This window comes from Pseudorasbora parva, chromosome 15 (genome assembly GCF_024679245.1).
Source record: "Pseudorasbora parva isolate DD20220531a chromosome 15, ASM2467924v1, whole genome shotgun sequence".
Classification (NCBI taxonomy): Eukaryota; Metazoa; Chordata; class Actinopteri; order Cypriniformes; family Gobionidae; genus Pseudorasbora; species Pseudorasbora parva.
In genome coordinates, this window is record NC_090186.1 from 25,735,765 (window position 1) to 25,879,943 (window position 144,179).

General features: G+C 39.4%; 6 protein-coding genes across 11 annotated transcripts; 4 read left to right on the forward strand and 2 right to left on the reverse strand.

Moving 5' to 3' along the window:
• The first annotated feature begins 5,689 nt into the window (after window positions 1-5,689).
• mthfd1a (methylenetetrahydrofolate dehydrogenase (NADP+ dependent) 1a, methenyltetrahydrofolate cyclohydrolase, formyltetrahydrofolate synthetase) lies at window positions 5,690-42,795 on the forward strand. Of its 5 annotated transcripts, none has more exons than XM_067417466.1 (27): window positions 5,690-6,085; window positions 6,185-6,294; window positions 6,830-6,914; window positions 7,656-7,715; window positions 7,795-7,848; window positions 8,151-8,287; window positions 16,792-16,892; window positions 18,017-18,153; window positions 18,373-18,484; window positions 18,583-18,710; window positions 22,539-22,636; window positions 22,743-22,916; window positions 23,113-23,249; window positions 24,024-24,070; window positions 24,153-24,260; window positions 24,350-24,424; window positions 24,514-24,606; window positions 24,940-25,074; window positions 25,151-25,219; window positions 25,374-25,485; window positions 26,135-26,274; window positions 26,429-26,470; window positions 33,685-33,785; window positions 34,038-34,215; window positions 35,755-35,862; window positions 36,734-36,883; window positions 41,123-42,795. In XM_067417466.1, exons 1-27 carry the CDS (start codon window positions 6,056-6,058, stop codon window positions 41,192-41,194), a joined length of 2,793 nt encoding a protein of 930 aa, XP_067273567.1. In that variant the 5' UTR covers window positions 5,690-6,055; the 3' UTR covers window positions 41,195-42,795. The 5 variants fall into 5 exon arrangements, with proteins under 5 accessions (XP_067273567.1, XP_067273569.1, XP_067273568.1 ...); XM_067417467.1 differs by having other exon boundaries at window positions 5,691-6,085; window positions 6,182-6,294; window positions 41,123-42,794; XM_067417469.1 differs by lacking the exon at window positions 5,690-6,085 and adding an exon at window positions 7,037-7,047 and having other exon boundaries at window positions 6,247-6,294.
• A 12,841-nt stretch (window positions 42,796-55,636) lies between these two features.
• On the forward strand, window positions 55,637-58,049 carry si:dkey-1h6.8 (uncharacterized). 2 transcript variants are annotated; one of them, XM_067418584.1, is made up of 3 exons: window positions 55,646-55,754; window positions 56,324-56,350; window positions 56,434-58,049. In XM_067418584.1, exon 3 carries the CDS (start codon window positions 56,436-56,438, stop codon window positions 57,846-57,848), a length of 1,413 nt encoding a protein of 470 aa, XP_067274685.1. In that variant the 5' UTR covers window positions 55,646-55,754; window positions 56,324-56,350; window positions 56,434-56,435; the 3' UTR covers window positions 57,849-58,049. The 2 variants fall into 2 exon arrangements, with proteins under 2 accessions (XP_067274684.1, XP_067274685.1); XM_067418583.1 differs by having other exon boundaries at window positions 55,637-55,754; window positions 56,324-58,049.
• Window positions 58,050-59,552: 1,503 nt separating this feature from the next.
• Window positions 59,553-64,699, reverse strand: zbtb25 (zinc finger and BTB domain containing 25). The gene is made up of 3 exons (XM_067418585.1): window positions 64,364-64,699; window positions 62,832-63,010; window positions 59,553-62,562 (listed from the first exon to the last, which is right to left on the reverse strand). Exons 2-3 carry the CDS (start codon window positions 63,002-63,004, stop codon window positions 61,437-61,439), a joined length of 1,299 nt encoding a protein of 432 aa, XP_067274686.1. The 5' UTR covers window positions 63,005-63,010; window positions 64,364-64,699; the 3' UTR covers window positions 59,553-61,436.
• Window positions 64,700-65,257: 558 nt separating this feature from the next.
• zbtb1 (zinc finger and BTB domain containing 1) lies at window positions 65,258-70,180 on the forward strand. Its single transcript, XM_067417472.1, has 2 exons — window positions 65,258-65,511; window positions 66,763-70,180. The coding sequence occupies exon 2, from the start codon at window positions 66,767-66,769 to the stop codon at window positions 68,801-68,803; it is 2,037 nt and encodes a 678-aa protein (XP_067273573.1). The 5' UTR covers window positions 65,258-65,511; window positions 66,763-66,766; the 3' UTR covers window positions 68,804-70,180.
• Window positions 70,181-93,564: 23,384 nt separating this feature from the next.
• On the reverse strand, window positions 93,565-97,058 carry zgc:153157 (uncharacterized protein LOC751674 homolog). Its single transcript, XM_067418587.1, has one exon. The coding sequence runs from the start codon at window positions 96,626-96,628 to the stop codon at window positions 95,843-95,845; it is 786 nt and encodes a 261-aa protein (XP_067274688.1). The 5' UTR covers window positions 96,629-97,058; the 3' UTR covers window positions 93,565-95,842.
• A 9,436-nt stretch (window positions 97,059-106,494) lies between these two features.
• On the forward strand, window positions 106,495-112,810 carry vrtn (vertebrae development associated). The gene is made up of 2 exons (XM_067418588.1): window positions 106,495-106,655; window positions 109,831-112,810. Exon 2 carries the CDS (start codon window positions 109,833-109,835, stop codon window positions 111,876-111,878), a length of 2,046 nt encoding a protein of 681 aa, XP_067274689.1. The 5' UTR covers window positions 106,495-106,655; window positions 109,831-109,832; the 3' UTR covers window positions 111,879-112,810.
• The last annotated feature ends 31,369 nt before the right edge of the window (window positions 112,811-144,179 follow it).

Here is a 144,179-nt window from a genome sequence, read left to right on the forward strand (position 1 = left end):
TTCATGTTGTGCATTAGGAAGACAGGGCTTTTTTTCAGTCAGCCACATCAACATTTGATGTACAGTTATAAAGAGAAAATGCTATTTCAGCTGTTAACTGAGTAAAAATGTACTATAGGGTCAGGTGGAAACCATATTTCTTACTTATTTTTTTGCATGTTTCCTTCGAAAATCTGTCAAATGGATTCTATGTATGCTAATCACAAAAGTAAATATTTTAAATATAGCTAAAAGCATGCAATGTAAACTTAAAAAATTTCAAGAAATTTGTATGAAATCTCTTCAGTTCAACTTTAATCGTCAGACTCAAGGTTCATTAGAAGACAGGCAACATTATAACACACTAGACTAGATAAAAAGTTATAAATAATTATAAATAAATCATATTATTGTATAATGATTTATGCATCATGATTACACACACTACCATACAATAGCATTAAGTTTGAAGTTGGTCAGAATTTGTAATGTTTTGAACTCCTTAAATGTCATCGTGCCAACGTCTTTTTATCACCGTTTTTTCGTATCATACATTTTTATTAATTATTATTAATTAGGTATCATACAAAAGCTTAAGAACCGTTTGAAATCGGACTTTGCACTACCATGGATATGGTAGGCTACTCATGTTTCATATTATAACTTTTATTTATTCTACTTCATTATTAAAATATTTTCAACTATCTCAATAAAAGACATATCAATGGAAAGGCCTGAGTCTCAGTTTTGTGATTGAAGTGATATTTGGACAGAAATGTACTCATTTGTAAAATAATAAAAATAATAATAAAAAAATAATGGAATGTGAATGACACCCGATGGCTATATTTAGTATAGCGCTTAAACAAAATCTTATGGATACTTCCATTTTTGTGATATTAACTTCGAATTTGGAACACATTGCATTGATTTTATAGTAATTTTAGATTACATTTTTTTTGTAAAATATATTTTATATCAAATTGAACTAAATCTGTACAGTATTTTTAATTTACAGTAAATTTAAACTTCCATAACTTTTTCATAATTTCATATTTTGACTCGCTTTTACTTCAGCAATAATCTTCAGATTGTGTTCTTTAAAACAAGACTTCCAGTCCTCTGAACTTCCAGTCCAAAGCATTCTTGATTTACAGTCATTTTAATGTGGATAGTGCATTTTAATGTCTATTCTCAAAGGGGGGGGGGGGGGGGGGGGCAGACAGTTAAGGGGTTAAGAGTCTCATGCTCACTGAGACTGCCTTTATTTGATTAAAAAAAAAAACAGTAATATTGTGAAATATTACAATTTAAAATTAAACTTTTAAATATATATTTTTTTAAACATATTTTGTCCTGTGATTGAAAAGCAGAATTTTCAGCATCATTATGGTGCATAATGGTGCAGTCTTGCATGATCCTTCAGAAAATATTAAACCATTTGGTGTTAAAGAAGTTTATTCTTATTATTTTTAATGTGCTGTATTTTTGTGCTGCTCGATTATTTTCTGAATTCTCAGATGAATGGAAGTTCAAAAGAACAGTCCACTTTAGATTGTGGACAGATACAGAAGCTTAACGCTCACAGAGCCAATAATATGTGATAAATGTTACAAAGTGCTTTTCCGAAATAAGAGAAAAAGCAACACGGTGTGTTGCTTTGAGAAATTTGATGTCATCAGATACAAGTGACAGTGTGATTGACCAGTGATAAAACAGGGGTTTCATGGCACTTTAAAGGAAGATTTAAAGGATGTATACAACTTGTAGCTACAAGACATATTTTGTCCTCCTTTTATAAACTGTAAGAGAATACGTGTGAGTCTTTAGGGATTTGAGCAGGCTGTTCAGCAGGTTTTGAAGACAAACAAAATCAATACAAACCATTTCAATAAGTTATAATACTAACTAGCCAATGCAAGGTATTACTGCTTGTTCTACACCTCTAGCTTTGGGTTATCTGCGTGCGTGTTTGTATTTAACTGTGTATTATCTGAATGCCCAGTATCCACCTCTGGTCCAGGAGTTCTGGGTCAATGGCGTCTCAGTGACTCATGTGGCATGATGTAATGGACCTCTGGCAATGTGTTTAAATCTAAAATCACTCTTCAGATATTTTCTCCTCAGCACCAGAAGGAAGTCAGGCTTATATTATTTAGCTAACAAGATCAGTCAGACCAGAGCAATTACACACTAATGTCCCTTAAGCAGGAAATAATCCTAATGATTTGAATGCTTATAGGACACTAATGGTGTTCTGGAGAGCCTGGTGGATCTGCGTGGTGAATAGCCAGACTGTTCATTTGTGGGAATTCCCCAGAGATTGGACTGTATATGAGAAAAGCACAGTTGTGGTTTAAAAGATTAACATTCATCAGCCTTATTTTGTTTGTCAGTGTTTCATTGCTGACTGTTTTATTAAACTGCTTACAAGACTGTATCTTGCATCTACTGAAGTGTGTTTGGTAAAGTACACATTTTATTTAGGAGGCAACACACCTGCATATTTTCTGGTAAAGAATACAACAGCATTTATATAAAAAGGTAAGTATGCTTTATTTTGTAAATGTTTTCTTATGTGGGTTTATATTTCATCACTATTGCCCAGTTTTAAACTGTTTTAACTGAAAGCAATTTGCACTGACAGGCCTATATATAATCTGGATTCTGGAGCTTGACTCGTTTGTGAGGTCACTTATTGAAATCTAACACTATATTGCCCCCTAGTGGTCATATACATTTTAGTTTTACTGGTAGTACTCCAGTCTTTAGTGTCACGTGGTCCTTCAAAAATCGTTCTTATATGTTGATTTGGTGCTCAAGAAACGTTTCTTATTATTTTAGTGTTGTAGTACTCGAGACCGGTCTTGGTCTGAAGACAGTTTTTTTGTTGTTGTTGGTATCGTCTCAGACTAAGATGACTCAGGATTTTGTTTCAAGACTGGTCAAGACCACAACTGCTGGGATATTACTAAATTGCCAGTGCATTGTATTTATTTATTAACATTATTAATGTGATTGGATGTAAAGTTTACTGCTTCAGAAGCAATCAATAACTTATTTCTAATTTGATTTATTTATTGTGCCGATTCAGAAATGAATTTGGGATTGTGTAAAAAAAATGGCACCAAAAATCATTTTGGCATAACAATGGCATATTGTTGATAAAAGTTATTGTATGAGATCTGGATTTATAATTTGAGCATGACTGAAACATGATTGTTTTAACAAATACCGGAGGGGTCTGAAATTGTCATCGTAGGTGCATGTCCACTGTGAAAGACATAATCTAAAAAAAAAATGCAGAGACCACAATATATGATTTTTAACTATTATTTGTATGATATAGCTGCAAACTATTTGAACACCTGTCTATCAGCTAGAATTCTGTCCCTCAAAGAACTGTTAGTCTGCCTTTAAAATGTCCACCTCCACACCATTTATTATCCTAAATTAAATGCACCTGTTTGAGGTCATTAGCTGCATAAAGACACCTGTCCACCCCATACAATCAATAAGAATCCAACTACTAACATGGCCAAGACCAGCTGTCCAAAGACACTAGAGACAAAATTGTACACCTCCACAAGGCTGGAATGGGCTACGGGGAAATTGCCAAGCAGCTTGGTGAAAAGAGGTCCTCTGTTGGAGCAATCATTAGAAAATGGAAGAAGCTAAACATGTCTGTCAATCTCCCTCGGACTGGGGCTCCATGCAAGATCTCACCTCATGGGATCTCAATGATCCTAAGAAAGGTGAGAAATCAGCCCAGAACTACATGGGAGGAGCTGTTTAATGACCTGGAAAGAGCTGGGATCACTGGTTTCCAAGGTTACTGTTGGTAATATACTAAGACGTCATCCCTGACGGAAGGTTCCCCTGCTTAAACCAGCACATGTCCAGGCCCGTCTTAAGTTTGCCAATGACCATTTGGATGATGCAGAGGAGTCATGGGAGAAAGTCATGTGGTCAGATGAGACCAAAATATAACTTTTTGGTCATAATTCCACTAAACATGTTTGGAGGAAGAAGAATGATGAGTACCATCCCAAGAACACCATGTGAAGCACGGGGGTGGTAGCATCATGCTGTGGGGGTGTTTTTCTGCACATGGGACAGGGCGACTGCACAGTATTAAGGAGAGGATGGGGCCATGTATTGCGAGATTTTGGGGAAGAACCTCCTTCCCTCAGTTAGAGCATTGAAGATGGGTCGAGGCTGGGTCTTCAAACAGGACAATGACCCAAAGTACACAGCCAGGATAGCCAAGGAGGGGCTCTGTAAGAAGCATTTAAAGGTTCTGGCATGGCCTAGCCAGTCTCCAGATCTAAACCCAATAGAGAATCTATTGAGGGAGCTCAAACTCTGTGTTTCTCAGCGACAGGCCAGAAACCTGACTGATCTGGAGAAGATCTGTGTGGAAGAGTGGGCCAAAATCCCTCCTGCAGTCTGTGCAAACCTGGTGAAAAACTACAGGAAATGTTTGAACTCTGTAATTGCAAACAAAGGCTACTGTTATATGAACATTGATTTTCTCAGATGTTCAAATACTTATTTGCAGCTGTATCGTACAAATAAATAGTAAAAAAAATCATACATTGTGATTTCTGGATTTTTTTTTTTAGATTATCTTGGTCATGCACCTACGATGACAATTTCAGACCTCTCCATGATTTCCAAGAGGGAGAACTTGCAAAATAGCAGGGTGTTCAAATACTTATGTTTACAACAATATTTATGTATTATATCTTCTGTATCACCTCTGTAGCGCAAATATGAATTATGTTGTTCATTTTTTTTTTTGATAGGTAACAGCTATGTATAGTGTCTTATTCTAATTATATTTATCCTCATTAGTCATTTATTATAAGTTATAAATAATTTCTCAGGTGGTAATGTGGCTCTCTGTGAATTTAAGGAGTGCTGGTCTGGTCTTGCTCTAATTTTCAGGGGATAAAAAAATCTTTATTATAGCCTACAACTAAATCAAAACAGGATGAGAGCCATTTATTTCAAATTAATTGAAATATTTTTTAATAAGATAAAATTGTTGGTTGTCATAAAAATTAAATCTGGGCAAGTCATCATTTAAAAAAAAAAAACATTATGTGTTAGTTGATCAGTTTGAAAGCATGTGTAAAAAAGAAGAAGAAAAAAAGAGTGAGCCCCAGAAATGTATTGAATAAACACCCTCATAATGATTCAATTAGGCTTAGACTAAATGATTGAGTCTACAAACGAAAACTAAAAAATAAATGGTCAAATCTACAGTGGAAATTTCTCAAAGTTGTCATGCAACCGTATCTCGCTAGAGGGCGCGAAAGTTAACAACAACAAACCGTTTCGTTTTCTTTTTGAGTCGAGTTTTCTGTTGTCATTTTCTCTTTCGAACAACGTATGTGAGATATATCATATGTGATATCTTATGTTTTAAATTAATTTATTTTTTACATTTAGCTATACATGGATTAAATAAATCAAACGTACAAAGTGAAAGACACCTATATTATTTTCTAGGCTAATAATTTTCAGCATCAGGGCTGCCTTAACACAAACAAATACTTACACACTGTTAACACAAAAATCAAGTGTTTAGACTTCCCTGCACTCGACTCCTCCCAGACACCGTGTGATTGACAGCTGCTTTGAAGAATTTCGGCTGCTTACAGAGACGTTAGAAGGAGGGACTCATATTTGGAAATCACATGCTGGAGTTCTTTCACAGGCTTTACTCGGAGTCCCAAGAATGCTCCTCTCCCAGCTCAAATGGCCCCTGATTGGCTGCCTGGCTCTGTGCTATGAAACAGCCCACTTCCTTTACAGTCCAGCAGTTGTATTTTAACCTCTTTGGCCCCGTGCAAGCTTTTTCCGCACACCATGTGATTGTTTGATTGAGCTTGTCTAAGCTTTGCAGCCTTGACAGGGCTCCTTTATCAGCTTGCTTCCCCACTCATACGGGAATAGTCTGGAATGCTGCAGCTGGATCCAGTGATAACACTCTGGTTTGGGAGCTGCGCACTGCACAGTTTCCCGTGACTGCAGGAGACGTTTGCAGAAAGCAGAGAGAAAGAACTGGATGTACAGGCTCCGTCAACACACAGGACAGGTGTTAAATATTTGCAGAATTTGCAGCAACTTAAATTTTTTTTCTCCCCCTGTCTATAATGTTTTCCTACTAACTTTGGCACTTTGTTGTGCTCAGTAGCTGGATATGTTTGCTCTCCTCACTGCCTCTGTGCTCCGGCGAGGAGCTTTGAGGTACCGGGGCAGCCAGTGCACCATGGCAACCATTGTGTCCGGAAACAAGACCTCGCAGTAAGTTTTAGTGTGTTTGAGGGGCTCTAGCCTCTTCATATGTTGGAATCAGATAAATCAGGGTGGAAGGGTTTATCTTTTTAAAGGGACCACCTTTTTTGATATAGAAATGTAATGTAATGTTTTAAAATATATTATAGAAAACAGATATTTTAAATTGTAATATTTCTAAATAGGCCTATTACTGTTCTTACTGTATTTTTTAACAAATAAATGTGACCTTCGTGAGCAGCTTCGTGAGACTTTTTTCAAAAACATTTAAACATTTTATTTTTTTTAATTGCAAAGTCTATTGATAATGTAGATTTCTACTAATCAATTAGAAATTAGTAGTATAAATTCTACTTAATACACATTGTGAGAAACGCATTTAGGTAAACTTTAGTTTCTTGACATTGCAGCTTAAAATAGTGTTTTTGTTTAATGTAGATTTAATTTATAATTTGAGCAATAAATTGATCAAACAATAAATAAAAAAATACTACTTTTTAAGAACCTGGTGGTTGATAAAATGCGTTCTTCTCTTTATGTTCAGACAGGTGAAGGAGCGACTGAAGAAGGAGGTAGCAGAGATGAAGACTCAGTTCCCAGGCTTCAGGCCAGGCCTGGTTGTGCTGCAGGTCATTTTGGTCCTCATTATTTTGGCCCATATAATACACCTTGTGGTGATAGCTAGCTGTGTAATTTAATCTCTCTTGATATTCTGACTCATCTTTCTTCTTTTTCTCTCACTCTACTCCAGATGGTCATTTGGTAATGTGCCATTTTCTTCTCTCTCATGGTTGTGGGTGTTGTGTTAAAATAGATAATCTCCCTATGGCTTCATGGTCATGTGTTGATAATTGCAAAAGTGTGCATTGCTGTGCAACGTGAAAGAAAGGTGTGTTAGTTTAAGGTCACTGGGATAAGATAACATTGATATGGCACGTGACTCATGTCTTGATTCATAACAACCTCACTGCTTGTTTTTTGGTAAAAGCATTTGTCCATTACATACAAATAAATAGATTAAAACAAAACTAAAATAAAATGCAATTTTCAGTATCTAAATGTAATAATATATATTATAATGTTTTTGTTTGAATAGTCATATCATTTTCAAATATAAATGGATTACATTTATCTATTCATATCATAAACTATTATAGAATATTAAGCATTATTTTGAAAAAATAAAAATTCTCAGAAATATTTAGATATTACAGCATTGTTTAGTAAAAAATGTTCCACTATTGTGAGGTCATAGATATTTTGACATTAGATCAGTGAGTTGTTTGCTGATTCAGTCTTTCAAGATGCATGTACAAAATTAATTGGCATTATCCTCTGCACACTCTCATGTAGCATGTGGTCTGTTCTAGGTCGGGGACAGAGATGACTCAAACCTCTACATCAGCATGAAGCTCAAGGCAGCTGCTGAGGTTCAGTGACCTAATTTAATAAAGATAAATCATGTTTATCATAAACCTCTCGCTGACACTGTCTCTCTCCCTTACATAGATTGGAATCAATGCAAACCACATTAGACTTCCCGAAACGGCCACAGAAGATGAAGTAAGAGCAACAGGCCTCAAACAATAACAAATGTGTGATTTGCCTCATCTCATTTTCTATCCATTTTCCTTTCATATATGCATGTGGCATTGCTCACAATTCATTATAATGAAAACCAGAGTCATGGGAAGTCTTTTGTTTATATCAACTTTGAACCATGCAGTTCAATCTCATCTGGTTTTGGTCATAGATTGGAATAGATCAATAACATTCTAAACTATTAATAAAATGTAGCACACAGCAAATTAAACTGTTTTATGAGAAAAAGTAGGTTAAAGGCTGATCCCACTGATTTTCTTAAGGTGCTACAAAGCATAGCTGCAGTGAATGAGAACTCAGCGGTTCATGGACTCATCGTACAACTACCTCTTGACTCCATCAACCCAATAAACACCGAGAAAGTGACCAATGCTGTGGCCCCAGAGAAAGATGTTGATGGGTAGGTGAAGTCTGTTTTTTTTTTCTTTCAAGAAAGATACTGTGCAGCTGTCAAATGGACATGCTTGAAGTGTATGTTTGAGGAGCACAGAGAGAGAGAATAGGAGAAAGAGTGGATGTTATTCTTATTAAACTAACTGGAATTGACAGGTAGTGCAAACTGCAGATGTTTTCTTCACAAGCTCAGATGAATTTACACACTTTTCCCCATCATTTGTTCCTGCTAGTTCTATTTTACAGGTCTAATCTCTCTCTTTTGCTCTCTTATCTGTGTTTTTCCATCTAAAGTCAGAGAGCGAAGGTCTTCGTCATAGATGTATGTGAATATTGGTCATTTTTTATTGATTTCAGATGAGTTATCTAAGTAAAAGATTTGAGGGGCAAAATCTGCTCAAATAAGCAATATCCACCTGCAGGCCATTTACACACCCGCAAGGTAGTTTTATCAGCGTCCAGCATAGATCAGTTGTTACCGTATGTTCCTCAAAGTGTTTATTATGAACGTTTACTCAAGAGAACATCTCAGTTACAGTCTACAGCTCTACAAATTTTTGTTAGCGAGGCTAATGCCCAGGCGGAAACCGTCTCGGGTTATGAATATAACCCATGTTCCCTGAGAGGTAACGAGACACTGCGTCATCGTAGATGACACATCGGGGAACGCCCTCGGCGTGACGCTGCTGAGTTCATATCAAAAAAGTCCAATCTTGATTGGTGTTGCGTAATGACGTAACGAGTGACGGCATACCCGGAGGTATAAAGGGACGCCGGCACAAGCAAACGCAGCTTACTGCTATGAAGCGGGCCGCTCTGTAGATAGGCGGGGCTACGAGACGCAGTGTCTCGTTCCCTCTCAGGGAACATGGGTTATATTCATAACCCGAGACGTTCCCTTTATCGAGGGAACTCGCACTGCGTCATCGTAGATGACACATCGGGGAACGAGTACCCACTAGTCCTCGCCTATCTTGCACCCCATGACATGAACCGGAGTGCATAATCAGGGGGCGAGCACCCTAGCGCCTGGCGTCGCCGGGAGGTGCAGACTATAATACCTCACGAAGGTATGCGGTGTGGCCCACCCAGCCGCCTCGCAAATCTCTTGCAGAGAAGCTCCGGAAAGGAGGGCTACCGAGGAGGCCATGCCCCTGGTAGAATGAGCCCTCACGGCTATAGGTGAAGGCAAGTTGCGCACCTGATAGGCCGTGGCTATTGCCTGGACAATCCAGTTACTAATTGTCTGTTTCGCTGCCGGCAGCCCCTTCCTAGGTGGACCAAAGCACACTAACAACTGGTCTGACTTCCTCCACTGGGCAGACCTCTCCAAATAAATCCTCAATGCCCGCACCGGGCAGAGGAGGTGAAGCCTGCCCTCATCTGCCGTCACATGAGGCGGGGGATGAAAAGCCTGGAGAACCACCGACCGTACCGCATTAGACGGTACCTTGGGGACGTATCCCGGGGTTGGCCGCAAGATAGCTTTCACGTTGCCTGGGGCAAACTCCAAGCAATTGGGTGTTACTGCCAATGCCTGAAGGTCCCCCACCCTCCTCAGAGAGGTGATGGCTAAGAGAAAAGCTACCTTAAGCGTGAGGTTCTTGGCCTCAGCCAACTCCAGCGGTTCGAAGGGGGCCTCAACCAACCCTTCGAGAACCACTGCCAGATCCCACGCAGGGATCCTAGAACGAGCCACAGGTCTCATCCTCCGCGCTCCTCGGAGGAACCGTACAACCAGATGGTGCCTCCCCAGAGGTCCTTCACCTAATGGTGCGTGGAAAGCTCCTATCGCTGCCACATACACCTTAAGTGTGGACGGGGTAAGCCCGGCGGAAAACCGATCTTGCAGAAACTCCAGTACTGAAGCCACAGCGCAGTTCACTGGGTCTACTTCACGGTCTCTACACCATATGGAGAACACTCTCCACTTCAAGTTGTACAGCTTCCTGGTGGAAGGAGCCCTGGAGCTGAGTATAGTCTCCACGACACCTGCTGACAGCCCTTCCTCTATGAGCTCTGCCCCCTCAGGGGCCAAGCCCACAGTTCCATAACTCTGGCTGGGGGTGAAATATCGAGCCCCCCGCCTGAGTCAACAGATCCCTCCTCAGAGGAATCTGCCATGGAAGGTCGTCTAGCAGGTCATAATGTCGGAGAACCATACCCTGGTCGGCCACCGGGGTGCTATCAGAAGCAGGCGAATGCCTTCCCGGCGAACCCGCTCCAGAACTCCCGGGAGCAGAGCAATCGGGGGAAATGCGTACAGACGCAGCCTCGGCCACGCCTGTGACATGGCATCCAGGCCCAACGGAGCCGGATGCCTGAGGGAGAACCAAAGTGGACAGTGGGTCGTCTCTCGAGACGCAAACAAATCCACTTCCATTCGGCCAAACCTCTCGCATATGGCCTCCACCACCTCTGGATGGAGACGCCACTCCCCGGGCCTCAGCCCCTGCCTCGACAGGATGTCTGCTCCCTGGTTCTGGTCCCCGGGATATAAACTGCCCTGAGAGAAGACAGTTTCCCGTGGGACCACAGGAGGACCTGATGCGCCAGTCTGTACAGAGGGCGCGATCTCAGACCCCCCTGATGATTTAGATACGATACCACGGCAGTGTTGTCGGATCGTATCAGGACATGGTGGCCGCGAAGGTCCTCGAGAAAACTCCTCAGAGCTTTCCAGACAGCCAGCATCTCTAGGCAGTTGATGTGCCATGAAGCATGCTGGGCTGTCCAAGGACCTCTCGCCCCTCGGCCTTCCATGACCGCGCCCCAACCAGTAAGGGATGCATCTGTTGAAACGGTTTTCCGGCAACACGATGCTCCCAATACTAGCCCCAGGGACAGAAACCAAGGTTTCTTCCATATAACCAGGGAACGAATGCATTTGCGCGTTACCCTGATCATACGAAAGGGATTCCCCTTCGGAGAAAACCCCTTGGTTCTCAGCCACCACTGTAGCGGTCTCATGTGGAGCAGGCCGAGCGGAATCACACTGGACGCTGCTGCCATGAGACCCACCAGTCTCTGGAACTGTTTGACAGTGATGCTGTGGCCCAACCTTATACTTGAGACCTCCGCCCGTATGGTCTCGATACGTGCGGGTGACATGTGTGCCCGCATCGTTACCGAGTCCCACACTATTCCCAGGAACGTAATTCTCTGGGAGGGCGTCAACGTGCTCTTTTTCGCGTTGAGTCTCAACCCCAAACACCTCATGTGTGCTAGAACAGCATCTCGATGCTGAACTGCCATATCGTACGACCTGGCCATGATCAACCAGTCGTCGATATAATTCAGTACCCGGATGCCCTGGAGTCTTAGCGGAGCCAGGGCTGCATCCATGCACTTCGTGAAGGTGCGAGGTGACAAGGCTAGGCCAAAGGGAAGGACCCGATATTGGAACGCTTCGCCCCCGAAAGCGAACCTCAGGAACTTCCTGCGACTGGGAAGGATGGAAATATGGAAGTAAGCGTCCTTTAGATCTATCGTGACGAACCAGTCCTCGAACTGGATCTGACTCACGATAACAGGAATGGTTGGCATCCTGAACCTGTATCTCCTCAGAGACCGATTCAGAAGCCTGAGATCTAATATTGGACGCAACCCCCCATCCTTCTTGGGGACTATGAAGTACCGGCTGTAGAACCCGACCTCCCTTTCTGGCGGGGGGACCCTTTCTATCGCCCCTTTTTCCAGCAGAGAGCGTACTTCCTGCCCCATTACCCCCACCTGCTCGGGACCGACCACTGTCCAGACTATCCCCCCAAATTTCGGGGGGGGAACTCTGAACTGCAGTCTGTATCCCCGTTCTACAGTGCGCAGGGCCCACACAGAGATATTCGGAAGGCATGACCATGCGCCGAGATACTCTGATAAGGGGACCAGCCTCTCGAGGCTGGTCTGGGGTATCAACCGAACCTCTGCCTCGACCCCCTGAAGCGGATAACCGGCAGGGACTAATCGAGGCAGATTTTCGGTGTGTGAACGCAGTCGCTGCTCTGCCGCAGATTTTATATGTGCTGGCCAGAGCCGCGCGCGAACATAGGGAAACGACGTGGTCCGGAGCCCTTTTGACTGCGAGAGCACAACATCGATTTCCCGAGAGCCTCGGGGGGAGAACGACCTCGGTCGCTCTGCCCCGTGGGGGACAGCTCTCAGCGGTCCTGCCGCAGCTAGGACCGCTTGGAAGCCTTCTTGGCCTGAATAACCTCCCTCAGGTCGGTCTTCGGCTTTGAAGACTTCCCGCGAGAGCGTCGCTTCTTCTGCCAAGCTCCCTCAGGAGGGGCACGAGAAGCGACGCTCTGCTTCTGCACCTCACGGTGCGAGGAGCCCTCTGCTGGCCGAGACTGCCCGCTCGAGGCAGCCTTGCTGGAGGAGCCCCAGCGGCGAGGGATGAACTGGCTGAGAGCGGCAGCCTGCTTTTTCACCTCCTGAAACCTCTCGACGACGGTGCTCACAGCGCCGCCGAAAAGGCCAGAAGGCGAAACCGGGGAATCAAGGAGAAAGTGTCTGTCTCTCTCCCTGATCCCCGACAGGTTCAGCCAGAGATGCCTCTCCGCGCACACCAAACCCGCCATGGAGCGGCCGATATCACGGGCCGCTTGTTTGGTGACACGAAGAGACAAATCCGCTGCCTTCCTCAGCTCAGTCACATCCTCCGGAGAGGGACCCTCGCCCTCATCGAGCTCCTTCAGCAAGTCCGCTTGGTAGGCCTGCAGAACCGCAAGAGTGTGCAGGCACCCACCAGCGCGACCAGCCGCACTATATGCCCTCGCCACCAGCTTCGAAGTCTCTCGGCATGGTTTCGAGGGCAATGCCGGGGTCTTCAATGAAGCTGCTGTCTCGGGAGAGAGGTGGCCCGCAAGCGCCTCTTCTACCCTCGGCAGCGCAACATATCCCTTCTCAGACGCTCCCAGCACGTTAGCGAAGTCAAGTGCAGGAGGCGTAGTCAAACGTGCTGAGAAGGGTTTCTCCCACGCCCTGCACAGCTCACTGTGCAGGTCGGGGAAAAACGGCAGACCCCGGCGTGGAGGCTGGGCTCGACGCTTGAAGAAGCGCTCGTCCAGCTTGCTTGGCGGCTGGACGTGCACTTCCTCTTGTGGCCAATCTAAGCTCAGCTTGGCCACAGCGCGAGTCAAGACCTCCACGAGCTCCTCCATAGCCTGCGAGTGGGGTGGCGACTGCCCCACTGCGCCTGCTCCGGTGCTCATTGTCAACGATCCCTCGGAATCGGACAGCATGAGCACCTGATCCTCCGCCTCGCGGGAAGAAGCCGCAGCGCGGGCTTCCACACGTGGCGGAAGATCCTCTGAATCGTCAGAGGAAGAGAGAGATGCCTCAACATTCCCTAATCCCGCTGACAGATCCAGCTGCGAGCCCCACGACCTGCGGCGCCGCTCTGCCTCGGCAACAGCGGGCCCAGAACCGCGAGGCTCGCGAGGCTGACCGGCCTCGTCAAAGACCGCCAGCCGCGAGCGCAGTACTCTCAGCGGCAGCTTATCACATTCGCCGCAAGCCGCTCCCTCGAGAGCGGCCCGGGCGTGCTGCACGCCGAGACACTGCACACAGAGCTGGTGTGTGTCCGTGCCCGAAATAAAGCGCGGACAGGGAGGCACACACCGTCTGAACTGCTCGCTCGCCATATCTAATGATATAATAAGCCCTACGGGACAAACAACACCAAATAGACAGACAGAACACAGAGCGCGACCGCTGAAAGCAGGAAGCTGCGTTTGCTTGTGCCGGCGTCCCTTTATACCTCCAGGTATGCCGTCACTCGTTACGTCATTACGCAACACCAATCAAGATTGGACTTTTTTGATATGAACTCAGCAGCGTCACGCCGAGGGCGTTCCCCGATGTGTCATCTACGATGACGCAGTGCGAGTTCCCTCGATAAAGGGAACACACTTCTGGTTGAGTGTGCCTTCACCCTAGAGGACATGGCAGGCATTGACCCTTGTATGCCAAGACTATGGCATCCACTATCCAGTAAGACAACCTCTGCCTGGAAAGAGCTTCCATTCTGCTGCCCTCTGTAACCGACAAAGAGCTGGTCTGAGGTAGGGATGGGCGATAAAACGAAAACGATAATTATCACGATATAATTTTGGATAAAACGATAAAAGCAGTTCCATAATTCACGATATAATGCTTACAAGCTATGCGTAATGCTGCGCATGCGTATTATACACCGGACTTCCGGGCTGGGCCGCATTAATGCACGGGCTTACCTGGGCTTAAGCCCAGGGCCCCGGGCTGGGGGAGGGCCCCGATTATGCCGGAAAATATTGTAACCGGATTTTATAATATGTTGGCTGTCCCTTTAAAATTACGCTTTATCGCGTTGAATGTAGGCTACATGCGGGCTTTGCAAGTCCTGCTCGAGAAATGTCAGTCAAACCCTCTCAGTCAATGAACCCTGCAATCAACAGTCACAGTTGGAGCTTAGAGCTCAAAAAATCAACCCTGACCCTACTGAGCCCCTTATTTTGTCTGATCCCGGCCCTGCCCGACACATTAACTGTAATTATGAACCCGATTTAAACCCGACCAATTTTCAATACAAGGGTGTTCTGACGAGAAGGAATAAGCGTATAACCTGTAATAAGCGAAGTGGACGGGTGTAACTCCGCTCAATAATTCGCAATAATCATGAACCCTCACCGGTAAAATTATGTTCGCTCAAAAGACGTATGTGAAAACTGGTGACACTTCTGTTAGATTCCGAGAGAAGCGCACCTTTGAATGTCACGCGAAAATGTGGCGCTTTCAGCCGCGCTGTAGGCTATATCACTTCAAATAAAGCACAAAAGAAACTACCAACATGCAAAATCGTAGTATTTCAGTAATCTGTTAAGGCATAAAATAATAAAACGAAACTTGTTTAAAGTTGCATCAAAACTGTGCTAAAATATTCTGCCATGTAATATAGAAATGTAGCCTAAGGCATAAGCTGATAATATGATTTTTTTTAATGTTTAAAATAAATGTGAACACTGTGCATTTATACTGAAATATAGGCGCTTATTTTGCTTTAACTTGTAAAGTAGCCTATACAAACAACAATGTATAATATTTAAATGCATCAAATAAAATGTTGACTTTTGTCCTTATTATATCATTTAAATAAATTCATATGGGATTCAATAGAGAACACACTTTTTTCTTTTACTGAGTTTAATTTTTGACAGAACTGATGCAATTATTTATTTTGACAACTAATATAGAAAGTCTTTACTTTACTAACATTCAGTCTTTACTTTCTCAGTTGCAAGGTTTAGAAACAGTCCTTACAGACTAACTCAGAACTGTTGAAGAGTTAATTGATTAAATAAAATTCAAAGAAGATTGAATAATTTAATAATTGTAGTTATCTGCATGTCTCATCCATGAAAGATGCAACAATGGAGAACAAGCTATTGGGTTTTTGAGAACCAGAACCAAGCTGACTGAGCAAGTTAAACTTTATCTATAATGTAAGCCCCTTGCCTGGAGGTGGGGAATAACACTAAGAAATTGTCAAATTCACTCAGTATTCCATGATCTAATTCACTATACTATCTCAATTACAATTAAATACAAATGAACTATATTTATTTGTGTTGTAGTCACTAAAACAGTCCAGCATATAATAGTCAAACTAATTTTTATGTTGAAATAACAAAGATTTCTGTTCCACCGCAGAATGGTTGCTTGCCCCTGTCCGGCCACCCTATAAAAAAAAAATCCTGGCTCCGCCACTGTGTGACAGCAATGTCTCATAATATAAAAGTAGTGCACAAAACAGAAAAACAGCGCAAGATAAAGTAGAACGTCAGAACAGTGACGGTGAAGGGGAAAAGGAATCACCACCATGTATGGGTAGGTTGTGATAAAGCAGGCTTGCAGCAGTAGCTATAGATATGATAGTCTATCAAAATAATTAACTCCTTTTCAAAAAATAAAAAAAATAAAAAAACACCACATAGACATATACATAAAATTAAAAACTCGATTTTCACCACAGGGGGTTTTAATTTCTTGGTGAGGGAGGAAATGTGATGTAGTTAGACTAAAATCTTCAAAACTGTTTGTCAAGATTATGTTTCAATAATATAGCTCAAATCAATAATACAAGCTCACAAAAATAGTACCGTAAATTTAGCTTTTTTATTACTCAAATCCACACTGTAAAATACTGTATTCTTTATACTGATGCAGCAAATACTTATGCCAGCTCAAGATACATTTTCAGAAGATCTGTTGGTGCCAATAGCCCAGTGATAAGTGTGTCAATATATAGCAAAACTGCCCCTTCAACGACCCGATTTCGATTCCCAGCTCAAGGTCTTTTGTCGATCCTGTTCCAGTCTCTGTCCACCCATGCTTTTTCTGTCAAAATTTCTACTGTCCTATCCAATAAAGGCACCAAAAAAAATTCAGGAGATCTTCTCTAATGCATGGTATATTTAAAAACAAACCATCGACAGAACATTGTAACTGTATAATGTTTGATTTGTCTACCAGCTTGACCAGTATAAATGCGGGGAAGCTGTCTCGTGGAGACCTGGGCGACTGTTTCATCCCTTGCACTCCTAATGGCTGTATGGAGCTAATAAGTCAGACCGGTGGGTGGAAATCTTGTGAACCTCTACCCATGAGCTCTATCTTTCATCAGTCAGAATTATAGAATGATCGTCTAAGGGGCCTTCATACTACAGCACAATCAGTATGTGCAGTGTCATTGGATAGGTGTGAAGTCATATACAGTATATGTATATATATATATATATATATATATATATATGTATATATATATATATATATATATATACACACACACACAGACACACACACACACATAGCAATGCCGTCTGATGACTGGGTGGTGAAATGAGCTGTCACCCTAAGGAAAGGAAAGAAGGATCCAGAACAATCTTTTTTCGTTTTCTTTATGCAACTCAAAGGTGAGTCAGAAAGGAGATGAACCCAGTGTGCATCCTCATTATCTACTACCTACATGGACAGTATCTCTTATAAGCTTAGAAAAACACCAAAATATTTGGTAAAATACTCCATTTTAATTATACAGGTCTTTTTTTTTTTTTTTGATATTTTGCAGTCTTTCATGAAATACACCACTGTTCAAAAGTTTGGGGTCAGTAAAATGTAGTAACATTTTTAAAAGAAGAGTCCAATCTTCAACGAGGCTGCATTTATTTGATTAAAATACTATAAACACACTTATGTTGTGAAATATTATTACAAATTAAAATAGCTGATTTCTATTTGGATATATTTTGAAGTGTAATTTATTCCTGTGATGGCTACGAATTTTTTGCATCATTACCCCAGTCTTCAGTGTCACATGATCCTTCAGAAACCTCTCTAATATGCTTATTTGCCGCTTAAGAAACATTTTTTAATTAGAATCAATGTTGAAAACAGTTGTGCTGCGTCTTTGCTGTCTTTTAATATCTGAAAAACGTATAAAACTCAAACCTTTGAATGGTAGTGTACATTTTTATGTGCAATCAATATCTATTGATAATTAATCATTAATCATTGACCATCTTGTCTTTTTTTAACGCTAAACTCATTGCAATGCATTCTGCCTTTTCCACAAAGGTAATATGTTGCTGCTTTACAATTTGACTCAAACAAGGTTAATAAGATAAGAGCTTTTAGAATATTCAGAAAATGCTGCCTCTCTACTAGGCAGCTCACTAGCAAGTGTGATTCATGTTTGCAGGTGTGAGTGTGATGGGAAAGAATGCTGTCGTGATCGGCCGCAGTAAGATCGTTGGAGCTCCAATGCACGATCTGCTCTTATGGAACCACGCCACAGTGACCACCTGTCATTCAAAGACCCTCGATCTTGCTGAACAGGTCGGTTTCATCTGCTTCTCTCTCCCATTACATTCTAGATCATCTAGATTTTACAACAAAGAAGAGCTCATGACTCTGATCTTTAAAAAAGCGCAAGATATAGTTATTGTTTGCTTTATCGCTGTTGAGTACAGTCCTTGACCTGGTGTGCAGTTTGGCATGATGAATGGAGTGCTGGAGTGAATGCAGGAGTAACATTCTGTGCCTTGTTTTCTTTAGGTGGGCAGAGCAGATATCTTGGTTGTGGGTGCTGGCAGAGCTGAGATGGTGAAAGGAGAGTGGGTGAAGGAGGGGGCGGTGGTCATCGACTGCGGTATCAATCATATACCAGGTCTCTCTGTTTGACTGAATCTACTTGTTTGAAGCAGTTATGGGATATTAAATAGCTGCTGGATTTAGATCACCTGTTTACCTTTAATTTGCACACAGACAGCAGTAAAGCCAGTGGGAAACGAGTGGTGGGGGATGTGCACTACCCCTCAGCTAAAGAGCGAGCTGGATACATCACCCCAGTGCCTGGTGGAGTCGGACCCATGACTGTAGCTATGCTGATGAAGGTATCATTTCAGGAACAAATGGCTCTGTTTGACTTCTTTGTAAGGTGTGCAGCATTTTGTGCCAACAACAATTTCTACAGGCCAATGAGTGCAGTAAGATGTATGCCTACTCTGCATTTCCCCAAACAAAAGCAAAGACTGGAGAACTTTTTAGAGAGAGTATTTACTGCATTTAGCTGAGTAATGTAACTTTAAGGAATCGCGAAGTCTGTGAATATTTAAAGGTGCCCTAGAATGAGTTAAAACAATATGTTAAATTGTTCTCTGATATCTACATAGAGGATATGTGGTTTATTTGTCCAGATACAGATCAGTTTTACAGATCCATTACAACCCTATAAATTGTCCCTAGGATGTAATGCTCTTATTTTGCCTTGTTTGGAAGAGTCATTAATATTAAAATTAGAGCTCTGATCTGATTGGCTTATTTCAGCAGCTCACAGCAATTCAGTTGTTCAGCAAAGCGGCCCGTGAGTCCTGACCGTCCTGACAGAACACAGACCGACTGAATGACACTTTAAGCAGAACATCTCAAATGAAGATTACTGAAATGCAGCCTTCTTGTTTATTGGTGTTTTCAGATCACTGCGTGTGAGAGAGAGAGAGCTTGCATATGGTTGCCAGATTGTACATGTTTAAAACATGTTTATAAACATTGAAAATACCAGATAGTATACGTGTTCTTTTCACAGAAAAGCTCTGTTTGGGGGATTTTAATTACTGAAATCTGTTAACCGCACGAACGCTATTCATTCCCTCAGACAAAACCAAAACCAGTGATTTTAGACTCGTCTTTTTTCGTCAACAATATTGCATGTTTATATAACGCTAGTCACAATGTAGGCTACGCAGTGACTGTGATGTACTCTGAAATACAAGCATGCAAAAACATCATACTGAAGTTCTCAAAAATATAAATATATTTTTTTACAAAATGAATCGCTTTAACTTATATGGTGGAAAAGGTGACATTTGTTTGAAGGATTGAGTGAACGATCTGTAAGCAATGTATCTACGGTTGTATTTTGTAATACAAAATAATATTAACCTTTGTCATTAGACACACTATTTAATTTTGTATGGTAGAAATTTGGTGTGTCCTGTTGTTACTGTACTAGCATCTTGCGTTATCTAGACAATGCTTCTCTTTAAGAAATTTTCAATTTAATCAGAAATTGTTTAAACAGCTAGTCAATAAGTGGATAAAATCGCTACTTACTGCTTGCACGAATACAGTTGTAATTGCCACTTTCTTTAGTTTAAGACGCTGAGCGAAGTTTGCTTGAAATAGGCCGAACAAACTAACAATCTTGAATAAAATTGTTGCGGTATCCGATTATAAACATTAACCATAGCTGTTGACATTTTTTATCTGTGGGGAGGATATGTAAAGTCCTCACGTCTCCTACACGGCCTGGAACATGACGTGTGTCCATGAGAGCTGACGTTTCTGCTATCCTCGCGTGAAGCTTGTTTACCTGCAGTCCTGATGATTTGGCTCCGTCAGTTCTGCTCTATGTTTTGACAGATGCAAATGTTGGGGGCATGCATATAAATGATCCCCAACGATTGCGTCACGGTTGGCGTTATGTTGAGAATCACTTATTTTTCCGTGGTGTTTTAGTGGAAAGTTTGAACTGCTTTCCTTTAATAAACTTTTCGTAAAGTACTGAACAATATTATTTGTCACAACTTAAAGGGATAGTTCACCCAAATATAAAACTATGATGTTTATCTGCTTACCTCCAGGGCATCCAATATATTTGTGTGTTTGTTACACATAGATATATAGATATACGAAACCATATTAAACCCTGTGGCTCGTGGCAACACATTGATGTCTTCCGATTAGTATTTGTGCAATTTTTTTTTACCTCATATCAGACGAATCTCATCTAGTATTCCCAATGCCCAATTTCCCAAATTACTTCCGTCGAAGAAGGTCAAAAACCCGGTGCGATCATAGATATATATATATATATAGATACCCCATTAATGCCTGCGCGGATGGCGTGGATCATTTGAATGAGGCTATCTATGTAAATATTTCTATGATATGGTTTTTGACCTTACTTGACAGAAGTAATGTCATTGGGAATACTAGATGAGATTCATCTGATATGAGGTAGAAAAAAAAACGAAAACAAATACTGTTCGGTTTCTTCGAAAACCGATCGTTCCGTGTCTTAAGACATCAATGTGTCGCCATGAGCCACAGGGTTTAATATCGATTTGTATGTCTGTGTGTTTTTTACTCTCATAGTGACTCTCATAGAAAAAGGCCCCATTGACATGCATTTTACGAGCAACAGTTGGAGTTCAAAATCTTTATTTGTGTTCTGCTGAAGAAACAAACACATCTACATCTTGGACCTGGGTGTCCGCAGATAAACATCCATTTAAAAGTTTATATAAGTCAGGCCAGTGAGAAAACAGTGATGTCATCGTCCAGCTCCGTTCAGTTCTCATACAATGGTGTCAATGCAGATGGATCAGTACTATTGTTTAATATTCACTGTCCCCAGTAACAAGCCAAAAGAGACAGATGTGATGGTGACAAAGAACCAAAACTCCATCAGGTGACAGAATGGAGAAAAAAACCTTGGAAGAAACCAGGCTTAGTCAGGCTGCCAGTTCTTCTCTGGCCAATGATCGAACAGTGCATGATTATGATTCAGGCAGCATTACAGGTCAGAAGTCAGATTAGATTGGAACATTCAGAATATTTGTCCAGTTCCATCTGGTTGAAGATTGGAGTCATCACGCCGGAGATGGGCTCGTTGAGGATCAGTTCCTCTGATTGCTGTTTCGATGACGCCGTCACAGTGCAGAGTCTAGTTGACACGTTCTCTTCAGACACTTCAGCGATGCATTGTGGTCATGTCTAAGTGTAAGTCCATTGTCTGATCTGGATACGGCTGACAACAGTAAACTTCAGGATAAACAGAGAGACTAAATTTATAGCATAGATGCCATTTTTCTTATGATGTAAACGGATCACGGATGTGATCAGGTGTTATGGGAAGTGTTCCTGGTTCTGGCTGACTGGCTGTTATGCAGCATAACAATCATGATTTGAATAATTGAAATTGATAATGTTCTTTGTGTGTATGCCATAGGAAAGAGGTGTGTTTTTAGTCTAGATTTAAACTGAAAGAGTGTGTCTGCTTCCTGAACAATGCAATGAAGACTGTTCCGGAGTTTAGGTGCTAAACAGGAAAAATGATCAACCGCCAGCAGTTGATTTTTATATTCTAGGTATTATCAACTGGACAGAATTTTTAGACCGCAATAGACTTGAAAGACTACAATTATTTAAGAGCTTGCTCAAGTTATAGTTGATACTTACAGAGTCTCTAGGGGACATGGTGGTTGAAAAAAATATGATATGGAAAGAAAAATTAATAAGTCACTGCTTTTCCGCTCACATACATATTTTTTGCATTCCCCGAGAAACTGAACTCACAACACCTTTGCATTCCCCACAAAAACTCCTGTTCACTCACAAAACTAAAAGTTTCTCAGGGAACGCAAAACATTTACAAGAGAACGCAAAAGCATTGCCAAAAAAATGTCCCCGCCATCTCATAATTCTCATAATCTTCTTCACCATGTCCGGTGAGGGGCTCCGTAGATACTGTGTTAGAGATTGGTTGTTATTCAAATTTTGGCCAATAGAAATAAGCTTATAATTATTTTTTTAAATATGGCTTGGTGAGTTTAATATTGACTAATTTCCTAATTCAAATATATTTTTAAATCTTATATTGTCCAATAACTAATATTATTTGATTTTACAAATGCTAATGTTATTCTCATTTGGATCAGAATACAGTTGAAAGTGCAAAGCGGTTTCTTCAGACACACACTCCAGGGAAGTGGAACATACTGTACACAAAGAAAAAACCCCAAGAGCCTCAGCAGAGGTATTGTCGTGGCTTGCTTGCTATTATAAAGATTGTTTAATTTAAGCATATTCTATGATGTGCATCATGACTTGCTGACCCATGTGATGCGTGTTGCATTTCCTAGTGATGCAACAATCTCATATTCATGCCAAAGCAAACCAGTCGGTCAGCTTGCAAGGGAGGTGGGCCTGTTTTCTGAAGAAGTGGAGCCATATGGCAGAAGTAGGGCTAAGATACGGCTGGATGTTCTGAAACGCATGGACAAACAGCCCGATGGGAAATATGTGGTTGTCACTGGGTAAGATGAATCTTGAAATATAATTATGTACATTAGCATAATCTTTTATATTTCCACAAGCACCAAATGCACTTGCAACACTCCATTAAGCCTGGTGCACACAATACATTCACATCCAGCTTAAGCTCTGAGCATTTTGCCAAACAAACTAAATGCATTGCTTTCAAAGTCAGTCCATTCTGTGTACTGTGGCCAGAATTACTTCTACTCCATTGGGCGAAGGAAAGCGCACCACCACTCTCGGACTGGCTCAGGCTTTAGGGGCTCACCTGAATATCAACACTTTTGCTTGTGTGCAAGAACCTTCCCCAGAATCCTGTTTTGGTGCTAGGGGTGAGGGACAAACATTCTTTTTTCCAAGTTTCCAAGATGATTACTGTAGAAGCTCATTTCCGCCACACAAGAAAAATAAAATCATGCTTTGGTAAATCATAGTTATGAGATATAAGGTGATGATGTGAATAATGTGAATAAAAAGTGCAATGTGATTACAATCTCTCATAATGAATTTCATACTGAATTTACATTTTGAATTTATGAAATGAAAAATGATTACTATGGCATAAATCGAAATGTTGAAATTATGAAATACTTTGTCATAATGAGATAAAAAGTTTAAATTATGATACTATGGAATACATGTTTGTTTATTAAACAGTTTAATGTTGACTTTTTATGTTATAGTTTTTACGTATCTAATAATTTTGAGACATCATAATTATGACAAAAAGTTGAAATTGAGATAAAGTTAGAATTATTAAAAAAGCTGATGAGTCATACAAAGTTGAAAATATGAAATATAAAGTCAACTTTGACACAAGTTGAACTTGATTAAATAAAACTAAAAGTTATAATTATGACATTAAATTATCACTTCATATCTCACAATTGCAAATTGATTTAAAACATTTGTGGACTTATTTCTCTTTTTTTGCTATGCAATTAATATCTCACAGTGTGGCTTACTACTACGAATTTACAGAATTCACAGAATTCTTATTTTCTGAATTTACAGAATTCACAATTATCTATTTTAATTTTGTCTGACAAAAAAAGAAAGAAAAGAAAAGTGGATTACGCTATTTTTGGGTTGTTTTTTGTTCACAGGGCTTGCTGTTGGAGGTGGATACTCTCAGATTATCCCATTGGAGGAGGTATGTAGAGTTTCCCTTGTACCGATCCAATAGCATATTTCATCAAATGGAACGTGAATATCTTCCAACACATTGATGCCAGGTCAGCCTCCAGCCTTCAGGCCAGAATGAGCTCATCTCTGCTGCCAGTAGAGTGGTGATGAACACTATTAAAGCACATGCCCACTATGAGACCAAGCTTTCTGAGAAGGTCAGGTTTGCGTTTAATATATGTGTGTTTATACTCTTGTGTTTGTATGGCTTGTATTTGGTATGATCTTGTATGCTTGTGTCTTACAGGCTTTGTTTGACTTATTGGTTCCTCTCAGGGAGGGTCAAAGGTCTGTCTCCCTAGCCCAGCTCAACCGGCTGAAGGTAAGTCATGGAAAACACAGTCAAATAATAATTTCAAAACCACTACAGAGTTATGATGACACGGTTACTGTGTCCTTTATTCTCTGTAGAAACTGGAAATTGAGAAATTGGACCCCTTGACCCTCACAGGGACCGAGATAAGACATTTTGTCCGATTGGACATTGACCCAGAAACTATAACAGTATGTATCAGTATCACAATTATTATTTTGTCACTATATTTGACCTGGTGCCTTTCTTGATGGTTTAATTCATGTAATTATTTTGTTCTGGAATTTACAGTTTATTTCCATACAAAAATCAGAATCAGAATCAGAAAGAGCTTTATTGCCAAGTGTGCCTTTCACACACAAGGAATTTTGTTTGGTGCTGAAGCTTCCAGTGCACATAATGATACAACAATGATACTTTGTATTTTTAACAATAACAATACTTATGTATTTTTAAATAAAATGGTATGCAAGGTTTTTTTGGAGGGTGATTTTGTTTACTTGAAGTGTGTCTGTGCTGTTCAGGATTCTGGCTCTTTGAAAAACGAAATCATGGCTATACTGTCACTCAGCAGCAGTGAGGAGGAGATGCAGCAAAGGCTGGCCAACATAGTAGTGGCTACAAACAAATCTGGAGATCCTGTCACCACAGAGGATTTAGTCAGTATGTGTGTTCACATGTTTGTGTGTGTCTTTATATTTGTGTGATCTAATGTACACAACTTTGTCATCACAGAATGTCAGTGGTCCATTGGTCTTGCTATTGAAAGATGCCCTTAAACCTGTCTTGATGCAAACTGTAGAGGTAAGGTTTAATAGGGCAGAATGTTGCGTGACCGCCGAAAATGTCATTTTCATTTTTCAGAATAAATATTTTAAAATTGTTACACATAGAATCATTCTTATTTATTTCAGCTCTGTCAGATTCTGTTTCAGCACATCTCAGTCTTTCTCTGTAGGGTACACCGGTGTTTCTTCACACCAGCCCATTAGTTGACATTGCCCAAGGCAGTGCTTCCATTCTGGCAGACAAAATGGCTTTAAAAATGGTCGGATCCAAAGGATTTGTAGGTGAAGAAGAAATACACTTGTTGTTTTACATAAAAAATGATTAATTAAAAAGTTTCTTATACTTAAATGCTGTGCAATTATATTAGAAAAAATACTGCACAAATATACTACCATTCAAACTTTTTTTTTTTAAACTCAATAAGGACACATTAAATTTATCAAAAGTGACAGAAAATACATTTATAATGTTACAAAAGATTGCGGTTCAATTTTTTATTCAACAAATAATCCTTAAAAAACATCACATTTGTTTTCCACAGAAATCTTAAAAAGCACAACTGTTTTCAATATTGGTAACAATAATAAAGTTTTGAGCTCCAAATCATCATTAGACTGAATTTGAAGGATCTCTGAAACTGGAGTAATAGCTTCAAAATTCAGCTTTGCCATCACCAAAATAAATTCAACTTTAAAATATAATTTAAAATTGGAAAATTGGAAAACAGTTAAATTGTAATAATATTTCACAATATCACAGTTATTTTTGATTAAATAAATGCAGACTAGTAAGAATAAGAGACCTCTTTCAACAGTAGTGTAAAATGATTCGCACGGTCTAGGTTTCTGGAATTGATATAGCAAACAGAAATAAAACTGGCACAATATCTAAATCATAAAATCATCTAAAGTTACTTTCCTGTCTTTTCAGTTACTGAGTCTGGTCATGGGGCTGACATTGGCTTGGAGAATTTCTTCAACATTAAATGCCGCTACTCGGGCCTGCAGCCAAATGTGGTAGTGATGGTGGCCACTCTTCGTACCTTGAAGATGCATGGCGGTGCCCCCCCTGTGAGTCAGATCCACAAATCTATAGATAGATTTCCATTTTAGGATTCACTTGAACAATAACACATCAACTGTTTATTAAAGGATCAATCTTGTGCTTGTGACAGAGGCAATAGCTCACATTGTGCTTTATGCTTCTATTCATTCTTGTTTATAGGTTCAAGCAGGTTTGCCCCTTCCAAAAGAGTATTCACAAGAGGTAGTACAATCTTTCAGCTGCCACTTTTTGACATATTTTTAATCTCTTAATATTTTAAATATGTTTATAACCTATAACTTACTGACAAGTGGTGTAACGGTCAAATGTTGATGATTGTCAGTCAGCTGTATATGGAAGCTTTTTTCCACCACAGAAAAAAACATTTTAAAAGATAATGCGACTTTTATCTCACAATTGTAATTACATCTCGAAATTTTGATATTCTCCTTATAACGGAGTGTCTATTTACACCAAGTGCAAATAGCATGACTTGTTGGCAAGTTCTATTTACATTAGCTCTGCCAAACAATGCCTGGTTGGGCCACACGAGATTGAAAAGACACGCATGTTATGTCTTCAGCTAATGGATCTATGTTTTGATGCGATCGACCCGGGTTCGAATCCGCCTTTTGCCGAGCTCGCTCTTCTCCCATCTCCCATTACATCAATGACATGACATGTATTTTTTGAGTCAGAATTCATTATTTTCCTAAAAAGAATATTAATAAATACATGTCATATGTCAAATAGATCTACAATATTTTCTTCATAAGAAACCCTTTAAAAAGTTTTTGAGTCTTGGTATTTGAAAGACCAAAAATGTCAGGTTGTGCGACCGTCCGAACATACAAGCAGAAAACAAAACTGCAATAAAAAAAATTCTCAGTAAAATTCTTAATCAAATAGTTTGGCATGATTATATGTTAAATTCCTAAATTCAGGTGGTGCGGCCAGCAAATTTACATTTAATAGTATCAATTCCCACTGCAATTGCAAAATGAAGTAAGAAATACAGGTCCTTCTCAAAAAATTTGCATATTGTGATAAAGTTCAGTGCTTCAATGCTTCAATGCGGTGTGGCATGGAGGCAATCAGCCTGTGGCACTGCTGAGATGTTATGGAGGCCCAGGATGCTTCGATAGCGGCCTGCGTCTCTCAACTTTCTCTTCACAATATCCCACAGATTCTCTATGGGGTTCAGGTCAGGAGAGTTGGCAGGCTAATTGAGCACAGTAATACCATTGTCAGTAAACCATTTACCAGTGGTTTTGGCACTGTGAGCAGGTGCCAGGTTGTGCTGAAAAACGAAATCTTCCTCTCCATAAAGCTTTTCAGCAGATGGTGGCATGAAGTGCTTCAAAATCTCCTGATAGCTAGCTGCATTGACCCTGCCCTTGATAAAACACAGTGGACCAACACCAGCAGCTGACATGGCACCCCAGACCATCACTGACTGTGGGTACTTGACACTGGACTTCAGGCATTTTGGTATTTCCTTCTCCCCAGTCTTCCTTCAGACTCTGGCACCTTGATTTCCGAATGACATGCCAAATTTGCTTTTATCCGAAAAAAGTACTTTGGACCACTGAGCAACAGTCCAGTGCTGCTACTCTGTAGACCAAAAGTGGCTTGACCTGGGGAATGCGGCACCCTTTAGCCCATTTCCTGCACATGCCTGTGCACTGTGGCTCTGGATGTTTCTACTTCAGACTCAGTCCACTGCTTCCGCAGGTCCCCCAAGGTCTGGAATCGGTCCTTCTCCACAATCTTCCTCAGGCTCCGGTCACCTCTTCTCGTTGTGCAGTGTTTTTTGCCACACTTTTTCCTTTCCACAGACTTCCCACTGAGGTGCCTTGATACAGCACTCTGGGAACAGCCTATTCCTTCAGAAATTTCTTTCTGTGTCTTACCCTCTCGCTTGAGGGTGTCAATGATGGCCTTCTGGACAGGGTCGGGTCGGCAGTCTTACCCATGATTGCAATTTTGAGTAATGAACCAGGCTGGGAGTTTTTAAAAGCCTCAAGAATCTTTTGCAGGTGTTTAGAGTTAATAAGTTGATTCAGATGATTAGGTTAATAGCTTGTTTAGAGAATCTTTTTGTGATATGCTAATTTTTTCAGATAGGAATTTTAGGTTTGCATGAGCTGTATGCCAAAATCATCAGTATTAAAACAATAAAAGACCTGAAATATTTCAGTTGGAGTGCAATGAATTTTGATCATTACATTATGGAAAATAATGAACTTTATCACAATTTGCTATTTTTTTTAGAAAGACCTGTATAACGTCTCGGGTTACAAATATAACCCATGTTCCCTGAGAGGGATCGAGACACTGCGTCATCGTAGATGACACTTCGGGGAACCACTACCACTTCAGTGTGACGCTCCTTAAGCTTGAATGAAAAAAGGCCAATCCTGATTGGTGTTGCGTCCTGATGTAGCGAGTGACTGTGTGTCAGTGTCTCATTCCCTCTCAGGGAACATGGGTTATATTTATAACCCGAGACGTTCCCTTTATCGAGGGAACTTGCACTGCGTCATCGTAGAGGACACACTTTGAGAAACGAGTACCCACTATGCCACACCAATCGTAACCCCCTGGTGTGAAGCCAACTGAGCACACTCAGAAAGCGAGCACTGTAGCGCCTGGTGTCGCCGAGAGGTGCAGACTATAATGCCTGATGAAAGTGTGCAGAGTGGCCCACCCGGCCGCTTCGCAGACCTCCTGCAAAGAGGCTCCCGAAAGGAGGGCTACCGAGGAGGCCATGCCCCTGGTAGAATGAGCCCTCATGGCTATAGGTGAAGGCAAATTCCGCACCTGATAAGCCGTGGCTATTGCCTGGACAATCCAGTTACTGACTGTCTGTTTTGCCGCAGGCAGCCCTTTCTTGGGTGGACCAAAACACACCAACAACTGGTCTGACTTCCTCCACCACACCGGGCAGAGAAGGTGAAGTCTGCCCTCTTCCGCCATCACATGAGGCGGGGGATGGAATGCCTGGAGAACCACAGACCGTACTGTGTTTGATTGGACCTTGGGTACATAGCCCGGGGTTGGACGAAAGATGGCCTTAACTCCGCCTGGGGCAAACTCCAAGCAATTTGGTGTGATTGCCAACGCTTGGAGGTCCCCCACTCTCCTAAGAGCAGTGAGGAAAAGGAGAAAAGCCACCTTGAGCATGAGGTTCTTGGACTCAGCCAGCTCCAACGGCTCGAAGGGGGCCTCAGCCAACCCCTTGAGCACTACTGCCACGTCCCAGGTTGGGACCCTGGAATGAACCACAGGCCTGATTCTCCGCGCCCCTCGGAGGAACCGTACAACCAATTGGTGCCTTCCCAGCGGTCCATCACCTATGGATGTGTGGAAGCCCAAATGGCTGCCATGTACACCTTAAGTGGACGGGGTAAGCCCGGCATAGAAGCGATCTTGGAGAAACTCCAGCACTGAAGCCACTGCGCAGTTAACTGGGTTCACCTCACGCTCTCTACAACAAGTGAAGAACACATTCCACTTTAGGTTGTACAGCCTCCTGGTAGAAGGAGCTCTGGAGCAGAGTAGGGTCTCCACGACACCTGCTGACAGACCCTCTTCTATGAGTTGTGCCCCCTCATGGCCAGACCCATAGGTTCCACAACTCTGGCCGGAGGTGGAATATCATGCCCCCCGCCTGAGTCAGCAGATCCCTCCTTTGAGGGATCTGTCAGGGAAGGCCGTCTAGCAGCTCTATGATGTCGCAGAACCATACTCTGGACGGCAACCGGGGTGCTTCTAAGAGCAGTCTAACGCCCTCCCGGCGGACTCGCTCCCGAACTCCCGGGAGCAGAGCAATCGGGGGAAATGCCTACAGACGCAGCCTCGGCCATGTCTGTGTCATGGCATCCAGGCCCAACAGAGCCGGATGCCTGAGGGAGAACCACAGTGGACAGTGGGACGTCTCTCGAGACTCAAACAGATCCACTTCCACTGGGCAAAACCTTTTGTTTATGGCCCCCACCACCTCGGGAAAGGAAATGCCACTCCCCGGGCCTCAGCCCCTGCCTCGACAGGATGTCTGCTCCCTGATTTTTGTCCCCGGGGATGTACATCGGCTTGAGGGATGACCGTTTCACCTGGGACCACAGGAGGACCTGATGCCCGCATCGTTATCGAGTCCCATATGAGTACCAGGAACGTAGTCCTCTGGGAAGGCGTCAACACACTTTTCTTTGTGTTGAGTCTCAGCCCCAAGAACCTCATATGGGCCAGAAGATGAGACCGGGTAATCGAGGAGAAAATGTCTATCTCTCTCCCTGATCCCCGACAGGTTGAGCCAGAGATGTCTCTCCGCACACACCAAACCAGACATAGAGCGGCCGATAGCGCGGGCCGTCTCTTTAGTGATATGGAGAGACAAATCTGTTGCCTTTCTCAGCTCAGTAATATCCTCCGGAGAGGGTCCCTTGCCTTCATCGAGCTCCTTTAGTAAGTCTTCTTAGTAGGCCTGCAGAACCGCTAGAGTGTGCAGACACCCACCAGCACGACCAGCCGCACCCTATGCCCTACCCACCAGCCTCGATGTCTCACCGCATGGCTTTGAGGGCAACGCCGGGGCCTTTAATGGTACAGCAGTCTCGGGTGAGAGCAGTCTCGGGTGAATGGTACCGCGAGCGCCTCTTCTACCCACGGCAACGCTGCATAGCCCAACTCAGCCGCTCCCAGCACATTAGCAAAGTCTAGCACTGGGGGTGTAGTTAGGCGGGCTGAGCAGGGTCTTACCACGACTTACACAACTCGTTGTGTAAATCGGGGAAGAAAGGGAGACTGAACCCTGCGCTTGAAAAAGCACTCATCAAACTTATTTGGCGGCTGGATGTCCACTTTTTCCTGTGGCCAATCTAAATTCAGCTTGACAACAGCGTGAGATAAAACCTCCACCAGCTCCTCCATAGCGGGCATGTGGGGTGGCGACTGCCCCACAGCGCCCGCCTCGGTGCTCATGGTGATCGATTCCTCAGAATCAGAGAGCCTGAGCACTGGGTCCTTCCCCTCGCGGGAAGAAGCCGCTTTGCAGGCTTCCACACGTGATGGGAGAATGTCGGAATCGTCAGACGAGGAAGATGCCTCAGAAGTTCCTAGTCCCACAGACAGATCCATCTGTGAGCCCCACGATCTGCGGCGCCGCGCTGCCTCAGCAACCGGGGCCCAGAGCCGCGAGGCTGGCCGGCCTCATCGAACACGGCCAGCCGCAAGCGCAGCACTCTCAGTAGCAGCTTACCGCACTCGCCGCAGGCCGCCCCCTCGAGAGTGGCCCAGGCGTGTTGCACACCGAGGCACTGCACACAGAGCTGGTGTGTGTCCGTGCCCGAAATAAAACGCGGACAGGGAGGCACACACCGTCTGAATTGCTCGCTCCCTCTATAAAGGGAACTGTAAACCGTTATATAATGTATATAAACAATTTTTACAGGTAAAAACAAAACATAAAAACTCCTTACGGAATATTGGGTCTGTTTATATGAATTGGACTAAAAAGGCTACACATAAAGAATTTACCATGTGATATGCCTTTTAAGCAAGTTCTCAGTAGTGCTAAGTACATTAATGGGATACTTCATCGTTTTTTCATATTAAACTATGTTATTCCCTTAACTAAGATGAGTTGATACATACCTCTGTCGTCTGAGTGCGTGCACTTAATCTCTCTGACGCGGGGTGACATTCTGATAGCATTTAGCTTAGCACACTAATCACAGTTCATTCCTATGGTACCAAACCGAGATCAAGTTAGAAGCAACCAATCAACTCCACGTTTCCCCTATTTAAATACAGTTACACGAATAGTTGGACGATCAAGTATGGTGACACAAAATAAAACGTTGCGCTTTTTTAACCGAGTTAAAAAGGAGAACTATAATGTATGACGGAATAGCACTTCTGAGAGTACTTCAACTCGGCGCAGTAAAAAGTCCCGGCCGAAACATCCTCCCTCACATCACATCTATCAAAAAAATAGATCCGGCTGTTCAGTCGTTCTGGAGAAAACGGTGATGTCATCAGCTCATTTCAATTTATCATATAGCGACAATGTGGGCAGATCAGTAATATAGTTGATACAGTTCATTTAGTAATTAGTTTTATTTGGATATTTAGTTAAAAACTTAGATCAAAATTTTAGTGTCCCCAACTGAGCAAGCCAAGCCAAAGGCGACAGTGGCAAGGAAACAAAACTCCATCAGGGCATAGAGAAAACATTTTTTTGGGAGAAACCAGACTCATTCAGGGTTCCAGTTCTCCTCTGGCCTATTAACAATCAGTGTATGATTATTATGCTGGCAACCTTACAAGTCAGAAATAATATTTGATTGAAATATTCGAAAGTTTGAGGTATCGCGCAAGAGACGGTTTATTGAGGATGATGCGTCAATAACACAAAAATATGAATATTTGAAGGATCGGAGTCGTCACGCCAGAGACGGGTTTATTGAGGATGATGTGTCAAGTAAACAGTTATTGAATAGGAATGTTCGAATGATCGGAGTCGTCACGCCGGAGACTGGTTTATTGAGAATGACATGTCGGTGAGGCGAATTCAGAGGAGACACCAATTGACACGACTCTGAAGACACTCCAGGATGTGTTGGTCATGTCCAGACGCAGGTCCACTACCTGATCTGGATACGGCCTGGATCAGGCTGACTGCAGTAAACCTCGGGATAAACAGAGAGACTGACATTAGTGTAGATGCCACTCTTTTTATGATGTAACGAGTACATCAGGTGTTATGGGAAGTGTTCCCGGTTCCGGCTGACCTAGTTAATGCAGCCTAACAATCAGTCAATTGATTTGAATAATGAAAGTTAAAAATGTTCTATGTGAATGCCATAGTAAAGAGATGTGTTTTTAGTCTAGATTAAAACAGAGTGTGTCTGCTTCCCGACCAATGCTAGGAAGATGTTATTGTTAGATGCTAAATAGAAAAAGGATCGACCATTTGCAGTTGATTTTGATATTATAGATATTATCAACTGGCCAGAGTTTTGAGACCACAATAGACGTGATGGAGTATAATGTGTTAAAAGCTCGCTTAAGTACTGGGGAGCTAAACCATTTAGTGCTTTATAAGTAATAAACAAGATTTTAAAATGTATACGATGTTTAATAGGGACCCAGTGCAGTGTTGATAGAACTGGGCTAATATGATCATACTTCCTGGTTCTAGTAAGAACTTGAGCTGCTGCGTTTTGGACCAGCTGCAGTTTATTTATTAAGCGAGCAGGGCAACCACCCAGTAGAGCATTACAATAATCTAGTCTTGAGCTCATTAACGCATGTACTAACTGTTCAGCATTTTGCATTGAAAGCACATGGCGTAATTTAGATATATATTTAAGATGGTAGAATAGGTTTTACAGACATATATGACTTGACTTGAGGTATTTTCTCCAATGCAGAACCTCAAGCAGCTGGCAAGAGGATGTTGTCACCTGAGGAGACAGGTGGAAAATGCACAAGCATTTGGTTTGCCAGTGATCGTTGCTGTCAACAAATTCAGGTACAACATCAAGCAGCCAAAAAAAAAAGGTGTGGTCAGTGCATTTTTGCAACTATTTATACACTATAAATCAGCACGTGCCATTTTTACTCATTACCACTAATGTATATCTAATTATATTATATTAGTCTCTAATTTTCTTTGGTTTTTATCCTTTACACTAATTGTATGCTCACAAGCCAAACTGAACCACACACCCCCACTCTTTGAGTGAATGTGTGTGAATAAGGGCTCTGATTGTATTTGGCACAGTTCGGATACTGACGCTGAGCTGGAGCTGGTGTGTGGCCAGGCGAGGCAGGCTGGTGCCTTTGATGCAGTGCAGTGCACTAACTGGTCTAAGGGTGGAGCTGGAGCACTGGCTCTAGCCGAAGCTGTTCAGAGAGCAGCAAAACTACCTGGACGGTTCAGGTTCCTGTACGACTCACAGGTAAGAAGTGGTGGGGTGGGTAAAATGTGCACTGGTTACCAAGCACATTTATCCAAAGCAACTTATAAAAAAAGATGATAAGGTACACATTTTATTTAGCCTAGGTTAAAATCCCACAAACATCCACTAACGGTAACCCTTTATTTTAGTGTCCTTGTTACATATGTTACATGTACATACCATGGTAATAACAGTAATTTATCCATATGATTACATTCACCTAACCCTAAACTAAACCCTTATCCTAACCTTAACTTTATAGTAAGTACGTGTTGTTAATTAATAATACTCAGTACTTAAATATATAATTACACTGTCACATTGAAACCTTAGAATAAAGTATAACCCCACAAATATTTTGCCACTGATACTTAAAGGGGTGCTTCAGCATTGGGAAGATGAATCTGTATTTAAACTGGGTCATCAATGCAGTAGAAATGTGAAATTATTTTTGAATTTGGTGCCTTCTAGACTGAGAAAATATATTTTTGTCTAATGGGGATGAAAGACTACAATTCCCAGAATGCTTCGCTGCCCTGTGAGGCCATTCCCAAAGCCACAACTTGATTACTGTGACTGAGTTGAAGAAGACACTACTAATAAAAACTGAACGTGTCTGTTCAATATAATGAGCGAGTCACCGCGCGAGTATCACAGCACTGAAGACTAACTGCAGGAGTGAGATAAATGAGCTGATGAGCTCTCGTGATGAGAGCTGAGGTAATCGCGACTACACTCGCGGCATACATTCACAACGCGAGTTCAGTCTGGCGCGTTTCAGTTCATGCCTTTGCAAGCTTCACTTTCATAAAAATTTATTTGAGAAGTTAAAGACTTACATTGCTCACCATAGCTCCGTTTAAATGAGTGCCTGTAGCTCGAGCTGAGCTGTGAGTGTGATTTCCATCCCCCATGCGTGGGTTCAAAACATGCGGAAATGGCTCCCTCTGCTGGCTGTAGTCTTTAGCCTCTGGCCAAACATTCCTCCTATGATGCAAATATCGTCAGTTTGCATCATAGGAGGAATTTTTCCAGAAATGAAATGCATAAATCTCTTGTCTCAGGGGGATATGAGGGAGGAAATCACAATCATTTGAATATACTGCAGGGTTTCTACTGATACAAATCCATATGCTAATCGCTGAATTAACCCTTTAAAAATACTGTGCTTTGTGTTAAAGCATCAGCTTAATTAAGTTGTAGAGGGAAATTGTCCCTCATTGAATGCCTTGTACAGAAGTACAGAGCACTCCAGATTGTTTTTATCACCCAAGGTCCTTGTGCTGTACTTCCCACACATATTCTGAGATCAATTAACACTTTTATATATAGAGCTGTTTCATTACCAGCCAATGACTTTATCATGCATGAAATCGTTTTAATTGACAAGCATGAAAACTTTTCACATATTACACCAATTAAGGCAAGGAAGAAGCCTGTGTGCATATTATGTACAGAAAGATTCCACTGATGGAATAAAGCCAAAATATATCACTCAAACTAATGCATTGTGTGTATATATAATTTTTTTTTTTTCAGATTCCAGCTGATGATAAGTTAAGGACTGTGGCACAGAAGATGTACGGTGCTAATGATATCAAGCTGTCCCCAAAAGCAAAGGAAAAACTTGCACTTTATACAAAACAGGTGAGCTTCCTTTACACAATAAGGCTGTTTAATTGCATGTACATGCAGTGATTTGCGTAAACCTCTGATATTTGCTTACTCATAGAATTAACTGTATTATGAGAAGTTCTTCATCAAATGCAGTTTATACATTTCTATGACACAACTACTAATACTGTAATTCATGTAGGTTGGTGTACTTAATGGAAGCAGCTGTTGTAAGTTAATGAGAGGTTTAAAAACATATTGTACAACATATTGTGGATACTTTGGGCCAGCGCGAAACCCTCTTTTGGTGTTTAAAAGCTGCTGTCAGCACTGAAAGACACTAAAAATGTGTGGATAGGGTTATTTTTTGCTGCTGACCTTACTGCATAAGCATTTGTTGGAGTTTCCATTTCAGACACAACATTTATGGGAGGAGAGTATTTAAATAAATAATGACAGGTGATTTACTTAAGTTTCTTGTCAGTTTACTGGTATTTTTGTTATTAGTTAACGCCCCAAAAAAGCACGTCTTTTAAACTAGGCACTAATTTTCAATGCTCTTGGTAGATTTTGTTGGTCATTATGGAAATTACAGTTTTTTGGAATTGTGCTCTCATGCTAACTTGCCCTGTTAAGTAAATCTGGCACGGCACGTAGAGTGTAACATTGACCAGATGGTTGAAGGAATGGCTATCTAAATTTGGTTGTGTGTTTTGCATTTTGTATGTTTTTGAAAAGAAGGGGTGTTCTTGTTATTTTGGGAAAACTATTGGACTTAACACATACTCATTCTGCTTCCAGAAGCTCTAGGCTTGCACTAAAGTATGAATGTATGTTGTCCCCTCTGCCTGGGGGAGTGTAACATTCTCTCTTATTTGTCTTCCCTCTTTTATCTCTCTTAAAGGGCTTCGGGAATTTGCCGGTTTGCATAGTTAAAGCACACCTGTTTAGTAATGACCCCACGATGAAGAGAGAGCCTACCAACTTCATGCTGCCCATAATCGATATCAAGGCTAATGCTGGAGCAGGTTTCCTCTCCTGTCTGACTGATTTGGTGAGCATATACTCCTTTATCTAGCAGAAGTAATATAAGAGTTGTCATTTTCTGCAAAGAAATGCTCAAAATTAAATATTTTTATTTGAAATTTGGAAGATATTTTGTAAGTAGTTTCTATAATAAATTACATTTTTTAATTTTACTCAAATCGATACATATAAATAATAATTTCAGCAAGTCTGAAGGAAATGAACACTTTAATTTAGCAAGGACACATGGCTTTGCTTAAAACTGATATTAAAGACTTTTAAAGGGCCTTATCATACACCCGATACAATGCGACGCCAGGTGCAACACGTGTTTTTTGAAAAATTATTATTTTCATGTTCAGTGCCACGTTTAAATAGTCACTCGCGCCCATCTCACCCATGGGTGTGCTGGTCTGAAAATGAGGTGTGTTCAGGCTTATTGTTACCGCTGTGCTATTTTGAGGCAACTGAAAACGACTGCGCCACTGACCAATGAAAACATGGTCTAAAGTCAATAGCGCAGTCATTTTTGTGTTATTTAAAGGGCACGTTAGCAATATGCGCCTAATAGGTGGGTGCACAACACAATATACACTCTGCATATTTCAGACACAGAGACGCACAGCAGCACACAAACATTTTTAAATATAAAATTTTTAAAAAAGGATTCTCGGGAGAAGCATTCTGTCTTTCCGCTTGCAAATTCCGCCATGTAAATTGCGAATCCACCATGGTGCAAGCGCAACTGGCTTTTAAAGGGAATGGGAGACACTGGTCGGTCTATTGCACATTATACACAAAACACACCCATGAATGACTGTTTTTTCTGTTGTTAAACTAGCAAAAGTGGAGTCAGACATGGAAAGTGGATTCAGTGCACCTATGTGCTCAGATCGTTAAAATAGGGGCCATAATGTAAAAAAAATATATATTATTTCAAATAAAAGCTGTTCTTTTCTGAACTTTCTATTCATCAAATATTCCTGTACAGGAATAATTAAAGGTGCACTATGTAGTATTTTTGCAGTAAAATAACCAAAAAGCACTAGGCTATTGTTATATATTTTGTTCAGTTGTGTTCTTACAATATCCCAAATGTTTCCAACTATTTGTAAATTGTGAGAAAATTGCCTTTTTTAACCAAGGAGCCGAGATGTCTGAGCATAGCATCAGAGGGAGTCGCCTGTCAATTGCGTCATATCTGCATTACCCTCAGTTTCTGGTTTAATTCCTGCAGAAATGCTTTACTCTTAGCAGTGTGAACAAGTGTCACAGCAGCTGCTGAGCGAACACACAGAGTAACGTTATAACATTCTTTTAAACAAATTTACCGTATTTCCTCAAATAAAAGCCTGTAGTCAATTAAACGCCGGGCCTCTGATAGTGGCCGGGGGCGTGGTCAGCACAAACAAATAAAGGCCGGTCTCAAATAAAGGCCAGAGGAAAAGGTGTGGATAATCTCCTAAATGCCGTTAATGTAATGTGCATTCAAGTTCATCGTAATGTTCAATAGGGTTGAGCCGTGACAGCTGACCGACATCACGATGGAGCGAAACCATCCTGATGCCACGCGCCCCGATGCAATGTCTATGAAAATGCCGTGTCAGGCAGGCTACAAATATCAATCTTCACAATGCGCGCGTCTTAATCAGCTCCCTAGTTCAGTAATCAGGGCACTGATCAGGGAGTCAGTCCATTGACTTACCGGTATGCCGATCAGTGCCCTGACTACTGAACTAGGGAGCTGATTAAGACGCACCTAATATTAGCCTCTCGTCTCTTTTATGTCTTAAGGTGGTCGCACACAAGCCTTGGAAGCTCAGCTCCGCCCAGCCCCGTGTCTCACGCCTTGTTTATACTTTCGCCTGTCTCCGCGGCGTGAGCCTCCGCTGACTGCGCGCTCCTCCCCAAACGGACGAGGCGTTTATACTTGACGAGCTCGCCCTTGTCCTATTCTTTGAAATGACAGAGGGCGACTCAGAGTAATTTTTGTATAAACCAACAGGAAAAAGCATCGAGAAGAAGTAGGCTAATGTACAACACAGGTGATGATATTTATTTTAGTACATTTCACCAAAAACCACATCACAAAAGAATCGTGTAAAACTCAGTAAACCTTGGCTTGATATTATTACTTGTGACATGAGAACAAAATATGCACTAAATTAACGATCTTTTAAATATTTCCTAATTTCACTAACCTTTAGTGCCGTAATTTATTTATTTATTTGATTAAACATGGATCTTTATTTAAAAAGGCTTATTTCTGCTTTTGTAGGCTCATTCAGTAAATATAAGCACCTAATGTGCAAACTGGGGGGCGGTGTGATGAGACGTCATGCTCGGCTAGATTTCGCCGAGAACTCGTTCATCTTCGGATGCGTATTATGTTGTTGTATGGTGATATTTCTGCAAATGTTTTTTAAATAAATCAATGATATTTGTCCACTGGAACGATCACTTTAAATTGAAAACGGTTTACTTAAAGCAGCTATATTTTAAACAGATGGAATTACAGGCCTGCTCCTAATAAAAGCCTGCTTCAAATAAAAGCCGGTTCCTATCGGCAATTCAGGTAAATAAAGGCCCCGGTCTTTATTTGAGGAATTACGGTAAATGTATCTAATATGATCAACAGAGCTGTGTTACCTCATACTCATGACCGGAAAAGCGGAAATGAAAAAGCTGTCTTGTCATAATAAATCTTCCGCTGCTTGTGAGCCGTGTGTTGTGCAACAATCACTCCAGCGGCCTTGCTCAGCTCCCACAACACTCTGTTCTGCTCTGCTTCATACTACAATAATGTTAATAATCACATTCATGAACATGAGTCCTATCCTCCTATCCATGAGGTGAAAACCACATGTCCTAAGATTCTGCGCTCAATCGTGGCATCAAGCTACGCTGTTTTGAATAGGCGCCCTCTAGCGGACAGAAAAATTACATAGTGCAGCTTTAAAGGGATAGTTCACCAAAAAAAAAAAAAATGTCTATGTTTATCTGCTTACCCCCAGTGCATCCAACATGTAGGTGTCTTTGTTTCTTCAGTATAACACACATGAAGATTTTTAACAACTATGAGAGCAAAAAAAAAAAAAAAAACATGCTTAGACAACATGTGCAAAGAGCCCTGTGGCTCATGACGACACATGGTTATCTTAAGACACAAAACAATCAGTTTGTGTAAGAAATCGAGCCATATTTGTTAAAATTTTGTTTACCTCAAATACAACGCTATATCTAACAGCCTGGAACACGCTTCACTTCCTGTAAGGTCAAGTTGAGATTCACTTCTGGTGTTGGCGTAAACTTTGCCATTGTCATGACATATCCTGTCCGCCTGTAAAATCGTGTCTGCTTATATTATATTCATTTGTGTTCTACTGAAGAAACAAATGTTGGATGCACTGAAGATAAGCAGATAAACATCAAATTTTCATTTTGGGGTGAACTATCCATTTAAATAACTTAGTAGTAATAATAAGTAGCACAAATGTTTTCAACATTGATAATAATACATGTTTCTTAAGCACCAAATCAGTATATTAAAATTATTTCTAAAGAATCATGTGACAATGAACATTGAAGTAAAAAATCAAAAAATCCCAAGCTTTTGAATGGTAGTGTATGTAAAGGCTATATTTCTCACATCTTAGTGGTATAGGCTACATTAAAACACTCCATCAAATATGCCCAGTCACAATAAAATATCGTACCAGGCCTGAAGAAGGAAACAACATAATAGTAAAGTGATTGTTGTCATCAACCATGTCCTCAGTGTGGCTGAGCACACAAATGGACACTTGGGTGGTTAACCTCTAGTCAGATGATGTCATTGACTTATTTCTGTCCCCTTCAGTCAGTCGCTCATCGGGTGAGTCTACTGAGGAGAAAAGAAAGAGAGAATATTTGGTCACACATGTTGGATATTTTTATCCAGACACGTTGCTAGGCTGCATGCTGTGCTGAACATGAGCTGTTCAACAAAATTCAATGGTGGTCCAAGTGACCTTATCCAACGTTTATGTTCATTACAGATTAAAAATGGAAGTTGATTTTTTTTTTTTAACTGCTCTTCAGGGTTTCAGCCATATCCATATCCAGTTTTGGGGAACTTGGCTCCACATGGGTCTCTTTAGCTTGTTTTCTGTTCATTGCTCATTGCTTTTTTTTTGTCTCAGGAAAACAAAACATAATGGGTGTATTATAGAGATAATCTCCTTCATGATAACACCAGATTGACTAATTTCTCCACACTCTCCAACAGACAAAAGCAGAAATGGATGATCCCATGTGGCCCTGTTTCCATGGCAACAACCTTTACCATGACTTCAAGTAGCTCAATGGTTACTTCCTAAGGTGGGAAAGCTGAAATTGGTTTAATTAAGGGTCAATCAAACTTTTAATAACTGGAAAGAAACACTTTTCTTTTTAACATTGCTAAATGATTTTCAAAACCTCCAAAAAACTCTTCAGTCAAATAACGACATCGGATTCTAGCATCAAATGGTCGAAATGTAGACCATTGTCATGTTTTACTATAATTTGTTATAACACCTACAAACAGCTAATAATCAATATATGTGTCCCTGTATTATCTATTTGTAAACTGTCAAATAATGTTGCTTTGTACTGTATTTTAATTCACTCCAGATTTCAGAGTTATGACGCTGTCCCTCTTGAACCATAAGATATTTTTAGCCGTGACTGAGCTTTAGAAGCACAGAACCAATTTTGTCAGTATTTTTTAAGCACATTTACGCTGCAGTTTGCCAGTATTATTGAATGTCCCATGTGATTTTATAGAAGACACATTAATTCTATGAGATAGCTCTCATATCTATACATTGTTATCTTTTATGACTCAAATAATATCTTGGCTTGACCTTTAATGAAGTTTCCAGTTGCTATAGATACTAAGCTGACAGCCTGATTGTCAAATATAATCAGATAATTGTATATTTGTCCAGCTTGTTAGTCCAGTTTATTTTTATCCTTTTCTTCAATACGTGTTACCCAGCAGCCATTGCTGCCGTCCAGTAGTCAATGATCACTGTCAATATGTCCCTTACAGTTATCTGGTGCTGTGTTGCTAGACAAACATTCAGTTTTTACAAACAACCGTTCCAACGGTTGAGGTCAGTATGATTCCTTAAAATATTTTTGAAATATGTTTTTTATGCTTATCAAGGGTGCATTTATTCGATGACAGTAAAACTATTATTATGAAATATTACACTTTAAAATGTCTATTTTAATATATTTTTACAATGTAATTCATTCCTGTGATGGCTAAGCTGAATTTTAAGCATTTTTACTCCAGTCTTCATTGTAACATGATCCTTCAGAAATCATATAATATGCCCAAGAAACTGTTATTATCAAGGAATTTATTATCAGTGTTAAAAACAGTTCTGCTGCTTAATATTTGTGAAGAAACTGATACCTTTTTATTCTTTGATAAACAAATTTTTTTAAAGAACAGCTTTTATTTGAAATAAGCTTATTATAAATGGCTTTATTGTCAATTTTGATCACTTTAAATCATCCTTGCTGAATATAAGTATTAATTTCTGTCCAGAAAAATCATACTGACCCCAAACTTTTGAATGGTAGTGTTTGTACAGTGCTGGGTAGATTACTTAAAAATTGTAGACTGTTACTTATTCCAAATTATAGGAAATGTAACACATTACACATTTTATGTAATATAATCTGACAACTTTTTGAGTACTTTTTGACCTGACTGGTTCATCACATTGAAAGATAGTATTGATATCAATATGAAAATGCAAAGGATTACACAATGTAATGTTATGTAATCAGTTACTGCCCAGCATTTTGTGTGTGTGTGTGTGTGTGTGTGTGTGTGTGTGTGTGTGTGTGTATACATTGAATTCTTCCATGCCTGTTCTATCTGCCCGTAACATCCAATAAAAAACACTTGCATTAATTGCTATGTTGATACTGTTGAATAAATTAGCTAATCTAAAGCTAAACCCAAAGTTTCCTTGGTTTATTTTATCAAATTATTGCCTTGTTTTTATGTTTTAAATTTAAAATGTTATAGGTTTCATGGAAAACATTCATGCATAGAACTGTTAAACTTCTTTGTATCCAGATGCGAGAAGAATATTTTAGCACATTTAGCTATGTAAACGGAATGTTAAACGGGTCTTTCACCTTACAAATAGAGCCAAATTTGCTAAGTGTTATACAGAGTGCACATCTGGCCTGTTTCATTCAGGGGTTATTTCGGTACTTTGCCATGAGGCAGCCCATTCAAGTGAACCTGAATGAACTCTTCCAGGCTTAAATGTGGTAGCTTTGTCAGGTACTTTTTTTTTTCTGGTGAGGCTTTCAAGGGCATATTTTCTTAGACCTCTGGGGCCATTTCATAAATGAGATATCAATATTTGTGTCTCATTTCCTCAGTGAAAGAAACAATCCCTCCTCTGAACAAAGTGTCAAGCTAAAAGGCCCATAAGGAAATATCTGTTACAGACATAACTATAAAGAAGACACTGGGAAAATTAGATAACAGGTCATATTTGCACATATGTCTTTTGCAAACATCAAGTGAGCTTCCAAATAAAAATTAATTTCTGTACCATCTGCTCATCATGGACGTTTAACTGCCAGATTAAATATTTTTGTTTGTAATAATTTCCCTGTCAGTAGTCACTGAACTGTAGTGAATATTGCCTGTTTTTAACAGTATATAGGCCAATGTGAGCCGTGGTTATTATTAACCTACAAATTTGATTTAATCTCTGTCACGATATATAAAATATATTAGGGATGCAACAATACAGTTAGTCCACGGTTCAATACATACCTCGGTTTTTAACCACGGTTTTTCGGTTCGGTTCGTTTTTTTTTTTTTTTTTGCTATTCTATTCTTAGGCGACAGGAACAGAAAGTGTTTTTATTGCAATACTCTTTATTTAGTTTACTTAAAAGACTTGAAAACCCTTGTACACATTCCCAGTGTATTGTATATTATAAAATAAATATATATAAAGATTCACAGTGGCAGCTCAGAGATGTACAGCAGCATTTAAGTACTTTAATTTACTTTAATTAAGTAAATTAAATGAATAGATGTAGGCTTAAATTAAAACTACATAGTCTTCAATATACAACATTTATTAAAAGCTACTGTATTAAAGGTCTTTTTTTAAATTAACATAATTTTAGAGGTGAACTGTCCCTTTAAGAACACTCATTCACTAAGCTGCTGCTTTTAATTGGAGACCTTTGACAGATGTTTAGTGCACGCACTCAATGCAAAACAGTGCATGCATTGAACAGTGCCTTGCCAAAATGTTTAAAGGTGGGGTAAGTGATATCTGGTAACTGTTGTTGATATTTCAAATCACCAAAACAAACATGCCACTACCCCAAAAAGGGTCTCGGCCCTATTTTGATAGCTCCGCCCCACACATTCGTAACCCAAACAACGACTATGGCAGAATCTGTGTGTGTAACTAATCCAGGTTGAAAATTCAATGAAAAAGTCACCCCTTCCATCACAAAAACACTTACCGTTCTCATGAACAATTTAATAGAACACGAGCCGACAGTCCAACTAACGACATATTACAGTTATGACAAGATTAGAGTTATAGCGATCACAAAAATACAAACAGTTCTCATTAAGAAGTCGATAACGTTAGTATACAAGCTCAATAGTCCAGCTAACAACATATTACAATTATGACCACAACACTTTTTGTGAGCTGAAGCTTGAAACCTTGAAACACTGAGGGGATTTAGATGCTCCATACGGTGTGGAAATGAACGGGTCTTTATCATCGCTGAAATGAGCGACAATATGATCGCAAATGGACAAATAAGCGAACGTGACACACGAGCATATTCAAGCAAAAGCCAGCATATATTAGTTCTTTCTTGGCTAATGTCCATCCTGTGTGACTCGTGTTTTGAAAAATGACGCGCACTGAGCCTCTCGTCTCACCATAGACACGCCCCTTACCTGGTGATTGGCTACAAGTTTATTATTCCACTCAGCCCGAGTCCTTTTTCTAAACGGTTTTGAAATAACACTTACCCCACCTTTAACCGGCAAGGCTTTAAAACGCGGCTAAACACCCCTAACTTTAGTGCATATGATTGGATATTTGCTGAAATCAGCGCGTAGACTCACAGGCACACTCAGAAAAAGGCTAAATAAACTGAGAGGAATATTTCAATTGGAGGGAAATGGAAATAATTAATTAAATACAAAACCGAAAAAAACACGCAATTCTCCGGCGCGTATTGAACCGTGAAGGCCGTACCGAACGGTTCAATATTATGTTGAGTATTGTGACATCCCTTATATATATATATATATATATATATATATATATATATATATATATACACTCACGTAAAGGATTATTAGGAACACCATACTAATACTGTGTTTGACCCCCTTTCGCCTTCAGAACTGCCTTAACTCTGCGTTAAAAGGTGCTGAAAGCATTCTTTAGAAATGTTGGCCCATATTAATAGGATAGCAACTTGCAGTTGATGGAGAATTGTAGGATGCACATCCAGGGCACGAAACTCCCGTTCCACCACATCCCAAAGATGCTCTATTGGGTTGAGATCTGGTGACTGTGGGGACTGTGTGTTTTAGTACAGTCACCAGATTGTCATGTTCAAGAAATCAATTTGAAATGAATCGAGCTTTGTGACATGGTGCATGGACATGGTGCTAACCCTAACCCTAACTTCCAGCAGGATAATATTATCCTGCTGGAAGTAGCCATCAGAGGATGGGTACATGGTGGTCATAAAGGGATGGACATGGGGCCTAAAGTGTGCCAAGAAAACAACCCCCACACCATTACACCACCACTAGCATGCACAGGGGTAACAAGGTATGATGGATCCATGTTCTCATTCTGTTTATGCCAAATTATGACTCTCCCATCTGAATGTCTCAACAGAAACTGAGACTCATCAGACCAGGCAATATTTTTCCAGTCTTCAACTGTCCAATTTTGGTGAGCTTGTGCAAATTGAAACCTCTTTTCTTATTTGTAGTGGAGATGAGTGGTACCCGGTGGGGTCTTCTGCTGTTGTAGCCCATCCGCCTCAAGTCGGCTTATTCTCCTCTGACCTCTAGCATCAGCAATGCATTTTTGCCCACATAGTCTGGGGGCCAATTCGGAAAAAGGCTTCTGTTAAAGGGGGGGTGAAATGCTGTTTCATGCATACTGAGCTTTTTACACCTTTAAAGACTTGGATTCCCATCCTAAACATAGACAAAGTTTCAAAAACTAATGTTGGACGTTTGATGGAGTATTTCTGTGTTAAAAATACTCCTTCCGGTTTCTCACAAGTTTCGGCGAGTTTTTTTCGAGTATGGGTCTATTTGACGTTAAATAGAGCGGAAGGTCCTTGTATGGGCTGTACAGGCTCTTCTCCCGGAAGGGTGCGCGCACGTCACTAGAGGGAGAGAGAGGAAATGCACGCTGTAAACAGTCTCTCAGGTGCAGATCCAGTCGTCCGTGAACAGTTATGTGGCGCGCCGTGCTCCACTTTATTCCTATGGGTGACGTCGAGCGACTTCAGCACTTCAGCACAGCATTCCGGGAAGGCAGCGCTGCATTTGAACCGATTTGAACGCAGAAATGACGGGAAGCTTCAAGGCATCGCTTCAGTCGCGTCGCAAAGTGGATTTCCACGGTCACTGCTGTCACAGGACTTCACCAAATCATACCAAAGAAGTGTGTTTTTGACAGAGCGGTCCTGCTTTGGAAGATGCCGGTGAGTAAATCAACTTCAAATGTCTCTGCTATTGGCTACCGTCGCATGAGTAAACATCAGTAAACGATACTATCACGTGCTTCGTCATTCAAATGCGCTAACGGTTACTCCATTGTTGTTCTGTATAACGTTACACTAGTCTGACTCTGACGTGCAAAACCGTTTTGCTTGCTACCTCTAAGGTCTAGTCACATACAATAGTCCATAAACCGAATCATGTCCTCATAAACTGCACACAAAGGCCCCTAAATACAGTACATACCACAGAGACGGACATCCTGATGTTGCCGTTTCTCCTGTTCAATTTATTTCAGCCTCAGATTTGATTGTGGATCATTATCTGTATTAGCTGAGATAGATGGGTTTCTCCGCTTGAGGACGTCACCGCTTTGCGCGCTCATCATTCTTTAGCTCCACCCACACGATACGCCTCCAGGCGCTCGGTTTTTTCCGGAAAGACTCGGTACAGCCCATATTTCTTTTATAAATATGATAAAACTAAAGACTTTTCGGAGATATGAAGGATGCAATACTTCTCTATAGGTACTCAAGATTGACATGAGATTGACTGAAACTGAGTGTTTCACCCCCCCTTTAAGACTTTTGTGGACATGTTTTGGTACAAGATGTCACCCTATTTTTTTAGTTCGAAGACATCCATAGGTAAGATATTAGGGTGGTTGTCAAGCTGAAATTTATTTGTGTGTGACTTGTACAAGCAATTTCAGGCCATTTTTTTGGTTTCCTGCTCAACTCGACATGCCAACGATAAATGTTGAATATCTTCACAACAACAAGGACCATGTACATAAAAAATGGTATCAAATGAAAGCTAACACTCATGGGATGTCTGCTGAAGTGTCGAATGAACATTCATTGTACAGTATAAAGGGGGTCGCACACCGGACGCGGAGCTCGGCGGCGCGCCACGTCTTTAAAATTCGAACACATTGTTTTCAATGAGTGTATGCACACCGGTGGCGGCATTCGGCGCCTGTCCGCAGCGACTCAGGAAGTTGTTCTAAATCCTGCCGCGCCACAGAGCGCCATTTCAAGGCTTTATATTAAAAGTATGTTATCGTTAAAGTATATACTGATTTCACCCTTTGCTACAAGCCACATTTGTTTTCCATTCTGAGTTCAACAGCTTGAATAAAGTCTAAACATATTTTGGGGAAATGTATAATAAACATAGCCTTTTAAAATCCTTTTAGAATGTGCGCGTCCGGTGTGCGATACCTGAGACCCAGCGCGGCGCGCCGCCGAGCTCCGCGTCCGGTGTGCAACCCCCTTGAGACACAACAGAACTAGAACATGAAAAAAACAATCTCCGCCTAAAGAGAACCAGTTTTCAAATTGAATATCAGCTTTGAAACAGTATCCCAAAAACTCTTATCAATCACTACCCCTATCTATGGGAATGAGTCAATCCAAGTTTAAAGCTTGTAGGAAGAGACAATACAATGCTGCACAAGTTATAATACTTTAATGTCTAAGCGGAAATGTAGAACTGTGGATTGTGGTCTATGGTGCTATTTAACTTCATTAATGTACAATGGTGTAACAAATTATATTTAATTGGCATATCACTATAGTTATTTATTCCATCCTAACATAACTTCTCCCTCACTTCTTTGAGGTTATGGGTTAGTAACTAGTTAGTAGTAATAACTATGAAATGGTCAGGAGGCCAAAACTGATATAAAAAATGTGTCTGACACTTTTTGGAACAAGCATACAACCTACCCAGTATTAATATTTAACCCCTCAATGTGTTTTAGCCAGGTTGTAAGCTTAGATTTTTTTTTTTTTTTTTTTTTTTGTCAATTTTAACACTATAATCTTAAAAGTGGTAAAAGCGGATGACAAAACATAAAATAAATAAACAAAAGAACTGGGGCCTGTACCATAATGGTAGATTAACAAACTCAGGGTTACAGGATTAGTTTTGAGTTGACAAAACCAAACCAATCTATTCAGGCTTTGTTAGTCCCATGATGCTGATCATCAGCTTTCTCTGTCAACTCAGGCTTTAATCCTGAGTTCAGGAGTTTAGCGGTGACATCAGCATTGAACAGCCAATCACACGCTGTGGATCACCGAGATTCACTTCTCGCAAGAGAAGCAGTGAGATTCATTTCACTTTTCTGCAGAATATTACATGATTGAAATATATTAAGAATTTAAACAAATTTACACAGCAAGAAGAAAATAGAACAACTATGAACATAGTATGTGTCAACAACATAGTCTATGAACAACTAAAAGAAAAAATAGTATACATCAATGCAAGTAAAAGTTATGAAAATAGTTTAGTTGATATAGAGAGAGAATTGAACGTTTAAGCTCAGCTTTTTAATATATTTTTTAAATAGCTTTGTTTATTGATTTTAAAGCTTATTTGTATGGCTATATAAGCAATTTCAGTTTGAGATCTCTTATCCAGAACATAACCTGCCCTGGAGCAGGTTAGCTGTGGAGCGTAAGTTACTATGGCGATGAACACAGCTAAAAGCCAATCCACTTTAATGGTACCTAAAACCCAGGATTGGCACAAACTAAGCTTAAACATATCTGGCTAGTCAGCTAAACCGGCTTCATGGTATAGGCCCCTGAAGCAAATGATCAGGGGTGAGCAAATGCCAAAACAATAAACAAAACAACACTAACTTCCCATTAATAAACTAACTTCACTGTGCATCAAAATAAAGAAATTAAAATACAGCAACATAACCTACCTCCCTATCTATCCAAAAACGGGAGAAAAGGTGGTGGCCCTCACCCCCTACAGCTTCACATATGTTCAACAAACAGGTACATCGGACATAGAAATTCAAGACATAAAGCTCTCACGATATTTAACAGCACTATGTTAGAATATAACTTTATTTAACAGATTTAACAGCATTTTCACTACAGCTGAACGCCAGCCCTAACACATGAGCAATGATAATCAAGGAGAGATACACATAAGTGAGATAAAGACATGTAACAAAGAGCGGGCGGTAAGGTAAAAGGCAAGAGCCACAAGTGAGAGCATCCTCCAGTGAGACTTGGAGGAATTTATAGTCCAGGCCTCATCTCTGGTCCGACCGCTGATGGTCTCTCATTAAACCTAGAGCCAATCCTGTGAGAGAGGAAACACAGGAACATACACAACATACAATATGTCATAGACATAACACCCCCACCCTTATACACCCTTATACGTGACAAAGCGTCAGCAATCACATTTTCACATCCTTTCTTGTGCCGAATTTCCAGGTTAAAATCTTGGATCACGAGAGACCAGCGCATCAACCTCTGGTTTGAATTTGACATCCGGAAAAGAAACTCTAGGGGATTATGGTCAGTATACACTAAAACAGGAACAGTACAAGCGTCAAGATATATTTCAAAATGGTGGAGGGCCAACAACAGTGCAAGGGCTTCCTTTTCCATGGTGCTGTAATGCTGCTGTGACTTTGTGAATATCTTCGAGAAGTAAGAGATTGGGTGATCAATTCCCACAGCATCTTCCTGAATAAGAACTGCACCTGCCCCCACGTCACTTGCATCTAGTTTAAATGCTCTTAAGAAGTCTGGAGCGGACAAAACTGGAGCACTGCACAATAGCCTCTTGATCGCATCAAAAGCTAGTTGACACTCCATATTCCAATCAAACACTTTAGACTGACTCAATAAATTTGTGAGTGGTGATGCAATGTCAGCAAAGTTTTTGCAAACGGGACACACCTGTACCTGGCCCACACATTTTCCCAGATAGGTTATGACGGCCTTACTAAACTCACACTTGGCAAGGTTCAAGGTAAGTGATGCAGCAATAATTGAACTTGAACTTGATTTAACCGCTCAAAAACTGAACAGAGACTGGTCACATGCTGTTTCCAGTTAAATGAATAAACGACAATGTCGTCTAAGTACACATCACAGTTCTCTAATCCAGCAAGCACAATTCTCATCAAGCGCTGGAATGTAGCGGGTCCCGAAAGCCATTCTCCCTTACTAAAGGAAATGATCAGGAGTGACAAAAGCAGATATTTCCGAAACCCTTGTTAAAATAAATAAATAAAGAAAATTTAAAAAATGAAGGGGGAAAAAAATCATATCACACTTGGTTTATAATTTATGCCATTGTCACAGAAATATGTCTAGAATAGCTTCAATCCTAGATACATTTAACTTTTGTTTCCCTATAAGTTTGAACAGAAATTAGAGCTATCCTCGGTTTTACAATCATCTAGTCTCATCAGGACCAATAATTTTGCACCCTAAATAAGTTATCAAATCTTGCCTATTTGGTAACCAAGGAGACAAAACTGATCATGCTTAAGATGAAATAGACATTTGATAGACCTATGTGAAAAAAACGAGGTAACTGTCACATGAATCAAATATTTTATACAGTATCAGATATTCAAAAAGTATTACCACAGTGTCAAATATCAATGACATTGTTATTAGATAGGCTAAATTAAACTAATGAGAGTGTTAAACGTGTTCAAAGGGGCCAAAAGTAGACTACTTGTAGCTGAATCAATTGACGGTTTAGTGTATTTTCGACGTTTAAGTGGACTAAAAAAAGGCAAAATAGAAATTGTTAAAGGAAGTTGTGTATGTGCTAGCAATGATGGATATCAATAATATCTTCACATTAGGCTAACAGAGCCTCCGCCATGGCCGTGTTGATTGGATGGGTGACGGGCACGCTCACATAAAGCGTCAATCAGCTGGTCGTTATGGAAACAGATAGGCGCGTATCCTGCTATGCTGAGTGTCGGCGCAAGTCTCTGCGAGTGGATTTATAAAGCTCTTTGAATCTCGTCGCCTTCCACAACAGTGACAAGTTTGCGTCGTGCTCTTCACTTACAGGTAGGTGTTTTAACTTAACATTAATGAGTACATTGTTTTACCACTTTTTAAATCTTAGTTAGCCCATGGTGTTCTTCGTATGAGTTTTATTTGTCATCATAAAGATTAAGACGCAAATGTAATAGCCGTTTATATTTGTCACAAAGATAAAAACGTCACAAACAAAAAGTATTCTCGGAGAAGTCGTCGAGTTTGTTATGCTGAGACATGTTTATTCGTGTCAGCATCTTCCTGAATAAGAACTGCACCTGCCCCCACGTCACTTGCATCTAGTTTAAATGCTCTTAAGAAGTCTGGAGCGGACAAAACTGGAGCACTGCACAATAGCCTCTTGATCGCATCAAAAGCTAGTTGACACTCCATATTCCAATCAAACACTTTAGACTGACTCAATACATTTGTGAGTGGTGATGCAATGTCAGCAAAGTTTTTGCAAAAGACGATAGTATCCTGTCATTCCGAAGAAACGACGTAACTCCCGTTTTGTGGTTGGAGCTGGGAAATTAGCAAAACACTTAATTTTTGCTTCCACAGGACACACCTGTACCTGGCCCACACATTTTCCCAGATAGGTTATGACGGCCTTACTAAACTCACACTTGGCAAGGTTCAAGGTAAGTGATGCAGCAATAATTGAACTTAAACTTGATTTAATGCCCAAAAACTGAACAGAGACTGGTCACATGCTGTTTCCAGTTAAATGAATAAACGACAATGTCGTCTAAGTACACATCACAGTTCTCTAATCCAGCAAGCACAATTCTCATCAAGCGCTGGAATGTAGCGGGTCCCGAAAGCCATTCTCCCTTACTAAAGGAAATGATCAGGAGTGACAAAAGCAGATATTTCCGAAACCCTGGCCGTCAGAGGGACCTGACAATACCTCTTTAAAAGGTCAAGCTTTGTCACAAACTTTGCAGCGCCAACCCTGTCAATACAATCATCCATCCTTGGCAAAGGATGAGAGTCAGTTCTTGTAATGAAATTTACCTTACGGTAATCTGTGCAGAATCTAAAACTCCCGTCAGACTTTGGCACCAGCAGACATGGTGAGCTCCACGAACTCGGACTTGGCAAAACGAAACCATGTTCTACCAATTATGCAGATTCTTCTTGCATCATTCATTTTTTCTTCTGGCCTGGTTTAAAAGCAGCAGTTTCCAGATACTGTCGTTCATGTCATGTATGCCAGTTATCTGGTAAACCTAAGCAGGGAATTTCTAACGCTCCTCTTTATCCTATTCCAGTTCTGTCTGAACCATTCAAGAGGCTCATTATTGATTGTGTTGGTCCATTACTGAGGACAAAGTCTGGCTATCAGTACCTGTTGACTCTAACGTGTGCTGCCATTTGGTATCCTGAGGCGATTCCTATGCGTTTGGCCAAAGAGACCAAACACAGCTTTAACGAGGAGTCATTTGATCTTTGCCTTGCGCACATCAGCAAAACCAGAAAGGTTGCTGGAGGATTGGTAGGCTTTACTCGAAATAAGACCGCTAGAAATTGTTGGTCTATCACCTACTTTGAAAGTGCATTTTTAGCACTGGACACTAGATCCCTGTTTGGACTGACACATGATGGAGAAGATGATGAAGACACCACAAAGACTGCCTTCCATCAAGACTCAGAAGAGATAATGATGATGTAATTCGACTTGTAGGCCAATTCCAGAGATACCACATCTTCCAACTGGAGAATATGAATGAGTTGGTGTCTTTTGACAACCAGTGATGTTGCTATATAGCCTACATACATGTTTTTTTATATAAAGTGAGAGAGAGAGAGAGAGAGAGAGAGAGAGAGAGAGAGATGTGTGTGTGTGTGTGTGTGTGTGTGTGTGTGTGTGTGTGTGTGTGTGTGTGTGTGTGTGTGTGTGTGTGTGTGTGTGTGTGTGTGTGTGTGTGTGTGTGTGTGTGTGTGTGTGCGTATGTGCGGCCTTGTAATCCCTACGTTATGGGGACAAAATGTCCCCACAAAGATGGCAATATCTAAAATCCTTGTCCTTGTGGGGACATTTTTAGGTCCCCATGAGGAAAACATCTTATAAATCACATACAAGGAGTTTTTTTGAGAAAGTAAAAATGCAGAATGTTTCCTGTGATGGGTAGGTTTAGGGACAGGGGCAGTGTAAGGGGATAGGATGTACAGTTTGTACAGTATGAAATCCATTACACCTATGGAAAGTCCCCATAAAACATGGAAACACGATGTGTGTGTGTGTGTGTGTGTGTGTGTGTGTGTGTGTGTGTGTGTGTGTGTGTGTGTGTTTGTGAGACAACATAACAAATCACTGAAACTGATAGTAAATACACAACAAAAGTATAAATTAAAGTAGAGAAATTTAGAAACCTACACAGTAGCAGGGTAACACAGCTTCGGAAGTAGTGTTAACAGTGCAGGTCTTCATTAGCCTAGAAATCTAGATGCACCCTAGCAGCAGCAAATCTAATTTGCAGCCAGTGTCGTCTAGCAACTCTCCATAGACTTGCAAGCTGGAAAATTCAAACTCTGATCAGGCCAATCACACTTGTATAGAGTTGGTGGGCGGGCTTAACATAATGACGGCAGAGTTGCGGACGTTCTGCTGGCTTCTTGTAAACAAAGAAGCTAGAGTTAAGCTTTTCTTTGAGAAAAGAACAAAGAACGGCACTGAAGTCATTCTTAAGAAGGGAAGATGTGCTCAGAGTTTTGCCAACCGGATACGGCGAAAGTTTAATCTATCTACTTTTAATCTAGCTCCGCTTCACATTGCTCTGGTTGGTTGTAGCTCTATCCAGTTGCAGTTTTTTTTTTCACACAAAAAGTATTCTTGTCGCATCATAACATTAAAGAGTTAGTTCACCCAAAAATGAAAATGATGTCATTAACAACTCCCTAATGTCGTTCCACTTCCATAAGACCTCCATTTATCTTCGGAACACAGTTTAAGTTATTTTATATTTAGTCCGAGAGCTTTTCTGTTCCTCCAATAAAAGTGTACGTAAAGTGTCCATGTCCATAAAGGTAATAAAAACATCATCAAAGTAGTCCATATGTGACATCAGTTGGTTAATTGGTTAATCGAAAATACATTTTGGTCCAAAATTAAGAAAAACTACGAATTTATTCAGCATTGTCTTCTCTTCTGTGTTTGTTTTAATCCGCAATCAAAGATTTGAACAGTTATGAATTAGCGTATTGATTCATGATTCAGATTGTGTGTCAAACTGCCAAACTGCTGAAAACACGTGACATTGGTGTTCCGAAATCGTAATCAATACGCTAATTCATAACCATTAAAATCTTTGTTTGTGGACTGAAAACAAATAAGGAAGAGAAGAGTAATGTGTACAGTAGTAACCAGGCCTACACTATTGAAGATGTAATTTGTAACTAGTAATTAATTACTTTTTTCCGAGTAACTTACACAACACTGATTGTTAATTTTTGTTAAAATAAATAAATAAAGAAAATAAAAAAAATGAAGAGGGAAAAAATCATATCACACTTGGTTTATAATTTATGCCATTGTCACAGAAATATGTCTAGAATAGCTTCAATCCTAGATACATTTAACTTTTGTTTCCCTATAAGTTTGAACAGAAATTAGAGCTATCCTCGGTTTTACAATCATCTAGTCTCATCAGGACCAATAATTTTGCACCCTAAATAAGTAATCAAATCTTGCCTATTTGGTAACCAAGGAGACAAAACTGATCATGCTTAAGATGAAATAGACATTTGATAGACCTATGTGAAAAAACGAGGTAACTGTCACATGAATCAAATATTTTATACAGTATCAGATATTCAAAAAGTATTACCACAGTGTCAAATATCAATGACATTGTTATTAGATAGGCTAAATTAAACTAATGAGAGTGTTAAACGTGTTCAAAGGGGCCAAAAGTAGACTACTTGTAGCTGAATCAATTGACAGTTTAGTGTGTTTTCGACGTTTAAGTGGACTAAAAAAAGGCAAAATAGAAATTGTTAAAGGAAGTTGTGTATGTGCTAGCAATGATGGATATCAATAATATCTTCACATTAGGCTAACAGAGCCTCCGCCATGGCCGTGTTGATTGGATGGGTGACGGGCACGCTCACATAAAGCGTCAATCAGCTGGTCGTTATGGAAACAGATAGGCGCGTATCCTGCTATGCTGAGTGTCGGCGCAAGTCTCTGCGAGTGGATTTATAAAGCTCTTTGAATCTCGTCGCCTTCCACAACAGTGACAAGTTTGCGTCGTGCTCTTCACTTACAGGTAGGTGTTTTAACTTAACATTAATGAGTACATTGTTTTACCACTTTTTAAATCTTAGTTAGCCCATGGTGTTCTTCGTAGTTTTATTTGTCATCATAAAGATTAAGACGCAAATGTAATAGCCGTTTATATTTGTCACAAAGATAAAAACGTCACAAGCAAAAAGTATCCTCGGAGAAGTCGTCGAGTTTGTTATGCTGAGACATGTTTATTCGTGTCGCCTATAGGCAGCCTAATTTATAGATTAAGTTATTTGCTATCAATGGTATTTTAAGAGTTCACATTTACTGTTGGAAATTTTAGCAAAACGTCTAGTCTGTTAAATTTAGGATGTTTTCATATAAAAAATACTTCTCATTGGTGTAACGCCCAGTATGCTAGTTTGTGCTGTAAACATTGCACCGTGTGTTCTCTCATGTATGATAAAAATACACTCTACTTAGAGATACACATTCTAAATATAGAATCTGTGATAGAAAAAGACAAATAAGTCAATATATTTCTACTAACAAGTAAAATAAAGAGAACATTTAACTTCTGCAATGCAATGTTTTTGTGTTGTTTTGCAGCATCTACATCTTTTAAGCTGACAATATGTAAGTGGAGAAAGCACCCGCTTATGTAATTGATCCAATATTGCCAGTGAGAACCGTTATTGACTTTGGTACTGTTTGATTAGCCATGTCCACACAAGAGACAGAATTACCAGACTGTCAGGAGAAGGTGGGCCTGAAGAGAAAACTGACGGGTCCACCAAGACTTTTGCTGGGGAAGTCCAAATCAAGGGATAAATTGGAGGGTAAATCACAGAGAAGGCAAAGACAAGCTAAATGTTGCGATGGCACAGTGGAAAATAATGATCAAGAAAACAATGATGGCAAAGACAATGAATCCTCACTTATTAGCCACCACAGCCCTCAAAAAACCTCAGAGGAGAGGGAAACCCAACCAGATGCTCCAGGAGATACCTCAGGAATTCTTGTATCACTGGAGGAGAGTGAAAGCAAAGATGAAAATATGGGAAATAAAATGAAAATGACCAGAAGCACTTCAAAAGCATCCATTAAGAGGACATTTTCCTCACTCCTCCGATGTGGCAAGATGAAGGAATCAGACAGAACAGAAAACAGAAACAAAGCTGAACACAACATGTGCAACTCCGTGTCTGAGAATAAATTGAGTAATGCAAACAATAAGGAAGTTCAAAATGGAAAAAGCAAACGGAGAGTTTTCTTCACAGTGTGGCCCATTTCTAAGAGATCTGCCATATCCAAAGATGTCAGTCTAGGAAGCGGATGTAAAGAGCAAGGCGGCGACATAGTTTTTCAGGAGATAACGGCACCAAAAAAATTGACATTTAAAAAGATCTACCGCATCTTTCCAAGAAGGAAGAAAGCACCTCATATTGATCAGTTTGAGTGTGCTTCCAATGCAACACAAAAAGACGTGGCTGATCAACAGAATCAATCACTTGTGGCTGTTATGGACATTCCCAGTATCAAGAAAGAAGAGAACCAAAAGGAAGAACAAGGAGCGGAAAACATTCCAGAAACATTTACATTCAGTGCAGACGTGAGCATTAACATAAATACGGAGTCTGACCACATGGATAAAGATCATCAAGAAATCTGTCCTGACCAAGATGTGAGTATGAATAAAGAAGACAAGGTGTTACAAACTAGTGGTCATTTGGATTCTGAAGTTCCTCTTTCATGTTGCAGTGGCTGTAGTTTAGAGTCTGTGTTTCCGGCTACATCATCAGGTGATCTGCTAGTCTTAAATAAGGAGTCTATGGAGAATGGTGCAAAATGCAGGCCAGTGATTACTATAGAGCATGCATACTTATCAGAGGAAGAGAACATGGATGAGGCACCACAGTTTGATGGTCTTACAATGAATGGGTCCTGGCAACATTTAAAAATAAACAGCCTAACAAACAACACACTACTACATCCTTCTGAGCTAAATGTGGACCATGGCCGATGTAATGAGACTTTACTGATTCAGACGGCAGTTTCAATGGTGAGAGCAGCCATCCGTGGTGCTGTGGAACAGCTCACAATCGAGCAGCAGCAAAGTTTGGACCATGCATAACCACACATATTCACATTCTTTATTCAGAGATGATACTGAGATGGTAGAAATAAATTGTGTAAAAGAGGATTTTCTTTAAATGTAAGATGACATGTATAAACACGTTGGAAATGTTTGTAAAGATAAAATGATTGATGTCAGATTGTGGAAAAGTTTGAATTGATTGTGTAATTTTAAGGCTATAAATTTGTTTGTATGATATTTCATGATGTTTGTACACTTTTTATTTAATGTCACCTTCTATTCATATTTTTATAGTGCAATACTGTTTCCTATTTTACTGCAGTCTTGTTTCTATAGCATTGAATATCTCACATGATTCCAAGAAGGCACTGAGCCACATGTTTATGGTATGTTGTGTAGGGTTAGTTCACCCAAAAATTAAAATGCTGTTATTAATTACTCACTCTCATGTTGTTCCAAACCCATAAAACCTTAATTCATTTTCAGAACACAAATTAAGATATCTTAGATGAAATCCAAGATCTCTCTTGCCCCTTCATAGACAGCTATTTAATTAACACTTTCAAGGCCCAGAAAGGCAGTAAAGACATCGTTAAAATAGTCCATGTGACTCCAGTGTTTTAACCTTAATTTTATGAAGCAACGAGAACACTTAAATAATGACTTTATTCCTAAATTTCATTACTGCCTGTGCCAGTCTCTTACACTGATTATTATTATTATTATTATTATTATTATTATTATTATTATTATTATTATTATTATTATTATTATTATTATTATTATTTAATAAAACAGTGCAGCTCCCGAGTCATCATATTGATGCATCGTGGTGCTCACGTGAACAGCATCGGCTGCCGTAGAGCTCGAAAGCCATGCACTATAACGTAAACTGTAGAATTCTGATTTTCGCCGAAATTGTTAAAAAAAAATTTCTAATTTTTGCACAAAAAATATTCTCGTCGCTTCATAAAATGAAGGTTGAACCACTGTAGTCACATATAGACAACTGTTTTAACTACCTTTCTGGGCATTGAAGTGTTAATTAAATAGCTGCCTGAGGGATCAGATAGCTCTCGAATTTCTTAAAAAAATATAATTTGTGTTCCGAAGATGAACGAAGGTCCTACGGGACTGGAACGACATGAGGCGAGTAATTAATGGCAGAACGCATTTTTGGGGGTGAACTAATTCTTTAAGGCAGCAATTTTTTTGAAAGTAAGTGGACGTAGAACCCAGGTATGTTTATTGGTTGCTCTATTCGTATTTAAATGAGGCCCTGACTGAAGCCTACAGTGACGTCGTTAGATGTTATGTTAAGTGACTGTATACTGTACATGTAATGCTTGAAGAGTTGGCAGCAGGGACGATGTTTGCTTTTGTGACTACATGCTACTCTCTTGTGGCACTTAGATGTTACTACAAGATGGTCAGTTATAGGAAAGTTCACCCAACATTTACTCACCCTCATGTTGTTGCAAACGTGTATAAGGTGAAGCACAGGAGAAGATATTTTGAAGAATGTTTCAACTGATTTTGTCCATGCAATGAAAATCCATGGGGACCAAATTGATTTTCATTGTATAATGTTTTGTGTTTAAAGTTGTAGAATATGCAGCAGGATTATAATGATAGGGTTTGAGGATGACAGAACATAAGTGATGACAGAACCTTCATTTTGGGGTTTACTGTCCCTTTAAAGTCAGTTCATTTGAAATCAATGACAAGTATACAACCAAAGCAGATGCATTATAAATCACAGTTTATTCCATGTGCCATTTATTTAAAAAATAATTAAATAATTAAATAACCAAACACATAATCACAATGGCACTGAGTGCTGATGATGAATAAAATTGAAAGTGACTGTTTAAATGCACTACACAAGTCACACAAGTAACACAAATGCCAGTTTTGCTGATTTAAAATACTCATCACAGTACACCAACCTCAATTTGAGTTTTCAATGAGTATAACTTCAAAAAAGTGGTGCTTTGACAGTTCAAATACAGCACAAAGAAACCATGTCTATCATCAGTGTTGTCTTAAAGTTGATCAATCGTTCTAAATAAAAAAACCTTTTTTTTTTCATGTCTCAGCGTTTGAAACATGCCTGGAAACTATGTGCCATTACTGTTTTTGTTTAAAGTGTCATGTTAGACATTTGTAGTGGCATTATCCCATCTTGTTATGCACTGTCCCAGTTTATGTAGTAAGATTGTTAGCAAACTTGGATTATACTCTTTGTTTTCCGTACACAATATAATCATGAAAGTCCTTCAACATATCAAAAAACTTTTAGAAAAGCACCAGTTGCTCACATTCATTAGAATTTTTTTCTGATTGTGTAGATGTCTTGGACGACTTTGCACAAATAGGCACTGTTCACTGTTAACTTGAAAATGAAAAACATCTGGATTTGGGTCAACTGGCTGAGCAATAGTTTAAGTGCTTTTCTTTACAGAGACGTTTGGCAAAAAATATTCTAAGGCACTGAACCCGTTTAGTAGGAAATTCGATTTAGAGAAAAAATCATTTAGACTCTTTGCACAGTCAGTTTCACTCATTAGGCCACAACCCAAAAAATAAACAAGAAATAATCTCATAATATTAGCTTAAGCTGGCCATAATATTTGTTTTATAATATAAAAACAAATATTATGACTGCTGTCATTTGTCAAATGTGGCACTTTATAGTGTGATTTGAGTTTCATGCATGTGTGCTTGTCGATTTAATACTTTTTTTTAAATATAATTAATCCAACAGTGTTCAGTCATCCAAGAGTCAGCAACATCATTATACATCAACACTACAATCATCAACACAAAATTATTTTATGTTTTAACACTGACAGAGACTTTTGAGACAGGACAGAAGTGCTGAGTCAGAAAACAAAATTCAACAAAGGAATATTCTGGGTTCAGTATAAGTTGAACTCAATCAAAAGCATTTATGACATTTTGCACAAAACATAATTTCGACTTGTCCATGTTTAAAAAAGCAAAAATTGACATTATGGTAAGGCACTTGGAATTAAACTTAAAAGTAGTTTTAAAGTTTTAGGGTTTACAGCCTTAAGCCCAATAACTTAATTTCTGATGTGAATGCTTACATAAAGCCGAACACATCTAGGGATACTCCATTTGACAGCGTACATGAACACAGTCGACATGCACACTAGAAAATGTCATCCTTGTCCAGTGTCTGTGCTATGACCGATATAAAAATGCCTTTGTACTCTTTTACTCCAGAGTTGCAGGTATTTCTTAACCCCACACAAGCGCTAGTCAACATGTGTGCCTGCTGTTGTCAACTTTAAATCAATGGCCTGGATATTGGATATAGTAAAACTTTACACAGAAAAAGTTAGTAAGTAATAGCTAAAATCATGTTGACATGTAACTTGTTTACGTCTTGTGATTGTACTATTGAAACAGGGATGGACCCCATTCACTTCCAAAGTGTCTACCTCTAACTCAGATTTTTGCTCTTTTGTTTTTAAGTAAATGAGAGATGGGTAGAAATTAATTTTTGTGGTAATCAAATGTTGTCGACTGAGCTTGAACTTGTACTGAACCTGGAATATTCTTTCACCATACATTGTGTTCACATTAATATTCCAGTCATTCCACAGTCACTGCGTCCACGCTCTCCTGAGACACCTCAGAGTCCAGTGAGTAGCAGGAGCTGCCATTATCCTGAGTGTCCTTGGCTGCCTCCTCTCCTGTGGCTGCGGTAATATCTGGCTGACCCTCGCAGCCGTGGAGCAGCTGCCCGCAGAAGCGGCTGTAGCGATGGTATCGCAGTGGCTTGCCCACGTGGGCGAACATGTGCTCTTGCAGCTGGCTTTTCTGCGAGAAACGAAGATTGCAGACGGCACATGCCATCTTTCGCTTTCGTGTGAAGGCTGCCAATGGGCTGCCGCTCCGCCCGGTCCCGCTGCCTCGCCTGAGTTCCACAGCCAGCTCATCTGCCAGGGCCTGGCTCTGCCGTAGGGCCTCCTCCAGACTACCAGAGTCTATGCGCTCCTTATGAAGCCGCCTCTCCTCCAGGGATGTGTGCTCCCCGGTTTTGTCCTCTGAAGGGCCTTCCATCAGACCGCTAGGCTCCAGGGCACAGGCTGCATGGGTAAAAAGATGCTCTTGTAGGCCTTCGGGTGACAGACAGCGTTCACCACACCGGGGGCACAAAAGTGCTAGAGGGCCATCTTTGAATAAACCGGCTTGACATGGGCTCACCTGGGCTGGGGAGAGAGAGCAGGGCTCTTTGTCACCTTCCTGTTCTTCCTCCTCTACCCGTTCCTGTTTGATCCGTGCCGAAATGTCAGAGTCATCCCCTGAGGCCACAGAAGATGCGGCACGGAAGCTTTGAGGCTGTCGCTCAGACCCAATGCCCTCCAGCCCTACAGCGAGAGCTAAACGGCCATGTTCGCGATCAGCCCTAGTGCTGGAGCAGCTGTCCTCAGGGTCCCGTGAACCACCAGCCTTCAGGCCCGAGTTCTCTTTACTGGCCAGCTGCGAAGAGATTTGAATGCCATACAGATTGGACATACGGATGGGGTCAGAGGAAGCATCTGGGCCACCCTCGCCTGTTTTACGGCAAAGCTGGTAGGCATGAAGGAACTTGATGCCTTCCTGAAGTCTGCCCTGGTCTACAGGTTGTTTGGGACCCATGCCTGTGTACATGATGTGTAACAGGTAGCTGAAGACATCTGGTTGAATATCTGTGGGCTGGATCTTGATGCATTCACTGAAAAAAAGCAGGACAGTCAAAAACACAATTAGCAATTTATTAATTTTCTTCAAATTCTATATTTAATACTATTATTAATACGTAACACATTTTAATGTTCATTAATCAGGCAATTTTGACTTCCACATTCTTATAAGGTTATTAGACTATGTAAGCATTATGGGTGACCCTTCAATTCGGTACTGGTATGTTGGTACACTTCAAGATAATTTAAACAGGTGGTACCGGTAGTTTCAAAAAGTGTTCGTTTTAGAGCTTTAGTTAACCTGGACTGGTGGATAAAGATCATTTTGAAGTAGTTTGAGAAGGCAGCGAGGACTGCACGATGAGCCTTGAAGTATACATTGCCAATGGCCACAGTGCAGTCACAGAGAAAGCCAAACTCCCTTTGGACGTTCAGCTGCTGCAGGAGGAACAGACTATGACCAGACACGTCCATCTCCACCTGTTACATAGAGCATACATAGATAGAAGACAAATTTAAACCACATTAATTCCTATGCATAACCTGAACAGCCCAATGTCCTGCATGTTATGTTATGTAATCAGTGTAGTTTATTTAGTCTACATTTCTAGCCACATACATTTTGTATCTTTTGTATCCTGAGTTATTAAAAACACTCTTATGATGAACACCTTTTACATTCTTTTCTGTCTCATGTCTTTCTAAAATGTTATTCTGACATTTTTCAAAGTTTTTCTTTAATGCCACATTTAGATTTTTTTATAAAAAGGTGTTTTTTCAGGTCAAATACAGCAACTTTATGAAACTTTTGTATATTACTGAATATATATATATATATATATATATATATATATATATATATATATATATATATATATATATTATTTTATTTTATTTTCAAAATGCATGGCTGCAACAGGAATACAACGATTACATGTGTAAGGACTTAGCACATTCTTCTAAACTATATTTCTCCTGTCTATATTTTTCCTATATTTTAAAAAGGTGTTTTTTTTAGGTCAAATACAGCAACTTTATGAAACTTTTGTATATTACTGAATATTATAAAAATAAATGAAAAATGCATACATTTTATATATGTTTATATATATATAAAGTGCCAGAACCAACCAACGAAGAGTCTCTCAGAAGAGCCTGAGTTTACTGAGTAACTGGCGACCTCTACCGATCAAAATGGCCATATTATTTGAACAAATTTTGAGACATACCAGATGTTTACATCTGGATAGGATTGGCATTTCTTTACATTGAAACGCGTGTGTAAATTAAGTCCTTGCATTATTTATAGGTATTATTGGGGGGTTTTATAGGAAGAATTTTCTTCTGAATGTAGGCCTGCGTTCTTCTGAATATAGGCTATAACTTAATCGAAGAATGACATTCTCATTATATCAATTATATCCTACTTAATACCTACGGAGAAACAGCAACGACTGGTTTGTATTTAATGATTACAGTGCAACATTTTAACATTTTTGCTTGCAGATCTGACCAGACAATACCTGAAAGCGATTCTTAAATTCATTACACAAAAGAACACACAAACAGCAAACGCCGCATAGGAGAATGCAAACGACTTGATAACACACAAAATATCGTGTAGGAGCTATTTCATGAACTGCAACATGCACGGTCTGACTCCCAGCAGATTTGTCCGCGACAGAATCATAATTTTTTACACGTCTAGTCTACACCGATCAAGTGTTGTCGAAGAAAAGGTGTGCGTTTCCATGCACCTTGGCCAACAAAACATGCATGTACCAAAGCACAGACATAATGCATTCACACGGTGCCCAGAAAATGCAGTCTTACCAACTATACGAGAGAAACGGATAATAATTTCGTGTTTGTTGCAGCAGGAAAATTCTCTTATGGTCTCGCGGTTCTTCATGCGATTGACGGCTTAGCTTGTTATCCGTCACGTGACCGTACTGTACATTAGCTGATCCAGGCGCACGCATAGTGAAAACATAGGCTACAAAGAAGACGCTCTGCTTAGTATGCTCGTACGTTACGTTTTTGTTCTTTTATGTCGAAAGATCACTCAGGTGCAGTAAAATATTGTCAATGCTATAGTCTATAGTGTGGGAAACTCGTTAAACGAAAATTAATCGGCTACACATTTGAAAACTTGCATGGACGAAAGAGCAACGACAGTTCTGCAAAAGAGTAGGCTATGACAGACCATCTGAGGCGCTCGTGAAATTGTTTTAGATTAACACACGTAAATAGGGACACTTCTAACAACTTAAAGACCCCACTATATAGCCTATATAGGCCTATAATAAATGTAAAGTTATCTAGCAGTCAATTGATTTTGAAATAGCCTATAAAATGTATTATTATTATTTGAGAATTATATAAAACATAATTTTAAACAGTTTATTAATGACACATAAAGCTATGTGATGTAATACATTTACAAAAATAGCCTGTATTTTACAGACCGTCACGAGCATTTCAATCATAATCAAATACACACTTTTTTGAGAAATTCAGTTTTCCAAAATGCTTGGCATTTTATTTATATATTTATTTATTTACAGACTATAACATTAGGCTATATAAAACTGCCAAATTAAATAGTGCTGGAAAAAGTGCAAAATATAAGCTATATTACAAAATTATTTCCCTTTTTGGTTTTCAACACGAATGTTACCGCATTCGTCCTGAAGAGCATATTTTCATACATGGTTTGGTTGCATTTTCACTGTGCTGCGCGTGCTGGGGCGGGCTGGATTTGCGTGAGCGGGGCCGGATCTCAGTGCGGTGATAGAGCTCGCAGAGCGGCTGTGCGGAAGTTCTTTCATCCGCGCTGCACAGAAGGGGCTTCGCCCTCGAGATTAGCTATTTTCGTCCCAAGTTTTCGCTTGGACGAAGGCAAAAGAGGTGGAACTTCTTCGCTCTGTGTTTTAACTCGAATTCTGTCGTTCGCTACAAGTTAGCGCCCATTACCGTCGGTGAGTATTTTCCGTGTGTTTTGCGTGTAAACACTAGCTGCAGTAATGTGAAGCTCATAGCGTATGTGCGGGAAGCTGCGCGGGGGTGGCACTGCATGCTTGCGTGAGAGATCTCCCTACGACAGTGGTCAGATATTCTGTTGTGCTGTCTCTTGAGTAACAGATCCTTTTAAAACTTAATGTTGTCACTATGGGCAGGCGTGTGGTCAGATCTTTAGTGTGTTGTCCAAGTAGTTTGATTTTACTTTTAAGTGCGGTGTATGATTGACAGCCACAACGCCCGCATGATTCTGTCTCTGAACTAGGCCAATGAGAACGCGGGGGCGGGATATAAACCTCTCTGTTGGTTTTATGATGGAGCTGAACGACGGAAACGAGCTAAATTTGAAGCTAATTATACTGTAGATTCCTTCTAATTATTATAGCCAGATCAATTGAGTTTATTAACCAAGTTTGCACCTTTAAAAAAATGTTTTACCTGGTGAGTTGCTCATTTAGGTACAATACACATATAATTTTGTTTTTACTTTAGTTTTAACATCTAAGTGTGAGTGCCTAAGCTCGACTAGTTGATTATTGAGTTTGACTATTTTATCTATATTTATCTGATATGCACTACTGTCCAAAAGTTGGATGTCAGTACTAGATAAGCATATTAAAATTATTCCTGAAGGATCATGTGCCACTAAAGACTGGAGTATAATGATGCTGAAAATCCAGCTTTGCCATCACAGGAATAAATTACATTTTGAAATGTATTCAAATATAAACAATTATCTTAAATTGCAATCATATTTTACAGTTATGAAAAAAAAAAAATCAAATAACCTTCGTTAGTAGGAAACTTCTTTCCAAACCATGGAAATAATTTGCATAATATAACCCACTCATAGAAGTTGTTTTTATTATTCATAGGCATATGCGTTCACACATCTTTGTCTGTTTTTGGGTGTCCTGTCATGAGTGTTGTTATATTTTTAGGAAAGCATGACGTCAATTTAAACATAGTTCAACTTTTAAAACCGTATAAAGAGGCTCCTGAACTGGGTTTATTTAATTTCAAAAGTATGTTTTGAACATCCACAGTTAGTTTGCAATACATTATGCATGCATTTTCTGTAAAGCTGCTTTGAAACAATGTATATTGTGAATAGCACTATACAAATAAATGTGAATTGATTAATCATGGCCATGGCCAAAAGATTCCTCAAACTTGGGTCTTACTGTGTGTTTCTTTATGATTGTTCACAGGGTAATGGCAAGGCCAAGCCATAGTGAGCATGTCCTGCAGCAGCTTAACAACCAAAGGGAGTGGGGTTTCCTCTGTGACTGCTGCATTGCCATAGGGGACACTTATTTCAGGGCCCACAAGGCTGTTTTGGCAGCCTGCAGCTCTTACTTCAGAATGATGTTCATCCGGGATCAACAGGGGACTGCACGGTTTGATCTCAGCAACATGCAGATCAGCGCAGAGTGCTTCGATCTCATCCTGCAGCTCATGTACCTTGGCCGAATCGTTGTGGATCACTATGAGTTTGAGGAGCTAAAATCATCTATGACCTACCTTCAAATGTACTACATCCCAGACTCGCTCGAGGACCTCCGAGACATCCGAACGTCAAATCTGACTCCCTCGTCATCTGCGTCGTCCTCTTCATCGTCCAGTTCCTCGTCCTCATCCAGCATGGTTGGAGGCAAGATGATGTTCGGCGTTCGAATGTTTGAGCAGCAGCGGCCAAGCCCTTCTGAGAATGAACGCACAGCAAAAACCTCAACCACAACTGCTCGTCAAACCATTAACATCTCAACTGTCAGGCCTGCTGAAGATGTGGTCATACCACACCCTCCGCCACACTCTGTTGAAACCGTTGTAGACCAGCCATGTGACTTGAGGAAGAGAACTTCAGGCCGAAGCTCTGCCATGAAAGAACGTCCTCGGTTTGGACGCACATACACATGCGACGATTGTGGCTTTGTGTTCAGCTGTGAGAAACTGCTCATCGAACACATCCTCACATGCACCAATCGCAAAGCTTTCCAGACGCCCAAAGTCGGCAAAGAGGGTTACGGTGATGCTGGCAAAGCCGAGAGTTCGAACTCAGAGGGTACAGATGAACACCGAGCAGTTTGCAAGGGCGAAGAGGACTGGCCAGACCACAAGTCGGATGCAGAGACAGTGATCAGGTCTGTCGCCACTGGCATGGACAGCGAAGCTGCCTTCTCCAAGAATATAACCATTAAAATGGAACGAGACAATGATTCCGAGAGCGATTTGGAAACTATAAAAGTCGTGAAGGTAGGGAACCATAATTTAGGGAGCTGCAAAATTCGTACCAGGGCATACAAAGACAATCTTTCAGACCAGATAAAGTTTGACAGTGAGGAAGAGGCTGGAGTATCCGCCATGGATGCTCTGGAGGGCCAAAGCACGGGGTTGGAAACGGATCCAAAGGTGCACCGGATCAAAGAGGAAAAGCAAGATGGTGCGTGCATTCCATGTGAGTTGTGCGGAGCCCTGTTGACGGAGGAGGATCAATCTGCTCATTACATCTCCAGCCACATGGGACATATCTGCGCCTGTGGAAGGTGTGGCCAAGTGCTCATTAAAGGCAGGCAGCTGCAAGAGCATGCGGAGCGCTGTGGTGAACCCCAAGGGGCCGAAACGGACTCCCCAGGTGAGGATTCGCTTCTACTTGAAGATGCCGAGGCTATGGAAGAAAGCTTGCTAGAAGGAGCAGACCTGGGCTTTCGCTGTCCACTCTGTGGGCTGATATTTGAAAGTGAAAGTCTTGCAGTGGAGCATACGTTGGCTTGTCCGGAACAGGAGCCTTTCCGGCCCGTCCTGTTGGAAGACAGTGGCGAGCCAGACCATCGGCGCAAGCATTTCTGTGCAATTTGCGGCAAAGGCTTTTACCAAAGGTGTCACCTACGGGAGCACTACACCGTGCACACCAAGGAAAAGCAGTTCACCTGCCAAACCTGCGGGAAACAGTTCCTGCGCGAGCGACAGCTCCGGTTGCACACTGACATGCACAAAGGGATGGCGCGGTACGTCTGTCCCGTGTGCGATCAAGGTACGTTCCTTAAACACGATCACGTGCGACACATGATCTCTCACCTGTCTGCCGGAGAGACTATCTGCCAGGTGTGTTTCCAGATTTTCCCCAGCGGCGAGCATCTGGAGAAGCACATGGATGTGCATCTGTACATCTGCGGCGTTTGCGGAGAGAAGTTCCGCCTACGAAAAGACATGCGGAGCCACTACAACTCCAAGCACACCAAGAGACAATGAGAGGCTTCGCTCTGCAACCTTTGAATCTTTGTAATAAGCCATACTGTAAATGTGAGAACAAATCTATGCACTTAGACACCAATTGTAACCTTTACAACTGCACTTTCTACGTGTATGCAAATTCTGGATGTGTTGCTCAATGTTTTTGATGGGATATAGTGCCTCAAGTGCTTTTGTTTTCATTTTATTATACTGGATATCCAGACGCTGGTTGAGTCTAGATATCAACTAAATCACACTATCAGTGGTGTTTGAGTTGAAAATGCTAAATAGGTTTATAGTTATGAAACTGGCTCATGGCTAATAGTTTCACATCCAATAAATAACATCTTTTCTTATAGCTTTAATGATGGTGCACATTGGCTTGTTAAAGTTTAAGGTTTATTTAACATCATTTTGTCAAAGGGGTTATTTGTTTGTTATTGGTGGTGCTCTTTTTTTATAGTGAACACAGAGATTCAAGCACATACTGATACCATTTCATCATTATTGTACTCTGGTGTCATTATTACCTGTTATAACCCTCTATATTATGATTGCCCTTAAAGAGATAGCATAGCCAAATGAAAATTCTGTCATTATTTACTCACCCTCATGTCATTCCAAACCTATGTGACTATCTTTTGACTTACGTGGTATCAAAAAAAAAAGCTATTTTGAAAAATGTCTGCTTTTTACAGATGGCTTTTGACAGCAGGGTCTTGTTTTGGACAACAGTTCAATGGTCTTGTCTATGGTCTACAGGTTTGGAATTACACGAGAGTGAGTAAATGACAGTTTTATGTTAGGCTAACTCTCCCCTTAAAGCACATAGATGATAAAGGAGAATAGATCGCTGATATTAGGCAGGCACTTTTCCTTCCTTGCACCAGAACACTAAAAATATGTAAAAAGCTAAGAAACACTCTTGTCGATGCCTTTCAGCTAGTTGTACACGCTTAATCGTCACTCATGCAGAACCCAGGAATCTATGCAAACTGTTGTAAATTCATCCCTAATTTATTGTGCATTCACAGAGTTGATGTGAACAGAGTTTCACCGAGTAAACCATTCATCCTGTGTAGTTATTTCAGTATCCCAAAGATATTCATGTAATATTCATATATCAACAGATTTATAAAATCTCTCAGTTTGTACGCAAGCTACAGTGTCTCTTTCTAATGAGGACTATTGTTCAGAGCAATCGAGCTATGTGATTTTGTTTAGGGTCCAGCTAAAGCTTAAGTCGGCTTATAAGAGGTCTTAACATTTCAAATATTTCACACCTTGTAGAATTATTGTGGCTTGATGTGAAGTATGTGGAAATGCCATTTAATGCTTGCACGGGTGTAGGGTAAATTATTACTTTGTATTAATAAACAAGCACTTCGGCAATCATTATCTTGTCTGAAATATCCTGCGAAATAACCAGGATGGTTTGTTTTTGGTTTTGTGTTTTTAAAGTTTAATTACATGGCGTTCATAGTACAGGCCAGAGGCCAGATATTCGGAGCTGTGATCAACGAGAGCCATCAACGTGGTAATGAAATCATACAGATTAATATAGGCACTAAAAAACAATCGGACTAAACATTGGACAGTTGGTGCTCCATGCTTCAGTTTGAACTAAGTTGCCACATTCAAGTAAACTGGCCTATGCAGGCTAAGATAACTTAATGACTTAATGTATTGATTGTGTAAAAGTATAACAAGACTTTGTTAAAGTGGTGTCTATGCAGCTCACATCAATTCTTCATCAGTTGTCACATTTGATATCAAACAAATAAGAGTATGAGGACCAAAGCAAGTAATATTCATTTACAGACAAAAGCCCCAAACATTTGTGTTGTGTTGTGATCTAAACCTAGTGAACAAAATGTGATGGACATATTGCAAGGAATATATGCAAATACTGGTTTTTGTTCATTTTTTTAAAAACAAAATTCCTTTAGTGTTTCATACGTTCTTGGATTTAAAAAAAAAAAAGATTAAAATAAAAGTTTAAAAACTGGTGATTTTGTGTGGTGTAATTTACATGAAATTCAAGCAAAGAGGAATTCAAAACACATGATTGTATAGGATGTATTTACCGGTTTATTTGACAAATGATAAATGTATCATATTAAGTATTTTTTGCAGCCAGACTACAGGCAGACTGCTAAATAGCTTTCTGACTGTTGGACAATGGCAGTATAATATTTGCAATGCAAATGATCACTCTAAACCCATCCAGGATATTTCATCCCTTTATTTAACCAACCATATCAAACACAATAACTTGCATAGATGAACCCCTGCCAAACATATAATAGTAAAAAATAAAAAAAAAATTAGTTATGAAAGATTTCCTTTTATATTGTGCATTTACAATGTCCAGATATAACATGATGCTACTGCTTTTTTATATAAAGGGTTTAGGGCTGTTTCGAATGCCATTTTTTGAGCTTCGAAGCTTAGGTGGCAATCAATATCGAATATTCGAAGCTTCGGTGGGTGGGGCTAAGTATATAATAATAGTGTCGGTTTGCATTTGTATCATCTTTCACGACTTCACGTTTCACTCTTCGGCATCGTAAATGTGTTGCGGCAGACCCAGTGGAGTGCAGTGTTGCATTTGGTGCAATATGATCAGGTGGCACACATTCTTTAAATATTAATAAACATTTAATAATCTTTTAAATAGAACAGTTTCCGGTACGCATTACACGGGCAGGTTTATGCTCCGAAAACGGACAGTGCACAAGTGATACAAAACACAAAGTCTGTTGAGAGCAAGAACTTTAATAAGGTATTAATAACGAACCTTTCTTTAAAACAAATGCATCCCAAAACAGAAATTAAATTAGTAACACACAGTGATTTCAACTAACTGTAATAAATAAAGAACACGGTGCTTATAAACAGTTGAATAAGAATAAATGAATTGTTTTTAAAATGACACAAAATGTAATATCTATTACAATTAGTTTTATTCTATATAAGGGATTTATTTTGTCTTATTCTGACTTTTTGTTAATTTAAATCTTTAAAATGCGCGATGCTTTTATTGAAAGCATGTTGCGGTGTTTTTTATTTATTTATTATTATTATTTCAAGCATGAGTGAGAATGAGTCCGCGACGGAAGTCACGTGTTGAAAAAAAAAAAAAACGAATATTCGAATCTCAAAACTGAAAATCGAATGCCACCTCACCGAACGAATATTCGAATATTCGATTATTCTAGTACAGCCCTAAAAGGGTTCGACTTGTTTACAAATGCAAGCTTCATTTGTCAAGCTTAACATGATCTACATGCATTTCATATTACATATCTATTTTCTGCATTTTATGTGACAGTGGCTTGCTTTGCTGATTTCTTTTGCCTGCATTGTCATATCAGGTGCTTTGGCAATGAAATGTATTATTGCTCATGTGTGGTAGCTGCATTTATATACCAATCATCCTGCCCTCTAGAAGTGTTTCCAAAATAAAAGTAGAAATCCAAACTCTTATTTTGAAATTAAGGTGCAAAGTTGGAACAAGGAGTAATCTGTGTATGTCTGTAGGAAAGTAACAGCATCACTAACCTCTAGATGGTGACATTTCTGTCATAATATTTGGTGTGAAATTCTAGATGTGCTTTTTAGACATTTACGACTATCTACAGGTTAGGTTTATGGGAGATGATCGTAGGGATTTATACAGATGAATTACGTTTTTTTGGGCAGTCTAGAGAAGGTTTCCAAAACCACAAGCTCATTGGCTGCAAAGGCAGTCAAGCTGGAACATGTAGGCATTAAAGGACTTTTAAATGATCTTTTAAAATCATCTTAGACATCTCATTTTGGATTGTATGCCTAAATGTCATTAGGCCACTTCTATACCGAACTCTTAATATTAGCACAAAATCATCCCTCCTATAGCCTTTATTTTGCTATAATTATCTGCATAAAATGCCCAAACATGCCCTATCTGAGGCTCTCAAATGAGTTTATGATTAAAAGCCTTTTTTAATTCCTACATGTTCCCCTAACAGCTTGACTGCGTTTGCAGCCAATGAGCTTGTGGTTTTGGAAACCAGCTCTCGATGCCTTGTGGTGCTCACTGTGACGCATACCAACTCTGTATTTGTCCAACCAAATTAGTTTAGCATGGAAAGGAACTTTTCCTTCTCTTTGGGGAAATACCTGCCTTAGATGGCAGAACGGGTTTAATAAAAAGACCCTTGATAAGAGATGAGAAATTCATATTATCAGATTATCATTTCTTTCATATTTAAAGGGTTAGTTCCGCCAAAAATAAAATTTATGTAATTAATGACTGACTCAACCTAATGTCGTTCCACACCCAAGACCTCTGTTCATCTTCGGAACACAGTGTAAGATATTTTATATTTAGTCCGAGAGCGTATGCATGTGTATGCACACTATACTGTCCATGTCCAGAAAGGGAATAAAAACATCATCAAAGTAGTCCATCATATGTGACATCAGTTAGTTAATTAGAATCTCTTGAAGCATCGAAAATACATTTTGGTCAGTGTAGTGTGCATACACGTCCATATGCTCTCGGACTAAAATATAAAATATCTTAAACTGTGTTCTGAAGATGAACGGAGGTCTTACGGGTGGAACGACATTAAGATGAGTCATTAATGACATCAATTTCATTTTTTTATTATTTTTCTATTAACTCTACTCCTTTTTATTACCTTGCGATTCTTAAATAAGAGACGTTTTTGGCAAGTTAACCTAATGTACTTAGTCCCTGTTACAGGGAACAGCTTATTTCTATTGCATGTTTGTTTACTGGAAGCACAAAGAACACGCTGCCTGGTCTTGTTGATGTGTTTTCATGTTATTCTTGTATTATCCACTTGGTGGCACTGTTTCATTCTTATCTGTGTGCTTGCACCTTTTATACCACATGATGAATAGGTTATGGAGGCCTCATGGGTGCATTTAAGAGTAATAGATAAAAGTAATAGATTACAAGTCTTGGATCTGTGTTCTCAGATTATATTATGGCCTGGTTTCACAGACGGAGTTTAGAAGCCAGGATTAGGCCTCAGTTCAAATAGGACATTTAAGTAGCTTTCATAAACATGCCTTATAGAAAACAACATTGATGGCATGCATTTTGAGACACAACAATGGCATTTACATATGTCAGTGCAAGTTGCTTTCAGTTAAAACAGCTCAAACATGTATTTCAGTCTGGGACTATCTTAAGCCTTGTCTGTGTAACCAGAGCATTTCTAACCTTTCATCAGTACTAGGGCACAAGCCCTCCGTTAAAAAAGAAATCAAATAAAAATGGAGACCTTTTTTGATACTGTCATTAAAATACACCGATCAAGTATAACATTATGACCAAGTGAAGTGATAAACACTGATTATCTCTTCATCATGACACCTGTTAGTGGGTATTAGGCAGCAAGTGCACAGGTCCTCAAATTTTATGTGTTGGAAGCAGGAAAAATAGGCAAGTGTAAGGATCGAGTTTGACAAGGGCCAAATTGTGATGGCTAGACGACTGGGTCAGAGCATCTCCAAAACTGCAGCTGTTATGGGGTTTTCCCGTAGTGGTCAGTATCTATCAAAAGTGGTCCGAGGAAGGAACAGTGGAGAACCGGCGACAGGGTCATGGTCTGCCAAGGTTCATTGATGCATGTGGAGAGCGAAGGCTGGCCCGTGTGTTCTGATCAAACAGACAAGCTACTATAGCTCAAATTATTCATGAAGTTAATGCTGGTTCTGATAGAAAGATAGAATACAGTACATTGCAGTGTAATGCATATGAGGCTGTATAGCCGCAGAGCAGTCAGGTGCCCATGACCCATGTCAGCCGCCGAAAGTGCCAACAGTGGGCATGTGCAGCAATGGAAGATGGGCCTGTTCTGATAAATCACGTTTTCTTTTACATCACGTGGAGATGCGTGTGTGTCGCTTACCTGGGGAACACAAGGCAAGCCGGCAGAAGCAGTGTGATGCTTTGAGCAATGTTCTGCTGGGAAACCTTAGATCCTGCCATCCATGTGGATGAAACGTCCCTATCTAAAGCATTATCGCAGACCATGCACACCCTTTCATGGAAATGGTATTCCCTGTGGCCTCTTTCAGCAAGTGAATGCGTTCTGACAAACAAAGTAATAGTTCAAGAATGGTTTGAGAAGCACAAGTTTAAGGTGTTGACTTGGCCTTCAAATTCCCCAGATCTCAGTCCAATCTGTGGGATGTGCTGAACAAATAAGTCTGATGCATGGAGGCCCCACTTCTCAACTTACAGGACTTAAAGGATCTGCTGGTAACATCTTGGTGCCAGATACCACAGCACACTAGGGGTCTAGTGGCTTCAACGAGTCATAATGTTATGTCTGATCGGTGTAAAAAATACTGCAATTCAGAATCATAGCTGGACTTTGTCATTAAGAGCTGCTTCATCGAAGACAAATTATATTTTAAAAAAAAATGTTTCAAATAAATCAATATTTTTGATTATGAATAGCTAGGCCTGATAGAAATTAATGAATCACATATGACATGAATGCTGAAATAATATTTTTCTATATGAATCTATAAACGATTCTCTGGTCACTGGTGTACTATAATCTCTTTATCGCCAGACAAAAATGATTCTGTAATATTTTACTGGGTCACAGCGGTATACACTGGTATGTGAATAAAGTACGTGAACGCAGATAAAATGAGCCCCCAAGGGGCGCTGTAGAGGATTTTTTTTCCTAACATGGAAAATTAGTTTCTCTAACATGTTGGGAGGAGGAAAGGGTGCATAGAGTAAGTTTTTATTTTAGCTGCATCTAGCAAACCAAACAGAGAGAGCAATCATTGACTATCATAGTATTTTTTTCCCCTACTATGCTAGTCAGTGCTTGCTCTCTCTGCTTGGTTACAAACATTCTTCCAAATATCTTATTTTGTGTTCAGCAGAACAAAGAAACTAATACAGGTTTGAAACAACTTTGGGGTGAGTAAATGATGACAGAATTTTCATTTTTGGGTGAACTAACCCTTTAATTCCTGGCTCAGACAGGACTCAAACCAGGGACTTTCTTTCTGTAAGATGATAATACTGAGCCACTGTGCTGCCCGTTTATATTTATGTTTATATGAAGGTCATAAAAGGGATAAAAATAGATAAAATATATGCAATTAATTTCTTAAAGCCACAGGTATGGATTTCAAAGTAGAATTTGATATGTGAAAATAATGTTCACTTTTTCATAAAAGCATGAAATTTGATACAGTTGTACAGAGCCCTGAACATTTTCAGAAATGGAGAAAAAGATGATGTCTACCCCTATGTTTTGATGGTCAAGAATTCCATGATAAAATATAAAATAATAATATCATTAACTGTTCAGGTGAATAGTTAATGGTAATTTCAGTGACGTGAGGATGAATTCATGCCTGTTGCATGCAAAGTTTCAAAAGCTAAATAATTTCTTTCATTAACCCTCAAAACAGTGACTGTAAAGAGTAGAATATTCAATATGACCTTAGCGGCAGAGCTTAAAGAATGTCAGACACAAAGATTACTTCAAAAAATGTACACTGCTCAAAAATAAGAAAGAAAACACTTAAATCACACATTGGATCTTAAATAAAATATTCCATTTGAAAAACTATACATTCTACAATCTGTGTGCACTTACAACAATATCTGAGCAGGCTCCTGGTTAGATGATGAATGGTGTCCTGGAGGATCTCCTCACAGGACTTTTGGATGCTCTGATGCATAATGTCCAAGAGGTTCTCAATTGGGTTCAGGTCTGGGAAACGTGAGGGACTGCACCAGCATAAGTTCTGACAATGGCTCTGATGAATTCATGTTTGATTGGTTTGTTTGCCAATCAACCAATCAAACAAACGTGGAACCATTGGCTTGCACGTGAAGGTCTGTGTAACCCTCCAAATATATTCCTCCAAGCCCAGACCTTAATAACCCCCAACCAAACAGGGGTCCATTACTATACGTTGGATTTGATTGTTGACGATTTGGCATGATCTTGGATTGTTTGGTTTTTCTATGCTCATCCTGGACTTGTTGTCATAGCAACATGTCTGTAAGCTTAAACTAGCTTGTGAGCAGGCTTATTTCATGTAAACAGGATTAGATTGCATCTTGAGTTGATACTTAAAATGTGTCCCAGCCACTTCTACTTCATTACAAGAGTTCCTTACTAAACCAGGGCAATAATACATTTAAATAATAATTCATATGAAAATGTATTTGGAAACAATATTATAATATTTTGTATATTACTATATACACAGACACTTGATTCAGAGATTTATTTGTGATGGAATAATTACTTTATAATGTTATTGCAGTCTTACACACATGTTGTACAGTTAATCTGAGCCATGCATTAATTTGAGTCATGATGTTATCAAGGGAGATGGAGATAATAATATGATCTTGACCCTTAAGAGACTTTAATAAACACTTTCATGTTACAAATCTGCTTCATATTTAATAAAAAAATATAATTAATTGCTTATTGCAGCATTGAAATATACACGTAAATTGTGTACAAATACTATGTTTTTTCCTTATTAAGGTCCAGAAATGTAGTTTGTTTTTTCTCCGTCAAGTTTTTCGCCAGTTGTCTTTCAATTATATGATGTCATTACGTTGCTGTCCTGCTGCCAGCTAATCGCTGCCTGCATTGCTGCTCTTGGTTTCGAGTACAGATACATCTGCCCTTTTCAGGGAACACAGAAATGGCCATTGTGCCAAAACAAAACTTTTTTCGCTGTCTCATGGTAGTCAATACTGACAAGCAGTTTAGAAGAATTTGCTCAGTGTAATGGTTGTAGGCCCATGCATGTCATCAGGATGTGGAGACTTCTGACTGTTACAAATCCAAGGTCCTTCCTGTTTTCTATGCCTTCACTGGCTGTGACACAGTGTCTCCATTTGCAACCATGAGCAAGAAGATAGCATGGGATACCTGGAATGCAGATGACATGGCAACAGAGGCCAAATCCCCCCATCCTAAGGATGTACTGGTGCAGCACCTCAAAAGAGCAGTGTACCAAGAGAACACTGTTGAGGGCAAGCATTTGAATTGCCAACAGACTGGGGTTGGTTAGACCCAAGAATTTGGAGACCATTGTGATCAACTCTTTCACATCCAAGCCAGACCATCGTTAAAGTCTTAAACTGTGGCTGCTGGTCATCACTGCAAATGTAAAAAAGCCTCCTTAAAGTGCACAGAAGGACACTGTGAAGGACACTGAAGAATAGGGTCAACAACAACAATAACAAACCAATCAAACAAATGTGTTTCTGAAATACAGGTCCTTCTAAAAAAAAAAAATAGCATATTGTGATAAAGTTAATTATTTTCCATAATGTAATGATACAAAATAAATTTTCATATATTTTAGATTCATTGCGCACCAACTGAAATATTTCAGGTCTTTTATTGTTTTAATAGTGATGATTTTGGCATACAGCTCATGAAAACTAGCCTGACAAGCCAGACCCACATCAAGATGTTTGGTCTGGAAACTCACCATAGGCAGGGCTCAATCCGAGGGCGGGATAAACGGTTGTCTTTCAAACTCCCTCTGCACGCGATAGGATAGCGCTACACCAACCGGAGCAACGACGGTGAAGTGGAGCTCACTGACTGATTAAACATTCACCGTATCCGGTCGGCTAAACTCCGAACACATCTTCCCTTTTTAAGAATGACTTCAGTGCCGTTCTTTGTTCTTTTCTAAGAGGAAAGCTTAACTCCAAGTCTACGGGAGGCGCGGGCAGAGCTGATTCGAAAGACCGCCGCCGTTCGCCAGTTTCTGTGTTGACTAGAAGCACGCAAACGCAACTCGGCCGTCGTCATTATGGCCCCGCCCGCCCACTCTATAGCCTACACGATGTGATTGGGTCGTCCAGATTCTGAGGAATACAGCTCAGATAGGAATTGAGAGTTGCTAGACCACACTTGCGGGCAAATTAAATTTGCTGCCGCTAGGGTGCATCTAGATTTCTAGGCTACATGAAAACCTCAATCTCCAAAATCTCAAACAATTAGCATATCATGAAAAGGTTCTCTAAACGAGCTATTAACCTAATCATCTGAATCAACTAATTAACTCTAAACACTTGCAAAAGATTCCTGAGGCTTTTAAAAACTCCAAGCCTGGCTCATTACTCAAAACCGCAATCATGGGTAAGACTGCCGACCTGACTGCTGTCCAGAAGGCCATCATTGACACCCGCAAGCGAGAGGGTAAGACACAGAAAGAAATTTCTGAACGAATAGGCTGTTCCCAGAGTGCTGTATCAAGGCACCTCGGTGGGAAGTCTGTGGGAAGGAAAAAGTGTGGCAAAAAACGCTGCACAACGAGAAGAGGTGACCGGACCCTGAGGAAGATTGTGGAGAAGGACCGATTCCAGACCTTGGGGGACCTGCGAGAGCCGTGGACTGAGTCTGAAGTAGAAACATCCAGAGCCACCGTGCACAGGCGTGTGCAGGAAATGGGCTACAGGTGCCGCATTCCCCAGGTCAAGCCACAAGTACAAAATGGTCCAAAGTACTTTTTTCTGATAAAAACAAATTTTGCATATCATTCGGAAATCAAGGTGCCAGAGAAGGAAATGCCAAAATGCCAAAATGCCAAGTCCAGTGTCAAGTGATTTTGAGATTCTGAGATTTAAGAATTAATTTGAACACCTGGAATATTTCAGTTGGTGTGCAATGAATCTAAAATATATGAAAGTTTAATTTTTATCCTTACATTGTTGGAAATAATGGACTTTATCACAATATGCTAATTTTTTGAGAAGGACCTGTAGATTTAGTTAAGTAATCTTTGTTTGCCACTCTTTTTGTTACTAAGTTCATACTGAATATTATACAGTCACTGTATTGTCAGGGTTAACGAACAAAAGGATTATGTTACACAACATGCAAGCAACCAAGTATAGCCTATAGGTTCTCAAATACTGTGATTTCCTTCTCACGTAACTGAATTCACTATTCACCTATTCTATTATAAACTATAATTCCCCTATTCACTATAAACTATTCACCTCAACAGTTTATTATGTTTTATATGATATTGCAATCCTTGACCATCAAAACATCAACTTTTCTGTGTTATCATGTTTGATTTAGAACAACAACAACAACAACAACCATAAAACATGGTCTTCTAAAACATTCTGTCATGACATTTTCTAGGATATACCAGGAGACAGGTCGTTACACGAAAGAGAGCTGGACAGGGATGCAGAAGGGCATTAACCCAGCATCAGGGCCGGCATCTGCTCCTTTGTGAGAGGAAAAACTGGAGGAGCATTAAATTAACGTTCACACTAACCAAGAAAAAAAAACTTTATAAATACATAAAAATTTGAACTCTTCAACGTTTAAAAAGCATTCCGAAAAAATGTTTTTTAAAAATGAAATGGAATGTTAGCAAAATATTCTAAGAACATATTTTTAGCTGAGATGTCAGTGTATTATTCAGGCTTGCCTGCATATTTAAATTAATTTTGTATTTGTTGTTTGTTCCTTATTGCATGTGTCCTGGGACTTGTTCTCTTAAATGTTATTTAATGATCAAACAAGTAGTAACATTTAAAAATTTTTAGATGATCGTCCAACTAACCGATTCCAAAAAACATTTAGCAAATATTAATAACATCATAAGAACGCTCCGAGAACGTTGTTATAAAAACATTTTCACTCAACGTTATGAGAACATCAGTCAAGCACAAATAACATCACAAGGAAGTTCAGAGAACGTTGCCATAAGAATTTATATAACTTTTAGGCTACAAAACGTTACTGAAAGTTATGGGATTGTTAGCCCTGTTAGCTGGGTAGACAAGGGAAGAATATTTCACTCATGTGGATCCCAGCTCATTTAAGCATCTGATGTAATGAAAGAGTAGACAAACCAGCAAAACAAACAAAAAACGGTCAAAAAGAAAACGTAGAAATTTTTATTAAGTTAAAATTAAACATATCAATAAATTCAACAAATCAGATGCCAACTGCCATTAAACCCCAACAAGAAAGAAAAAGAGTGTCAGGTAAGCTGTGATGGAGGAGCAACGGGTTGAAGAGAACAGGTACAGTCTGTTTATTGCAACTTAAAGGAAGTGTATGTAAGATTGTGGCCAAAACTGGTACTGCAATCACTATCTCCTCTCCTTCCCCCCTGACTCGAGGTTGCCAGATATACTGCTGGATCCAGCAGGAACGTTTGTAGCTGCAGCTGAGGTAACTAGAGCAGATCTGGCAATTCGGATGCCAAAACAAGACTGACTTTGTGATTAATCGATAGGTAGAGGGTGGAGCTTCAAGCCAAAACACAACATGTCAACATCAACATCAGTTGAGAGCTGCAACAACTTTTAAATGACAATATCCTTGCGGGACTACTGTTGTCAGTGATATAAGTATTTGAAATTAACATCTTAATGTCAGTAACATATCAGGGCCATTTCATGATTAATTGAAATACATTTCTTACATACAGTTCCTTTAAGATAATACGTCCGGTTTAATGACAGAACAGTTTTGATTACCAGTTTTTATTTACGTACTTGCTTGCATAAAGTATATTTCAATCATTATAACATTACATTCTCCAGAAAACTTTCTTTAGAATTGCTTAAAACCAGAAATGACTTAATTCACAAAAAATGGCCTTATCTGCGACGCCACAATCTGTTTCCGTTACACCCAGCTAATTGAATTTCTTTATCATTATCCCTAATTATATGTTCCAAAACAGCAGAGTTCTGCCTTAGATCACAGACCCAGAGAGCCTGTCTCTCATTTGGTGCCCCTCTGATTTAGTCTGGTGTGCATGATGTCCTTTTAAGGCAGGTCTGTTTGTCACGACTGTGGGTGTCTGGTCCTCATGGGAGCTGGTCACGCCGACTTCAGTGATGGAGAGTCTTTCCATAACACATCATCCACCCACTCCTGTCATATGTTTACAGGCATGGTCCTATTGAAGGTGCACTTTACAGCACTTCCCGGCCACCTGGTCCTTTTGTAGTTGCTTCATTACTTGTCATTTAGCACAGGCATTGGCTCTTACCCTTCTTGGCAGTATTAATCTTTCATGAGTATTACAGGCTCATAGATGTTAGGCATTTAACAGATGCCTTTCTCCAGAGCGACTTAGGATTGAACTCTAACAGTAGTTTGTTTAAAGATCATTCTGTCTGGGCTGACCTTATATAATCTTTGATTTTCTTGCTGATTCATTATTCCAGTCCACCCACACTCTAATGTGTCATGCGTGGCTATATTTAAGACTCAGGTCATGTCTAAGGAAAAACACTTTTCTTTTATTTTATTGATTTGTTATTGTCATGTGATGCTAAAAAACCCCAAAATAAGTTCACACTTTTGATTTGGCTTTTTACACTTTCTCATTGTCTGTTACTCCCACCGTCTGTCCTTTCCCACAAGAGGCAGTTGAAAATACTGTGTAAAGAATCTTACAGTGAAAAGCGTCGACTGGACTTATTATGCCCAGTTGCCCAGTTAGTTATGTCAACTCAAATATTTAATGTAGTTTTAACACAACTTAATTAAGTAAACTTCAGTTTAAAATATATTAGGTTTATTGAACACAATTAAATTAAGTTGTGTCAAAATTAGCTATTTTTAAGTGGCTGTGGATGTGGCTGAATCATGTACTCAATGGCCTATATATAATTCAATTCAATTCAATTCAATTCAATTCAATTCAATTCAATTCAATTCAATTCAATTAAAATGTTCACTTGACCTACTTTATGGGTGTGAATGTTCACATACAGCCTGCTATGTGAGATATAGCTTTTAGAGCCTCATGCCTTAAAAGGACAATTCTTGAAATGATTTAAAATGACAACTGACCCATCTGTCTGCAACACAACGCAAAGTCCCTTACATTTGCGTGCTTGTTAAAAATGTGGCTGACATATGCCCAGAACCTGCTGGTGAAAAATCTACATGATGAAAAAACGTGGGCTATAAATCTATTCCATAATGATGTGGGGAAAGGCTGCTGATGTTGGCAGTGTATTTATTTAATGTCATCTCCATAATCATCCACTGAACCAGTTTTTGATAAAAGTGTTAAAGCTTTATTTTGGCCTGCTCGACGAGTGTAGATATTAATCAAGGATGGCTCTTGATGGTATTTGATAAGATTAAACGCGTGCGTCACCAAATCAATCCCTCCCCTTTGTGAATAACCTTGACTAAAAATTGTTAAGACAATTACTTTTGATCACCAAATGCAGGTTGGATCTTGCGAAGCCGGTTTATGTGACCGTGCACAGTTATGTTGACATGCACAGTTTATGTCACGAGCTCTGCTCTGGGTCTTTTGTTTAGTATGGACTTTTATGTTGAAGTGCTTTCTGTTTTCATTGTTTCTATTCTCTTCCTATTTGGTTTCTGTCTCTCCTCGTTGTCTTATCAGTTGTTATGGTAACCTTTATTGTACAAACCAAGGGGGTAATCTAGCACTCGGAAAGCGTTCCACCCATAGGGGCGGCCATTGCTAACCAAGCCATCACCTGCTGTTAGCATCCCATTGACTCCCATTTATTTTTGTGTCATTTTGACAGTGAATAGCTTTACATCTGAGGCGTTTAAAGACTCCATTTGTCCATTGTTTATTTCTAAAGCAACACGACAATGTATAAAAGGCTCCATTACATTGTATCTTACACTATCGCCCCGTAGAAGCTGTTTTTGTAAAAATAGGCTAAAGATTGCGTCATAATCAACGCGACTCTGTCGCACGGCAGAGAAATTACCATTTAGACAGGAGGAGATGCTCGCAGGCAATCTTTTACTGTCTATCAGACAGTCAGGGAGACGTGGAGACATAAAGTCTGATAAAGTCAAGGGAGAAGAATGGGGAGAAGCCCATAGTGAGCCAAAAGCAACGGGACAAAACATTTAAACAACGTGATTCAGATTTCACTTTCCACAACTACTAGAAGACCTACAACTGTCACACAGGTTACTCACGTAACATCTACGTCGTCAAACTCAGTCTGAGCCTGCGCAGTACGCTCAGCCATCAGGCGGTGAGTGCTTCTAATTTACTTCAGTTCTCGCCGTTGAAGTCTATGGAATCGCTGTGTCCATTTCTTTTACTGTCTATGGTACAAACTTAAAGTCTATCTACTCATTGTTAGTGTATTTAAGGTCTTGGTTTTCTTGTAGGGTTTGCTAGTCGTTAATTGTAAGTCTGAATGTTCTGACATGCGTTTACTGTTCTCTGGTATGGATCGTGTTTGTTTTCTGGTTCTATTGTCCCTGTACTTTTCTGATGAGTCTTGGAATTAAATGTATGTGTGCAAATGGATTCTCTTTCAGATTCTTTTCTCAGTGATCCGTTACAGAATTGGAGGAATATGTGGGAATCACATTATGGCTGAGTGGCTCTACATATACTGTAGGGGTTTCTGAGGAACGCGGCCATCCCATAGTACCCAGCAGTCCAGAGTTAAGTCCCGTCCTAGCCTCCGTCCAAATCTCAGTTTCTGTGGTCCCTGCTCCGGTGGTCCCTGCTCCGGCGGTCCCGAGTCCAGTTGTCCCTGCTCCGGTGGTCCCGAGTCCAGTGGTCCCTGCTCCGGTGGTCCCGAGTCCAGTTGTCCCTGCTCCGGCGGTCCCGAGTCCAGTGGTCCCTGCTCCGGCAGTCCTGAGTCCAGTGGTCCCTGCTCCGGTGGTCCCGAGTCCGGCAGGTCCCTGCTCCTGTGGTCTCTGCTCTGGTGGTCTCTGCTCCGGTGGTCTCTGCTTCAGCGATCTCTGCTCCGGCGGTCCCGAGTCCGGCGGTCTCTGTTCCAGGGGTCCCGAGTCCGGCGGTCTCTGCTCCGGGGGTCTCTGCTCCGGTGGTCCCTGCTCCAGTGATTTCAATCCCAAAGACTGTCACGAAATTTGCTGCCATCCTGGACACGCTGCCCAGGCACCTTTCTCTGCCCACGCCACACTGGCCTCCCAAATTCTGTGGGCCCAAATTCTGTGGCTGAGTGGCTCTACATATACTGTAGGGGTTTTGGAGGAATGCGACACTCCCACAGTACCCACCAGTCCAGAGTTAAGTCCCGTCCTAGCCTCTGTCCAAATCTCAGTTTCTGTGGTCCCTGCTCCGGTGGTCCCTGCTCCGGCGGTCCCGAGTCCAGTTGTCCCTGCTCCGGCGGTCCTGAGTCCAGTGGTCCCTGCTCCAGCGGTCCTGAGTCCAGTGGTCCCTGCTCCGGTGGTCCCGAGTCTGGCGGTCCCTGCTCCTGTGGTCTCTGCTCCGGTGGTCTCTGCTCCGGTGATCTCTGCTCCGGTGGTCCCGAGTCCGGCAGTCTCTGCTCCGGGGGTCTCTGCTCCGGCGGTCCCTGCTCCAGTGATTTCAATCCCAAAGACCGTCACGGAGGTTGCTACCATCCTGGACACGCTGCCCAGGCACCTTTCTCTGCCCACGCCACACTGGCCTCCCGAACTCAAACCCAAATTCTGCGTCCCTCCCTGGTCTGACCCTCCCATCCCACCCCTGAATATCCCGCCATCCCGCCCCTGGGTCTGCCTCCACTCCACCTCCCTCCTGGACCTTTTAGGAGTGTCTGGTAACCTAATTGAGGGGAGGTTATGTCACGATCTCTGCTCTGGGTCTTTTGTTTAGTATAGACTTTTATGTTGAAGTGCTTTCTGTTTTCATTGTTTCTATTCTCTTCCAATTTGTTTCTGTCTCTCTTCGTTGTCTTATCAGTTGTTATGGTAACCTTCATTGTACACACCTGCAGTCTATCTACTCATTGTTTTGTATATTTAAGGTCTTGGTTTTCATGTAGGGTTTGCTAGTCGTTAATTGTAAGTCTGGATGTTCTGACATGCGTTTACTGTTCTCTGGTATGGATCGTGTTTGTTTTCTGGTTCTGATGTCCCTTTACTTTTCTGAGGAGTCTTGGAATTAAATGTGTGCGTGCAAATGGATTCTCTCTCAGATTCTTTTCTCAGTGATCCAGTACAGTTTATTTCTCGATCTCTGTATTATTTAAGATCAGATTGGGAAACTAGTTTCCAAGTATTAGAGCAATAACTGCATGAATTATTTTTCTAATATAATTAGCCTTATAATAAGAGTGATTATGTTTTTGTTAAATGTATTTTTTTTTTTTTGTATAATTTATTTGTATTATATTTATTTATTTATTTATACTTGATTTTGCCTAGTTTACACGTGTTATGTATGGGTAATGATTCTGAAGAAGAAAAAGGAAGAAAGAAGGGTTGGTGCTAGACTTTTGACCGTAAACGTGAATAAGTAGAAATATTTTTTTTAAAGCTTGATTTCTTGTAGAATGTAACTTGACTAAAGAAAAAGTAAAGCTTTGGAAAAGTTATGGATTCACGCATCAAATCCTTTGTGCAGCAAATGGCAAACAATGTAAAATGTCTCATATCGCCATTACACCATGTATCAAACCCTTCCAGGGGTAGGGTGGTTGTATTTGTTTCTGAAAGATGTAGAGATATAGCCAAACCAAAAACAGGTTTTCTGCTACCTGCCTTCAGTTCCTTTTCTGTTATTCAAATTATTGTTATTAATTATGTTGCAGTGAAATATGTCAGTCATTCTAGCCCTATGGTGATATGCTTTTGTGTGAGGGCACCTGTCCTGCACCCCTAGTGCTTCTGTATCCCTCCGTGTTTGTGTGGTTTGTCCTGTGAGACCCCCATGAAATGTCAAATAGAAACTACAGCCAGATTATCCTCAGGATATCCACAAAAGGAAAGCAGAAGGTGATCTAATACTTTCACAGTACAAACTCACGGAACATATACCATAATACAATTTAAAAAGTAACTCAAAGGACAAATCATTTTAATCTTTGAGATTAAAAAAGATTTTAATCTTTGAAGAGGATTGACAGAATGATGCTGCAGGTGTAATCATTTTACTGTTGACAGTGATTTCATACACACTGTGACCCTGACACATGACTTATACAAATTAAGATGGAATCTCGCTCAGAAGAATTACAAGTCAGTTTAAAAGTTTGGAGTTGGTATTGTTGCTTTTGAAACATGCTGAAGAAAAGGCTTCATTTATTTGAAAAATACAGTAAAATTGTAATATTATATTAATATGATAATATTGTATTATTTTGACTTAAAGGGGGGGGTGAAATGCTGTTTCATGCATACTGATCTTTTTACACTGTTAAAGACTTGGAATCCCATACTAAACATAAACAAAGTTTCAAAAGTTAAGGTGGACGTTTGATGGGAGTATTTCTTTGTCAAAAATACTACTTCCGGTTAGTCATAAGTTTCGGCAAGTTTTTTGAGATTATGCGTCCCCTTTGACGTTAATGGGGGCGGAATTTCCTTGTATGGGCCTTACGGAGAATTCTACCGGAAGCGCGTGAGAGAGAGAGAGAGAGAGAGAGAGGGAGAGAGCGAAAGTAACAGGCTACGCCCATCAAAGCGCTGGCTTGTAGGATGATGGACAGGTGATGTGCACATAACAATGTCACCAAAAAAGTGCGTTTTTGGTTGCCAGACCAAGACAGTCCTGCACAGATTCCCCAAAAACCCTGCGTTAAGGCAACAGTGGATGTAATTTGCTTTTCCGGATCAGCAACTGAGTTGCGCGAATGTTTATATCTGTTCGCTGCATTTCGGTGCCGACTGTTTCATAAACAAGGCCCAGCTTGACGCCAGATTTTCCCGATCGCCTAATGCTGAATGATGGAGCAGTCCCAACGTTAGTACCGCAGGCGGTGAGTAAGACTGCTTCAAATGTCTGTGTTTTTGCCTATGCTCATCAAGTAGCCCAAACATGATCACGTATAGTTAGTTGATCAATGGAGCATGCGATGTGTAGTGCGTGTACATTTGTTTAGCTGGCCACTATATGTGTAACTTTATGTTTGTGTATTGTAAAAGCACTCCAAACAACAATACACAAAGAGGGGGGAAATATGTTGAACTAAATAAGCACGCTTCTTCATTCAAATGCGCTACTATTCCGTGTCTTTCTATGTAAACACTGCCTGCCGTGCAAAACCAGTCCGCTTACTGTCTACACAAACCACGCGTAAACACACAAACACACACACGTGCACAACTGCACTTCCCACATGTACACCTTCAAAGACAAAAATACGACGATATAATTCAAGTATAAATATGTAAATAACACAAGCCGCTAAGCATATTATATAGTTAGTGTATAACTTGTACCACATAGAGACGTCCTTCTCTAGTCGTTTTTGCTGCTGCTCCTGTTCAACTGCAGCCTCTGGGTCTGATTCCGGATCATAGATGTATGGCTGTATCTGATTAAAAGCCATATTTTTATTTTGAATAAAGTTTTTTTCCCGCTGTTAGGGATGACACAGCTTTACGGCGCACTCGACTCAACACAATAGCAGCGCGCTGCTGCACACGTCATTATTTAGCTCCGCTCACACGACACGCCCCCACCCGCTCGGCTTTTTTCGGAAAGACTCGGAACAGCGCATCTTTCTTGTATAATTATTAAAAAAATAAAGACTTTTCGGAGATATGCAGGATGCAATGCTACTCTATAGGTACTCAAGATTGACATGACACTGACTGAAACTGAGTGTTTCACCCCCCCCCCCTTTAACTATTTCAATACATTTTTTAAAATGTAATTTATTCCATGAGATGGAAAAGTTGAATCATCAGCAGCCATTACTTCAGTCTTCAGTGTCACATGGTTCATTCATTTAAAGTTTAAAAGAACAGCTTTTTTACATTTCTTTAAAGAAAAAAAAAAATACTGACCCAAACATCTGAATGGTAGTGTGTCAGCTTTGTTCTTGTGTCTTCCGTACATTATATCTGTATGGCATATGTTAATGTTTCCTTGAAAAAACAATCTGATTTTCTATTAAGACACCTCTATTAAGAAGTTTTAGTGTAGATCATAAAGTACAGTATATCAGTGCTTCTCAAAAATGTCCTGGGGACCCATCACCAATGCACATTTTAAATGTTTCCTTTATCAGACACCCGATTCAAGTTTTGCAGTCTGTGCTAAAGAGCTGATGAGTTGAATCAGGTTTGTTAGATGAGGGTGACAAAAGCCGCGTTTCCACCGCAGGAACTTTATCCAGGAACCAGGAACTTTGGGTGGTACTCAGTGTGTTTTGAACACAGGAACCAGGGTCTAAATGACACAGTAAAAAATGTACATTGGTGTGGGCCCTGGGACAGGTTTGTAAAGCTCTGTCATAGATCATGTTTCACTTTACACTTTTAAAACTACACAAATGAGCCAAAACATAATGTCCGCCACGTGCTGCCAACCCGCCGAGGCATGGACCCCTGAAGGTTTTCCTTCCAGGGATTCCCCTGAGGGGAAGTGCTGAGGGATGTTGTGAGCATATGACTGAAAGGGCCTTAACTACTATACACTTACATATAAAAATAAGTACAATTTTCTTATTGTGTTCACATTGTATTGCAAAAAACGTTTGCTGATATTGAGGTGGGATACAGGTAAAGTAAGGGACAGGTGTGGTGGTATGGGTAAGTTTAAGGGTAGGGTTCAACATTCAACAGAAAGGTTCAGCAGTTGTAATTATAAATTTACCTACAGAAACGAATTACATGTGTGTAATTATGATGTAATTACATGCATGTATTTTAAAAAAATGTAAGTACACATTAAGTGCATTGTATCAAATGATTCATTAGTTAAAGGAAGTGTATGTAAGATTGTGGCCAAAACTGGTACTGCAATCACTATCTCCTCTCTCTGCCCCCTGACCCGAGGTTGCCAGATATACTGCAGGATCCAGCAGGAAAGTTTGTAGCTGCAGCTGTGGTAACTAGAGCAGATCTGGCAATCCGGATGCCCAAAAACTACTGACTTCATGATTGTAGTGCTGCGTTCCACTCCACTTTAAGACACGCACTTGCAAACTTCCCTAAGCACTTCCCCTTGGGGAAATTCCCGCCGCCATTTTGAAGTGTGTTCCACTTCGTGAAGTGGACAAGGAAGTTTATATGGACAGACCCTTGCTCCCTCGATTGTGACCGAGTGAGCGAGTCTACTTCATATGTACACTTCAGGTAGCTTTATATACCACAATGCAACGCGATTGTGACGTCACCACATATTGCGTTTAATTTACTCCACCACAAACAACTCTATGATATTTTTAAAAACATTTAAAACAACCCAAACACATCCATATACATATAGAATGTTGCATTAAATAATTTCGTAAAGGAAAAAAAAAAATAATAAATCAACTCCAAAGTGGATTCCAAGTGATCAAGGGCTTAGGGCGTTCCAGTTCAGTCCATAGCAAAGTTTCCGCCAGTAGTGGGCACTCATGCAACGAAAGCAATGATGCACATCCGAGTGAACGAGACGGAGGGACGTTTGCGAGTGAAGGGAATGATAAAAACGAACTGGAACGCAGCATAGATAGTTGGAGGAGCTTCAGGCCAAAACACAACATGTCAACATCAACATCAGTTGAGAGCTGCAACAGCAACTTTTAAATGACAATATCCTGGCCGGACTACTGTTGTCAGTGATAAGTATTTGAACTTAACATGATTTCTTAATGTCTATATATTGACATATCAGGGCCATTTTATGATTAATTGAAATACATTTCTTACATGCATTTAATATACCACCTAATATAAAGTGGGTCTGGTGTAGTTAAAATCTTCACATGGTAAAATTTGTATGTATGCTTCCATTTATTAAAGGGTTACTTCAGCGATTAGCATATGGCTTTGTATCAGCAGAAACCCTGGAATATATTCAAATTATTGTGCTTTCCCCCCTCATATCTCCCTGAGACAAGAGATTTATGCATTTTATTTCTGGAAAAATTCCTCCTATGATGCAAATTGACGATTTTTGCATCATAGGAGGAATGTTTGCCCAAAGGCTAAAGACTACAGCCAGCAGAGGGAGCCATTACCGCATGTTTTGAACCCGCGCATGGGGGATGGGAGATTACACTCAGCTTGCAGGGAGAGCTCAGCTCAGCTACAGGCACTCATTTAAACGGAGCTATGGTGAGCAATGTAAGTGTTTTAACTTCTCAAATTAATTTCTATGAAAGTTAAGCTTGCAAAGGCATGAACTGAAACGCGCCAGACTGAACTCGCGTTGTGAAAGTATGCCGCGAGTGTAGTCGCGATTACCTCAGCTCTCATCACTCCTGCAGTTAGTGCTCAGTGCTGTCTGTGAGACTCGCGCGGTGACTCACTCATTATATTGAACAGATTTTAATTGTAGTGTCTTCTCTAACTCAGTCGCAGTAATCAAGTTGGTGGCGTTGGGAATGGCCTCACAGGGCAGCGATGCATTCTGGGAATTGTAGTCTTTCATCCCCATGGGACAAAAATACATTTTCTGCCTTTTCTCAGTCTAGAAGACACCAAATTCAAAAATAATTTCACATTTCTACTATATTAATGAGCCAGTTTAAATACAGATTCATCTTCCCAGCGCTGAAGTACCCCTTTAATAGTTACCAACAGGACCATATAAATGCAGGGAATGTCCATTTCCTTGTCTTTTAAATGGGGCCAAGAAGTGAACCCATTTTAAGTTGATATTGCTATGGCGTAAACACTTTGCTCATCTAAAGCTAATGGGAATCTGCTGAGAGGCTGTGCTGTTTGCTTGGTTGAGTGGTATGCTGAGGCTTAATGTGATGAAGAAGTCCCCATGGAGAACTGATGGCTGGAGGCTAGAGTGAGCAAGGGATACGTCAGGTCACTTTAAAACCAGCACAACTCATACGATTTTCAATCAGTATGGCTTGTCCAACATCAATTCAAGAATTTTTATGTTTCTAGATATTTGTTTATTGGACTAGTTTGGTTTGAGGCCAAATAGTTGAAAGATGTTACAGTCTGTGTTAATTAAGCTAATGATTCCCTTTAGACACTGATTAAATGCTTAATGCATCATGTTCCTAATGCACTATCCCTCCATCCATTCATTTCCTGTAACAGACGTGAATTCCCTGTATACAATATGACATCTTACTATGAATATATTCATATTGTTTGACATGTTAACTTATAGACTAAGCATATATCATTATCTGAGACTCGTCTGCAGGGTTTGGTTTACATTTCATGCATTCTCAAAGAGATTGATGATTCAGAGATGCCTCAGTTTTGATCATTGCTCACTTGTGCAGACATCTGGTTACTGTCACAGTGAGTGTCCTGCTGCCCAAGTTAAGTGGGTTAAATCTGTCCAAAATTATTAAATAAATATAAACAAAATGATTCTAAAATAATTATAAGCTAATAGCCTAGACTAAATAAAATAAAAACTGACTAGAAACTGCTTTAGTAATGTATTATTGGTCTTAGTGATTATTTACACACACACACACACACACACACACACACACACACACGCACGCACGCACGCACGCACGCACGCACACACACACACACGCACATGTCGCACGTACGCATGCACACACACACACACAACCGGTCAAAAATTTTAAACCGGTAAGATTTTTTAAATGTTTTTAATGAAGTCTCTTCTGCTCACCAAGGCTGCATTCATGTTATTAGAAATACAAAAAAGCTGTAATATTGTGAAATATTGTTAAAATAGAAAATAGAAAAAATAACTCTTTTCTATTTGAATATATTTTAAAATGTAATTTATTCCTGTGATGATAAAGCTGAATTTTGAGCATCATTAATCCAGTCTTCAGTGTCACATGATCCTTCAGAAATCATTCTAATATGATTTACTGCTCAAGAAACATTTATGATTATTATCAATATTCAAACAGTTGCGTACATTTTTTTTGTTTGTGGATTTTATGGGGGGATTCTTTGATGAAAAAAAGTTCAAAAGAACAGTGTTTATCTGAAATAAAAGGCTTTTGTAACATTGTACTACCATTTAAATATTTTGGGTCAGTAAGATTTTCTATTTATTTTTTTGGGAAAGAACTTAAGAAATGAAAGCATTTATTTAGGAGGGATGAATTCATTGATCAAGTAACAGACAGTATAGACTATAGTAGATAATGTTGCAAAAGCTTATTTATATTTATTTATAGAAATATGGGTACAACACTTAGACCAAAAAGTAATTGAATACTAGTACTATACTCGATTTAAATTAAAATGATTCAATATCTTTTATTTACAATCATTAAACAACAATATTATTTCTGAAATAAGGATGACTTTAAGCATATTACTAATTAAATAATAATAAATAAATATATAATACAGGAAGAGCTTTATTCCCAAATATGTGTCAGTTTAAAACAAGGGCCTCATAACCACGGCACTCTAAAAAACTGCTTTACATTTAAAAAGTCTAACTAACTAATAATTCATTTTACACACACGCACGCTAACACACACACACACACACACACACACACACACACACACACACACACACACACACACACACACACACACACACACACACACACACACACACACACACACACACACACACACACACACACACACACACACATATATAACATATGTAAAATGAATCATTTGTAATTAAATGTAAAGCAGTTTTTTTGAGTGTTGTGGTTATGAAGCCCACGTAAACACCAAATAATATATATATATATATATATATATATATATATATATATATATATATATATATATATATATATATATATATATATATATATATATATATATATATATAAATCTGGTGTTTAAGCAGGACCATTTAGTTTATAATCACTTTAGTTCATAGACACATTATAATCTAGTTTAATAACATAGTGCACTGAATGGAAAATATTTCTTTATTCATACATCATATTCTGCTTATTACATATCTTGTTCAACCCACGCTGGTTTATAAAAGACACTTTCCATGGGTAAGTTTGCACAGTGTATTCTTTCTACTAGCCAGGTATTTTGCATTCAGTTATATGTAGATATTCCATTCCTGAGCATTCCTGAACTCTATTGGCAAAGTGTTTTAACTTGCTTTAAACAGTTTTGCTCACTACAATGAATTAAACGCTACTGAAGGATGCATGTCCAACATTGGTGATGTGAATGGCTCAGTTTCCTGTTGTTCCAAAGGAACCATAATCATATCGCTCTTTGTATGTAAAGGCTATTATTTATAATCTGTAATACAACAGTTTCTTCTTGTTCTTAAATTTGACTGTTCAAGCAGTGTTCCTTTATATTTAGTTTATCAGCACTGTGATATTTAACTTCATTTGCCTATGCTTGGAAAATCTTAAGTGAATGTGGAGCTCTGTTGCTTTGCTCTGCTCTGCTTCACTCCACTCACATATGCTGCTCCAGACCGCCATTTATTCTGTGCTGCTTCATGGCATGTGTCCTACACTAAACGTTCGGGGCGGAATTCAAATTATGGTCTCTAGCATGGGAAGCGGGTGCACTAACAAGGATGCTACGGACCGCAGCCTCTAGCATCAGTCACTAACGTGCCCCTTGAGGCCAGGAAAGTGAGGTTTACACACACAGCTCTTACTGGTCTACGTCCGCTACACTCACCCTGCTAAACCTCACCCCCTTCCGGGTCACGGCACCAAATGTAACTGGTCCTACTCGACCCACTACGAGCAGGATTTGATCCTGGGTCTTCGGCGTGGGAGGGAGGTGAGCTAACAAAGACGCTAAATACTACAGCCACTATTGCGCCTTGAGGCCAGAGGAGTGAAGTTCACATGCACAGCTCTTACTTGCCTACATCCGCTACAATCACCCTGTTAAACCTCACTCCCATCCGGGTCACGGCACCAAATGTAACTTGTCCTGCTCGTTCTATTAGAGCAAGATTCGAACAGGGGTCTCCAGCGTGAGAGGCGGGCGTGTTAACAAGGACGCTAAAAACTGCAGCCACTTATTGGGCCTCTTGAGGCCAGAGGAGTAAAGTTCACATGCACAGCTCTTACTGGCCTACGTCCACTACGCTCACCCAGCTAAACCTCACTCCCATCGTTCCATTAAGAGCAGGATTTGAACCGGGGTCTCCGGCGTGGGAGGCGGGCATGCTAACAAGGACGTTAAAGGTACAGCTCTTACTGGCCTACATCCGTAACACATGAAAAGATTTGATGAAAAAAAGATACAAAATAACTGGCACATTTTCTGTCAGAATTGTAAGTTACTGGATATTAATTTGCACGTTTATAGAACTGTTGTACAAAAGCAATATGATCCTACTTTTGTTCTGAATATCAGCGTGGCTGTGATTATTATAAATAAAATTAATTATAGAGTGCAGCAGTGCCCGGACACTTTTTCAGCGGCCTTAGTTCTAGATGTATTTTTACCATAGAATTTATTTCAATCTCCGTTAAAGAGCCGTGAACCAAACCAGTTACGAGATTTTAATTTGAAGCAAATAAAAAAAAAGTTTTAAAAAATTAGACAACAATAGGGAAAGAACTGCAATCTCATAAAGCAAATTACACTGAATTAAAAAGGATGGAGAAATAGGTCCAACTAATTTAAAGGTGTTAATTGTATATAGAAATATACACATATTTAAGCAGTTTTAAAATGCAAGAAAACTTACTCTACACATCATTGTCAGCGCTCAAGAGCTCTTTTTGAAAAACAAAAATCTTGTTGCATTTCTCTGATTGGTGGAGATTTCAGGTAATGTAGGTAGACTAATGTAGTTTTTCAATAGTAATTCTGCTTTTAAAAAGATTACTGAACAATATATAATGTGCGATCTGAAATAATGTGGGCTGGTAATAAAAGCAAATTCCATTACATAACAACCTTGTATCTCACAGTATGTATGTTTTTATATATATATGATTTACCATTCAAAATGCATTCCCCTTTGGAGAAAATAAATTAGATTTTTACTTCTGGAACCTTACTGTTGCACTCTATAATGTAACAACCTTTATAAGAGCTTTCCAAAGCAGGTAGGTTAACAGTTTCTGTCCTTGAAGAAACACATTTTCTAGAAACTGTATGATGTTCACGTTCACAGTAATTTCTGTCACTGCACAGTCATTGCCGTCATATAATTACATAGCACACAAATAATCTGGTGTCACACTCCAATTGCTGCATTCTCTGTGTCCTTGGTAACCAACTCATCTTGCAACGGTGACGAACCCTCCATTAATTCTAGACCATGTTCTGTCAAAGATGAGACGTCAGGACTTGCACTGTAGCTTGTCCAAGATGCTTGGTCAGTTGTGGGAGAGGCTGAATTCTCAGGGGCTCCGAACCCAGAACCGCCATAGATGTTTTGTTTAGTAGAAGATGTGGCTCCATGTGCCAAAGGAGGTTCACTTGATGCACCTGCTGCTAGAATACTAGTTTTCGACTCATGGCTAACTTCTGCTGTACTAAAACGTCCTGGTTTTTCGTAAGCGTGTACCGAGTCAAATGTTCCTTTTTGGTCAGTTTTTGTTGTGGGGATATTTGGAAGGCCTTCATGACCTTTGTCAACCCAGTGCGGTTGTCCATGTGGAGATGTGGATTGGGAGTAGGGGGGAGTCTGTGTTGATCTCAGGCTCACCGGTGGAGTGTTATTCATCTTGTTAATTGTTGGTACATCACTTGTTGTGATATTACGTGTGTTTATAGGCATAACTGCGGCCGTCCCCAACACATCTGACCGTCCAGACACAGAGGCAGTCGGTTTCCATATCAAACTGTAATAAATTGCCAGTATTATAGCAGCCAAAGACACTGACAAAACATATGCGAATACAGTAGCCAGTCTCACCCACTTTTTATTGGTTTTAGCAGCCATTTTAGCTTTTTTATCCCCCGTGTATGTAGCCGGTTTGCCCCGTTCCATGTTTGGCATAAAGTCCCGCTCCCTCATGTTGGCGCGGATTCTCCCTCTGTGCTCTTGTACGGCGTCCGTCTTGAACGCTTGTTATTGACGGTTAATACAAGAGAACTGTTGACGGTTTAATACACAGCGCTTGTCGATTAACGTTATCCACGTCGCTGTTTTTTTTATTCATTCATCATTCCTCCAATCTTGCAAATCCACAATAGCGTGGCAACGTCCAGCAATGACAGCAGCGTGGTCGTTATTTCCATGGAGAGATTCTTCCAGAGCAATAGATGATCGGTAACGTTAGCTAAAGCAATATAACCCCGTCTAAAACAGTGTAGAGACGGGCTTCATCTGCTGAATGACATGGTAACTAACATACAGACATCATCTGTGTTTATGCTGCGAGGGGACCGTGTGCCATAGAGCTAAGATGAAGGGAGGTGGGTCTTACTAGTGCGCACTAACAAGTCGCTGCCCACAGCTAAACGTCACCCTGTCAGAATCCCCCGACCGTGTTTGGGTAGCTGACAAATAACATAGGCAACATGGTTAGGATACATTTAAAGGGAAACTGTATCATATGTGGCCATATTTAAACAGTAGGCTACTGCATTTATCCTTTAGCTTATAAATATTTATAAGATAATTGATATATTTTTATATTTATTTTTTATTTTATTTTTTATTTTTTGCAGGACACTGTCTCTGCTTAAAACTTAATGTCATCCACCTTTGTGATTTTTTAGTAACTTTATAAATCATTAAACAACTATACACAAATAGACATTTTGACAAATGTCAGTTAACTGGTCTTGATATGGTTAATATTTAGCCTTATATGTTGTTTTCTATTCTGTTTTAGAAATGCTGTTGCAGTACAGTTGCTTTCATATAGGCTATTTAAAAATATATTATTATATTAAAAAGTTTAATTTGAATCTTTGTCTGTTTTTAGTCAAATATTTTTCTGGATCTGTCTAAAGGACATACACTTTTTGCCCATTTGAGATGTAGAATGGTTTATGATATGTTTTTGTTTTTGTTTTGTTTTTTTGGGTCAAATAATGCTTTTGTTGCCTTGGTTTTGACACATTAGTCATGGATGCCACCAGCTGGGCAAACAGCTACACTACACTATGACTATAACTACCTGAAATAACCTGAGATCTTAGTGCCAAATGAATGCTAAATTAATATCATTATGTGAATAATTTAATACCATACTAGCCTACTTTACACCTGTAACTTTCCCACCCAGCGCATTAGTCAATAGTTGGTTAATTGATTAGTCAAAAAAAGTAAAATATTGTAGTTGGTTATTGTGATGATAAAATATATCTGAATGTCTCTGAAGAGAGATATTTTAAGATTTTTAGAGAGAAGAGAGAGCCGATGTGTCTCATTCTGTGTACTCCAGATATAAAGCAAGCTTTTAGCTACTTTTAGCTACTTACTGTCCGTTTGACACCTCTCAACATGTTTTTCACACAGCTTTTTTTCTTTTCTTTCAGTAACCAGACAAAAGAGCAAACTGAGTACGTTGCCACTAGATGCAGGACAAAAGCAAACTATTTTTAGAATTAGTGTTATACGAGTATTGAGAACTTAAACTCCGTAACGTGGACTCGGCTGAGGGGGCTGAATATGAGTATGAATTAATCTTGATTTAGATGCCTGCTGCCAGATGGCAAAAAGCACTCTTTATCAAAGATCAAAAAAAATCTTCTTGCAGTCATGACCTGGCATGTGGTTCTCGTCTCAATACTATTTTTTACATTTTATACAACAGTTTGTTGCAACAGAATAAAAATGCCAGAAGCATTTAAAGGAGTTCACCCAATTTGACAAATTTTTCATCATTTACTCACCCATGTTATTCTAAACCTGTATAAAAATGAATGGGTTTTTACCATAGCTGCCAAAGCACTGTAACTGTATAAATACGAGGGAATTTTCCTTATTGTTTTTTTTTACAGGTGTTTTACCTGTATTTTGAATTACACACAATGGAAATTTCCATAAAACGACTGGATAAATGTACTGGCAGAAAATTATATTTTCCGTTTTTTTTTTTTTTTTTTTTTTTTTTTACAGTATACGATTGCAAATGAACATACAAGCAGCATGACACACAAGCATATTCAAGCAAAACCAATGTTACTCACCATTTAGAAGAAATAAAGCAACCTCAGCATCCATAAATGCACAGAATTTCTATTCGGCCAACTGAAAAATTTAGATGTGATCAGTCACTAGAAAATGTGCTATTGGGGACATTTTTTTTTGTTTGTTTTTGTTTGTTTTTTCACAGTGTGACTTATTAAATAAACACAATATTTCTGTGCTATTATTGTATTATGTTTAATATCTCTTCAGTTTAAACCATAAAGCATGCTGCCCACACAAGTGGATCTAAAAATCTCTTTGAAAATAAATGTAAAAAAAAAAAAAAAAAAAAAAAAAAAAAAAAAAAATGCCCAAGAGCAATAAAAACTTGTACGAAAAAAAACCCTTCCTTTAAACATGATCACATTTGTGGTGAACGTATTGTGCATGTATTGAGGAAGTGATGTCAAAAGACTACAAGACTGTGAGAACTGAGAGTAAAACCTGCTACTAAAAGAAGATAAAATGACTTTTGAGTCCATGTCTTGGATTGCTGTTCAACTTTTTGTTTTAAGGTAAAAAAGAAAATGACATTCAGACTTTGGTTACTTTTTCTATTGCTCCAGATTGCTTTAGCAGGTAACTAAATACAACATTATCTGTGTATGGGAGGAAACTGGAATTAGTCTATATGAATAATGAATGCTATAATAAAAAATATCTCAAATTGAGTTGTTTACTTTACTGTATAGATAGGTATTTGCTGTTTATTGAATCTTCTCTTGTCACATTAGTCACATATGTATTTAAAACAGATTTTCATCCCTGGTTGATCCCTTTTCTCAACTGAAATTATATTCATTTGGAATGTAAAAATGATGTATTTGTTTATATTAAAGTGCTGATATGCTTAAAGAAACAAAGGCTGTCTTCATTGGAGACTGTGTGACTTACCGTGCCTTAATCTGTTCAAACAGAAAAACTGCAGTACATTACATGGCTTTCTAAAGTCAATGAGTTGGTCACTCACCTATGGTAGACGTAGTTTAGAGAGAGACCTGATGTTACACCTGTCGTCAGTATTCAGGTGTCAGTGGAGACTCAGATTGAAAAGAATGCCAGAATTTCTTTGTTTATTAATAAAGATACTTTTTATGTAAATGCTCCAATTCAACAACCTTTGCAGGCACTACTACCACAGAAAACAATGGTAATTTGCTTAAACCAAAATAAATTAATTTGAATCTTATGCAGTATATTTAATAGTATTTATGTTTTTTATATACAATATTTAAACAATGTTTAGCATTAAAAAAATGAATAGCACTTTCTATATGATTAAAATGTCATCAATATCCTAACCAACATTTTCCCCTGCAAATCTAAACTTGATAAACATCTACAATGCCTTGTCTGTCTGTCTGTCCGTCCGTCTGTCTGTCTGTCTGTCTGTCTGTCTGTCTGTCTGTCTGTCTGTCTGTCTGTCTGTCTGTCTGTCTGTCTGTCTGTCTGTCTGTCTGTCTGTCTATCTATCTATCTATCTATCTATCTATCTATCTATCTATCTATCTATCTATCTATCAATCTAGATATATCTATGTAATTCTTTGTTTCTTGTAGAACATCATCTGTAGAAAACATCATATTAGAATTTTATACATTTATTTTGCATCAAGACACAAAGGCGAATTGAAATAGACCTCATTTACAAAATATGTTTACTGTTTTCTTTAAAAAGAACTGTTGATGATAATAATTCCACCAGTGCTCGGTGCTTTGTCAGTGACCTCACTCATTGCTTGACTTGGATATCACATGAGAGTCATAGTCATTCTCTTTCTTTTAACTTGGTAAAAACCTTGCAAATGTGTTCTTTGTCTTTCTTTCTTTTAATGAGAACCTCAGTTGGAAACAAAACATGTTGGAACTTAAAACCCAAACAACTGAACATGAACACAAGAATGTGGGTAAAATGCCATTTTATGACAGAAATTGTTTAATTGGTCTGTAATTTACTCATTCTTCAGAATTCTGTTCTTATTGAACAGGGTAAAGATGTTGGGTTAAATACAATAAGTTAAACCACGACGCAGCGAAACCAAGGAACATCAACCAAAAGTATACCAAGCCAAAAACTGAATATGCTGTCACAAAACTTTCTTAATTGCTATAAATATGTTATGCTAAATAACCCCTCATTTGTACTGCATACAAAGTTTTTTTCTTTCTTTTTTTTCTTTGAGTGCATGAGTCATGGGTGTATGGCAGGGTATGATAATCCCATGAGAACATTGTCTGTGCTTTGGTTCTCACAAGCGGCAAGTTTATGTCATCTCATGAATTTTATGTCTGCTAAATTAATAAATGTATATGGACTGTGAAGGCATATTGATATTGATTCTTGCCATGTGTTTTTAATAATCCTATGAATAAGTGTTAATTTTGGCAGAAACTGTAGAAACAATAGCCGGTATATATCAATTGTCACAACTATTTTTCCATTTCTTTCTTAAGCTTCTCTTTATTTGCCTCATTAAACTCTACATTTAATGATTTGCTCAAACTGTTTTGTTATAATTTGTTTATTAAAATTGCTTCTGTGATTCTTTTTTATGATAGAAATTTTGATTTAGTTGTATGTCTCTGATAAAATATTTAATGTTTACAAAATGGGGGAAACTCTAAACAGAAACCAATGCAGTCATGTAAAAGGACATTAAAAAATGAACTGATGAACAAACCAGTGGAATAAAATGTCTGTGAGGATAGCGGCACGGACTCAACGGGTCAGGAGACAGAAACATAACACATCAAATATTGTAGAAGGAATTGATCAAAAGGAAAGTTAGGCCTACATGTGGTATGTCAGAATTATTGATGGGAAAAAATCTTAAATGCTTCTATAGCTGCAAGCCATGTGTGGGATCAAATCTGAAGACAGAGAAATATGTCACCGTGGAACATTACCCATATTTCAGTTTGCTAGAAACTACACTAACCACAACCATGAAACTTTTTACAACAGCAGTGTGTGTCATACTTCCCAATACAGCGGTTCAGTCATGAAGTCAAATTGCAGGCCAACCCAAAAGAACAAAAAATATGGATTCCTTCCGAATTTTCCATATGGGAACATTTTTGGGGGAGGGGATCTATAAGTAAAAAAGAGTCTGTGGCTCTTTTTAAATTCTATAATCTGTTCCTAACATAAATGTGATTTTTTTAAGCTTCTTTTCTAAATATAAGTGTAAGTTAATACACAAACAAGTTACTATGTGGTTATCCAAATCTTTAATCACTTAAACTCACCTTCATGAGCTTGCTGTAGTCCTTATTTAACAAGTGTGCCTTTCTGTTTTTTTGTCAGGGTGAAGTTGTGAAACCACAAAGAATACAAAACAAACAAAAAAAAATCATACAACGAGTGAATGTTTTTAATGGCTGTTTAATTCCACACACAGTAAATGTGTACTTCAGTTCCTTGGCTTGGAACATGTTTTTATTTTGTTTATAATTGATATGACCAACATATATAAACATATAGTAAAAACAGTAAATCTGATGACAACAAATATAACATTAAAGGAACATTCCACTTTTTTGGAAAATAGGCTCATTTTCCAAGTCCCTTAGAGTTAAACAGTTGAGTTTTACCGTTTTTGAATCCATTCAGCCGATCTCTGTATTTGGCGGTTGCACTTTTAGCATAGCTTAGCATACATTATTGAATCGGATTAGACCATTAGCATCGCACTCAAAAATGACCAAAGACTTTCACTATATTTTCCTATTTAAAACTTGACTCTTCTGTAGCTCCATCGTGTACTAAGACCAACGGAAAATGAAAAACAGTCTTTTTTTTAGACCGATATAGCTAGGTATTTTTTTCTGCGTAATATCGCTGCGCTCCCATGGCATGGCAGCAAAGTTCCCTGATTATTACACAGGAATGAGAGAATAGTCTATAATCGGTCTAAAATCATAACTTTTTTATTTTCCGTTGGTCTTAGTACACGATGTAACTACAGAATAGTAATGTTTTAAATTGGAAAAATATTATCTTTGAAAAAATTAAGTCTTTGGTCATTTTTGAGAGCGATGCTAATGGACTAATCTGATTCAATGATGTATGCTAAGCTATGCTAAAAGTGCTGCAGATACAGATACAGAGATCGGCTGAATGGATTCAAAAACGGTAAAACACAACTGTTTAACTTTAAGAGATTTGAAAAAGAGCCTATTTTCAAAAAAAGTGGAGTGTTCCTTTAATGGCAAATTAATTTTAAACACTAAATTTTATAAATACAAATATTTTAATTAAGCTTATAAATATATTCAAATAGCTAATTTAAATAAATATAATTAATAATGCTTTTGTTGGTTTAGTTTACTTTGCATATATTCAGAATATATATCTATATTTATTTTTAACACAATGGGCCATTTATTTTTTTCATTTCATTTAATTTATTTCATTTTCATTTCTTTTTCTGTGTTTTCTCCTATATGATTAAATAACTTAATTGTTGTTAAAGGGTTAGTTCAACCAAAAATTACATTTACCCTGCGACTCACCCCCTAATGTAGTTCCACACCCGTAAGACCTCCGTTCGTCTTCGGGACACAGGTTAAAATATTTTATATTTAGTCAGAGAGCGTATGCAAGTGTATGAACACTATACTGTCCATGTCCAGAAAGGGAATAAAAACATCATCAAAGTAGTCCATCATATGTGACATAAGTTAGTTAATTAGAATCTCTTGAAGCATCGAAAATACATTTTGGTCCAAAAATAACAAAAACTGTGACTTTATTCAGCATTGTCTTCTTTTGTTCACACAAAAATTATAATAGATTTCTGTATATTTTTTCCATATGGAAGACAACTGCCATCACCTAAATAGCTTCTTTTGTGTTCATGCAGAAGCAGACGAGACAAATTCATACAGGTTTGGAACAACCTGAGGTGAGTAAATGATGACAGAATTTACAGGGTTAAACTATCCCTTTAATCGCCAGTTTCATTAGAAATTAATATATATATATATTAAAGCATAACCGTACATACTAAAAGTAAAGAAAGTGCTGATACATTTTCCTAAAAAATAAAAATAAAAAACATCGTAATAGTTTGGATCCTATATTGCCTGAGCGAAATTGGCATCTGTAATGTTTTCCTTAGCTCTATGCACCTTTAGTTTGCATTTGGCAGTTAATGTGGCAGAACGCTGTTTAGAAGCAAACTCTGACTGACTGCCTGCGCTTTCACGAAAGCCGAACCCATGTTGAGAATGACCCAATAGGTGTCAAGGGCCTGCTCTTGACTGTGCCTGAGTCCACACGGCCAAGCTCAAGAACAAAAGGTTGCAAGACTCTCCTTGTCTGTGTCCCACAGATCTTTGACGACCCCCGTCAACCCCCCAACATACACAAGCACGGCCCATACCCCAGCACATACATACAACCTCAGCATGTGGCAGACTACCGGAGCCGACCCAATGTTGCCCCATTTGCATTTTAAGCACAGGATGGAAAGAGAACACTTGAGGTGTTGTGGCACACAACGGCTCATCAACATTTCAGCAAGAACTTCTGTTATCACACATCAAGTGAGTTTTTACATTACAGCTCCTCTCAGACATGATTCACCCAGATTATATACCACAATGGCATGATGCTTTAGTTCAAGTTTGTTTTACTGCCTGTTTAAGAAAATTGAACCTATAATTATGTGGTTTTTTGGCATAAGAATAAATAAAAACATGCTGCGTTCATCTTCCGCATTGTTTTAAGCCTGGCACCAAGCTCTCTCCCTTCAAAAAACTGGACAGAGTAAACTCAGGGGGAGAGATGTAGGCGGGGTCAGGCTGATGTGGAGGGGGTGTGTGGCTAAAGGAGTAGAAACAAAAGGTTCTGTGAAAGGCTGCAAAAGGTGGACAGGCAGAGGTGTTAAAAGCGATACCCTGAAGAAACAAGAGGCAGATATGCACCTTCCCAAATCTCTCTCTCTCTTTGCCATTTGCACACACTGTCTGCTAGCACAACTCCAATCAACACATTTTTGAGCTTGACTTTGTGCGGCCCGCAGGTCTGGCTTGTCTTTTAGTGAGATAACTGGAGCATGAGCAGCACTATGACTAAAAGGAAAAAGGTTTTCGAAAATTGCATACCTGCTGAATTCACGGAACTGAGTATGGTTTGTTCAGGGGCTTCAATTGAAAAACAAGGTCTTTGGAATCTATTAAAAGAGAACACTACACTAAACATCACCAGGTATACAGAAAAATCTATCTACATCTGATTGAACCTGGACCCCAGGCTTTGGCATGGAAAGAACACACTTCAAAGCCATTGTCTGAGGGAGTTCACTTTGAGCTATGGAAATGGAAATTTCCAGCATTCCTCGATGATAATGGGCTAACTCCAAAAGTGCAGTGAAGCTTAACTTTAATTACCAAGGAAGCTGTAGACCCTATTCAAACATTGTTGTCCATTTAAAATCTTTGTAGTGTTATTGCTGATAAAAAAAATGCATACATATGAGGCTTTGCAACAAACTTTCTATTTGAACTTTGTCATTTTTAGAATAGGCCTTTTCTAAACAGATTAAAGAAACAATGAATACAGTTAAAATGTGTACACGCTACGCAGTATTACCATAAATTATGCATTATTTTTTATATAACAATTCTCAATACATTTCCTAATTTAAAATCCAGGACTTTCACATAATTTGCTGATATATAAGTATTTGTCCTTTGTTTACACTTCACAAATGATCTGGCAAAAGCCTGTGTGCAAAACTGTAAACAAATATTGTTGGTTTAACTTAAAAAAGTAAGTAAAAAAATAAATTAAAATTGTAGCATAAAGTAAAAGATAGGAGACTTAAAAATAGTGAATACCCAAATGTTCCCACAAAACACATTTAGACATAGGCCTACTTCACTATATCTGAGGAGGTTTTCCAAATAATTATGTCCTCACTGCAAACCTGTGGACTGTACAAATAATTATTTTAAAAAATAAGTTACCTTATTTTTAAGTTATTTAAAATTATACCTTAAGTTAGTCTTACAATTTTGAGCTTATTAAAATTAAAAAAATTTGAGTTGATACAATGGAGGAAATTGTTTTAATAAATAGAAACTCAAAATATTATTGTATCTGAACCACATAATAAAATTGATAAATCATGAAAGTAGCACAATTTGGCATGTTTCACAGCGTCATCACAAATAAAACACACAATTACCCCATACAAAACCTTTTAATAATATCTGAATAAAGATTGTCGATTCTCAAAAATGTGAATGAAAATGTTTAATTTCAATTAACTCAAAATTTTAAGGCAACCAGGTAACTTATATATTTTTATATAACTTATATATATATATATATATATATATATATATATATATATATATATATATATATATATATATATATATATATATATATATATATATATATATATATATATATATATATATATTTTTTTTTTTACAGTGCACAGGTTTAGTGAGGACATAATAATTTGGAAACTATCCTCAGATATAGTGAAGTAGGCCTGTGGGGACATGTGGGTCTTTATAAGGCTCCTGGTTTTTACATTAAAAATGCTACTATTAACCGTTTTGTGATGTTTAGATATATGGTATAATAAACATTAGTATAAAAACCATTGTGTCCGCGAGTAGTCCTCATTATATGTGTGTGTGTGAATAGGTAAAACGCAACCCAGTGATTGACAATTTCCTGGAGGGAGGTCCCTCCCTTATCATGTGAAATTTCCACTGCTGGGGTTCAGATTGCGCTCGTTGTCACCTATGATGAGCACGTTGTCCGCCTCACACGATGGATTAAACTTGGAGTTGTGAGAAAGTCACCGTTTTGCCATTCTGACTGCTTTACGAAACTGATTTTAAACAGGGAAACAGGGAAGCAATAAAAAACAAGGTAAGGAATCTGCGCGACAATTTTGTGCGTTTGAATAGTTTACTCAGAACGACATTGTTTGGAATAATTCATTTTCAGTCTTAAATATTACTGCGCTTTTATTTTCTCAAGTGTAGGCCTATTTTATTTCCTCAGTTGCTTAATTGTGTTAGGTCCAATTGATTGACAACATGCATGCTAAAAAGTAACGAACGTTATTAAGTTTTCTTTTAACTAAATAGTTTTCAACGTCGTAGACTCGTCTGTTGCGTTTGGGCTTCACTGCCTGGTTAATGAAAAGTATCTGAGTGATAGGCCTACTTTTCTTGTGGCTTGTCGTTTTCTTGTTTCTATTTAAAACATGTTTAGGTATGTATTTACCTAGTTTTGATGGCCCCAACAAAATAAACTGACTATTAAAACTGACTTGATAAAAGTCAGATAAACAATGGTTGGGAGTCTACAATACAAAATTCTCAGACTAAGTAGAAAGTTTCAAATAAAGTAACAATTTAATATCTGGTTTACCAGACAATTATGAGGAAAATTAATTGATAAACCAAGAATAAATGTATATTTACTTTTTCACTTAGCATAAAAGCTGTGATAAAAGTCAGGGAAAGAATGGTTGGGAATTCACAGTACAAAATTCTCAGACTTAATAGAAAGTTGCAAATAAATAACATTTTAATATTTGATTTACCTGGCAGCTTTGAGGAATATGAATGGATAAACCAATAATAAATGCATATTTACTTTTTCACTTAGCATAATGATACGTATAAACCTGCTATTTTATAATGTAAATCACGCCACTTCTTAATCAAAATGGGGCTCTGTGACTACTGACATGATTACATCTGTTGAGACTGTAATTTCTATGATGCAGAGGAATCTTAATAATAGATCCAATAAGTGTTGTAAGCAATACAAATTTAACTAAGAGGCGCAAGCTGGGATGTAAAATGTTTACATGAAATCAAGTCCGTATTAAATTCCTTGAGTAGTTGTCAACGCTGCGTGAAATACTTTGGTCATTTGTTTTCGACAGTTCAAATTAAAAAAAGTAAATTTTGACCACAAAAATGGGTTAAAGATTAAATGTATTACATTTTATCCAATTACAAGTTATCACATCCACCTCTTTACAAGAGCACTGTCATTTAACACATTACTCGGCATTATTATAGTTCTTCCTGTTATTGTCACTACTATTTGTTTAATTCAAAAATCAAAATTCAAGCTCATTTCATTTAAAGGTCCCGTTCTTCACGTGTTTTCGAAGCTTTGATTATGTTTACAGTGTGCAATATAACATGAGTTCATGTTTCGCGAGTAAAAAAAAAAAATATTTTTCACACAATTTACTTATCTGTACAGCGCTGTTTCCTCTGTCCTAAAAACGGCCTGATGATTTCCTTGTTCTATGAAGTCCCTCCTTCAGAAATACGTAACGAGTTCTGATTGGGCCAGCGCTTCCCGTGTTGTGATTGGACAGCAGCTTAGCGCACTTTGCCCGGAAAGGTCTCGCCTCTTACCATAACGGGGGGATGCAAGCGCTGAATGCTCGCTCTTCTCCACGTGGGAGAGCAACAAGACCACGCCCCCTATTTTGCATGTTCTTGTGGGCGGAGGGTTAGGCAACAAATGGTTCTAGTGACGTCATTCAGCAAGGAAGTGCAGGGGTGTAGTCCAAACCGGCCGTTCGCTTAGTGTTGTCACGATACCAAATTTTTGACTTTGATACGATACCAGACTAAAATACCTCGATACCGATACTAAATCGATACCACGGTAAAAACGAACAAAAAACAGATAATATGAATAATATGACAACAGAACTTATTATTCATTGTTTTATTTTTTTTAAACTAAAAATTCACTTGGCCAGCATGTTCCTGCTCTGGTTTTTGACCATTCCCTTCTTTTATTGCTATAATAACTGCATGCCAGTGTGAAGATCTTCACCGAGATCATCATTGTCAATCATGTTATCATTCACTAACCTTTCACTTCTCAACAGGTTGGGATGACCAAAATCTTATTTTATTATACGAGTAATTTAATATTTTTGAAATGTAATTTTATAATTATTATAGATTTTTTATTGTATCTGTTTTTAAAAATAAGCAAAAAAAAAAAATAATGCAAATTACAAACAATATGACAAAAACAGTGCTTTATTTTTTAGCTTCATTAGGTCTATTTAACAGTAGCAAGTCAAGAAACAACTAAAATAATTAAATATAAAACTGCTTAATTAGTCTTCACTCTATAATTTAACTCTACACAGATTCTTAATAAAAATAAATATATTTTAGTTATTTAGCCAAACATGTGGTGGTTTTCTGTTTTATTGTTTGCTTAACATTGATCACAGAATATTAGGTCTGGCTTAAGACCTGCACTGATCTAATTACCTCAGCTGTAGGCTACACGTTCACTAAAGACATATCCAACTGTGTTTACCTCAATACTCCCCAGACCATGCATTTTTACTTATGTTTGACCATTCAAACCCAAAAAATAATCTGCGAAAGAACTGAATGGCGATCGCATATTTATTGTCTGAAAGGCGTGTGCGCGCGCTTCAGGTCAGAGTCCGGCACAACGAGCACGTCCCGCGTTCTCGTAACGCGCGCATATTTCTGTTGCTTTCTTTATCATGCACTGCGCGTATATATTTAACTCTTCTACTACTTCCAATGTTTAGTGACCGGTGGAAGCAGTGCTCTGCACACACGTGTCCTGACACCTGCTGTCAAACATGATCCACACACATTAAGAAATACAGCTCATATTAGCACTGTTCTCCTTAAAGTACCGGTACTATTTAAAGTCCACATCGTACCGTTTTTAATAGCAGGGTATCGCAATACTTTTCTAGTACCGGTATATCGTGCAACACTACGTTCGCTGTAGGCTTTGAAAGGGAATATCTCGCTTGGCATTGAACTCTGAGCTTTATAATTTTACAGGTATTATTTATGCTCCAACAGCAACATTTCACACTAACTAAAGTTTGAAAGATGGAATCGCGAAGAACGGGACCTTTAATTAATTGTTTTAGATTTTATAAAAATGTAGGAGATCTCTTCAAAGATATTTTACACCCATCTAAAAAATGTATGCACATTTTGGCAACCCATTAATTTTGGCGGATGCTAATCTTGTTTCTCCCCCTTTTTTTGTGTAGGCATGATTCAGAGGAGGGAGGTGGTGCTCTCGATCTTGGGGGAGCTGCAGGAGGCCACGGAGTGTGTGGGTCTTGATGCCCTCACTAAAGTTGCTATGGAGGTGGAACAGGCCCTTGCCTCTTTTTGTCTACCTACAGCACTCTGCTCTGAGATCTCTTCATGGCTTGGCATCGACGCGCTAGCTCACAGACTGTATCCGGCGGATGCTCCGGTGGGTTTGCTTCCTCTGGTCTGCAAAGGAGAAGGAAACATGCTGTTTGATGCAGCTAGCATGCTTCTAGTGGGCTCTACAAGCCTGAGTCTGGAGCTGCAGGTCAGGACTGTGGTGGAGATGCTTCTCTGGAAGCGATACTACCTGTGCGGTATGATCGACTCAAAGGTGATGCTGCAGGCAGTTAGGTTTTCTCTCTGTGCCGAGGAGTCTCAGGACATGCTCAATCTGCCGATTCAGGTGCTGGAGGCCATCTTCGACGCAGATGTCAAGGCCTCCTGCTTCCCTGGCTCGTTTGCAAACATGTGGCACGTGTATGCGCTGGCGTCTGTCCTGCAGTGGAACATTTATTCGGTTTATCCCATGTACAATTTAAAGATCCGGCCCTATTTCAATCGACTCATTCGCCCAAGGACATGGTCGAAAGACTCCGAGCCGTTGACCCTTCACATCATGTGGTCGGGCGACCTGGAGGCAGGATTTGTTTTCAAACCAAACAACTTTGTAGCTTTGATTCACGCGAGCGACCTCAAAATCGGAAGTCCCAACAGCGAGCAGCGAATGCCCTCTGTAATGTCCCTGGAGCTTCTGAATCGGGATGCCCAGCTGTCATACTCCAATCTCAAAGACAAGTTCAATATCACCAAGAGCACCTTTTACCGCTGGAAGAGGCAAAGCATCGAGTACCACAAGAAATCGGTGGCCAGATATGAGGCCAAACACTTCTTCTTGACATCTTACAAGCAAGGGAAGCTGATTCCCCTCAGCCAATTTAAAGTGCTTTTCCCAGAAATTCCAAGATCAACATATTATGCGTGGAAGCAAGAGCTTGTGTCCACTTGCAGCATCTCAGGCGGCTCTACAGGGGAGCTGAGTCCCGGTGACAGCACTGAACAGGACTACTGGTCCTCACCGGAAGTCAAGAAGAAGCCCAGCCAAGGGAGCTTTGCTAGCATGTTGGCGTTCAAGTGCGAGAAAATGGAAGGAGAACGGGCCCAAAACCTGGCCTTGATGCAGGAGGCGAAGAAGTGCTTGCAGAACTGTATCGTTGCAAACACTTCATTCCCCTACAGAATTTTCAAAAGAAGGTTTCCAGGCATCTCCAGATCCACATACTACAACTGGAGGAGGGAAGCCATGCTGTTCACACCATTCAAAGAGCTCTCAGGTAGCAGCGAGGAAAGTTCAGATGCTGATAAAACCCAGAGTCCCAGAAGTCAAATGTCCCCTGCTAAGTTTGACAGACAGAAACTATCACCAAGATTGAAGATCTCCAGACGCAAACAAAGGAACATGATGCTGGCATATCACCAGAGGAAAATGGTAAGGGATGAAGCCAAAATGCACATCCGGAGGTCAAAGATGTCCTTTATTAAATTCAAACTCAAGTTCCCTTCAGTGTCCTCCTCTTTCTACTGGCTCTGGAGGGATTCTTTGAATGGGAAAACCAAGAAGCTCGTCATGATGTCTGAGACGGAGGAATCCCAGAGCTTGGCTGTCTTGCCAGAGGTCTTTGAAAAGATGAAGACTCCAGGAATGTTTTCTTTTGATGGGAACATTGATTGCCTGAATGGACAGACGGCTAGCCCCTCCGAATTCATACTGCCTGAATACTCTTTGCCTGACCAGTCCAGTAATGAACATATGTTTGTGATGGATGTCGTGGCACTGGCCAATTTCAAGGCCCAAGCAAAGCTGTTTTTGCAGCAACGCTTTGAAGAAAAATCCTTTCCCACATTCAAAGAGTTCCGGTCTTACTTTCCTCTTACTCCTCGTTCCACCTACTACATGTGGAAAAGGGCTCTGCATCATGGGATGCCATTAATTCATGGCTGAATGCTGTTATTTTCTTCACTGGTAATTGCAACCAAAACTGACACTACTAATTTTTACAGTTCACAATGCAATGTTTCTTTGAGATCAACTTTTTGTTTTTTGTTGAGTCACCCGCATAATTGCAGTTCATGCATCTTAATTATTTGTTCTTTCCCCTTATTTGACCACTTGATTCTAGCTCAAGGACATTTGCGTGTGTGTGAAATTCAGACAGTCTTTGTGTCCACCTCCAGTAAGGGCTGATGGCCCCCAGGCAAAAGGCAGTTCAAAGACATTATCAGGCTCTCTTTTGACCCCCACCCAAATATTTGCAATTTAAATGAGTTCTAAGTTCTGATTAGTTTTATTTTCTTGTCTATTTCTTTTTAATTGGTTTTGATTCTCTTTTTTTATTATTTAGTTGTATACTTTTTTTTGTCGGGTTAAAAAAGTTACAGTGGAGGATTTTTCTTAAAAATGTATATTATTTTAAATTCTTACATTGGAGGGTTCTTTATTTCTTTTTTATACATATATATTTTTATACTGACAATTGAATGTGATTCTGCTCTGGGAAACTTTATGTAGCCAATTTAAAATGAATTCTTTACAATTGAATGTTACAGAATTGTTTTGCACATTGTTTTTGACCATGTTTCAGTTTACACATGTCCTTTTTTTTCTTGCTGCTAAAGGTGTGAATATTTTACAGTCTCTGACTGATAGTGTTTTCTGAAGTTGTGTTCAACTACCTAGCTGTTTTTTCCCCTTCACGTGTATGGTGTTCTGTAACTTTTGGTTTAAACTTGTCTAAAAAAAATTACACAAGTTCACAATGTGCTCGTTGGATCACTTTGCTGAATGCACAAAGCTAATTTTGTTAATTTCATCATGTCGAGCATCTCATGTTTGAGACCAATTGCTCTGTGCAATAAAATCTGGTTTATGCCCACTGTTTTCTTTTTTAGGTTAGTGTTTATAAGCATAATAACTTTCATAAATTAGCCACTTAGTGTTGAGGTTATTTGTTAATAAAGATCTGTGTTATAGTTGAGAAAGGTGCTCTGGGGTTGATTGACTTCAAATTAGGCAGACCATTTATTCCAACAGCACTTGTGAAGTTATGGTTTAAGAGTTGGACAGTAATAAAGTACATTTACTTGAGTACTGTAACTACTTTAAAGGGTTAGTTCACCCATACTGTCCATGTCCAGAAAGCTAATGAAAACATCATTAAAGTTGTCCATATGTGACATAAGTTAGTTAATTAGAATCTCATGAAGCATCGAATATACATTTTGGTCCAAAAATCACAAAAAAAACTATGACTTTATTCAGCATTGTATTCTCTTCCCTGTTTGTTTTCAGTCCTCAAATGAAGATTCAAATGGTCATGAATCAGCGTATTGATTCATGATTCGGATTGCCAATGTCATGTGATTTCAGCAGTTTAACATGCAATCTGAATAAATCATAAAATCAATACGCTGATTCATGACCATTCAAATCTTTATTTGAGGATTAAGAATCAAACAGGGAAGAGAAGACAATGCTGAATAAAGTCATAGTTTTTTTTTGTGATTTTTGGACCAAAATGTATTTTCAGTTAGATTCTAACTAACTGATGTCACATATGATGGACTATTTTGATGATGTTTTTATTACCTTTCTGGACATGGACAGTATAGTGTGCACACACTTTCATACGCTCTCAGACTAAATATAAAGATGTGTTCTGAAGAGTCATTAATGACATCAATTTAATTTCTGGGTAAACTAACCATTTAAGTTTACTGTTTGATTATCTGTTTTCTGAATAATTATAGGACTCCACTACATTTGAAACTCAAATTTGTAAGTCGTTACTGTGTAGCCCCTTTAAAAGGCAGTGGATGATTTTTTTCCCCTTTAAAACTTTTTGTTGTTGTTGTTGCATATAGCCTATCACTAATCACTCTTGTAGGATCAAAAGAAGTTCAATGATTTAAAAGCATTTATTGAACACTGATCAGTTGATGACAAAATAAAAGGTGGTTCCTCAGCATTTAAATATTGAGAATTCACCAGTGTGAGTGCCCGTGATTACCACCAGAGGGCACTCCAACTAGGACTGTCATTCTATCACAGACTACATTACCCATAATCCTTTGGCTGGACTCATTAGCACTCACTGTTTACAACTGTGTCTCATTACCTCTGCCTATACCATGTTCACGCTGTCATTCATTTTTTGAAAAACGGTGACAACACGGACGCTGTGCCTGTACTGAATTTTAGTGTATTTAATCTACTTAAATGTTATATTTAGTCAACTTAAACTAAACCAACTCAGATGTGACTAAATCTAAACGGAATTTTAGTCAAAACTACATCAACGGTTGCTGTCAAAATGAACACTGGTATGAAGTATGGTGGCTCAAAACATTTTTTTATGGATTTGCCCGCCATAGCCTTGTGGATACACAGCAAACACATAGGTAAAGTTTGACAATGATGTTAGTTAGCATGCAAAAACGTAGCTAATAATGTTAACTGACGTCCTTTCAGATATATGTTTAGCATAATCTTGTCAAAGAAGCACAATGTAGAAACCTTTCTTTTCTGTGATTTCGACTTTGATTAGAGCTTTGTAACTCTTAAACAAGTAGCCTATATGAACGAGTTCAAGGTCATATGCTAGCATGTCAGATTGAGCATCACTGACTGGCTTAAACCACCATGATGGTGCCGTGCATTCATACAAGAATGCAACAAGGGGCGGCAGTGGCTCAGTGGTTCATGTAGGTTGTCTACAAACCAGAAGGTTGGTGGTTCAATCCCCGGTTCCACCTGACCAAGTGTTGAAGTTTCCATGAGCAAGACACCCAACCCCAGCTGCTCCCGACGAGCTGGATGGCGCCTTACATGGCTGACATCTCCGTCGGTCTATGAATGGGTGAATGTGAGGCAAAAAAAATTAAAGCGCTTTGGATAAAAGCACTATATAAATGCAGTCCATTTACCAACAATAATCAAATAATTAATTTACTTGTACTTTTGATACTTACTTACTTCTTAAAGCAAGTTTCTGTAATTTTACTTAAGTAAATATCTTTACAATTTTGTTCTTATAAACTTCTAATAAACAGTGTAATATTTTGACCAGTAGTACTCTTACTTAATGGAGTTGAATTGAAATTAGCCCAATATTGGGTTTGAGAAAATCTTTTCATAATATCAACTTGACATTTTTCTCAAGGTTTGTTTTTACAAATGAGAGAGAGAGAGAGAGAGAGAGAGAGAGAGAGAGAGAGAGAGAGAGAGAGAGAGAGAGAGAGAGAGAGATGGTATGATTCTTCCAACACTGTGTTGTAGTACTAGAAACTGACCGGTCTTAACCATTTAGACCATTTTTTGAAGGTCTTGTCTTGGTCTCGGACTTAGAGGACTTAGGATTTTCAGCTACAAGGATATCACTAAATTGCTGGTGCATTGTCTGATTTCACATCTTTAATGTGATTTGATGTAAAACTTACAGCTTAAAATGCAATCAATAACTTCTTTGTAATGCGATTTCTTTTGTTACTATGCTGTCTGGGTTCAAAATCAATGCAGCATTGTCTCAAAAATGCCAAAATTAAAATAAATGGCCAGAAAATTCTTAATATAACCTATATAATTAAGCAATATCACAAGAGGAAGAGAGCTGTTTTCATGAATTACAAATTTCGTGATTACAAATTATATTGATTTATACGAACGTTCAATAAACAAGAATTTAATATTAAATGACACGTTTTAGACACTGTCTTTGCTAATTTGCCAACATTTCATTATTAAATGAATCAGCTGCTTTGAACAAATCGGTTGAATAAATGATTCTGTGAATGTTAAATTATGTTAATGTTTTAATGTTAAATTAATCTAAACATTATTTATGGGTAATATAAGGTGTAAATGCAACTTCTGTGCCATTAATTGTATTGTCAGTGGTTTGACTGATAACCGTGCTATAGTGTCTTACTATTCTAAATACATTTATTAATTAAATATAAGTTATTTCTCAGACAGTATAGATATGGATCTTTTAGTTGAATTTAAGGAGTGCTGTTCTAGTCTTGTCTTGGTCTCAATCCCACAAAGTCTTGGTCTTGGTCTTGGTCTTGGTCTCGACTTGGTCTCGGTTTAGGTGGTCTTGGCAAGACTTATGAGTCTGGAGCACTTCTCAGACAGATTTTACCATACCTGCACCGTAGAAGTGTTTACCTCACAGTAGCATGAAAATAATTGACAGGTGGGCCAAGCGTTCAAGGATGAGCATCAGGATAAAGGTGTTTTTCATGGATGCCAGAAATCTGCAGAAATAAACAAGTCTCTGTGAGTCAGATACTCAGTTGAAATTGCACATTTTTAAAGGACAGATGAAAGGAACTTCATGAGCATTCCAAAACGACTGATCTAGAAAATCCATGAGTTAGCGCAAAAGCTTTCAAAATCCAGGAATAATATCTTCTTTGTTTGTTTTTTGTTGTTGTTGTTTTTTTGCATGTCATGCAAAAACCCCAGAAGAAGAGTTGGCCTATATGTACAGGGGCACTAGATGGCAGTGCAGGGCCTTTGTATAAGCATCATTCTTCTTTTTTCTCCTTATTTTTTATAGAGCTACAGTGATCTCCTTTCAGCAATATTTTGCTGGATTTCCCCATATTGTTTGTTATATAGTAATAATATTACTTCTAAATAAAAATGCAAATTTTTATTGCCACATATTGTTTTAAGATACAAAATCAAAAGAGGTTAGTCTTCATAGTTGGTGGTTTGGCAATCATATGGGGTTTTCAATGGTTAAATCTTAAATTATTACATTATGGCCTGGTTTTAGAGACAAGGCTTAGGTTAAACCAGGATTAGACCTTAGTTCAACTGGGACATTTAAGTAGCTTTTATAAATATGCCTTACTGCATTAACTATATAAAAACATTACTCTTGAGACAAAACAATGGACACATTTAAAAATATGTGTGGCTTTCTGTTAAAACAGCTCAAACATGTATGCTATATATATATTATAGCCTATATTAGTCTGGGACTAGCTTAAACTTTGACTGTGAAACCGGACCATTTCTAGCCCACATCAGTACTAGGGCACTTTTTGGTAAGGTCAAAGTAAACACTTGTCATGTATTATTTGTAAGCATAATAATTTTGGCTATTTTTATGTTCTTGTGTACATGATGTGTATTTGGTTTTGACATGCAGTTCATTTTTATGGTTGTGGATTAGTACAATTACAATTAGTAAAGGCTATGTGTTACACCTTGTCATGTTGATGAAGGTAGACTCATTAATTTTGGTAATTAAAATGTTTCATGGCAAGTTGCATGACTAGTCTGTGTTGTACAATCAATAAAAGTACAACATTTTTTTCCAAAACCGCTGGCACCATAATCAAATGCAAAAACATAATGAGTGCACATACAAATAAAAAAATCAATTACATTTGGAAGCTTAGCTAAATGCACAGTAAAAACTTCACTGACAGGAATTGGAAGTTAGTAAGGCCATTGGTAAAATATGAATAGGGGGTGTACGGATCATGAAACATAATCCTAGTCCAGATCCTCTTTTCTTTTAAATATTCCTTCAATTTATCAGCAAAGACTTGATTCATTTGACCATATGTCACTGCATTCAAATAGAATGACTGGAGATTTTAATTGTGTTAAACAATTGTTTAATTTGTGCGAGGTGATCAGTCAACTCTGACTAATTGTACACACTTTTGATTAGATATGGCGCTCTGATCCTGCTCATTTTGAGTAATTTGATGTACTGCTCACAATGCTTGATTTGAGAAAACTGACAGATGCCCTGAAAGATTTTCAGGAGCATTGACAAACTTTTTTCTCAGATTTGTCTGATCTCTGCACTCTTTATTTTTCATCACTAAAGTGTCTAAATAACTCATTTTATAGTCAATTTGCTGTCAACTTTCATTTATGCCACTCAGAGGTTTATGGTAAAATAATGTACACAGACAGCACTGGAGCTGAATTTACCAATTAGTTACCAATGCAATAATTGTTCCCCTTCTGTAGAAGGTTGTAAATATCACAAATATAATGTGTTATGACATTAAACAGATTTCTCCATCAGACATTAAATATGACAGCACACCTCTGAGATTTCTTTGGGGCTAAATGGGTTGTCTTGGCAGGATAAACTTAAGATTGAGGGTGAGGCAGAAAGAGAGAAACTGGCTAACCTCAGTTCCATTCATTGCATGCTAATGCTTCATGTCTTTCCTGTAATAAGACCACCTCATTAGTAAACCCAACTCTCTCATTTAACCTCATCCCTGATAATGACCAAATGACTTCCATTGTGAAATCCTGCTCACCGCTGCGCCTCCCTAATGGCCTCTCTCCTCTGTGATTAAGAGGCAAACCTCCTCAGACACAAGCCATGTCACCTTTTGTCTGCTGTAGAAGAGGTGAAAGAGAAGGACAAAGGATAATTATGGTTTTGTTTAAGCAATAGCAAGAGAACCATAACAGCCTGGGTATAAAGAAAACTTGCAATACAAATGTATAGTTATTATAAATACATTTTAGGGGGCATGAATAAGGATAGCCAGGAGACCATTAATAAGAAAGTGTTGGGCCAGCTGATGGAACTGTCTCTAGTATGGAAGCTTATGAGTAGCAATATTCAATTTGCAATGCAATATGCAAAATGGCAATGCAATATGTAAAATGGCAATGTATTTCAGTATTTAAATTTACATTATCAATACCATGTGTGCAACATTTGGAGCAAAATGATAATTCAAATGTAATAATATAATTTACATTTGCTATTTCCAACATATAACATATAATTTAAACATATATTTGAATGCTTTATAAGTTGCAAAATTGAAATGAAAATTACATAAATTATTACATTTGTTTAAAATGTTCTAGCAAAAATTGTAGCAAAATGATCATTTAAATGTTATCTTAATTGCATTTACACTCCCAGTTAAGATACTAGTGATTGCATTTTCATTACATGTCCTATAATGAATGTAGCAAAATTCAGTGTGGAATTGAAAATGCAATCCGAGCCGATTAAGTCTCCGTCCCCGCCCTGTCAGTCACCGCATCAAGGCGAGGCCAGGTGTTGGAAACATGGCGGCAGCATAGCTATTAGAGCAAGGCGTTCTGCCAGATGAAGAGGAGCAAGAACTCAAAAATGATCACACACGTCTGTCAGTCACTGTTCTGTTAGACCAGTACGTTCTTAGAACCATACATATCTATATCTATGGTTAGAACGACTTGCAGAAAACCGGTCGGGTGTCAGCTGAAGTGAGCTGTGGTTACAACAGATTATTTTACTCTCAAATAATCTTAGACAAGCTGGCATGATTATTGTTTGCATTATCAGTATGGTTGTATTTGTTCCTCTCTTTTTATCATTCTAATAGTTTTTTAATGCATACATTACATTAATAAAACAATGCGTAGTCTATCTCGATCACTACGTGTTCTTTAACCCATTGTCTGGCGCATTCTGGTGGAGATAAGGGAGAGACGTAAATATAAACTATAAATTGTCTACTTATATTTGTGTACAGTCAAAATAACGAGGCTGTGGATTCAGAGCACCACACTCAACCTATCACCACAAGTGTGGTGATATGTTGCCACCTGTGCAATAAGGTGTAATATTCTGCGTAATATTCTACAGTCAACTGTTAGTAGTATTATAACAAAGTGGAAGCAATTGGGAACAACAGCAACTCAACCACGAAGTGGATGGCCACGTAAAATCACAGAATGGGGTCAGCGCATGCTGAGGTGTACAGTGCGCCGAAGTCACCAACTTTCTGTAAATTTAATTAGACCTCCAAACTTTATATGGCCTTTAGATTAGCTCAAGAACAGTGTGTAGAGAGCTTCATGGAATGGGTTTCCATGGCTGAGCAGCTGCATACAAATCTTACATCACAAAGGGCAATGCACAGAGTTGGATGCAGTGGTGTAAAGAATGCCGCCACTGGACTACAACAGTGGAGATGTGTTCTCTAATGAATCACGCTTCTCTGTATGGCAAACCGATGAATTGGTCTGGGTTTGGTGGTTGCCAGGACAACGGAACTTGCCAGACTTCATTGTGCCAAGTGTAAAGTTTGTTGGGTGGATGATTATGGTGTGGAGTTGTTTTTCAGGGGTTGGGTGTGGCTCCTTAGTTCAAGTGAAAGGAACTCTTAATGCCTCAGCATATATTTTGGACAATTTCATGCTCCCAACTTTGTGGGGAAAGTGTGGGGATGCCCCCCCCATAAGGGCATCCCCACACCCCACACGGTGAAAACTTCACAAAAAGAACAGTTTCCAAAATCTCTGGGTGCCAAGAGAGCGTGCTTGGCGCCTCAGGCGCCTCTCCAATCGCCAGCAGGGTCGCCCACAGGCGGCCTCACCACTGTACCGCGCCCCCTCAGCGGAAGCAGGTAAGTGTTGCCACTCGCACGCAGACCGGTACGTCTGTGGTGCCATTGGTCCCGCTGGTGCAGTCACTGGGGGCCTGGCTAGCACTCCCCAGCCCGTCCCGCTGGCTCATCCACACCATCAGACTCGGCTATGCGATTCAGTTTGCCCAGCGTCCCCCCAAGTTCAGGGGCGTTCACTTCATGTCTGTGTTGAAGGAGGGCTCTCCAGTGCTTCAGGCGGAGATTGCAGTCCTACTGGCGAAGGACGCGATCGAGGCGGTCCCTCCAGCCTATGAAGAGTGGCTTTTACAGCCTGTACTTCATTGTACCAAAGAAGAGCGGCGGGTTACGGCCGATCTTGGATCTGCGGTTCTTGAACCGGTCCCTTCACAGGCTACCATTCAGAATGCTAACGCAGAAACGCATCTTCAGGTGCATCCATCCCCAAGATTGGTTTGCAGCGATCGACCTGAAGGATGCGTACTTCAATGTCTTGATTCTCCCTCGACACAGACCGTTTCTACGCTTTGCGTTCGACGGACGAGCATATCAGTACAAGGCCCTAGGGGCCGTGCTTTCCTTCCTACAAAATGGTTGGAGAGAATGCCCACAATCGCTGCCCATCACGAGCTAGTAGAAGGTAAGTCTTTGGGGAAGCACGACCTGAGGGGCGCGAGGAGATTAAATCCGCCTCACCCCCAACCCCCCCCCCCCCCATACCCTCTTGGGACCTGTCTCAGGTGCTCAGTGCACTTCAGAGACCTCCCTTTGAGCCTTTGCAGTCAGTGGAGTTAAAAATTCTGTCTCTAAAGACAGTGCTCCTGACGGCATTGGCCTCTATCAAGAGGGTAGGGGACCTGCAGGCATTTTCGGTCGACGAATCGTGCCTGGAATTCGGACCGGACAACTCTCATGTAATCCTGAGACCCCGGCCTGGATACGTGCCCAAGGTTCCCACCACTCCCTTCCGGGACCAGGTGGTGAGACTGCAAGCGCTGCCTTCGGAGGAGGCAGACCCAGCCCAAGCTTTTCCCTGCCCTTTCCGAGCTCTTCGGACTTATGTGGACAGAACGCAAAGCTTTAGGACCTCAGAGCAGCTTTTCGTGTGTCATGGAGGACAGCAGAAGGGAAATGCTGTCTCCAAGCAGAGGATGGCCCACTGGATAGTGGATGCCATTGTCTTGGCGTATGAATCCCAAGACGTGCCCTGCCCGCTCGGCATTAGAGCCCAGAGGGGTGTAGCCTCGCCTTGGCCGCTGGCTCGTGGCGCCTGTCTGGGCGACACCCAACACGTTCGCTAGATTTTATAGCCTACGTGTAGAACCGGTATCTTCCTGTGTACTCACTTCTCATAGTCGGTAGCACCGAAGTGCCCATTCGTAGTGTCGGCTTGCTGCGCCACTCCCTTCCTCACGGAACGGATACGTGCACTTATATGCTCCAGTCGAGTTCCCCAGCATGGCGAACCCTGTCGAGTCCTCCGCAACCCGCGGCAGTCAGACGTCCAATAGTCCACTGTTTGGGTCTTGTGGGATGGCTGTGTGACTGTCCCTGCAAGAAATTCCTCGCTCACTGAGACGGGGTCCGAGGGACTCCGGCAGGGCACTGGAAGTGGTAGTAACTGTGGCGATTTCCATAGGGATCCCAATTCGTTGGTCTAGTCCGACGTACATTGAACGTGACTGACTGAAAGGGAACGTCTCGGTTACGTATGTTAACCCTCGTTCCCTGAAGGAGAGAACGGAGACATACGTCCCGTCGCCACAGTTGCTGTACCATCACTGCAGTTCGAGCCACAGGTTCGGCTCCTCAGTGAAAAACAATAGCGATAGCTATATAGCAATAGTGATAGCGATAGCTTCCGCTGTATACCCGCGGAGTGGGCGGGGTGTGATATGCAAAGCTCCCTTCAGGGAACGAGGGTTACCATACGTAAACGAGACGATTTTGACAATATTGTGATTTAACTTTACCTCATGTAAACGCCATACTTCAGTCAAACTAATGTGATTAAGCTCATAATTGATACATTGATTTTAATGGCAATAAACAGGCATGTAAAAACATTAAGCGCATCTGACCAAAGTACGCATGTGCCATTTCAATACCAAAGCAAAGCCATGGTTACTTTGTGGTTGTCATGGTTTAACTATATTAACCATGCTATTTTGGTTTTATTTGTAGTTAAACCATGGTTCATTTTCATGACGGTAGCAGGCAAAACCAGCTTTGCAATGTTCATCATGGCGATGAATAATAGGTCCATAAAATAGTATTATGAATCAGATGCAAGTAGATTAAAACAAAGGCCGTAACATGCATACCGTATGCTTTTCTGAGTGTGCTATAATCATACTAGCGAATTGTGAGAATAATGAAAAGTTCTGCTCATGTCATGTAAACATTTTTGCTGCAATTAAGACCTTAATCTGATTATTGTTAAAAGGCGCATTATTGGTGCACATGTAAACATATTTATTATTATTTTATTTTTTATTACAATAGAACTCTCTTCATTAGGACTTGGATTTCCCCCACAACAATGTGCAGAATTTTGACTTATTTCCATTTTTGACAGAAGAAATGCATCCCTCTGTTGCATACTGGTAAGAATTGCTCTTGGCACTTTACATAATAGAGTCAAGACAAGAGTGTCTGACTATTAAGATAAGATGGATTATTTCTCTCTTCTTCCACTGCTAGTGTACTGTAAGTTATAGTCTCAACAAGAAAAGACCTTTCTCCATTTGATAGCATTTGTATGCTTAGCTTGTGAAGGCCGCCCTCTCTAGTGGAGGTGCATGCTTTGAGTGTTGTGTTGCCATCTTTCTGCTTTTTAATGTGACCTTGTTATCTACCTAAGGTAGGTTTTTTTTAATTTTTTATTATACACTTTAAAAAATGCTGGGTTAAACCAAACTTGGGTTGTTTTTAACCCAGAATTTTTTTGAGTATTGTGGCATCCCTAATATATATATATATATATATATATATATATATATATATATATATATATATATAGGTCCTTCTTAAAAAATTAGCATATTGTGATAAAGTTCATTATTTTTCATAATGTAATGATAAAAATGAAACTTTCATATATTTTTTTCATATATTTATATATATATATACATATACATATATAGACGGCTGTCCGGACGCCTCATAAGCAAGCGACATGGCCTCGACCACCCACTTGCTCATTCTCTGCTTAGATACTGGAGCACCCCTCTTCGGGCCTCCGAAAACAGACAAACGTAGGCATCTAATGCCCTAACTGGGCAAAGCAGATTGAGTTTTTCTTGGTCTAACGTCACAAAGGGAGGAGGACAGAGGGCCTGAAGAGTGATAGGACCCCTAGGGCCGGTCGGGACCTTAGGGATGGAACCCGGTCTGGAGTGAAGAAAGGCATTTACCATCCCAGGTGCAAACTCTAAACATGAGGGCCCTACCGAGAGGGACTGAATGTCTCCAATTCTTTTGAGAGACGAAAACGATAGTTTTAAGTGTCAGGAACTTGTCCGACACCTCTTCTATAGGCTCGAAAGGGGCCAAAGATAAGCCCTGGAGCACAGTGGCCACCGGCCTAAACCTCAAAGTACCACGAAGGAAACGAGTAACTAACGGGTGTCTCCCCAAAGAAACTCTACCCAAAGGAGTGTGGAAAGCAGCTAAGGCCACCACGTACACCTTTATTGTGGAGGGGGTCAACCCTTCCGAGAACCTTTCCTGCAGGAACTCCAGCACTGTACTAACCGGGCAGTTAACTGGGTCCCAGTGGCGATCTCTGCACCACACTGAGACCAATCTCCACTTTAGTGCATATAATTTTCTCGTGGATGGAGCTCTGGAGTGAAGGATGGTCTCAACGACCTCAGCCGAGAGACCCGCCTCTACGAGCTGGGCCCCCTCAGAGGCCAAGCCCACAGTTTCCATAACTCCGGGCGGGGGTGAAGGAACACCCCGCCCGCTTGAGAGAGAAGGTCCCTCCTGGTCGGAATTTCCATCGGAGAGCCTTCCAGGAGAGATATTAGGTCCGAGAACCACACTCTGGTCAGCCAGTACGGAGCCACTAATAGCAAATGGACCCCGTCCCGGCGCACCCTCTCCAGAACTCCCGGAAGCTGAAGCAATCGGGGGATAAACTCCTGTACCATGGCATCCAGCCCCAGCAGGAGAATCACTAAGGGGAAGTGAGTATTCTCTGCCGAAGCGAAAACATCTATTTCTGCTTTCCCATATTTCAGCCACCGGAAAATGGCCATTCCCCGGGCCTCGGCCCCTGCCTCGACAGTATGTCTGCTTCCTGATTTAGGACCCCCAGGATGTAAACTGCACTGATGGAACGCAGTTTCCCTTGGGAAGGAGGGACCTTGGGACGAGCGACCACTCATGGTCGCCCCCCACCCCGTGAGAGATGCATCTGTCGTTAGCATGACGCGACGAACATGAGCCCCTAACACGGGTCTCTGGGACAGAAACTGAGGATCTCTCCACATGACCAGAGCACGAAGGCATTCTTGGCGATAAGGACTGGCCTGGTATGCCTGCATTATTGCCATAGTATGCAGACAAACCGCGGCCTGACCTGCCGCCGAGTACGCCTTACCCACCAACGGCGACGTTGATTTTAGCGGCTTGGTGGGTAATATCGGGGCTTTCAGGAACGCCCCATAACAATATTGTTTCAGCCCTAATATATTACTATATGTCGATGTCTGTGGGTTGAAAACTCTTTATGATGCCGGTTTCCTCCACGACCTAGACACCTTGGTGTGAAGGTCGGGGAAGAACGGCAAGCCCCGACGTTGAGGCTCTGCCGCATGGCATGGTAGAAAGCGCTCATCCAATTTGCTTTTCTTGTGATGAGTCTCTGATCTTTCTACTGGCCAGTCAATATTTAACCTGGCCATCGCCCTCGTGAGCACCTCAACAAGCTCCTCACCAGCGGCTGACTGAAGTGGCGATTCGTTCTTAGTGGAAGATGCTCACAATGCTCGCAAGCAGCCCCCTCGAGAGCTGCCTGGGCATGCTGTGCTCCCAAACAAGCAACACACATAGAATATGTATCCCCACCCGTGATGTAACAAGGGCAGGGATGAACACACCTAGTGAATTGTTGTTCACTCGCCATATCTTCCTTTTCTCTTTATGTTAATATATATATAACAAAGGTGGAAAATTCTCTCTACTAGGACAGACAGAAACACCAAATAGACAGAAAGATTCACACAGATTGCTTGCTGAAGGCACAGAAGCTAGTTTCTGTTTGTGTTCGCGGGTGCTTTATAGTTTCTGGTCTATGACGTCACCCGCCTATGACGTTCCGTCTTCCGATTGGACTGATTCGACACGCGCTTCATGACGCAATCACACAGAGGCGTTCTCACAGCGTTTCGACGCAGCTCGAGTTCCCTGATAGGGATGTACTAAATTGTGGAGTTAGACCGTTAAACAGTTTTTCACTATTGCTGCGCTCCGGATTTTCTAGGGGCTAAAACGGTGGCTCGATGTCGCACTGGAGCCTCTGAGCCTCTGAGCCTGGCCCCGCCCCAACTGTTGATGAAACACTCAGTTTCAGCCAATCTCATGTCAATCTTGAGTACCTATAGAGTTGTATCTGAAAAGTCTTTAGTTTTATTATATTTATAAAAGAAATATAGGCTGTACCGAGTCTTTCCAAAAAAAAAAAAAAAACGAGCGCCTGGAGGCGTATCGTGTAGGCGGAGCTAAAGAATGACGAGTGCACACAAAGCAGTGACGTCCTCAAGCGTGGAGAAGAAAACGCTACCCAGATTCAACTAATACAGATATGATCCAGAATCAGATCCGGAGGATGAAATAAATTGAACAGGAGACGCAACAACAGCAGGACGTCCGTCTCTGTGGTATGTACTGTATTTAGTGGCCTGTCAACATTTGTGTGTGTTTACTCGCAGTTTATGAGGACATGATTTGGTTTATGGACTATTGTATTCGACTAAACATTAGCAGTAGCAAGCAAAATGGTTTTGCACGTCAGACTAGTGTAACGTTATACATAGAACAACAATGAAGTAACCGTAAGCGCATTTTAATGACGAAGCACGTTTTGTGAGAACCTCCCCTAGGTTTATTTTTGGGTGGTTTTACAATAAACAAACTGATCTGATAGTGGTCAGCTAAACAAATGTATTACACCATAGATCGCATGCTCCATTGATAAATTAACAAACGTTACACAAGATCGTGTTGTTTACTGATGTTTACTTACGCAACGATAACCAACAACACAGACATTTGAAGCAATTTTACTCACCGCGCACGACCATGAACCTTTATCGCTGGGACCGCTCCGTCAAAAACACACTTCTTTGGTAACTGTTGATTTCGTGAAGTCCTGTGACAGCAGTGACCGTGTGGAGATCCACTGTTGCGATGCGAAATCGGTTGAAATGCAGCGCTGCCTTCCCGGAATGCTGTGCTGAAGCGTTGAAGTCGCTTGATGTCACCCATAGGAATAAAGTGGAGCGCGGCGCCACAGAAGTGTTGCTCAGACGAGTGGATCTGCACCTGAGAGCAGTGTTTATGGCCGTGCATTTCCTCTCTCGCTCTGGTCACGCGCGTGCGCACCCTTCCGGGAGAAGAGTCCGTATGGCCCATAAAAGGACCTTCCGCTCTGTCGACGTCAAGCGGACCATACTCGAAAAAAACTCTCAGAAACTTGTGTGAAACCGGAAGGAGTATTTTTGACACAGAAATACTCCATCAAACACCCAACATAAGTTTTTGAAACTTTGTCTATGTTTAGGATGGGAATCCAAGTCTTTAACAGTGTAAAAAGCTCAGTATGCATGAAACAGCATTTCACCCCACCTTTAAATATCCGAAAAACGATCATATCAAGAAGAGGTGGTTTCATTTTATAAAGAGCCACTTTGATGGAGAGCTGAGGATCACCACCAACAACCGCCTCTGTAGTGATCATTTTACACAGGATATAAACTTTCGTTGGAGACAACTGGGATTCACTGATAATCCGCTGTTACTGGTGAATGGGGCTGAATCGACTATCTCCCGCTTCCATCCTCCCGTCCTACCGACAGCTGGTGCAGACATAACGTTACGTGCCCACCAATGAGTGCAAGTTTCCTTGTGTGCTTGTGTTATAATTACAGCAGGTAACGTTATATTAGTCCACAGTAACTAAATCCTGCAACCCTCTAACGTGATTTTGTTTTGTTTATATAAGTTACATCAAAATGATTCCTTAGACAAGTGATTTCAACTATTATATCTGTAAACCTGTATATATTATATCTGTAATATCTGTATTATATATTTTAGTTTGATATGTGACTATGAAGTGGCAAAATACACTTTATTCTATGTTATTTACTGCTAGCCTAACTTTATTTGGCTATGTTTATGCTAGTTACATAACTAGCTAAATTGCATAAAACGGAGAGGAAAAAAGCACCATTCTGTTGCGGACCATTCTGTTGAGGGGGATGATGTTGGTTATCGAAAATGTCAATGTCCTCTAACGCTGGTTTCACACTGCACACACAAGCAGTGCGTTGGCAGGGCAGGAGCAGTGCGCATGGAGAGCGGGAGCAGCGCGCTGATGTGCATTCACACCTGCAGCGTTCGTCTCGTGCAGATGAACCGCGACTCGTTCTCCTTCAACACTGTCATTCTCGTGATTTGATTTATGATGGGAAGCATATATGCTGTAAATGCGACCGTTTTCCCCTCTGTCCCAAAAACACATGCATGCATAGGTAGTTTACATGATAAAAGTAACCTTATATGCCTCTGGGTTTAATAATTTGTGTGATTATTAACAGTGAGTATTATTAGTAAACTGTGTGAATGCTAACGCCGGCTTCACACTGCAGAAAATGTGCTCAGTGAAAACACACTTTTCTTGGAGTCAAATAGAAGTTATGCAGAACATATGGTAACTTATCTAGGCTATAACTGCACTTGTTTCAGATTAATGTTGTTAACCCTTTTCTTTCCCTATTAATATTTGCTGCTGCATCCTTTACGTCTATGGCTGATCAAATAAGGCTGAATATGGATCAAACAGAAAATGTGCACTGCGTGAATAATACAATATAAATATTAATAAAAAATAAATAAAAGAAAATTATTATTTATTTTACTACTAATACAATTAGTATTAAATACAAATTTAATACTAAATTAAAGTTAATTTAACTTAATAAAATGAGTGCCGTTAAAGGGATCCTTGCTAATTTTCTTGGGTCTCTACACTATTTTGAGAAAGTTGTTCTGTGGTTTGAGCATCATTTTCAGCTGAGGGTAACTGAGGCAGACTTGCACTCTACAGTGGGAACTTTTCAACAGTATTCCTGTCAGCATTCGCTGGTTTTGATTTATAATTAACTGACTGTTTTTCTGATTGATTCATCCCTCAGGAAAGCAAACCTTGTAAGCACTTGCTAGGAAAGGGGTCAGTGTATCGCTGGCAGGTATTTCACACAACACTGGAATTTATGATCAATTTTTGGAGCAGGAATTCATTAAATTAGATGAATTCTTTATGTTGGCAGCTGGCACATCCTTCCCAGCCTGAGAACCAAATGTTACATAAACCGGGACAATTCCAGTTTCAATGAATGATGTATTCATATCAATTTTGTCCCCTGAAAAAGCCTGTTCTTCTGCTGAATGTCTATATATCATGTTTCCCATCTAAAGAGAGTGGCTGGAGTAAATTAAAGGGGTCATGAATTGAGAAATCAACTTTTTTTATTCAGAGTTTGATATATAAAAGTTAATTTCCTTTATAAAATTATCCTGTATGTTTTGGGGCTGAAATCTTCCTTGTTAGTTAAAAAAAAAAAAAAAAAAAAAAAAAACTTTTTTTTTTTCACACCAGGCACAGCAAACGTGACTGAATACGTGACTGGTGAATCACTGCTTCTGCAGAGGAAGATCAACATCTACTTCCTCACTGTTTAGCCATGCCCACCGATTCACGCATGTAAAACAGGCCTAGTGTTAAACCAGATCAAACTACCAAGCAATAAACATGTTGTTTAGGATTACTAAAGCAACATGTAAGTAACTGTGTTCATTCTAATGTCTGTTTGTCAGCAAATCATTCCAGTGACTAAATGTCAACTTGCCTTGTTTCTCTATGAAATTAATTCTGTTATTTAGCGGTGATTATATTCTATAAAGAAAGCGATCAAAGAACGCCCCCATTTGCAGTCGTTGGAGCTGTCAATCAAACAGCGGGAGTTTATCAGTGACGCGTTTATCAGTGACGTTTGCACTGTTAGTGAAGATGAAAGCATTTGTTAGTTACAATGACAAGATCACTGCCTTCATGAGCTCAACATGCCTGTGATCGGTTACAATGTTCATCTCTGCAACCTTCATACCACTAAATATAATGCCATAGATCTAAATATAATGCAACGCTTTTCACGATTAGTTAACCATGAGAGCTGTAATAGTAAAAACGTACTAATATCTATTATTATTTTTCTTATTATTATTTCAAATGAGCTATTTCAAATGGAAAGACGTTAGCCAATCGCAGCAGTGGATGTTTACATTAAAGTCTCACAGTGAGCGGTTGATGGGTAAGTTATTCATCTAAATATCCAAATAAAATTAATTTATTAAGTCTTAATTAACTGTATAAACTATAATACTGATCTGATAACATTGTCGCTATATGATAAATTAAAATAAGCCAATAACATCAACGTTTTCTCCAGAACAACTGTATAGCCGAATCAAATTTTGTTGCAATATTGTCCTGTTTAACACTGTGAAGCTGCTTTGAAACAATCGTCATTGTAAACGTGCTATATGAATACAGTTGACTTCACTTGACAGCAGAAACACAACTTAAAACTAAGCGTTCAGACCAGAAGGCTAAAATAAGGTTAGCAAAAAAGCCTTTTTTTTATGTAAAAAGCATTCTAGTGCACCCCAGGAAACATAAAACAATAGAACAACGCAGTTCATGACCCCTTTAAATGAAACTCAAAAGGGTGTTGAAATGTCAAACTCTCTTAAGAACACTTTACAATGGACACATTCAAAATAGCCTCTCTTCCTGATTAATGTCCTTTTTTATGAAACTATTGACCCTTGCAATAGTTGTTTAAGTTCCATTTGGTTAGTCTTGTAGCTTTAAATGATATAACATACTGTAAGTTGTGTGGGCTTAGGTGGGACACGATTCTGCATTGCTGCTGCAGACATGACTAGGAATCACCAATGGTGATTTCAAATGACTGTTAAATTAAATTTTAGATAGGTAGCTATGGTAATGATTAAGGCCACAGAAGGTGAATTAGCTGGAACTGAAGTCCATTATTCACCTTTCACCTCTATTTTTCATTCACATCAGTTTACTTATTTCTAAAGCTGCTCAAACGATAATGATCTCAAAGCTTTACTGACATTGTGACCCAGCAAATGTGAGACTGTTTTATAAATGTATATCAGTTATTGAAGGAGTAAATTAAGTCTCAGTTGTTTGTTAGCCATTATGCATTCGACTCTCTCATATTGTGTCTTTAGCATGCAGTGCAGTGGACTAGGACAGAACCAGGCTGTTTATGTTGTGTGCATAAGGTAAATACAGGATTTGCCCCATGTCCTTGGTGAATTATTACCTTGTCACTTCCCTTTCCACCTGTCATCTTTCATAGTGTACAGCCGCATGTTAAATCAGTTTGTTGCCAAACTAGTTGCCACTCTGTGTGCTTGTACTTTCGGTCAAGGGAATTACATGTCTCTTTCAAATCTTGTAACTTTTGATTTGAACTTTAACTTTGCTTTTTAGTTGAAGGGTACCAGCGCTCGGAGACCAAAGCAAAGTCATGTCATGCCGTCATCAGTTCTTTAAAGCGTCTGTGGCTTTATATATTTGTACCCATCATTTTTGTACTGACTGTTTCAACTGAGGCCATTTAATATGAATTGAAGTTAATTATCGCCCATTATCTTAGCAAGTCATTTCGGGAAATTGTATTTTTGTAAAACTGGCAGTCGGTGGTCCACTGGGATCTGGGTTTAACAAAATCCATTTTCATTGGTGAGTAAGGTGAACCGTGACATCTCATGCGTATACCTTAATATACACCCACCCAGACTTGGAGTTAATTCCTCTTCAGGCACCATCATAACCGCTGACCCTCTTTTTCCATAGCTTGTTATTGTGGAGGGGCTCTGTTGGAGTTTATCTGCTTTCAATTTGCCATGTTTGAGCTCTAGGGGTCACAGTGCAGTCACACTACTCTCCCTGGGTTTATGCCTTTTTAATCAACTTCTACAACCTCTTCTATCTATGTGCTGCTAGCCTGAGGGAGCAGGGGATGTGGGAGGATATAGAACTGTATCTTTAAAAATACTGAGTGCAGCAAAACGGTCACAGTGATATCTAAACGAGCCTTTAGCTTCTTAAAGCATCAAAGCCTTTTGCTGAATCTGTAATGACTATACTGTGAAACCGTAGAATATTTTCATTGTGGTGTTTCCTATAGGTGGTTCCCTTTATGCTAATGACAAGGTGCATAATAACTATTGGCAGTCTGATAGATTGTTGCTGTAAGCTAAGTCCTATGTCATTTCAGTATAATAATACAAATGCAGTCTTTATAATTTCTGTTTTAGTCGTAATTTTTGTCTTTTGAAGAAAATGTTTGTTATATGCTGCAATATATAATATAATATAATATAATATAATATAATATAATATAATATAATATAATATAATATAATATAATATAATATATAGTTCAAATTCTATGCTCACCAAGGCTGCATTTACTTGATAAAAAAAAAAAAAAAAAAAAAAAAACAACAACAATAAAAAGAAAAACACGTAAAAATAGTAATATTGTTACAGTGGCATTTTCCCCCAGGGTACTTTGATGAATAGGAAGTCTAAGGGAACATAAACAAAAAAACAAAAATGTGCTTAAATTTGTTGCATTCTTATTTATTTTTTAATTCTTTTTTTTTTTTTTTTTTTTTTTTTTTTTACAAAAATATGAATAGTAATGGAGAGGAGACAACATTTTTTGTCATTAACCTCTTACAGTGAGATGGTTATACTTTGGGAATAATCAAGTTAAAATAAATATCGACAAGCACAGTACAGGTGTATTTGTCAGCACTGAACATGTTAAGTTAAATGTGCAGGTTCAACAAGAAACCCAAAGGCACCATTAAAGCGGAATGAAAGGCTAAGTGTCAGCATTGAGCCCTGCACAACTTTGAGTCACTCTCAGCTCTCAGATCAATATGAACTGTTACAATTTCACAGTTGGTCATGCTTCACTGTTTGACACTTGCTCCTTTAGCACAGATTGGGAGAGTTTCTGAATGTGTGAGACAGGACAGAGAGAAAGGGGTAGAGAGAGGCCTGTCGCCATATGGGAGCTCGCATTGACACCTCCGATGCACAGCTCCACTTGGCATGCAGTCGGCAGTGTTCGTTGAAGGGTAGCTGCAAATGAGTCCAGTCTATCTCGCAGTTCCCTAGGTGGCAAAATAACCCCTTTCCTCACCTCCATCAGAGCATCCAAGAGACCCTCAGGCAGTGATATACAAACCTTAACTTTGCCTGGCTCGATGGGGGGCATCATGTATAATTTAATAGATCATGTATACAAATGCCCTCTTCAACACACTTTTATACTTATAGAGAATGAGTGGGATGGCAGAGTACCACAGAGTCAAATGTCTACTTCAGAATGGTACTTGATTGAAGCTGTTTGCTTGTGCTAAGAATATGTTTTTCCAGAATTAGTCCTCAACTAATTCCATGCTAAAAAAAAAAAAAAAAAAGGTATGCACAATATCAGTACTTTGTGGTTTTGCAGCTATTTTATTGTAAAGCACGTTGGTCAGCTTGGGTTATATTTAACCCAATATATAAATAAAATTGCCATTGTTAGTACCATATTTCAGTGGTTCTCTACCACAGGGCCAAGACCCATTAGGGGGCCTCAGCAAACTTCCAATGATGACCTAAAATTATTTAAAATAAGGCAAAACAAGCATAAAAATAACAACAACAAGAAAAAAATAATATAAAGATATTTCTTATTATAATTAAACAGTCCAGAAACGCCTAATTTTGTGATCAAGATTTTCTTACACCCCTGTGGCCTGTTGCACAAGGCTGGTTTCAGTTGTTACCCAGGTAAGTTCGAGATTAGTTTGAGCAAACTCTGGTTTTTCGGGCTCAATAAGGTGGATTGTTTTTTTATTAGTGTTTATCACCATGGTAAGTGACACCACACAGCCTACCTGCTCTGGAGCCGGTTTTATACTGGGTATAAATGTTCATATAAATATTATTGTAATTGACCAGTAGCCAAATAGTAATATAAATATAATACATCAATTTATAATTCTTTTAAATAACGTGTATTCATTTGAGCTCTTTGTGAACCTATAATTATTAGGCATATTTCTTTGATTCACATCATGCATTGATATTGTCAGATATTCTTTCAGCTGCCTTCTCAAACTTTCTCTGCAACAACAGTGTTTATTCCTATCTTGTAAACGCAACGTAATAGTAATTAATAGTAATTGCAAATGGGGCGCTCACGAGCACCCTACTTTAAAGGGATAGTTCACCCCAAAATATATTTTTTTGTCACTTCCTCACCCTCAAGTTGTTCATAACCTGCATGAGTTTCTTTGTTCTGCTGAACACGAAATATATGTTGAAGAATGCTTGTAACCAACTAGATAGAGCAACCATTGACTACTACTGGGGAAAAATACTATGGTAGTCAATGTCAATCTGCTTGGTTACAAACATTCTTCAAGTAATATGCAATTGTGGTTATGGGTTTTGAATTCATTTTAAATTAGTCATGTGCCCCAACAAGTAAAGTCATATAGCATAATGATACCTTAATAAATCATTAGCTAATGATTAATAAAAGCAGACAACTGGAAGTTGAAACACATGGCTTTGACCCCTTGTGGTAATTATTGCATTCATTTACATTATTAGTTAATATAATATGTTTTAAGGAATTAATACATTATGAAACGTTTAACTAATAACAATTGAATGGTTACTTAATATATTAATCATGTAGAATCTTCATTAGTTGCTGATGCAGTAATCATTAATAAATGGGTTCATTAATCATTAATAAAGGAGTTCACCATTAATAATACATTAACTCATGATTATCTGTGCATTAATTAAGCACGAATTAATGCATATTAGTGCACCCATATTGTAAAGTGTTACCCATGAATCCTTCATGTCGGATTCAACTGAAAATTGCGCAACGACAGCACACATTACCGGCACTGATTAGCAAACACGGATATGTTATGTCTAAAGTAGGCCTAGCCTAGAAAGAATAAATCATTCGTATGAAAGTATAAATGTTGCTTAACAACAATACAGCACAATAAACTACAGTAAAATTAATTTAAAAAGGCATTCGACAGAAAGGTTTTTGCAGGTTTTTATAAAATCTATTTAATAACAGTAGTCATAATAATATTTTCAGTAGTCTACAAATCATCAAACTTGTGTCGCCAACTCAATCATCCTCGGTAATCCTCTGCAAACTTCAACAGCTGGTTGAACCGGCTTGTTCCGTTCCTTTCGAGTCCTTGGTAATCCTCAGCAAACTTCGACAGCTGCTTGAACCAGTTCTTTCGGTTCTTCTTTTAGTCGGAAGTGCAACTTCGACTTTTGCGTCTTGCGTCTTGCGTCATCAACCCAGAACTAAAGTTCAATTCAGTTCGATAAATGAACCATCTCAAATGGTTACTTGCTGAGAACCGGCTCAAAAGAATGATTCGTTCAAGAACCGAAAATCACCACTGCCCTGTCACTCATTGCACAGTCTTGTTTGCCCCGGCTACATTTCTGACCGTTATTTCCCTGTGTTCTTGCCTGTGTATTTGACTCTGCCTTAGACTCTCGTTTTTGACTCTATGCTGCTTGCCTTTTGATTACTATTTGCCCAGACTGTAGATTCCGATTGTTTGCTGCCTGCCCTGACCCATTGCCTGTTATGACCACGCTCTCTGCTCTGACACTACTGTTCTCCCTGGCGATTCGATTCAATCCTGTATGTACACTGATAATGTTTTACTCTAATAAACTGCGGATGGATCCCAACCAGTCCTCATATAGTATGTTTAAATACATTTGATTAGCTGACCACTAGGTGTCTGTTTGTCTATTGCAAAACTAAATTAATTTAAACTAAATTAACTAAATTAATTATCTCATATTAAACCTAGGTTCACACACAAAAAAAAACATAAAACACAACACGCTACTATTCCATTGTTTTTCTATGTAAACACACGCTAGTCTGATGTGCAAAAAAGTTCCGCTTGCTACGGCTAATGTCAAGTCACACACAATAGTCCATAAACCAAAGCATGTCCTCATAAACCATGAGTAAACACACACACATTTTGAAAAACTCATGCATGACATGGTGTTCTAAAAACGCTGTGCGTAAAGCTGCTGTCCGTAACTTTTTAAGATTTACAAAAATTATATAATGAGAATGTACAACATGAATCCATTTTCCAAACCGTGTTTTTGTCTTACCCTGAATTATTATGGTACACTTATAATAAGTATTTATATTGGGACTATTTCAGGCCAGACTGGTAGGTACCGCTGCGGATGAGTACAGTCCCTGCGTGATCCGCCATAGACATAAACAGAGAGAAGTAGCTCCGGCTGCAATGTTCTTCCGCAAGACGCATGCAGTTCTGTTTATTAACCACTAGAGTACAAATAGTTACGGACTGCAGCTTTAAGTTAAAATAACTTCAAATTCAACTTTTAAAAATCTTGACTCAAGATTTTTTCCCCATTACACAAGTCTCTAAGCAAATATATGAAGTTACAGTACATACGATATATAGATGTCCTGCTGTAGCCGTTGTTGCTGCTGCTCCTCTTCAATTTCAGCCTCTGGATCTGATTCTGGACCATATGTGTGGCTGAATCTGATTGATAGCTATCATATTTACGACCGTTTATTTCCACGTTTTCCAAGTATGTTACAGATTTTAGATGCTCTGTGATTAGCTGCATGGTCGTGTCTCTTTAGCTCTGCCCACACGATATGCCTCCAGGAACAGCGTATCTGTCTTTTATAAATATGATAGAACTAAAGACTTTTCGAAGATATAAAGGAAGCAATACTACTCTATAGGTACTCAAAATTGACATGAGATTAACAGAAACTGTGGGTGATACCCCCTTTAAACTTACAATAGTTGTTCAGTCAATAAGAGTGAATTTTTGTTGTTTGATACATTAAAAAACAGACAGCAGCAGGAGTATTAGGCTGTTGTCACTTTAAGACATAATACACGGATCCAATATATTTATACTTTTACACATACATTGTTTTTCTTAGCTGTTTACCTTCATTGAAAACATAACCAGCTATGTTTCCTGGGATACTCACCAAAATGGCCTCTCAATTCAGTATTTGTGCATTGTTTGCGACTTTCTGGGTGCACGCTTCTCACACAGTGAGTAATGGAGGAATGGAGTTCTCTTTCACATCTTCTTGTGCTTGAATGTTTAAATTGGCAAGACTTAAAAACTCGTGCAAATAATAAACTTTCATGACCCATGTCAGTGGGACAGTTATAGTTCCGCCAATTCTTTGCCATCGCAAAGTCCTTATTAATGAGCCCTCCCTTTAGATCAAACATGTCAATTCTCTTTTAGTAACGTGTAAGCTTCCCCCTTTTTCTGACTATAAGTGCACATGTGTGAGAGAAAGTCTCAGAGGGCTCTCAGCCTTGTGATTTGTAAAGCTCAGCAGGCAATTAAATGATATCTGAGCTAATCTTTTTTTGTGCCTCTAACTCAATCATAGGCGAGTGACATCATACAATTTACTAGCCAGTGGCTTATTAATAAAAAAAAATTATTTGCCTAGCAGGAAATTTTACTCGCATTGAAGAGGGTTGTCAAGGCTGGTTACTGGAAGATCGCTGGGTCAGTTAACACAAGAATCATGCCGTGAGCCATCAACCTTGTGGCTTTGAGCAAAGCACTTCACGCTATGTTGTTCCAGGGCAGCTGACCCTGTGATAAACAGAAGCCAATTCACCTAGCCCTGGTTGTGTGGCAATAACTAAAGATTTTAGTCGCAAACATGTAGACTGACCCCTTATGGCTGGATCAACAGTTTCTCACCGAGGACTAAATTCCCTGCAGCTTGGCACCTTGATAATCCGTCTCTAATGTGGCACGAGCCCATTGGCTGTTTACTCCTCATTTTACCAAAGTTATTCAGCAACACATCTATCACTGAGGTAAGGTGCTATTTCCCCCAGGCAGTGAGCTGAAGATTTACTGCTACACACTGACACGTGAAGACTGTTCTTGTGCTTCCAGTCATCTCTGGGAGGAAAGTTAGTAAGTACTTTCGAAACTTAAAAAAAAGGGACTACTTCATTTTTATACCTTTTGCTCCAGCCTTGGGTTTTTCCCCCTCTGCATTGTGTTTAAGAGTTCAGCACAGAAGTCATAAACTACTGTAACAGTTGAAATGACTTTCCTTAAGTATGTATAAACTCATCTATAATAATTTATGGAACCTACAAAGGCAGAGTTTCCCACAGGATTTTGTGAAACTGTGGTTAGTGTTGTCCTCGGTTTTGTCCTAATTTAAATGCAAGAGATAAACACGCCCCCCTCGGTAGAAATCCATGCCACTGTTTTCCCACGAAACAGGAAGACAGGGCAGGACATATCAAGCAGCCCCTCCCATTTTTTAAAACAGCCAATAGTGCTTTGTTTATATAACAGTGTTATTAGAGCCTTTCAGCTCGATAAAGCCACAGTTTCCTCCTAATCTCTAACCGTTTCTTATCATATTCCCCTCCATATCGCTTTGAAATACAGCATTCTCTGCAGTTCAAATGGGTCCGATATGGTTTGTTGTGTGCGTTGACTCGCGCTTGTGATTCACTCTGAACTCTCGTGCCTCTGGACCGTATAGCAGACTGTGTGTGCGCGCTAGGGCTGGGCTATAAAACAATAACATCAGATCTATAAATGCTCGATATAATGCTTACGGACAGGGCCGGCGCAAGCTCAAATGCCGCTCTAGGCAGAGCACGATCGTGCCGCCCCCACCTCACACTCACAATTAGGTATCCTTAAGATGCATGTACATACAAATTAATATTTTCTTTATCTATAAAATTACACTAAAATAAAAACGTGCAAGCATGTTTTCAGATTTTATTTTTCATTCTGCAACGTGAAAAAAGTACACTAAACTAGTGTAAAACTAAACATATGCAAACAACTTTTTAGCTCATTGGAGGTTTCGATTTTTTCTTGACTGATACGCACAAACACACATTCACATAATAGCCTACATTTCAGAAGCGTGTGCGTCGGGCTTTCGCAGCGGCAAACGCTTTGATTGCGTCCTCGAGTTTAACTTTTTCTGCAAGTTTGTGCTCAATTGCAATTGTTGCTAGTCCATTGAGTCTGTCTTTTGTCATTGTACATCGGAGATCATTTTTAATCAGTTTAAGCTTTGAGAAACTGCGTTCTCCAGAGCTCACAGTGACGGGGAGAGTGAGAAGCACTTTCAATGCTATAAAAACATTTGGAAAAATCAACACAATCTCATGGTCATGCGTATAAATAGAACGAGTGTAAAATATTTTTTGCGTGCATATGATACGCACTTTATGCGTATGTAAAATATGCCATAACCCTAATAATACGGTTTGTATGTATAATACGCCATAAAGTGCGTATCATATGCACGCGAAAAACTGTGTACCATATGCACGCCAAAACTCATTTTGGCGAATAAATTCCACGAGATTGCAAACTCGGACTATTTATACACATTCGGGCTTGCCCAAAGCAGTCAGCTCTTCAAACAATTCATGACCATCAACATCCCGTGAGTCTCCATGAGTCAGGGCCTTTTCCAGTCTTAAGCAATCCTGAAGAACTATTGTAGGCTATTCTCCTTTTCTTTGAGAGATGCGTTGTCATATAAAAATCCAAATACGCGCCCATGGTCTCGAAGCAGCGGAAAGCGCTCTTCCACGGAACGGATGGCACAGTCGAGCGTATTTTGCACGCATATACTAATCGATGCTGCTCTAAGTGAGGTGGGGCATTCTAAATTTTTATTCTAAATTTAAAGTTAATTTAAATTCATACTAATGGAGTGCGAAAATTTTTTGTTGATATAAGTGAGATAATTGTAACCTACCTAATGTAAAACTAACAAATACATTTCTAAAAAAATTCTCTCTCTCGCTTTCGCTCTCTCGCCTTCTCTCTCTCTTGCCGCCCTGGCTGAGCTGCCGCCCTAGGCGGCTGCGTAGTTCGCCTATAGGCACGCGCCGGCCCTGCTTACGGACTATGCGTAATGCTGTGCATGTGTTTTGCAGAGCGGGCTTCCGGGTGCCGCACGTGGTGTTGTTAACAGTCACAGTGGCTGACAGGCTTGGAGGATTGGAGTGGACCAGCTCAGAGGACACAGGCATTGTTGACAAGAAAGGTCATTCAACTTCAGGTTTGGCGATATTTTGGCTATCTACGATCCAACATAAAACATAAAAGACTAGTGCCATCAAAGGCAGGCAACACCACAAACTTGTTTCATCATTTAAAAGAATGTCACTCTTTAGAACGCGAGGCCTCCAAACGGCTTACTTTCCTGAAGAACATACAGGTGATGTTATTACCCAAGGAATGATTGAAGCTCACAACTGAAAGTGGTACAAACCCACTTCTTGGTAAAATCCGCTTCACTCAACTTCAGTGTTTTGGACCTCGACTACACTTGGCCATTGGTAAGTTTTAGTCTCCGTTCTAAATTTAGTAACAAAACTGCTGAAGAATTAGCAATATATTAATAATAATAACGATAAAAAGAAAAAAATGTAAGAAGAATTAAAATCAATATTTTATTAGTTCTTTGTTCTTAACTACTAAAAACTCCAAGACCATTTTGTGGGATTTCTGCCTGGATTTGGCCTACCCAAATTGAAAAGCTTTCCCTTTTAGGACACAACCTTATCAAAAGACACTTACAAGCCTTAACACACTTTCAATTTTAGTTTGCAAACTAAAAAACATGACAAAACATGACATTAAAGACCTTTTATATTAGTAAAACACTGTGTTTAACACTGTGAAGCTGCTTTAAAATGTTCGTCATTGTAAAAGCGCTATATAAATAAAGTTCACATGACTTGACTTGACAAGTATGAGAAGTTTAAATATTTATTTTGGGCTGCAACAGTGTAGTTAATGAATAGAAAGCACTGAAATCTAATTGTGGCAAGCTGCCACAAATAAATTGTTTTATTAACGAGGTTTGGGAGGAAGCACGTTCAGATAATTGACAAGGGGAGAGCACTCAGCAATAAGAGGTATAATCAGCAATAAGAGGTATAAAATATATATATATATATATATATATATATATATATATATATATATATATATATATATATATATATGCAGCAGTCTTACCTGCTTTCATTGACAGTTTATCACCATATACTCCACCACCCCTCGATTTTAGTTCTAATCACTTACATACAGGGGATACTCTGGGTTCAGGGCAAATTCCGAGCTCGTAGCCCTCCCCCAGGACAGCACACCAAATATGCATTTTAAATGTACTCTTCATAAATTATATGTAAGAGTGAACTCGTGAAATCACCGTATGGGAAACTATGAAAGTCTTCGTGCTAAGAGATCAACCAAGAATATTCTCTGAAACACATCATTTTTATTTATATGGAACTTTATTCCATAGATTGCATAAAAATCGGTAACACTGTACAATACGGGTGCACTAATATGCATTATTCATGCTTAACTAATGCAGAGATTATCATGAGTTAATGTATTACTAATGGTGAACTAACTTAATGATAACTGCATCAGCAACTAATTAAGATTCTACATGATTAATATATTAAGTAATTATTAAATTGTTATTACCTAGTTATGTCATCATGAATTAATTAATTAATAACATATTATATTAACTAATAATGTTAATTAATGTGTTAATTACCACAAGGGGTCAAAGCCATTTGTTTCAACTTCCAGTTGTCTGCTTTAATTAATCATTAGCTAATGATTTATAAAGGTATCATTATGACTTTACTTGTTGGGGCTCATGACTGATTAACTAATTCAAAATTAATTCAAAACCCATAACCTCAATTACATATTACTTAATCAATTAGTTAATAGTCATGTGCCCCAACAAGTAAAGTCATAATATAATGATACGATACCTTTATTAATCATTAGCTAATGATTAATTAAAGCAGACAACTGGAAGTTGAAACACATGGCTTTGACCCCTTATGGTAATTAACACATTAATTAACATTATTAGTTGATATAATTTGTTATTAAGGAATTAATACATTAGACACATTTAACTAATAACAATTTAATGATTACTTAAACTATTAATCATGTAGAATCTTCATTAGTTGCTGATGCAGTAATCATTAATAAATGGGTTAGTTCACCATTAGTATTAACTCATGATTATCTGTGCATTAATTAAGCATGAATTAATGCATACTAGTGCACTCGTATTGTAAAGTGTTACCTGAAAATCAAGCAGCTTTACTGTATTAAATATGAAAAACAGTAACAGTGTCTCGCTTTATCAAAAATACAACTTCTTTTTTCTACTAAAGCAACTCTCCAGTATGTTCATGTTTTTATTTGTGGACATTTGACCTTGATGGATTGAATTGTCTTTTTTTTTTTTCATTAGTTTATTTGTCAGGGACGATGTGCAAAATACATTAATCTTACGAAAAGATGTTTTGTACCAGAATTAGCTAATGGTAGTTTCCATCTGCAGTCCCCGGGCAGGTGCACAGAATATTAAAACATTACGTTACAAATAACTTTTAGTAGCACTAACAAATACATGTAATATTACGGAAACACTAATCAAAAAACCATCACAACCTAAAATATATACTACATAGTCAATTTTTTTTTACACTTATAAAATTTAAATGTGCTGATGCTGACACAGCTGGTTATCGAGGATGTGTTTCTTTAAGTTTTGAGGGAAATTATTCTGATCTACAGACAACATTAGACTGTCTGGGAGCTGATTCCATAGTTTAATGGTTTTAAATGAAAAAGCTGTCTGTGCAAAGGCAGAGGATCTTTTCGGGATAGCACAATTTCTGTGAGAAGTGGAGGGAGATGTTCGGGTTGTTAGTTCAGAATAAAAGATGTATGATTTTTTGGTAACGCTTTAGATTACGGCCCGGAAAGTACTGTATAATTAAAGTGAATTTACAGCATAACTTTCTGTAATTATAGTGTAACTATAGGGGTAATTATACTGTAAGTATTTTTTAATTAAGGGGTAATTATACTGTAAGTATTTTTTAATTAAGGGGTAATTATACTGTAAGTATTCTTTAATTAAGGGGTAATTATACTGTAAGTATTTTTTAATTAAGGGGTAATTATACTGTATTCTTTAATTAATGGGTAATTATACTGTAAGTATTTTTTAATTAATGGGTAATTATACTGTAAGTATTTTTTAATTAAGGGGTAATTATCCGTGTAGTTATGGGGTAAGTATGGATGTGCGGGCTGTAAATTAAAGTGGCTCTTGTTCTCCTCTTGTTTCATGTAATTACAGGGTAAGTACAATAAAAACACATACTAAATCTGAAATCCCTCAGAAACCTTTATTTAAAAAACTTAAAAAAAAAACTTTAAAAAAAAAAAAACAGATTTAGAGCACATTCATTTCTCTTGCTTGGCTTCATCCTCCTCTTGTTCCTCTTCCTTTTCTTCCTTGCCACAGATGAATCTTAAGAAGGATCCCACATGTCTAGCTAGTATTCTGTAACTGTTACACTGAAAATACAGTGCTCGCAGAAATATCCTCACCGTTTACTCGTCTTTTACCCTCATGTAATCCGAGATGTGACAGCCAACGACTTTATTTCCTCAGATGAACACAGATAAATAAATAATCTCTGCTTATTAAAACTCATTTGGGTTTCTAAGAGTTAAGGCATCAAACAGCAAATACAGCAATAACTACAGTAATCCATACGATCCCAATGGATGAATCAATGTCTTCTGAAGTTAAACGATGAGTGTTTGTAAGACAAATAACAATAAATCGCATCCGACCAGCAGTTATCTGCGTGTGCATGCGAGGGTTGATTTTATGCTTGACGTAACTTGAAGGGTCAAACGTGACGTGCGCGCGCCATAAAACTGGTCATGTGGATGTCTGATGATCTCGGTTTTTTTTTTTTTATGCTCACAAGTTAAACAGTATACAAACAATAACATAATATATGATGATAGCAATTAGAAACAAACAAGAATAAAATACAAGAAATGTCCGTTCTCACGTGTGTTTCAAATGAAACGTGCATGAGAACGTCATGAAAGCTTGCCTGTTACCAGCGCGTGCATGAGACGCTTCAAGCTTTCATGACGTTCTCGTGCACGTTTCATCTGAAACACACGCGAGAACGAACATATCTTGTATTTTATTCTTGTTTGTTTCTAATTGCTATTATATTATTATGTTATATATTATGTTATTGTTTGTATACTGTTGTGAGCATAAAAAAACGACAGCATCAGACATCCACATGACCAGAGTTTTTCGGCGCGCGCACGTCACGCTTTGACCCTTCAAGTTACGTCAAGCGTGAAATTAACCCTCGCATGCACACGCAGATAACTGCTGATCGGATGCGATATATTGTTATTTTTCTTACAAACACTTATCCATTGGGATCGTATGGATTACTGTAGTTATTGCTGTATGTGCTG

What these genes read in the sequence shown, in the direction of transcription:
- vrtn (XM_067418588.1), top strand. Translation starts at nt 109,833, where the DNA reads ATGATTCAGAGGAGGGAGGTGGTGCTCTCGATCTTGGGGGAGCTGCAG.
- zbtb25 (XM_067418585.1), bottom strand. Translation starts at nt 63,004, where the DNA reads ATGGACGTGTCTGGTCATAGTCTGTTCCTCCTGCAGCAGCTGAACGTC. An exon ending in ATCTTTATCCACCAGTCCAG is followed by an intron (nt 62,563 to 62,831) that starts GTTAACTAAAGC and finishes GCTTTTTTTCAG; the next exon opens with TGAATGCATCAAGATCCAGC.
- zgc:153157 (XM_067418587.1), bottom strand. Translation starts at nt 96,628, where the DNA reads ATGAGGGAGCGGGACTTTATGCCAAACATGGAACGGGGCAAACCGGCT.
- si:dkey-1h6.8 (XM_067418583.1), top strand. Translation starts at nt 56,436, where the DNA reads ATGTCCACACAAGAGACAGAATTACCAGACTGTCAGGAGAAGGTGGGC.
- mthfd1a (XM_067417466.1), top strand. Translation starts at nt 6,056, where the DNA reads ATGTACAGGCTCCGTCAACACACAGGACAG. An exon ending in TCCGTCAACACACAGGACAG is followed by an intron (nt 6,086 to 6,184) that starts GTGTTAAATATT and finishes TGTGCTCAGTAG; the next exon opens with CTGGATATGTTTGCTCTCCT. An exon ending in CGGATCCAAAGGATTTGTAG is followed by an intron (nt 25,486 to 26,134) that starts GTGAAGAAGAAA and finishes CTGTCTTTTCAG; the next exon opens with TTACTGAGTCTGGTCATGGG.
- zbtb1 (XM_067417472.1), top strand. Translation starts at nt 66,767, where the DNA reads ATGGCAAGGCCAAGCCATAGTGAGCATGTCCTGCAGCAGCTTAACAAC.